The sequence below is a fragment of the Prionailurus bengalensis genome, chromosome C1, assembly GCF_016509475.1.
Source record: "Prionailurus bengalensis isolate Pbe53 chromosome C1, Fcat_Pben_1.1_paternal_pri, whole genome shotgun sequence".
Classification (NCBI taxonomy): Eukaryota; Metazoa; Chordata; class Mammalia; order Carnivora; family Felidae; genus Prionailurus; species Prionailurus bengalensis.
The window spans coordinates 118,533,153-118,675,478 of NC_057345.1; the positions used below are offsets into that span (position 1 = coordinate 118,533,153).

At 51.0% G+C, this 142,326-nt stretch overlaps 3 protein-coding genes and 2 long non-coding RNA genes across 5 annotated transcripts in view; 2 read left to right on the top strand and 3 right to left on the bottom strand.

The window, feature by feature from the left end:
- Positions 1-15,900: 15,900 nt before the first annotated feature.
- On the bottom strand, positions 15,901-21,669 carry INHBB (inhibin subunit beta B). Its single transcript, XM_043576562.1, has 2 exons — positions 21,176-21,669; positions 15,901-18,675 (listed from the first exon to the last, which is right to left on the bottom strand). The coding sequence occupies exons 1-2, from the start codon at positions 21,621-21,623 to the stop codon at positions 17,900-17,902; spliced, it is 1,224 nt and encodes a 407-aa protein (XP_043432497.1). The 5' UTR covers positions 21,624-21,669; the 3' UTR covers positions 15,901-17,899.
- A 36,584-nt stretch (positions 21,670-58,253) lies between these two features.
- Positions 58,254-72,486, top strand: LOC122481249. The gene is made up of 2 exons (XR_006296796.1): positions 58,254-58,287; positions 72,363-72,486. It is a non-coding gene; the product is annotated as an uncharacterized LOC122481249 (long non-coding RNA).
- RALB (RAS like proto-oncogene B) lies at positions 71,202-115,555 on the bottom strand. The gene is made up of 5 exons (XM_043576563.1): positions 115,315-115,555; positions 90,361-90,526; positions 82,831-83,039; positions 78,879-79,056; positions 71,202-72,808 (listed from the first exon to the last, which is right to left on the bottom strand). Exons 2-5 carry the CDS (start codon positions 90,472-90,474, stop codon positions 72,689-72,691), a joined length of 621 nt encoding a protein of 206 aa, XP_043432498.1. The 5' UTR covers positions 90,475-90,526; positions 115,315-115,555; the 3' UTR covers positions 71,202-72,688.
- An 18,677-nt stretch (positions 115,556-134,232) lies between these two features.
- LOC122481254 lies at positions 134,233-139,166 on the bottom strand. Its single transcript, XR_006296798.1, has 2 exons — positions 136,027-139,166; positions 134,233-134,681 (listed from the first exon to the last, which is right to left on the bottom strand). It is a non-coding gene; the product is annotated as an uncharacterized LOC122481254 (long non-coding RNA).
- A 1,856-nt stretch (positions 139,167-141,022) lies between these two features.
- TMEM185B (transmembrane protein 185B) overlaps positions 141,023-142,326 on the top strand; it is a 2,254-nt gene continuing 950 nt past the window's right edge. Inside the window, exon 1 of the mRNA XM_043576569.1 lies at positions 141,023-142,326. This exon is cut by the window's right edge and continues 950 nt beyond it. Coding sequence (XP_043432504.1) covers positions 141,494-142,326 — 833 coding nt within the window. The 5' untranslated portion in view covers positions 141,023-141,493.

Here is a 142,326-nt window from a genome sequence, read left to right on the forward strand (position 1 = left end):
TAGTGATTGCCTAGGGCTCGGGGTGGGGGCAGAGGAAAAAGGGGAGTGGCTGCTAATGGGTGTGGGGTGGGGCTTGGGGGGGTGACGAAAATGTTCTAAAATTGGTGGTGCTAATGATTGCCCAACTCCGTGACTGTACTGAAAACCACTGAATCGCATACCTTAAAGAGGTGAATTCTATGATATGTGAATTCTATCCCAGTAATACTCCTACAATTAAAAAAAAAAAAAAAAAACAGCAGCTGTGGACTCATAAAGGCCTGGCACCGGGGTTGGGGGTCGTGGGCACAAACCCTCCTCGCTTGCGCACCCTCCGTCCTGGCTCCTGCCAATGGACCTGACTCTTCCGCGAGCATTCCTTCCTGCGCCCCTCCCCCGCCCTTCTCCTTCGGTCACCCCAGGGGACCTCACCTTCTCCTTGCACCTCTCGCATCCAGGTGCCCTTGATGTGAGGCGTGCTCTTGGCCCCCTCGCTCTGTTCAGGAGCTGTCGTCTGAGCTGCTGGGTGCTGAACCCATGTCCCTCTCTCCTGATTAGAATGACAGCGACAATTACCACAGCAATGGTAATAGCTGTGACACTTACGGGGCCATTATTGTGCACTAAGCACCGTGGCTGCACCGAAGCCCTGAATCCCCCCGCCCCCACCCCCGGGGCTTCGCGTGCCCATGAGGCTGGCCCGTTCAGGCCCTCGGTGCTCCCTGGGCTCATGGAGCGGGCTCCCGATGGCAGAAATGACTCAGGCCCACCCACTGATGCCCAGCTCTGTTCCAGGAACAGCATTTTAAACGAAGTGACTCAGGGCCCAGATGAGTAAGGCAGATATTCAGCCCAACAGACAGACAGACAGACAGAACATTGCAGTTGGTGTGCGTGGCCTCTAGTCCGTAGGCGCCTCGGGCCCTCTGTAGGACCTGTCTGAGCTCACACACTCAGGAATTGGGTTCAGAGGACAGGGCCTGCTCCTGGCAGGCCTGCCCCCTGGGGCCCGTGAAATACCCCCAGGGCTGGCCCGCCCCAATCCCAGCTGCGGAGAGGAGCCCCCAGCCTACCTGCCTGCTGACAGGATCACTTCTTTTCTGTGCCAAGCACAGCCCTTCCCCAGGGCTCTGTGATCTAGTTTTCCTCTTCCTACCTTAGAAATAGCTCATCGCAAGTTTACCCACAAGCCCTTCGGAGGGCAGAGGGCCCCGCACCCCCAGGAGGAGACACTCACAGATTAGGAATTTCTGAGGGCACAGCCGGCCTTGTAGTGATATTCAAATAATTTTTTTCTTGAGTGACAAGAAAGGGAGATGAGAGAAAGGGAGGACGGGAGGGAGGGAAGGGAGATTCTGGGCACCCCTGGTTCACGGAGTGTCCTTGAATTTGCCTACCGGGTTTACTCTTGCCTCTTGCTGGTCTTCCAGTCACTGTGTGACCTTGGGGAAGTCACAGGGTGTCTCTGGGCCTCCTTCCACCAGTAGTCAGAGAGGAGGTAATAGACTAGGCCACTACCTACCTGCCGAGCTGCTGTGATGTGATTCCAGGCATGGGGCCTTTGCCAGGCCTCCCCAGTGCTCGGAGCTGGCTTGCGTGGGTCTTGCCTCCACGGCCCATCTCCTTCCCTCACCCGTCAGCACCTACCTGGGGCCTTGCTTGGCAGCCGGGCTGCCTGGCGTGTGCTACACGAAGTGAATCAAGCAGGTCGGCAGCGCTGGCTAGAGACAGAAGTGAGCCCCTCTGGGAGAATGGCTTGGAGCACACACACCCCTCGGGCCCTGGGACATGTGGGGAAACACGGCTGGAACTGTCTGTTTCCTAACCAGTTTATATCCAGATGACCTCCCCTGTTTCCACCCCCCGCCCCCAATGACGTGTGGCTCCCTGTCACTGCATTCCCACTGAGCCCCAAGCTACTGGAGGGTAGACTTCGGCTCCTTGACCATGGCCTGGGCACAGGAACCATTCATCATTCTACAAGTCTGGAAACTGTCCTGAGGCCTCGGGGGTGGGGGGGGGGCTCATCTGGGAAAGAATCTGAAAAGCTCTGCCCAACCTTCCACCCGCCTCCTGCCCCTCCTTCCAACAGTCCCAGCATATGGCCGCCCCCTCCCACGCAGAGCCCCCCAAAGCCACCGTCCACACGTGTGCATGCACGCACGCATGCACGCAGACACACGCACGCACACGCCAACCCCACCTCTCAGCCCCACCGCTGCCCTGGAATTCTGGCCGAGCGAAGGTTCTCTCCTCCTTCACAAGAAACAAGGTTGTGGGAGGTTGGAACGGAAATGTAGCCTGCTGAGTCCACTTGGTGAGAGATGGGGGACTGTCCCCCATCTCCCAGCCCGCAGGACAGGGGAGCACCACCGCAAAGATAGAACACCTCACCTTATTCTGCGGCAAGGCTGCGGGGCGGCTTCGGCAGAGGGCGAAGTCAGGACCGCGAGGGCAGGTCCCACCTGGCGTCCTGGAGGGCAGCGACCACAGCCTCGTACCTGCCCTCCTGCCCTCTCCACACCGACACCCCGCACTTCGTGATCCTGGTCCCTCCCTGCCCATCACCGAGCCCTGCCTGTCCTGCCCTCAGAGTCCCGCCTGAGCGCCGCCTTTTCTGTGGACTTTCTCACCACCACCTGGTCCCAGCTCCCATGGGAGCCTCCCGGCTGGGCTCCCTTCACCTCCTTGCCCTGTGAAGGTCCACTCTCCACACAGCAGCTGGGACGGCCTTTTGAAAACATAAGTCGGGCCACCCCACGCCCTTGCCAAAGACCCCCAGCCCACCCCCCACCCTGGCGCTCCACTGCACAGCATGGCCTGGCCCCTGCCCCTGACTTCCGCTGGTAACTTCTTCCTGCCCACCTCACTTTGTCTCTTCTAGGCTTCTTCCCGTTTCTCCAACATGCCAAACCCTTTGCTGCTTCAGGGCCTTTGCACATGCTGTCTCCCCGTCTGGACTGCTCCTCCCACCCACCCACCCCCCCGACACACCGTTTCCCTGATCAGCTCCTTCCTGGGCACTCAGCTGAACTGTCTCCTCTGAAGTGTGTTCACCTGGTGGGAAGCAGGCCTCCCCGGCGCCAGCCTATGAGGGGCGTTTGTTATCATTTACATGTATTTGTCGCTATTTATGCACTCACATCTGTCACCCTCACTGGACAGCGGGCTCTGGGAGGACGGGCACCACAGCCACCTGTTGCGGCCCCTGCCACAGCTCCAGCACTTGTGGATGCTCGTAAGAAGCTGTAAAGTGAAGAGAGGGCTTCACAGATGGGCCTGAGGACACTGGAGGGGTGAAACAACAGGGAAAGTCAGAACGGAGACGGCTCCACCTGTGCCTCTGATCTCAGTCCCCCAACTGCCCCCTCCACTGAGGGGGAAATGAGGGACCTCTGTGGGCCCAAGGGGCTGAAGAGGAGTGACCCAGCCCAGTGTTGGCTGGTCACATGAGAGCTTTGGGGACCCCCAAGGGTGACTGAGTGTCACAGACCTCCGGGCACCTCTGGAAGAGCCATTGCAAAGGTGCAGGGTAGAGACCATGACTGCAAACCTGCCTGGGACCCACAGGAGACCCCCCCATAGGGCCTGGGCTTCCCAAAGTGCCCAGGACAGAGGAGAAGTCCCGATTAGCTAACGTCCCTCCCCGGAGCCCATCCCTGGTTGGTGGTGGCCTCGTAGGAACACCTCAAAGAGGCCTCGATGCTCAAAGTACCCCTTTCACCTGGGAGAAACTTAGAGCCTGCTTGGGATTCACTCCCTCTCTCTCTTCCCCTCCCCCGTTTGTGCGTGCACACAAGAGAGAGCTCCCTCTCTCTCTCTCTCTCTCTCTCTCTCTCTCAAAAATCAATAAATAGGGGCGCCTGGGTGGCTCAGTCGGTTAAGCGTCCGACTTCAGCTCAGGTCACGATCTCACGGTCTGTGAGTCCGTGAGTTCCAGCCCCGCGTCGGGCTCTGGGCTGATGGCTCAGAGCCTGGAGCCTGCTTCTGATTCTGTATCTCCCTCTCTCTCTGTCCCTCCCCCGTTCATGCTCTGTCTCTCTCTGTCTCAAAAATAAATAAACGTTAAAAAAAAATTTTTTTTTTAATCAATAAATAAACATTTTTTTTAAAAAAGAAAAGCCAGCTTAGACCAGCATACAGACATATACAGCATAGTGTGTACGTGTGTGATTATTGAGATTGTGGTGATTTTTTTTTATGTTTCCTTTTCCATGTTTTCCTAATGGTCCCAGTGAACATGCTTTACGACAATGATAGTGAAACCACCAGGAAATGACACTTTTTTAAACAAGAAAATGTGATGATTCCTTTCGAGAAGCACCTTGCATTGATTTATTCTGCCGAAGGGCCTGACGCATAAGGTTTTGGGACATTGCCTGAGGCGAGGCCCCGAGGAGGGACTGTGGGAGGAGGGGAGGTCGTGAAGGGGGTGTGAGAGGCAAGGGTGTCATGGGCACCTCCCCTGGGCAGGTTGGCCTTCCAAGGGCCCAGCTAGGGCTGAGGGAAGCCTGGGGGAGGGGGTGGGGGGGTGCTAAAGGCCAAAGCCACCCACTCCGGAGCCTTTTCCCTTCCTACAACTACTTTCTTTCTTTCTTTTTTGTTTTTTTTAATTTTCATTTATTTATTTTGAGAGAGAGAGAGAGAGAGAGAGAGTGCACAAGCAGGGGAGGGGCAGAGAGAGAGGGAGACAGAATCCCAAGCAGGCTCTACACCGTCAGCATGGAGCCCAATGCGGGGCTTGAACCCACAAACCATGAGATCATGACCTGAGCCAAAACCAAGAGTCAGAGGCTTAACAACTGAGCCACCCAGGTGGCCTCCTACGTTTACTTCCCTTTCCTTTTAACCCTCTTCCCTGGCCAACAAGACCTGGCTCAGGGACCGCTTCCTCCAGGAAGACTTCCCTGATAACCCCAGGGCTCTGGGCAAGGTTAGGTGCTTTCCTATGGGCTCCTACAGGAGCTTCTTGGGTCCCAGACCCAAGACGTGTGAAGACGTGATGGAAGATGTTTCGTGCGTCCATTCCTGACCACGACCAGCACCCAGAAAGTCCTCGGTAAACAGCCGCCATGCAAGCCCCAGGTCCCCTCTTTATTCCCAGCTCACCCAGATTCCCCTGTGTGAGTGTCCACTGATCTTCCAGCTGTCTGCTCTGGCCTGGGCACAGCCCCCTCCTTTGGGTTCTGCGTACCAGTTGCTAAGGGCCTTCACGTAAGACCTGAGGCAGAGCAGTTTTAAGAAAGCATTTAGAGGCGGATGCCAAGCGTTTCTGGCAGGTCCTGGTGCCGGTCAAACCCCTCCTCAGCCCCTGCGTCTCAGAGCCCCACTTGGCAAGTGTCCAGGCTCCAAGCCTTTCCGGATCCCCTCAAGCCTGGGGTCTTGAGGCAACTGACGGGCAGGCAGGAACTCTGGTGCCTACGTCTCATTGAGTAATCATAGAATAAAGTGACACGCGAAAGTCCCCCTCCGGTGCCGGGCAGAGACAACGTGCTCAGAGACTGCAAATTCTCATCTCCCTCCGGACCCATAAGGGGAAGGTAGTGGCGATTCTAGACGGGGTGCAGGTGAGGCTCTGAGTCCTAAAGACTGTACCCAAGCAGCTGGCCTGGGCCAGGCTATTCTTTGAGACGGCCCCACTTTAGGCAGACGTGGCATCCACAGTGGGAACATCGGCCTTCTCTGGAGAGGATCCTTGGGCAACCCACTCCCTCAGGGGCCACCCTTGGCACCATTTCCAGGGTTTCTTGGGCTGGTTGTGACATCTGCTTCTGGATTCTGCTCCAGGTGAGATCTGACATCTGAAGGCGCAGGTCGTATCCACCCACTCACTCACGGAGAGAACTCCATAGGTGCAAAAGGCCGAGATAATGTGGGCCCTTGCGCATCCGGCCCCTGGAAAGGGGGTGAGGTCAGCGGGCAGGATACACTGATGTCTGTTGCCAAGGAGGCCATAAACGAGGCTGCCCACAGGGATTTGTTGGGTTTTTTTTTTTTAATTAAAAAAAATGTGGGGCGCCTGGGTGGCTCGGTTGGTTAAGCGTCTGACTTCAGCTCAGGTCACGATCTCGCGGTCCGTGAGTTCGAGCCCCGCATCAGGCTCTGGGCTGATGGCTCGGAGCCCGGAGCCTGTTTCCGATTCTGTGTCTCCCTCTCTCTCTGCCCCTCCCCCGTTCATGCTCTGTCTCTCTCTGTCCCAAAAATAAATAAAAAACGTTGAAAAAAAAATTTTTTTTAAATGTAATTGTAAAATATATGTAACATAAAATTTACCACCTTAACCATTTGTAAATGTACCGCTCAGTGGCATTAAGTGCATTCACATTGCTGTGCAACCATTCCCACCATCAATCCCCAGAACTTTTCATCTTCCCACTGAAACTCTACCCATCAAACGCTAACTCCCCATTCCTCAGCCCCCAGCCCCCAGCACCCACCCTTCTTTCTGCCTCCATGACTTCGACTCTAGGAATCTGACTATTCTAGGTACCTCCTCGACGTTGAGTTCTCCGGTATTTGTCGTTCTGAGACTGGCTCGTTTCACGGCGCATAACGTCCTCCAGGCTCACCCACGTTGTGGCGTGTGTCATTAGGAGGGCTCTGAAAAATCAGAGTACAGTCCTCAGCCCTCCAGGGCCCTTCATTCTAAATGTTGAGGACAGACACGCTCACTGTGAATTTCAGCATCCAGCTGACTGTGACTGTCTTGACCACAGTCATGTGTCCTTTTCTGCCCGCATCAACACTAGGAAGGTCCTGGAGGTGTGGTGGCCTCTCAGGAGGGGCTCCCAGAAGAAGGAGAGAAGGGGACACTACAGTGGCCTCCTGGGACATCTGCCCAGCCAAAGAAGCATCTCTATCAGTGGTCGGCTAACTTTTCCTGTAAAGGGTCAGGCTCAGTATTTTAGGCTTTGCAGGCCATATGGGTCTCTGTCATAACTAATATATAAATGCACGAGGTAGCTGTCTTCCAATAAAACTTTATTTACAGGCACTAAATTTGGATCTCCCATTTTCATGTCATGCATTATTCTTCTTTTGATTTCTTTTCAGCCATTTAAAAATGTAAACACCAGGGGTTCCTGGGTGGCTCACTCGGGTAAGCGTCCAACTGTCAGCTCAGGTCATGATCTCACTGTCCGGGAGTTCGAGCCCCGCGTCGGGCTCTGGGCTGATGGCTCAGAGCCTGGAGCCTGTTTCCGATTCTGTGTCTCCCTCTCTCTCTGCCCCTCCCCCGTTCATGCTCTGTCTCTCTCTGTCCCAAAAATAAATAAACGTTAAAAAAAAATTTTTTTTTTTAAATTAAAAAATAAATAAATAAATAAATAAACATACAAAAAAAATTTAAAAAAATAAATTACATTAAATTAAAATGTAAAAACCATTCAGAGCTTGTGGATTTGGCTGGCTGGCTGCAATCTACCAACCCCTGTTCTGGAATTAAGGTGGCATTGTGAGGGCACGCGGCCCTGTTCCACCCACAGGGCAGGACCTTCCTCCAGCTCTCCTCAAGGGTCAGGCAGCCCCGGGGAACCTGGTTCCCTGACACACGGCTTCAATAGTGAGCTGGGCAGGCGTTGGCCCTCGGGATCTGTTAGCATTGCGTCCCAATCCATGCCTGGCTCCACGCCCCCGTTGATGGCCGCAGCAATCGGAGGGCATCTGCTGAAGTTCGAGAAGCCTTGCGACCAAAGATAGGGAATAAGATACTACAAACTACTGGGGAAATGGTGTGGGAGTGCTTGCTTCCTATTTCCTAAAACAACCTCAGAACCGATCTCAGCTTCGGCCTGGAAGGAGGGTCACGGTCATCGGCCTGGGCTCTCGAAGCCCTAAGACAGGCAGGGGAAGAGGGGAAGTTTGCCCCATTCCCCAGAATGAGCCAACTAGACAAGGCCGGCAGGGTGCAGACCCCATAGGCCAGAGCCCCGTGTCCTGGGACCTGAGATTTCATTTCGGATCTTCCCCATCAGACTATGCGACCCTGGGCAAGACACTTAGGCCCCCAACACTCCGGCTTCTCCACCTGTGTAATAGAAATAATGATACTCTAGGGAGTATCCGCTATGGCGGATTAGTTGGGAGAAAATATATCAAGCGTTTAGAAGAGTTCTAGGCACATTATGAGCACTCAGTCAGTGGTAGCTATTATTATTATTATCTCATTATTCCACACAATAAGCCTATGTGGTAGACACTATTATTAGCCTCCTTGTATGATGAGGGAAACTGAGACACAGAGAGGTTAAGTAACTAGCCCTAGGGCACACAGCTAGGACTGGGTGGGGCTGGAGTGTGGAAAGCCTCACCACAGTCTATGAAGCTTTTAGCCCCTGGCCTAGGTGCCCTCTTGGGAAACCACAGGAGCTGAGAGCCCTGGGTTCAGGGAGGACCCTGCAGGAAGGTGCCTGGAGGTGACGCGGCCAAGACCTGCCTCCTCTGGAATGCCTCTCTTTGTGCTCCCATAGCCTCACCGCTTGCCTTTGGGAACCATGTGCACATTCCTGTACATCACAGGCCAGGTGAGGATCACATCTGCTCAGGAGAGACCCTGCACCCTGTGCACACACACACAGCAAGCCCTGGGAAAGGGTCTGGGGTGCTAAGCGGAGCTCCATTAGCTTGGGGGCCTCAGGCAAGTCTGTACCCTCTTTGCACCTCAGTTGTCCCTCTGCAGAAGGAGAGGTTGGATGGGCTTCTCTGCAGTTCTATGATCTAATCAGCTTCTGACACATCTTCTGCTTTTAGCAACCTGCCCCACCCCCCATCTCCCAAAACACGAAATCTTGGGGCCTGCCTTCCCATGACTCACGGAAGACAGAACAAGAGCTTTATTTTTTCCCCCCTCTCATGGGGAGACCACCAGCCTTTCCCACACCAAACCAGCACATGTTTTGACTGGCCCAGCCAGCCATCCCTCCCTGCCCACTCTAGATGGGCACTAGGTAAGAGCCCATCTCAGCCTGATACTCAGAAGAGGCAAAATACTGTGTGAAGCCAACATTCTGTCCTGTCTTTAGGACAGGCTTTAGCCATGGTGTCCCCAGCCACCAAAGGCCATAGAATAATCCCGCAAGTGGATGTCAGGGGCATGCCTGCTCTCTGCTTGGGAGCTGAAGTTCACGTGAAGTTCATGTGAAGTTGGTTCAGGATAACCTGCCCCTCTGAATGCCATCCCAGAAAGAACCCTGGGACCTTGCCTCTCCCAAGGGAACGGCTGCTGGCCAGGGCAGGCGCCTATGGGTGCTGTAGGTAACTGTCCTCAAGAAGACAGCATTAGTGCTGGCATATAAGAGGCACTTATGAATAACCAAGGAATTACAGGAAATGAATGAATGAATGAACCATCTCATCTAATCCAATTTCAAATGAGGAAAATGCAGGCTAGAGAGGGCAGACAGCTTGCTTGAGATCGCATGACTGAGTGGCAGTGCCCAGATAGGGCAGTCAGAGCCAGCAGGGATTTACTGAGCACCTGTTATGTGCTGGGTGGTGGTCCTGGCATTGCGGATTCAGCAGTACACGAGCGGACGGGGCCCCTGCCCTGGTGAGGCTTACAGTCTGCCTCCACAGTCCAGTCCCCTGACCCCTCATCCAGGCACCTTTCTCACGCTGAAATAGCCAAGGGGACACTCTGCCCTAGGGCCTTGCTCAGACCCCCGCGGGGAGACGGTGAACCCCAGTGGGTGATGGGCTGGCCCGTGGAGCCGACTCTGCACTTTCCGCCCTTCTCAACACGCTTGGAGCATTAATTATTATTTTTTAATTTTTTTAACGTTTTATTTATTTTTTGAGACAGGGAGAGACTGAGCATGAACAGGGGAGGGTCAGAGAGAGAGAGACACAGAATCTGAAACAGGCTCCAGGCTCTGAGCTGTCAGCACAGAGCCCGACGCGGGGCTCGAACTCAAGGACCGCGAGATCATGACCTGAGCCGAAGTCGGCCGCTTAACCGACTGAGCCACGCAGGCGCCCCGAGAGCATTAATTATTAATGCTGAAATAATTGACATTCATTCACGTGCCAGTCACCCACGGGGGAGCGGGGCCCGCATTAACCAATTCATCTCTCAGTGATTGATTAATTAAAGCTGAGCTTTTATAAGACACCCTCGGGTGGCAAACCACACTTTCCCGGGAGTGGAAGTCCCGGGGCAGGGAGGGATGGGCCTTCTTCGGGGTGCCACGAGCCCCAGGGAGGAACCAGGAAGCCAACATGGACACTTTACTGGAGCCTGGGCACTTGGTTGCCACCCGGGCAGGTGGGCATTGCCTTTGCCCACGGCAACAGCAGGAGTTCGTGTGGCCTGAACACTCAGGGCAAATTGCAGGCTTTTGAAATGCTATCACATGAGTCACCTGCGCGCTCGGGGGCACGGGGCGCTCTTAAAAGGGAGAAAAATAACCAAGGCGTGGTCAGGAGTGCCAGTCCGGCCAGAAGAAGCGCTAGCTTTTGGTCTTAGCCGCTTGAGCCTCTCCCCGGGTCCTGCTGGTCCCCTTAGCCTCAGTTGCTCCATCAGGGAAATGGATGAGCAGGGTCAGCCCTCTGGCCCTGAGCGTGTGTTCCTTCATTTAACACTTGTGTGTTGAGCATTAATCCTTCCCAGCCTCGGGACGGCGGAGTGGTGAACAAGGCAGACCCCAGCTCCCCTCGAGCCCAGGCTTGCTGCCTCAAACCAGTGACGATATAGGTGAGACGGCGAGAGGAGCTTCCTAAGCCTTGGGAGTCAGCACTCCTACTCCAGAGCCCCAAAGGGTAAAGCACAGTTACCCAAGTAGAGAGGAGGAGAAAGGGGGCAAGAAAGGGCATTTGGAGGCACAGAGGTGAAGGTGGGGAGCTGCAGACAGGAAGGAAACCTGGGTGGGGAACGCAAGGTGGGGACTGCGGGCTCCGGGGTGGGAGGGGAGGTGGTAAGCGGCAGGCTCGGGGCCCTGGGGAGCCCACTAGACACCAGACTTCTTCCTAGGGCCGTGGGGTCCTGGAAGAATTCTATACAGGAGAGTGACAGGGTCCACCACCAAGTTTTCCTTAAAACGTTACCCAGGAAGGGTAGGAGAACGCCACGGGTACGTTTCAAAAACAAGATCTGTGGTCCCCAACTGCAGGGCTGGCCTGTGGCTGCCACCACCAAATAGGTGAAGGACACAGCCTTAGGCCCTCTGGGCCAGCCCCTTCCTGGTTCCCACTGCTGGCCATCCCCCAAAGAAAGGTACGCCTTACCTGTGATGGATCTGATGTGTCACAGCCCCCAGGAATCAATGCACCTGAAGGACAGGGAGCAGCTCCAGGGCCGGGATCTGCCAAGGCCACTCGTGCTATTGGAACTAAGAAGAGTCACTGAACCTGCTCTCAGGAAGGGAAGGGAGGTGGCCTGGAAGGAGCCACAGGGGGTCCTCAGGGCCTGGCCCATAGCAGGGAAGTTAGGAAGCTGTCCCGGAGCCAGTGTGGAGTGCTTACCTGCCCAGGGAGCTGGGAAGTGGCCCCGTGACCTCATCTGTGGAGGGGGTGACCAGCAATGACTTACCTCCCTCACTGTGTTCCTGAGGGAAGCCAGAAGATGCCCCAAAGCCCCAACACAGAACCAGACTGCCTTCAGAATGTCCCCTGAGGCTGAGGGTGGGACTCCTAGTGGGTAAATGAGGGCTCCCAAGTAGCCTAAAAACCAGGGCTCTTTCCTTGAGGCTCAGAGCTCCCTGGGCTGTGGGGATGTCTATCAGATTCACACACACACACACACACACACACACATGCATGTACATACACATCCATCCACGGGGCCGAGGTACTGTGCACATGGAAGATTGTCCAAACCGCCTTCTCCACCACTGCGGGACCCAGAGGCAAGGCCGCCGGCTTCTGGCCACACCCCCCCAACTCTGCTTTGTTCATAATCTGTTTTCCAAGAATTGGGCCCAGCAGCCATCTCACCCACCTAGCCACGGAGGGAGTGGGGATGGACCATGGATGGCAGTCCCCATGGGCAGAGAGAACATCTCAACGCACAGATGCCATTAATATGCCAGGCTTGGGCAGGACTTTCAGGCAGGAGCAGGGGCAGAGAAAACCCTGAGCCCCAGCCTCTCCTGTCTTCCAGGCAGGCCCCAGAACAGCTCTGTCTTCCCTTACCCCTCCTCCTAGACAGCCCAGTGGCTATAGATTACTTTGGAAACAGCTCCTGGGGGGCAAATCCCAGCTCTGCCACTTATGAGCTGAGCCATCAGCAAATGGCTTTCCCAGCCTTAATTTTCTCATCTGGAAAATGGGGATAATAATACCTGTTCCCACTCTGACCCCGGATTGTCATGAGGTCTTTGTCAAACTGAGATGATCTTGCCTGCTGATTCCCCAGCACATCAGAACAGGCACCCAGAAGGGGCGCCTGGGTGGCGCAGTCGGTTAAGCGTCCGACTTCAGCCAGGTCACGATCTCGCGGTCCGTGAGTTCGAGCCCCGCATCAGGCTCTGGGCTGATGGCTCAGAGCCTGGAGCCTGTTTCCAATTCTGTGTCTCCCTCTCTCTCTGCCCCTCCCCCGTTCATGCTCTATCTCTCTCTGTCCCAAAAGTAAATAAACGTTGAAAAAAAAAATTAAAAAAAAAAAAAAAAAGAACAGGCACCCAGAAAACGACTGGCCAGATTGTACCATTCTACTTTTAAAGTGATCTGGCTTCAGGGCTGCGGGGACACCATGGTGACCCCCCACCCCCACCCCAGGCATTGAGTGGCCAGGGCAGGGCAGAAGGGGCTGTGACACCACACCGTGGGCAACCACAGGGGCCACAGAAATCATGCCTCTGCCCCCTGGCCCAACCCACCCAGCACCTGCCCAACATGGGGGTGATCTAGTCTCCAGCTGCAAGGTTGGGGGGGAGGTGCCAGCAACAGGCCACATTTACAAACAGAGCTACCCCAATCACAAAGCGTATAACTGGCCGGGTGCATTGCCTCGTGACGAGGAAAACATGAAAATGGCACGAAATACACACAACCAACCATGCTCCCACACTCCACAGTCGCAGTCTCAAACCCCACATGGTCTCACGCTCAACCACGCGCATACACGCTCACCCACACAGCCTCAGAGACAGCCAACCACACGCCCCAAGCTCACGCCCATGCCTCACCTACAACAGGCTCAGCTCCTTGTGCGAGGCCCACGGGTAACATCATTTGCTCAAACATCCCGTTGAAAGCTGACTATGGGCCGGGTTCCTCCTGGAGCCTCTGCCTGCAAGGAGGGGCCTTGGCTTTCTGCTTCTTTGCCCACACAGGCATGCTTTCTTTCCCCGTAGCAGTCTTCATGGCTTGCTGGCAGCCTATGCCCACCACCCCGACCTTGAAGGAGGTCAAGGCTGCTGTATAGGGATGATCTGCCAGGCTGCTTGTGGGGTCCCCAGCAAGAATCCCCAGGGTCTGCAGGTGGCATGCTAGTCATGTGCTGGGCAAGCCTGGGTTCCAGGTGGGGCAGGGGCCCAGTCACAGAGCAAAAGCTGCCGAGTCCCCTTCCCAGACCCTTGTCTGCACTGAGCGGGCACCCTTGGCCTTTGCACCGGGTGGCAGTGGTGCCACACCCAGTAGCTGGAACAGGCACAAAAGCTCTGACACATAATGGGCCCTCCTCAGTGCTGCCTCCACACTGGACTGGGCTGCAGGGGACCCACCGTGTGCCCCACCCTGAACCAAACTGAGAGGGCGGAGAGAGAAAACAGACATAGGACACCCCGGAGCCTCTGCTGAGTGGACCCTCAGTGTGCCCATCTGGGAAATAGGGGAGAACAGAGGGCTGGTAGGCGTGGCGCCGTCTGCACAGGGGATCTCCTCACCCCAGCGCTCTCCCCATCCCCGCACCCCCAGACTTGGCTCCACTGGGTCACTGAGCACTCAGGGCACGTCTGAAGGTCCGCCAAGGATGAATCTGACATAGCGGGAGCTCACGAATCACAGCGGATAGGGGGTGGAGACATTTGAGGCAGGTAGGGAAGCAGCCTCTGGCTCTAGCTGGCCCCATGTGACCCATTTGTCCTATGAGAGGCTAACAGCCTGGTGGCCGGAAGAAGGAAGAGAGGGACACGGGGGAAGGAAGAGGAACCTTAAAGCAGCGCAGGAGGGCTCAGGGTCACAGGCGCTGGACTTGCTGAGCGGTGTGGGAGGCTTGCTCTCTGGGCCTGTGCTGTGGGGTTCCAAGGGCATCGCCAGGGAGAGGTGGGGCCCTCAGGCCAGGCCCACTGGGAAGATAAGGGCAGAGAATGGGAAAAAGCAGTAGGCAGAAAAGGACTAAGGACTGAATGAGGAAGAAGGAACAGGGGAGCCAATTGGCCACAAAAGCACAGGAAGGAAGATGTGCATCCCTACTGGAGAAAGAACACTCAGCCCTGGGACAGAGGAGGCATGCCTGTCCTCACGACACCTGTCAGGAAAAGTAATTGCCAACTACTGTTGCCCCAGGGGGACCGGAGTGCACAGGCACGTATGCCTGCAAAGGGCAGCAGAGTACCACTCAGAGACCATCTCCCAGCCCGCTGGCCTCATGACCTCAGAGTCCCAGACCCTTCCTGGGACTAACGGTGAGATCCATGGACCACCCTGTAAAGCTCAGCCCCAGAGGTGGGTCCCAGGAGGTGCTCAATATCCAAACAGTGTGGGACCCTGGTGACTTACACTGCCCCTCCTAGAGGCTGCCGGCGAAAGTTCCTGGGCCAGGAGTGGGCAGGGGCTGGATCAAGGGCCTGGAGCAGCCAGCAGCAGGTGGATGCAGCTCACTGCAGAGCAGAGAAGCGGCTGGATCCTGACTTACGCCCCAAATGCCCAGGCCAGGCCTTTTTAAATGAAATTTTCCTCTTCACCCCTATTAACTGCTATACCGTCTGAAGACTTTGAAGATCAATAAATCCACCCCTTAGGACAAAACGCTGGCAGAGCAGTAGCTCTCTCGGATGGGCAAAGGATGGGAAAAGAGGCCAGAGGCTGCCTCCTGCTACCAGATGGCTGTGTAAATTGAGATATGTCCCTCCTGCTGCCCAGGGCCTCCCTCAGTTTCCCCACTGTTACCTTCATGGGGTTAAATCAATCTGTAAGGTCCCACCTGCTCAACTGTCCTGAGATTTTCTGGGAAGACCACATGTGACCCAAAGACCAAGGCGCAGCCCCATGGCTCTGCAGGGCCTCGGATGAAGGCGAGGCTTTAGGGCTGCCGTCCTCCCAGAGAACAGGTGGCCCGGCCACGGCACCTGGGCTCAAGCGCCCAGGGTGCCTGTGCCAGCTGTGTTGACCTCGGGCAAGCTCTGACCCTTTCCGCACCTCAGATTCCCGACTCTGGAAAATGGTGAAATCGCTTCCCCAAAGAGCACGACATAGAACAGCACTTTGTGGGTGTCTCAAGTCAGACCTGCCATCGCAGTTGGACATCTGTCACTACTAAAACCACCACCACCACCTACTCCAGTTCGAATCCCCACAGGCAAGGACAGTTAGCATACTCACGGCCTCCTTTCTGTTCACCCTTCTGTTCCCAAGGCCCTAGCCTCTTCTGGGTTACAGTCACCTAGATCAGTAAATGCATGGCACGGAGGTCAGCTGCACTTCAACCTTCCAGGTTTTACATTTCCTTCCAGGGACGGGGGCTCAAACCGGCACTTGCAAGCGGTAATAGATGCGCCTTTAGTAAAACATAATTAGTCTCGGGAGAAGGAGGGTAAACAAACGTGCAATTCCTGGATTTGCTCATTGTCCTTCATGTTGATCTTCTGCCATTTTTCCTAGCCTCTCCCACTGACATCCGTGCTCGTGGCAAGGACTCAGAGAGTGCCGGGAGCGGGCCGCGGAGGCAACCAGCATCAAAGCTGGACGCCTGGCCGCGCCCTCCTCCCCCCCCACCGCCGCCTCCAGCCCAGACCCCACCGCCCCACACACCACACCAGGCAGGAAGCCTGTGGCACTTGATCTTTTATTTTCTTAAACTGTACACAGATGTAAAATACTTTAACAGCAAGTCTATGGGAAAATTGTTTGGTTTTAAATTATTATGAAACAGAACCTAAGGGGAGCTTTATTAAATAAACATAAAGGTGGGGAATTAAGGACGCACACCTGCATTCTACCATAGTCATTTTTACTGTACCTTCTGGGTGTGTAAAGGTAGAAAAGACACATCAAACTGAATAAACAAAATCCATTTATACCCTGAAACGTTGGCAGGCCACTCACGGGATTGTTCAGAACGTCTACCTCACAGAAGATGGCCTCACCATCTAATAAAAATTAAAACTGATCTGTTGGCCTCTTTGGTTCCAAAATTATGTATAATACATTTAACTGTATTTTTTTTTTGCTGCTATAAAAATAACTTCTTTTTTCAAATGGCAGTTTCTGACTAATCATGCAACTAAATCAGTGCAAACATTAAAAGCAATCATTCGCTTAAAAAAGAAGCAAAGGATTTCATTTCAAGTATAAAAAATATAAAAAGAGTCGTACGAGTCCAGTTTCGTCTAGTGTGGGTCAACCCTTTAAATTGCATAGTTCACGTGGCACTTGGACATCTGGGGGTGAGCGAGTTCAGTGATATGCCAAGGGCCACTTCTGGACACACGCAGATGGGCAAGTGCTATATCGTGTGCGTTCAGGCAAGTCGGCAAGTGCTAGGAGGGGCAGGCGGGCAGGCGAGCAGGCTGGGGCCACGTCCATGGCCGGCCCTGGTGGCCGGGACCCACACGGGCAACTTCTGTAAAGCAGCTGAAAGCCTTCCCCATCTCTCCAAGACCGGCTAAACTGCTCCCCTCCCACAACCCCGCTGGGGGAGGAGGCACGCCCACCCCCCAACACCAGCATTTCCGGAATGCCTCCACTGCACCATTTCCTCCTCGGGGCTCATTCCCCTGCCTCGGGGGTCATTTCCACCCCTCCCCAATAAGTCCTAGAGGAACATCCCCAGTGAAGGGCACAGATTGCAACTTTTAGTTTTCTTCCCGTGTAAAACAATTCAGATTTTAACTTAAAAGGTCATACCTGGTTAAAAAAAAAAAAAAATCCCTTTTCAATTATACAACTGGAATGAATGACCTGTCAACTGCTAGTGATCAGTTAAAGCATCAAATTAAGACCCTCCTCCTCTCCCTCCCTCCCTACCCCAAAACAAACACACACAGAAGTCACGGCCAGGGACCCAAGCAACAGTCAAACGGTCATTGCCACTGCTCCACGGTCTCTGGCAGGTTGTGTCCTTTCTGGGCCTCTTTCTCTCCACAAGGGACAAGGGTGGGAAAAGACAGGCCCCCCTGGTCCTGCAGCATGAAGGATCCCAGGCAGGGAAGGAAGCCAACACGTCTGAGCCAGGAGATGCTGAGGTATGGCAGGCTTTGCACACAAGCAAAGGGGGCCACGCAGCCCTCCGGCCTGTCCGCACGCTCCCCACCCCCGCATCTGCTTTTCCTGTCTGTGGCTCCCGTGCGCTCTCTCTCGTTCTCTCTCTCTCTCTCTCTCTTTCTCTGCGTCTCTGTCTTTGTGCTTTTATGTGTGCTCGGAAGGCGCGATTCAGAGTGGCCGGGCCAGCTGGTGGGAACGGTGGCTGTTCACCCCATTCTCTCCGACTGACAGGCATTTGTAGCTAAGCTGCCATTTGTCACCGCATCCATTTGCTGGTATCCTGGAGGCTGCTGTGTGGGTGGCAGGATGCGTCTGGCTGTGCGTGTCTACGTGTGCATCTGAAAGTATTTCATGTCAGTTGAGGGTTCTTGCTCTGGCTTTGACTGATTGCTCGATGAAGTAGTAGAAACATATTTCAGGCCTCGCCCCGGCACCTCCCGGGCAGCCCCACGGAAGGACCGGAAGGACCGCGCTCAGCCGGCTGGGCCCCCGGTTCCCACAGGGGCTGGCAGGAGACCCTCTGGGACTGCCCTCGCGCCCCGCCGCCGCAGCCCCGCCGCGGTCAGGCGCAGCCACACTCCTCCACAATCATGTTGGGCACGTCCCGCTTGACGATGTTGTACTCGTCGTCGAAGTAGAGCATGGACATGGTGCTCAGCTTGGTGGGGATACAGCAGGAGTTCACCGTGCCGGGGTTCAGGCCCCGCATGCGGTACTGGTTCACCACGGCCGTGTGGAAGGAGGAGGCGGAGCCGGGGACCCCTGCCAGGTAGGCCGGGCAGCTGCCCTCACAGTAGTTCCCGTAGTAGCCGGTGGGCGCGATGATCCAGTCGTTCCAGCCGATGAGGCGGAAGTCGATGAAGAACTGTTGCCTGCAACAGAGGTTGGTCCGGCCATCGCACTCCAGGCCCCGCTTGCGGATGCGGTGCCTGCTGTCACCCAGCCGCGCCTGCACCACCACAAAGGGCCGGTGCGACTCCTCACCGGGGTCCACGAACACCGGCACCACGGCCAGCTCCTGGCAGCCGTCACACTGCACGTCCAGGTTGAGCCGGCGCTCGCCCCGCTCGAACAACGACTGGATGGCCTCGGTGAGCGGGAAGGTGTGCCAGCCGCTGCGCTTGAGGTCCACCTTCTTCTCCACCACGTTCCACCGGTCGCCGTGACCCTGCTCCTGGAAGTACACCTTGACCCGCACCTTCCTCCGACTGCCCTTCTCCAGGACGTAGGGCAGGAGCTTCAGGTAAAGCCACAGGCTGGCCTGCACCACAAACAGGTTCTGGTTGCCTTCGTTGGAGATGAAGAAGTACAGGCGGACCCGGGAGGAGGCAAGGCCATCTGCGGAGAAGTGGGAGAGCAGGCCAAGTTAATTCAAGGAGAACACGAGGCAACGCGGAAGACACTGCTGCCTGATGCTGGAATGTGAACTTGCCACGCAGCTGGAAAACGTTATTGACCAGAAATACCGTTTCTGGGGCCAGGGCCTCTCACTGGAACCTGGGAGAGGCAGGGAAAAATCATTTTCCATTGAGAAACCCGGACCGACTTGGAGCTGGAGGGTCCGGGCCTATAAAATCCTGCCTCACCTCTCCCAGGCCAGGGCTCCCTGGAGACAGGCTGTCAGGCCTCAAAGCTCAACAGAGGAACTTGTCAAGAGGCCAAGATCTTAACAAGTTGTTATGGGTATCTGTGAAATCTGGAAAACAAAACCAGGATCGCACCGAGGATTTTGGGGTGGGTTGTTTCAGTAGAGAATTTTTTTTTTTTTTTTTTTTTTTTTGGTTAACTCCGGGCATTGCAAAATCAAGCTGAGCCACCTACTGCCTCTTCCTAGTGTTTACCTAAGCATGATCTGATCCAACCCCCAGTGGATCCTCCACTGCAAACAAGCGAGCTCTGCTCAGATTTCTGACACGGGAACCTGTGCTTTGCAGGCTGCAAAGCGCAGCCCTCGCTTCTGACGGGTTCCAAGGGACAGGACCTTCAGCCTTGAAACTTGAGGTCCACTCCTTTCGTGAGACACCGGCTCCCCGTTAATGGCGCGTTCAAAATCTCCGAGGAAAAGGGGAACTGGCTTGTTAAGTCTCCTCCATAATTCAGCTCAACAAGAAGAGAAACCATGCCAACCGAGATACAACTACACACGCTCATCCTACATTTTTCAGTGACTCTTCTGACAATTTGTACTTTTTTCTTTTTCTTTTTCTTTCTCTCTCTCTCTCTCTCTCTCTCTCTCTCTCTCTCTTTTTTGGGGGGGGGGCAGGAAGAACAAATAAGGCAACTGTGTGGCCATAGCTGGTTTTATCAAACCTCCTACCACCGCCCTGCAGCCCCCTCCTCAGGCTTCGCCTGGCTCCTCTAATAACACTGACATCTGACTTTGAAATGGGGGAAAGTGCAGCCTTAAAAGCTGGTCTTGGACGAGCTGCCTGTGACCTGAATCTGTTATTTATAAGTCAAAGAGCTGGCTCCGTGAAACGGACCAGAAATATACCAGCCCCCGCTGTCATTTTGTGCCACCGGGACCAAAAGGCCTCCTCGACCTTCCAGAATCACATTTCTACTCTGGGCCCCAAAGCACCTTTTAATCCAAGCTCTCTAATTGCATGTCGAGCTTTCCCTGACTCGGTCGGACAGCTAAAACGGCAATGCATTTCTTTCTAAGCACAAACCAGCCCGATTGTCTCTGCTTTTCTCCACACTCGGCCATGCAAAACTTTTCATCCCTTTTCATCCCCAGGCGGCACCAGCACCGTCTGCCTGCTGCCTGGAAGAGTGGGGGGCATTTTCAGCCTGGTGACACAACCGCTCCCCCCTCCCACAAGCTCCCTGCCCACCCCAGCCCAGCCCGCACCAGGGCTTCCCCCTCTGCGACCTTCTCCGCAGTCCCCTCGGCACAAATGGGGCTGAGCTCCAGGCACAAAAGCCAGCCTGGCTCATTCAAGTCCTGAAAAGGACAGCGGAGTGGAAAGCACTTGCAGCATTTCCGCGCGGGCACATTTTCCTTCTTCTTTTAAAGTTCCGAAAGATTTTCTCTATTATTATATTTAGACAGTGGTAGAAATTTGCAATCCAGGGCCGGAAGAAAATTCCCAAAAGGACTCCTACCCTTTGTTAACTACGAACTCTGCGGCTCTAAAGTGAGGGGGCTGCTGCCGCTGCCAGGCAAGCCTAGAGGCACGGGGCTGCCCCCGAGCCGCGTCTTTCTCTGCGTAAATGATGGGACCTGTTGAGAAGCCTGCCTTCCGCCCGATTCCGGTGCCCACACAATCGGAAGAGAGGTTGCCTAGCTCTCCCCAGTGAGGCTTCAGCAATCCTGGCAAGCCCACGCTGCCCGGCGATGGAAGCGGCCCCGGGGCCTCTCACGCAGGCACAGGCGCGCACACACACACACACACACACACACACACACACACACTTACTTCTCCGGCCCACGGATATCAACAAGCACACACATCTCCAACCACACTGCTAAGCCTACACTCCGATCGTGGGAAACAAAAACATTAAGCAATCACCAAGCAAGTGCCCGCGGAGCCAGGGCCGCACGCATCTGCCGGGAGGGGGATGCGCGCCCAGAGGCGCTGGGGCCCGATTTCAGAGCAGTGGTAGAGGGCGAGGCGCTCAGTGGCGGGGACGGAGGAGCAGGGGTACGCTGCCTCAGGGAAGAGGACGGCAACCAGGACGGGGTGCACAGGGCCAGGGGCGAACGGCAGGGCCGGGAGTCAGCGTTTCCCCCAAGGTGCACTGGCTGCGGCGGCCAGAACGGGCAAGGAGAAGGGAGTGGAAGAGGGTGGGGAATGAGGGCCGCAGCTGGCCGCCCGGGGGACCGACCCACCTGTCTCGGCGAAGCTGATGATCTCAGAGACGCGCTCCTGGCCGTCGGCGCCCGGGCTGGCGTGGCCGTCGAGGTGCGGGATCTCCACGCGGCCGTCTTCGCGCACCTTGCCCGCGTGCAGCTTGCGCAGGGCCGTGACCATGGCGGCCTTGGGCACGGCGTGCGTGATGTTGGGTCGGCCCCGCATCTGCAGGCGGCTCAAGATGTGTCGCTTCACCGCCTCCAGGAAGTCGCCGTCCACCCGGCCCAGCTCCTCTGGCCGCCGGAAGCCGCCGCACGACGTGCAGGTGTCCTGCGAGCCGCCGGGGGCTCCGGGCGGCGGGGGCGGCGGCGGCGCGGCGGGCGAAGGCGGGGGCGTGGGCGAGCCCCAGGCCTCGGGCCCCAACCAGCCGGCCGCCAGCAGCAAGAGGCAGGCGGCCCCCAGCGCCCGACCGGGCAGCCCGTCCATGGTGCGCCGCTGGCGACGAGGGCGCCCGCCGCGAGGCGAGCCGAGCCGAGCGCAGGGCCGGGCTCCGGGCTCCCGGCGCGCCGCCCCGCCCCGCCCCCGCCCGCGCCCGCCCGGGCCTCCGCCCGCCCGCCGGGAGGGCCGCCGCCGGCTAGCAGGGGGAGGGGGCCGGCCGGGCCGCGGGGGTTCCCGCGCGACGGGGAAGGGGCGCCGAGGGCCGCGGGGGCCGGAGAGGCGCGCAGGCGAGGAGGGGGTCGGAGGGTCACTGCCGCGCGGGCGTCTCAAGGCGCCTCGGCATCTGCAGCCTTCCTCCCATCCTCTCCGCGTCGGGGCCCCGCAGCCCCCAGCTCCGGTGAAGCGAAAGCGGCGGCGGCGGCGCCTTGGCCGCCGCGCGGGGAAGGTGGCGAAAGGGCTGGTCGACGCAACTTGGCCGAGACGGAAGCGAAGGCGCCCGAGTCCCCGGAGCGGAGCCGGGCGCGGCTTGGCGCGGCGCTGCGGCGGGCGCTGCGGCGGGGCCCCGCGCTCGCACCTGAGCGCCGAGGAAGGGCCGCGGCTGCCGGCGACGGGCCGGTAGTCTTCGCCGCGGGCCGGCGGGTGGGCGGCGGAACGGGGCGAGCGCAGTGGCGGGAGCGCCGGGGAGCGCTGGCCGCGCGGCCCCGCTCAGAGGCGGCGCGGAGCCCCCGGCCGCGGGCCCTGCAGTCCTCCCGGCGCGTCACACGGCAAAGTTGTCTCTAGGCTCCCGGGGCGCCGCATCCACCGGCGGGCGGGCCGGCCGCTGCGCGCTCCGCCGGGGCCTCCGCTCCGCCCGCCTTCTCGCTGCCTCCCTCCCTCCGCCCGCCTGCGCCGGCCGGCCAGGCGCGGGGCGCCGTGCGAGGAAGGCGAGGCGGAGGCAGGGCCCTTCTCGCCCCTGTCTCTCCTGCCTGCGGCGGCGGCGGCGAGGTTGGTTCGAGCGCCTAAAAGTCTCGCAGCGTCCCCGGGTGCGGGTGCCCTAGCTCGCTCTCCCACTGGCACACGCCGCAGGGCCGGGAGAGAGCGGGCGGGTGGCGGCCGCGTCCCCGTGCCCGGCCGCGACACGGTGCAGAGCCTGCCGAGGAGTTCTTCTCTTTGCCCTCTCTTCTTTTACTCTCCTCGTTTTTTCTCCCAAGGGGGAAAAAAAGCCGCACAATCTCCGTAAGTGCGCGCGCGTTGAGATAGACGTTGGCATAAAAAAAAGGGGGGGGTGGTGGTGAGCGAGTCTCGTCCTGGCCATGCGGGAGGAGGCTGTCCGTGCCTCCCCGCTCCGGCTTTCCCCCGGAGGGGGGGGGGGCGGAATCTGTTCAGGTCGCTGCCGCCCGCTCCCCACGCCCACCCCCGCTTCCCCCCGCTTTTTTCCTTTCTGCCTTCGCGGGAAGGAGGGGCGAGCCGGTCCGCTCCCCTCCCCCCACCCCCGCAATGCCCGGCCACTTTTGCAGTCTCGAAACTTTCCCACCACGTGGGCGCCCCGGACCCTCGCCCAACTGGGCGGCGGGCGACACCGACGGGCTCCCGGCCCGGGATCCCGGTGCTTGCCCCCCTCCCCGCGGTCGCGCAGGCCCTGCCCTCGTTCCGCGACCGAGAGAAACAACTCTCGCCGCGGCGGCCGGCCGCCCCCGGCCCTCCCGGGGTGCACCTTCTCGAGCTTGGCGAGGCGGGGGCGGCGGTTGCGGCCCCGGGCTGGCTCCGCGGGTGGATGTCGCTCCCGGGCTGCAGTGCCCTAGCCGAGCGCCTCGGGCCGCCGGCGCACTGGGCGAGGCGTGGGCCCCGCGGGCTGGAGGAGTAAAGGAGGCGGCGGCCGCTGGAGGCCTGGCCAGCCGCTGCCTCTGCCGGCTCCAAGCCCCAGGGAAATCCTCGTCTGTGAGGGGAACCAGCCTCGCGTCAGGGCGGCTCCGAGCCCCAGGACGAGGTCTCCAGCACCCCTATCCCCCCGCCCCAAGTGGTTGGTCTGGGTCTCAGACAAACCCGGGTTCCAGTGGAGACTCAGCCACTGGCAGCTTAGTAGGAGTGACCTTGGGTAGTCTTCCCCCTCTCTGTTTCCCATCTCCTCATCTGTAATGGGAGAGGACAATGACACATGTCACACCGTGGGAGCCTCAAACAACGCAACTTGGTGAAGCTCCTCACAGAACCCTATAAACTGTGATTCTAAAGCATCGTTTTTTGGGCAGCCAGACAAGCCACTCTGTCAATGAACACCGAACACCCAACCCATCCAGAACCCCGAGTCGTTCCTTCTGTCTCTCCTGACGCCCCCACCTGGGTGTGGAGTAGCACAACAAGGCGGACAGGGCGCAGCGCCCGGGGCCAAGGAACTCCACCCTGCCCTCACCCCTCGCTCACCCAGACCCCCCACCCGCTGTGGCCGTGCCCTGCAACCGGCAGGACTGTGAGGGGCGGAATCAGGATGGGAAGTCATTATGGCTCTCCTAGGATATTGGGGAACTAAAGTTGGAGCGGGTTCTCCAGCTCAGCATTCCCCACCCCCCACCCCCAAGCTCCCCTTCTGCCTGCTTTGGGCCTGCCCCTGCCCGTGCCTCTGTGAGCTCAGCCCAGGCTGCAGCCCCGCGGAGACCCAGAAGCTGGAGGCCGAGCGCCCCCTCCCTCCCAATCTGAGGAACCGCCCTGAAGGTGCCTGGCGTCTCCAACGGGGGACTATTGAGGCTGATAGGGGTTTATCAAGAGGAAGTTGGGGGGGGGGGGGCAGAAGGGTCCCCACAATGGCAGTGCTTCTGCCTCCTTAGGGCTTTCTCCAGAGCCCAGTTCCCTGCTGTTCCCAAATATGCAGCCCTCTATGGTCTCTGCTTGCACCACCTGCCCTATCCTGGACCCTCTGAGCCTGTGATCTCTGGGCAGGAAGGAGGGACTTCTGCTTCCTTCGCTGTAGCCCTAAGCCAGGAGAGACCCACCTCCATGGCTTTGCTTGGATCTTCCCCCAGGTACACGTGCTCTGGTCCTCTGGGTCTTTCCATCACCACAGCCGCTAGCCACTTAGCAAACTCCTCCGTTCTTCAAGACCCAGCCTGATCCCTCCTCCTTGGTGAAGCCCGCCATGGCCCTCTTGTGCCCTGAATAGTTATTTGCCATATTAGGCCCCCTGGCCCGCTGCCTGGCTGTTGTTACACTCTCGTCTGTCTGTCTCCTCTGTGGGGCCCCAGACTCCTGGAGGGCAAGGGTCTCATGGGCCCTGTCTAATGCCAGATAAGGGGTGGCTTATTCAACTAATGCTTGGTTGATCAAATGAATGAATGATGAGAAAAGTCATGAAGCCAGTGAAGAATTGAGCATGCGCGCGCACACACACACACACACACACTCCCCAGCAAGAGCCCTCGCAGAAGCCGTCCTTGCCTGTTTGGCTACAACCGTTCTCTCTCTGAGCCCCACCCGGGCCAGACAAAGCTTGGAGGGAGCCTTTGGGAAGATGCAGCATCCTGCCCATTGACCTGGCTCCAGGGAGAGTCAAAAGCCACCTCAACCTTGCTGGTAAGAGGAGGGAAGAGAAGGTTGAGAGGAGGGTCCACGTTTTGCTCCCCTGGTGGAGAGCTGTCAGCCCCACTGCCAGTCGGCTGGGAGGGAACTGGGTCAAGCGGTAGTCAGAAACCATCTGCTTGAGAAGCTGGGATTATCCCGCCCTCTGCTGATCCCCCAGCCCACAGGAGCCAAGGGTGTAAATTGAGTTCTTCCAGATCACCTTGTGCTTGGGGAGGGGGGAGCCCCCCATCTCCTACCGAGGGGCCAGGACCTCTTCCTGTTGCTTCAAAATCTCTCTTAGCACGGGGCTCTGTTCTCCTTGGGCTGGTGTCCTCAGCCAGGGATGTGACTGCACCTGTCAGTGTTGAATACAGTAACGCACATCAGTGCTGTAGCCAGTGCCCTCCACGTAGGCTGCAGGACCAGGCCACCCCCCCCCCCCCCCCCGCCTCCACAGAATGCTGGCTCCCTGCTGCCATCAAGGAACGCAGGCCCGATGAGGAAGGCAGGCAGGAAACATGGCGGCATCATGGATATGGCACGCAGAACACGAGAAGACTTCCTCCGGGAGGCGCAGAACCCACGCTCTCCCATAACTGAGAGGTAAGTGTCAATTTGGGGATAATGAAAACGTCCACAAGTGACAAAGCAAACCATGAACGACCCTTAGAACTCATTTGCCAGAAGAGAACCCAGATGCGGTTCCTGACCACATGGCCCCTGCAGCGTGGGGATGGAGAGAAGGCCTTCACGTCAGTGGCACTCGGGACTCGGGCTGAAGAAAAGGCCTTGGGCACCATTGGGCTCCGGGACCTGGTGTTCACTTTCCCACCCCTGGATGGAGAGCCAATCTTGCCAGACATTAACTACTCTCCCACATCACACTTCTCCGGAACGGTTCGGGGTCCGAATGGAAGGAGCAGCGTGTGAGACCCAGACGAGATGTCCCTTCTACCTGCCAGCTCAAGACACAGGACAGGAGCCAGGCTGGAACCCGGTGCGAAATAGGACACAGCCACAGGGCCGGGGCCCCCGAGGGACAAGGAGCCAAGCTGACCTTTATAAAAGCTCAGACCCCAGCATGGAGTCCCCTCAGAACGCCCCCGATGCCACTTCATGCCTTAGAGGTCACAGAGGCAAGTCCCTGTTGAGAGAGTGAGAGTGGGAAGGGTAACTTGATGAGACAGCCCTATATTTGTCACCAGGGCAGCAGAATGGTGCTCGCCTCTGGAGGACCCCACCAGCTTTCCACATCCTTAAGTTCTGCTGTGGCCAGGGAAAGGATGTTTGTCATCTCTGAAACGCATGAGCTCCAGGGCTGGGACCCTTCATCTGTATCTGCCCGGCTCTCAGCCCAGCCCGGCTCTGGGAATGCTTATAAACTACAGTCGGTTCATCCCGTGTAACTGATGAAGGAGCTGATGTGCCGGAAGGTGGCCCGGCCGACGGGCCTGGGGTTCGCGTGCACACTCCCAAGTTCCAGGTGGCTTGCACGTGCAACAGGCCGCCACATATGTGCTCCCTCCTGCTTCTCAGTAGGCAGAAGCATGCTGACCCACCTTCACGTGCCCCCATGCCAGTGTGGTGCAAAACCATCTTGCGGGACTCCCCCCCCCCAAGTTGTTCCCTTCGAACCGACTCCCTCAGCAGCCCATCCCCTGAAATCTGTCGTTTGTTAGCAACAGTCCTACCAAGCATTGTTCCCAGACCCATTCTCCGTAAGACCAAGGTGTCCGGAAGGAGCTAGCTGAAGGCCCCGGGGGACCCTCCTCCACTTCACCCAGCAAGGTGCTGGGGGCTGTTCTGGAATAGGATTTAGCATGTTTTGAGCACTCAGGAAATACTTCAACAGCAGGCTTCGTCGGGATGGCCGTCCAAGTTGGTATACTTTCTAGAAACATAGAGGCGCTATTTTTTCTAGAAAAAAAATAGCAAAGCTTAAGCCCAACCTTATTACCCTGGTTATCCAGTTGCAATCTACTGGGGTGGCCCGTACACAAACCAACTGGGAGCTAACTGGGATAATGCAATGCAACGGGGGCAAAAAGGAACAGCCTACATCTGCCGCAAGTCTCCGAGGAAGCAGGATTTGAACTGAGCTTTGAGACGTGAGGAGGCATTTTCCAGGGGGACACAAGAGAGGAAAGGTCATCTGGGAGAGGAGCTTCTGTGATGAGAATACGGGGACAGGCAGGCCTTGTCAGCCCGGAAAGGGGTGATAAGCCAGGAGAGGATGTGACCCCTTGGAAGAGTGTTTTGGGAGGACATAGGTGGCATCGTCCCGGAAGAGAGAGCCAGCCCACCGGGGAGGAGATGAGACGAGAGGTGGTAACAGTGAGGACCAAAGGGAAGAAAGGGGAAGGCTTGGACGCCTTCTGCCAAGAGACCAGAGCTGGGCTGAACAGAAATTGCTGGGGATGCTTCCTTATTCCCATTTCTGCACGAATGGACCTGGATACAGCTCCTCTGTGCCCGCGTGTGGCGAGAACCTAATGAGCTGGTTATTCTGCAACTAACAAAGGAAAAATGGAGCATTTCAAAGGTTTCTTGGCTTTGGGTCCCCAAACCCAACCGCGTCCACTTTGGGAACACTTGAGTCCAAGCATCAAACTCTCCTTAAATAGCAACCCCCCCCCCCCCACCGCCACCCTTAGCCGTTCTTGAACTTCAGAGCTGGATCCATGCCTTGGAGAATGAGAAGTGATCTGCCTAGCCAATGAGCCACCAGCAAAAAAGGCACGCACAACTGACCCAAGATAGCACATCTTGGGTTCTCATGTGTGACAGGATCAACACAGAAAAGAAACGAGGAAATTGCTCTTGTGCGTGGCTATAAACAAGACCTCCTTTCTGCTTTTTAAACAAAACCAACGAACGGGTTAATTCATATATATATATATGAAAGCTGAAGAGCTCTATTCCCAATAGTCAGTACACCCCCCAGTGCACCTGGATAGTCCATATTCACACAAATCAATACCTGTGAGGCTCCCACAGTGAAGTAGCTGGGAAAGAGAGCCGCCATGATGTTCTGCTTCTCGCAAGATCCCCCCCCCCCCCCCGCCCCTTTGTAACATAAGACTCTGAATTCTCACAGTGACATGTGCCATGGAAGGGAATTCTGCAGGGAGAGCCACCGTGGCTGTAGAAGAAACGAAAACAGGGCCATTACCAGCTTAATCCCCCGCCCAGCCCAGGCCTATTGCTGGCTCCTAAAGCTGTGTTAATTTCAAGTGCTCCAAACTTTGAGCCCTTTCCCCCCAGTCCAGCACTGAGCAGCCTTGGAGCCTGGGCAGTGGGTGGGCATGCTCGATTGGGCTGGTCTCCCCAGTCTTGCCTTCGGTGCTTCTCACCCTCCCCTTATCCTCCCCCAACCCTGGCCCCAGGCCCCTGGGAGTCAGGTGCTAATCCGAGAAAGGAGGGCTCTCTCACCCATCTCCCTGAGCTCAAGCACATTCAGCTCCTTCCCTGCCTTTCCTTTCCCGTAGGTTAGATTATGGATTGAAATGCTGGAGGAAAAACAGAAAGAATGAAAAGGGAGTGATCAGAGTTTTGTTGATGGGGAAACGTGTTTACATCTAATGAGGACACCTCACTGTGAAAGGGGGTAAAGTGTTTTAGTTCCGGCCTATTGAAGGGCAAGTACATACTATGCAGTCATTCTCCAAGTTGGTAAAAGATGCCCAGAGTCGGTCCACATTGGTGGTGCCAGTAGAACCGTGAGCAGAGCTCAGGCTGACGGGCAGCAGTAGCCGGGGGGGGGGGGGGGAGGGCGCCCCCCTGCCAGCGGAGTCTGTCTGCCTAGTTTTTTCATGCAAGCTGGTCTTAAGCCAGGGATTTGAGGGGATTTGCCCTTCTCCACATTTCCAAAAAGGGCAAAAGGAAAAGAAAGATACAAAGATGATATAGCCATGTGATTGATAGATGATAGATAGATAGATGAATGATAAAGGAACAAGCATCTTTAGGATGAAGAAATACAAATGTTAAGTTTTCATTTGACCTTCATCTCTCTGAGAGCACCTAACACTTCTCATACCCCCACAACTTCCTACTGATTCAGAAATAACAGCACAGAGCAAGGAACTTAATTAAAAATAAAAAGAAGAGGCTGCCAGTGCCTTGGCTTTCATCAGGGACACAGATACTAAAATACTCATCAACTGACATTCACTATCACTCATCAAAAGAAGCTAAGAATATGCATTAGTATAAAATCCCTTTATGACATCGTTTGTATCTGTAAATAATGTGGTCAAACCGTTATCTACCTGAGCTCAGCCAACCAAGAATCTTTTGTTAGTTAAATACGGACACACTCTTGCACACTCACTTATCTTGCGCGTAGGGGCGATAACTGACCCTCTCCAGCCACAAGGGTGTATTCTGGGTTCAGGGCCCCTCGGCATCATCTCCACCCCTTCCTGATGCCTCCATCTATTGTTCAAAACGTGTTCTTTCATTCTCTGGGCAGTGCATTTGTTCAGAGGACCTAGGAGGAGCGGGGCACGGCACCAGGCAATGACAGGACTAGGCTCCAGGGACAGGGAGGGGCAGGCCCCTGGGCCACACAGAAGGCGGTATGTCAGGAGAGGCCCGGCACTGTGGGATTTGCAGAGGGAGGAGGGAAGAGGGGAACTTGGAGAATTCACTGGGGCTGGTGTTGAGGGTTGGAGTGACCCTGGAGGAGGCAGGGCAGAGCCGGTCAGGGTCAGACAACAGACTCCTCGCAAATTAAGGATGGCGGAACAGAGGGACCAGAGCAGGGTCATGGTGACTTCCTGGGGCCACACCAGCCACGCCAGCTCTGCGCTGCCTCCTGCGTCTTCTTCTTACACAGGAGAAGAAAACCCTGGGAGTTTAAGCCACCATTATTTGGGGGATTTCTTCCTCTGCAGCCAAACTGAACGTGAACCGACCCAGGAGACTCACTGCTGAGATGGGGTGACCCCCAGGTAGGGAGCAGGAGGAGGAAGAAGAAAGGAAGCAGAAAAGGAGGGGTCTGGGAGACGGAAGAAAAACCGGGACAGGGTGGTGTCACCTGGGGGGCGGGGGGGTGGGGGCTATGGGGGCAGAGGTGACCAAATATGCCCAGTGTGGCAGAGTGACCCAAAGGAGGCCTGGAGAAGGCTCTGCTCTTGGCACATGTGGCCAGGGGTGGGTGGTCTCTGAACGAGCACACTGCTCAGGGGAAGGGAAGCATGTGCACACAAAAGGGTACCATCTTCCCACCCGGTCCAGGCCAGTGGGGCACAGAGCTTTGAGGCCAGAAGTAAGGGGGGGGGGTCTCTACAGTGGGGCAGCCTTGCAAAGTGGGTGGCAGGGCTGGCTGACACCCAGAAGCAGAGGTGAGCAGACCCCAGGCAGAGATCTGTAGTGGGGAGTCCTCCGGGGGGGGAAAGGATTGCCTGGGGCATCTTAGACTGAGAGATGGAAATGGGGACCCAAACTGGAGCCCTGCCCATGGTATGGGTCTGTGTGTGTGTGTGTGTGTGTGTGTGTGGTATGTAGGCACCAGTCTCAGGATGCCTTTGCCAATAAAAGGAACGGCAAGCGAAACAATATTAAGGATGTTTTCTGCCCTATAAAATTTTACTGCTGACTTCAAGAGAGGCTTAGAGGGCAGAATTCATAGGAGTTTGTGGCTGGGTGAGGATGAGAAGGAGGAGGGAGAAGGGAGAAGGGCAGTCATCTGGTGCTGGGGCCATGCGTCCCCTTGGGCGTGTCAGACCTTAGGACGGGTCCTCAGTGGACCCATCGGACTAGATGGCGACTTGCCCGGGCACACTTGCTTCCCCCACATCACCACAACCACCGAAAGGAAAACATTCCCCCAATTCCCCTGGAATGACTTTCCCTGGAAGCACGGAGAAAGCGTGGTCTGCAGGATGAGACTGGCCAGGAGGAGGGAGGCAGCCTGGTCCTCCAGCGCAAGTTCCAGAGGAGCAGCTAAGAAGCGGGGTGACTCCCACAACGGCCCCCGAGCATCTGCCCTGGGGAGGGGGGGGGCAGTGTGTGGGCCGCTGCCGCAGGCCGGAGCCCATCCCCGGTCCGCCGGGGGGTACGGGACGTGGCGGGCGCCAAGCCCGCCACCCGGAACATTAGCCCCTTGTGTGTTCCTGTGCGAAGAACCATTCTTCAACCAGAAAAGCGTTAACTCTTTTCTACGACTGCACGTCTTTTCCCAGGACTTTCTGCTGCCACGGCAAAGTTCGGTTTCCTCGTGGAGCCCCCGGGGCCCCTCATCCAGCTCCTGCCGCCTCTCCCACGAAGAACGCCCCTTCCGCGGCCCCGTTCACTCGCTCGCTCCCCCTCTCTCTCCTCCGGCCCCTGGGAGCTACTTCCAGGGACCCTGACCGGCCCTGTGTCTCTCTGGGATAACCAGTCGGCCTGGCTTTCCTGGGGCAAAGGTGTTTCCCGGGACGTGGGACTTTCCATGGTAAAACTGGGATGGTCCCAGACAAACCAGGATAGTTGGTCACACTGCATGCCTCACCCCTTCTTATCTTATGTGATTAGCTCAGCCTGCACAGCCTTGTCTGCCAGGAAACACTCTCTCCACACTGGGCTCAAACACGTCTGCCTCCAGGAAGCCTCTCTTAGCTCCCGTCTCCCTTAAAACCAGAGAACCTGCCCCCTTTGAAACTGGACAGCCACGGTGTCCTTGGTACCCTCCTCGCAGCTTTGTACAGGGTCCCGCTTTGCCATCACAGGAGCTGAATTATCTGTCCTGCCCGCTAGACTCGGAGCGTCTGGAGGACAAGGCGCTATGCTGTCTTCATGTTTCCGCGGCTGTCGCTAAGTTCCCAGCCATCATGGGTGAGCCACAGGCGTCTGCTGAACTATTGTGCTGAAATATATAGGGAAGGCTTCTGCGACATATGGCGACAACCACGATGAATTTCTTTCAAAAATTCTGAAAAGCCATTGTAGTCCACTGATGCATTTAACAAATATTTATTAAGCACCTTTCATATGCCAAGGCCAGCAGACATAGCAGTGAGCAAGAGGGGCGCCTGGGCGGCTCAGTCGGTTAAGCGTCAGACTCTGGGTTTCAGCCATTAGGTCGTGATCTCGGCGTTCGTGGGTTCGAGCCCCGCATCGGGCTCTGCGCTGACAGTGTAGAGCCTGCTTGGGGTTCTCTCTCTCTCCCCCCTCTCTCTCTGCCCCTCCCTAGCTTGCACTGTGTGCTCTCTCTCTCTCAAAATAAATAAATAAACTTAAAAAAAAACCCACAGTGAACAAGAGTAAAAATCTCTGTCCTCCTAGAACTTAACTAAGGGAGTAACAGACAACTAAATATGTTTTTTAAAAGTAAATCATTTCAAAGAGTGACATGTGTCGTGAATTTTAATAAAAGAGGTTAATGGGAAGCAGACTTTAACAAAGGTGGCTACGTAAGTCAGGAAAAGCCTCTCTGAGGAGTGAGCAAAAGATAAGAAAGAGGCTGGCACAGAGATCTGGGGGAGGGGCTCCAACGTGAGACTAAGCTTAGAATCTTCAAGGAACAGGAAGAAAGCTAGTGTGATTGGAACATGGCCAAGCAAGAGAAGATTTGAAGGAAGTACGAAGAGGGGTCAGATCACATCGAGATTTGCAAGTTTACTCCTTACTATTAGATTTTACCTCCTTGGCTAACACAAGATATAACTCACCGAGGAAAATCTCAGAATTAGGAGTTCCAAACCAGGAATATGAAGGCTCCATGGTCATTAAGAACTCATGCTCCTTCCATCTCTCTTATCATGAAGTTTCCATAAGTTTTCCATGAAGGTTACCTCACAACCACAACACGGCTGCTGGAGCACCATCCATCACATCTCTATTTCAAGCAGTGTGAAAGAGGAAAGTGGAAGAGCAAAGCCTTGCATCCTCTTAGCTGAGCCATCTCCTTGGCCTAGACGTAAAGGAGGTTGAAAAACACAGACACTTAGCTGGGTACTACACAGCTCCAAATTAAACAAGGGTTCGATCAGAAAATAAGAAACACAGAATAAATACTGGGTGTGGCCCAGGAGCCCAGGGTTTGCTCTAAGTGTGGTGGGAAGTTTTAGAGGGTTTTTTGTCAGTGCTGCTGTGATCGGATTTACCCAGTGAGAAGTACCCAGGCAGGAGGTGGAGCAGGAACCATAGGCGAGGAGCGGGGAGCAGGAAGACGAGTTAGGCATTGTTACAATCATCCAGGTGAGAGACGACGGTGCTGGGGTTAGCGTTTCAGCTGCAGGTGGTGAGAGGTGGCTGGACCTGGCCTCTGTTTGGGGGCTAATGCTGCCGGGACTTGCTCATGGATTGGGTGTGGGGTGTGAAGGCAAGACAGCTGAGGACGGAGCCCAGGTTCAGGGTTGAGCAACCAAGAAGATGTGGGCCATTAATGGCAGTGGGGAGATGGGGAGAGGAGGAGGGGGCAATAAAATGTTTTGCTTGAACGTACTGATGTTGAGGGGCTGCTCAGTAGGTGGTTGGAGGAAGTTTGGGGTTCAGGGCACGGGTCAAACGAATTTGGGAGCCGCAGGTGTATAGACGGTACTGAAAGCCAGGGCAAGATGAGTTCATGCAGCGAGAGGTGTCGACGGGCCCCAGCGATGGGCCCCGGGGCGCTTCACCTTTAGAGCTGGGAGAGCCAGCAGAGATGCTGAAAAGGAACCCCAGCGGTGGGGGAGAAAAAACAGGCCGGAGTGGTGGCCAGAGGACGACCGAGGACCAGGTGCCCAATGCCCGGAGAATCCACCCTGGGGTTTGACGATGTGCCACTCGTTAGTGACCCTGATTAGACCCAACGGCCATTTCAGTAGAGTGGTGGGGAAGAAGGCCCTGGAAAGTATAGCTGATGAGGATGTGGGCCAGCCAGGAAATTCTTCCCAGCGTGGAGGAGAGCAAAAGAATGGGGCAGGCTCGGAGGGGACGGGAGGCCACAGGAGGGCGCCCCACCTTCAAGCCCCAGTGCCTAACGAGGGGGTCACCCCTGCTCTACAAGAGCCCCCAGAGAGGGCGGGCACCAAACAGGTTCGGTTCGGTTTGGGGTCTAGAGGGTCAGACCCTCATTGTAAAGATCTTGGATGCCAGTTCTCAGTCTCTGGTCATAGATGTCATTTCCGGGCCAGCAAAGCTACAGCGGATCCCCACTCAGCAGAAGTCCCTGTGCCGGGCATAGCCACTTGCGTCACGTCAGTTCTTCCGAAGCCACTCACTGTTGTTCGGGGGAGAACTTGGACCCCACCCCCTTGGCTCCTTCTGGCTCTGAATCAGATGCCCCTGGATTGGGGAGTTGACCAGGTGCTGTGCCACATCCTCAGCTGGGTTTCCCCGGGGTCGTCTACCCCCTTCTGGTGCCTGCCTCTCTGGGTATTAGAGGAAAACAGGGACCAGCTGAGGGGATTGGATTGGCCCTAAGTTATTTATAGAGATTCCCAAATACAGACGAGACTAGACAGAGAAGTGTCATGATGACCGCATAGAGCAATCAGTGGAGGAGGAAGGCGGTCCTTTGACCCTGGAGTCAGTTTCGCCAACTGACCACAGCAGCACTTTCAAAACCGTAGGTCGCCAGGGCACCTGGGTAGTTCAGTTGGTTAAGCGTCCGACTCTAATTTTTTTTTTTTAATTTTTTAACGTTTATTTACTTCTGAGACAGAGAGAGACAGAGCGTGAACGGGGGAGGGTCAGAGAGAGGGGGAGACACAGAATCCGAAGCAGGCTCCAGGCTCCGAGCTGTCAGCACAGAGCCTGACGCGAGGCTCGAACTCACGGATCGCGAGATCATGACCTGAGCCGAAGTTGGCCGCTCAACCGACTGAGCCACCCAGCCGCCCCTAAGCGTCCGACTCTTGATCTCAGCTCAGGTCTTGATCTCAGGATCATGAGTTCAAGCCCTCCTTTGGGCTCTATGCTGGGCGTGAAGGCTACTTACACAAACGGAAAACTACGGGTTGTCAAACACAAGCGGGTCATGCGTTCCAAATGTAGTGGGTGAGGACCTTCAACTTAATGCAATGAAAAGGAATAGAATAGGAAATCACAGGAAATCACACAGCAAAAGGTGAATACCATTTCGTGACACCTGTTTCCATGATAAAGTGTCCATGATATCTGTTCATATATTTGTACGTGTGCATGTGTGTTCTGAGCTGTGACGTCAAGCAGATTTGTTATGTTGTGTTTAAGGTCAAAAGAGGGCGAAAACCACCGGCCTCTAGAAGAGCTCCTTGCCTGCCTCCCACCCCCAGAGGTGACATCCTGTCCGCCATCTTGGATGGCACGTTGGAAAAAGAGTGTATCCAGGCTGGGGTTACCCAACCTGCAGTTATCTGGAGCTACATCTAATACCACTGAACACAACCTAACGTTACTGTGGAAAGGTGCTACTTGGGGTCTTCCACCCTGCTGAGCGGACACTGAAGCTGACAGCCCAGCCGAGACCCGTCAGGTGGATGGGCCAGTGGTTCCCAACCTGGCTGTGTGTTAGAAGCACCTGGTGAATCCCTCTCCCAAAGAGGGAAGGGATGTAATTGGGAAGGGATGCTGTCTGGGCGTGGGGAGGCTTTGACGCTAATTATAACGCAGGGTTGGGGCGAAGAAACCACTGGCGTGGAAGGAGGTATGGCACTCCCACTCGCTGAGCCCCGCCACCCTCCCTTCTGCAGCAGGACAGTGTGCTTTGTGGCTTCAGCGACCAAAGCTGCTGGGACCCCCTGGGTGTGGCAGAAGGTGGTATGGGGCCTGTCGGCTCCCGGCAAGCCATCCAGGAGGTCACAGTCAGGCCGCCTGTTCAGCCCTCCCTGCCTCACGCCCCAGAAACCCAAAGGCATTGTTTGGAGTGAAAACACCCCACCAGCGTGTCGGCTCTGGGCAGGGATCAGCAGGGAGCTAGTTCGCATCAACCATGCTTCCCTGACCTTTCTCTAACATTATGCACATTTACAATACACACATCTTCCCGGGCTACAGGCAGTATGTGTTCTTCAGAGGTCTGCTCCTCCCCACGCTCTCCTGCCCTTTTCCTCTCCTTTGGGTGCCTGTCCTCTGTTTCCCTCTCTCTATTACAGGAGAAAGGGGGCTCTCTAAAGATGGCCAGGCCCAGGAATTTGGTTTTAACTTGCTTGGAGAAACATCCACACGCACACACACACACACACACGAATGGAGAGAATAGTACACTGAGCCCCAGTGCACCCCTCACCCAGTTTCGATGGTCCTTGTCTGCTTGCGTTCCCACAAGGAGGATATGGCCACCCCAGTATCATAGCTCTTTCCTGCTGTGTGCATCCTTCGAGGATTGCGTTCAGAAGGAAATGATGAGAAGCTTCCAGTAGTAACCTCCCTGGGACCCTAAGAACTCTGATGCGGAGACCTGCCCCCTGGGCTGAGACACCAACGAGAGTGACATGTGGCCCACCTCCTCGTGTGCCCGGCAGCGATCGGGGCACCTCACCTACACCCGCTTATTTCAGGAGAAGAGCTGCGGACACATCCCAATGTGTCTCCAGACCAGCGGCTGGTGGGATTTCTGAATCCTTACCACTTACCCACCCAGCACCCTGCCGGTCCATACCGCATCGGCCGGTTTCTTTAAAAAAAAGAGTAAAATTGCCTCCGAAACCCATCAGCACCGAGGTCACCACCTGGGCCATGACATGAAGATAACGTCTGAAGTGTGTTTGTTTGGGGAGGGGACAAGGGGAGTGGCAAAATGGTTCGTTTCAAACTTGAGCGGCTTTGGCCAGGTTTTGCTCAATCCCGGGCTAACGGCTAAACCATCTGAACTCCAAACCAAAATAAATACACCTCTGAAGTTAAACAATGTTATTACATCAAGGCTGATGTAATGGTTCCAAACCATGAGAAAATAATATTCCAGCATAATGGGTCCCTCTGTTTAGCCAGAGGAAAGGCTGGGCTGCTGGCTTCTCGTCAACTGGAATCTGGCGTTTTCTATCATTGTTAAGCTGGGTGTGTGTGTGTGTGTGTGTAACCTAATTAACGATGTTTTAGTAATTGTGGTGTTACAGAGTATAGATAGATATTAAAATATAATTGAGGGGTGCAGAGCACATCCTTGGACCGACCCAAAGAAGAGTTCCAGAGTCATCATCCCCGACCTGCCGCACCTCGGGAGCCCCTCCCGGCTTCTCACAGGGTTACATTTAGGATTCCGATGGCCCTCCCGGAGGTCACGGTTCAAGGGGTGGAGAAAGATCAAGATGGCTGAAGGCTAATTCAGTGCAGGAGACAACTTCCAAATAAAAAAGGAAGCATCCCCTGGCCCCTCAAAGCTACCTGCACCCACTCAGGGAATCTGCACATGGCTGACAACAGGGCTCCCACAAGGATGGGCCACTTGGCTGGCACTCTCTGCACCTCTGACTTAGGCCCATGGTCCCCAAGCTCGTGCTGTCCTGCCCCCGGGCCTGGAGGGCTTGGGCCCTGGGTTCCGGGGCTCCTGCACCCTCACTACGAGCAGGCAGCACCCGGCAGGCATGTTCTCCCGCCTCCCCTCCGGCTTGCCATAGAAGGACTTTGACATTAAGAGTCACATGGTGCGAACACGGAGCCTCTGTTTCCTCGCGTTGCAAACTCCCCATCCGCGCACTGGCAGGTCTCTAACTCGCGCCTTCCCTTGTGCGGCCCCCTCGGTCCACGCCTGTGGGCAAAACCCGTGCAAAGGGCGTCCGTTCAAGTTCCCAAGTCAGAGAAATCTGGCAACCGCTGGAGTCGGAGCCCTTCCCACTCCGGGTTCTACCTAGAATGCGAACGGTTTTGTTTTGGGTTTGTTTCTGTTTTTGTTTGGTTGGGTGGTGGTTTTTTGTTTTTTTTTTTAACCTATCAGTCATCAGCATCAACTGCCAGCCACATGTAGAGCTCAGAGCCAGCCTCCGCCCTAGGTCCATGGGCTCCTTAGTCAAATCAGGCTGAGGCAGGCGTGGGGACAAACGTTCATTGTGTCATAGCTCAGTGAATCCCTTCCACAAATCTATCATTATTCCCATTTTGCAGATGAGGCAACAGAGGCTCAGGGAGGCTCAGGAAGTGGCCAGGCACTTCACGTGTGGGGTCGGGGGGAGCTACAGGCCTCATCTACGAGAGGAGAACAGCAGCCCACTGCACGGACGGGTGTTTGTTTGCTCGCACTGCCGTAACAAAGTACCACCGATGAGTGGCTTCCACAGCAGAAGTTCATGGTCTCACAGTTCTGCAGGCTGGGGGTCTAAGATCATGTCAGCAGTCTTGGTTCCTTCTGAGGCCTCTCTCCTTGGCTTATAGACGGACTCCTTCTTACTGTGTCTTCACGTGGTCTTCCCTTTATGTGTGTCTGTGTCCTAATCTCCTCTGTTTATTTTTTTTTTATTTTAAAAAAAAATTTTTTTTTCAACGTTTATTTATTTTTTGGGACAGAGAGAGACAGAGCATGAACGGGGGAGGGGCAGAGAGAGAGGGAGACACAGAATCGGAAACAGGCTCCAGGCTCTGAGCCATCAGCCCAGAGCCCGACGCGGGGCTCGAACCCACGGACCGCGAGATCGTGACCTGGCTGAAGTCGGACGCTTAACCGACTGCGCCACCCAGGCGCCCCCAATCTCCTCTGTTTATAAGGACATCCATCATATTGGATTAGAGTTCACCCGTATGACTTCATTTTACCATAATTACCTCCTTAAAGACCCTGTCTCCAAACGGGACCCCATTCTGAGGTATGGGGGCGGTGGCTCGGGCTCTCACATTGGAGTTTGAGGACGCAACTCAGCTCAGAGTAGAGGGGATGACGTGGTTAAGTGCCTGTACCAGCAGGTGGCCCTGGGTGGGCTCACTCAGGGGCAGGGGTGAGCAGGGGGAGTGATCGGCTCTAAGAACCATCACTGGTTTTCACTGGGGGCCAGCCGCCCACCAGGCCGGGCTGGGAGTGAGATGGGCCCGGATGCCACCGTGTGGGCAGCAACGTGGCAGAGAGAACACGGCATAAGGGGCAGCTGACCCCAGCAGGTCATTGAGTCACCCTAGAAAGCAGAGAGCTTGCACGTGAGGCTCTGCAAATACATTCGAAACACCTCTGCCAACTGCACTGGGTCTTTGCAGACCCTCCCAGCATCCTGCAGCCGCGGGGGCCGTGCAGGGGGAGGGCACCATGCTCAGCCAGCCAAAGGAACCTGAGGGTTTCTGGTTCCACTTTCTCTCCCGACAATGGCCGAGCGAGGAGTGTCGGTTCTACCAGAACTGGCTTGAACGAGTGAATGCCTACATGAGAGTTCCGACTGAGTTGGTCCTCCTGGTCTGCCCTCATTTCTCTCCTGCTGAGACTTTGTTCCCATTCTGGACCAGACCCACCGTCCACCAGCTGGACTGGGGACCCCGGAGCTGGGGCTGACCCTGGAGTGTCAGCCAGCTCACAGATAGACGGCAAAACCTCCAACACCCCATCCACACTCGGAGTTGCTGCTTCTCTTTGCCCTTGCGGCCAGAATGGCACATGTGGGATTTCAAACACGCCAGCAGGTGCTCAAGAGGTGAGCATCCTCCCTCTGGGGACAAGATGGGCAGGACTTGACCCGACACCCCGTGCTTCCCGTTGGAAGGGCTCGTTAAACGCTGGAGTAAGTTACCTGGGGGAGACTTCTCTATAGGCTTTACCAACAGGCCTGATCCTTGGCTGTCTGGATAAGTTTAGGTGTGGTCTCGCCTCAAGGCAGGAGGGAGAACCAGATGACCTCTTTGGGTCCCTTCCTGCCCTGGGATTTTAGGCAGACATTAACATTTGGGGAGTGACAGTAGCTGAGAGATCCCGGTGGCCCGAGGCCAGCAGTAACAGGGTAGCCCGGTCTGGGCCATCCACCTGGAGCTAACCACTGGTGGAGTTGCAAACAGCAACAAGTCTGGCGGTTGCCAGGATTACCCACGAGGCAGAGCGAGAACCGTGGCTGGAACTGCTTGATCGCAGAGGAAACAGCAGCATGGCCTGGGCGTGTGTCCACACCAGTGTCACGGGCACACATACACAGAACGTATTTATGCAAATGTGATGGGAAGGCCTGCTTGGGAGGTCTCCCTCTTGGATCCTGAAAGGCCTGATAAGAATCACGGCTCCCAAGCGAGAGTTGTCCACATCTTTGCTTTAAGGCCTTGTTTCTCTCGCCACAGCCCCCAAGAAGCAAAGGGCTGGGGACACCCTCTCGGTTTCCCCTCGAAAGACAAGAAATACTAAGAGACGGTCAAGATCACATCAAAGTTGCCCTAAATCCAGGGCTATGGTCCCTAGCCCTTTCTAAGTAACTTGTGTGTTAGCCACCTCTGAAATCACATTGCCTTTTTTTTTTTTTCTTTTTAAGTCTGGCTCCTATCATTAGCCATCACCCACTAACCTTATCAATCAGTCCATCAACTAGCCAACCGACACACATTTTTGAGGGTCTCTGCTTGAGTTAAGAACCCAGACGATGTGGAAAAGGTAATACCTTCTTTTGAAGTGCTTAGCGTTGGGAACACAAGCTGAATACCAGAGAAACAAGAGGCATGGGGAGACAGCACATAATAAAGGCTAGAAGCCAGCTGGGCACTCAGACGAGGGGGATGCCCCTGAGGGCAGGGCAGTCAGGGTGGGCTTCGTGGAAGAGATGGGACATGGGCAAGGCCTTGAGAAAGGCTTGGATTTTGAAGCGTTGGAGACAGAAGACCTTCCAGGCCAAGTGACCCATGAACGAGGGTGCGGCAGAGCTAAGAGCCAAGAGCCTCCCGTGGGACACAGGCCTGAGAGGTGGGGAGCAGGCCTCCAGGGCCAGGAAGAGGAGCTGGGCTAGGTGCCCCAGTGAGCTGTGAGCTATGGCAGGTTCCCGCCCTGAGAAAAGCTTCCTGACAGCATTTCTGCAGTGGCTGTCGCTTGCAGACCAGACCACGTGTGTCGTTCCCCGAGCACTGGGTAGGCCTTCCCACCTACCTGTCACACTGCCGGTGGCGACATTGATGGCGTCCTCCTGATGCTGCCAGAATCTGCACAGTGTTTTTCCACGGCGCCTCAGTGCTGAGGGCCCCAGGAGGATCCCCTCCAAACCCCTGCGCCTCTCAGGTCAGTTAGCTCCTGTGACCTTCTCAGCACATATCACAAACACACACACGCACACACACGCACTCACACAAGTCTCGCTGGTCTCACCGCCTGACCTACTCCACCTGCCTTCCGCCATGCCCTCCTCTGCTCAGAAACCGTCCATGGCTCCCTGCTGACCACAGCCCCGAGCCCCAGCCCCTCCACCAAGGTCTCCATCCAGAGTCACTCACTCATCCCCTCCCCCGCTGAGTCCTTACCGTGGGCCCACATGGTGCCTACGTTATATAGAGGCAGATGGAAGATCCACGTGAAAGGGAAGGGATTCCTTGTTCTGCTGCACTTTGAGGATATCGCGTTTTTTTTACAAACTGAAGGTTTGGGGCAACCGTGCGTCGAGCAAATCTATCAGCACTATTTGCCCAACAAGCACCTGCTCGCTTTGCGTCTCTGTGTCACGTTTGGTAAGGCTCATAATATTTCAAAACCTTTTAACTATTATTGTATTTGTTACGATGATCTGTGATCAGTGATTACGACTCGCGGAAAGCTCAGACGATGGTTAGAATTTTTTAGCGATAAAGTCTTTCGATTAAGGTATGTACGTTGTTGCTTTTAGACATAATGCAATTGCACGCTTAATAGATGATGGGAGAGGGTCAACATAACTTTTATACGTAGTGGGACACCAAAAACTTCATTTGACTGACTTGATTGTGATACTTGGTTTATTGCAGTGGCCTGGAACCGAACTCAGAATATATCCGAGGAATGCCTGTCACCAAGCAACAGAATTACATGTTGTGATCAATAAGGATCAGTAAGGACACAAACGAGAGCCAGAGCAGGAATAAATGAGTCTCCCTATGGAGGTGCCATGTGAGGACGGAAGCAACCTAGAGAGAGGGAGCAGCATGTACAAAGGTCCTGGGGTGAAAAGAGTTTGGTGCAGTCAAGGAACTGGGAGACAACTAAGGGAGCTGCAGCATGGTGATCGAGGCCACACAGGGCTTCAAGGACTGTGGTTGGACCTCTGTCCTGCCTCAAACCCTTTCCTTCCTCTAGGATCGCTCACGGGCAGTAGAATCACACAAAGCCCCTCCAATGCCCTCCCCTCTCACATCCAGTCGGTTGCCAAATCCTACTGGTTCTACTTCAAAATCTCTTCCAACTATCTGCTCTCTTCTCACCCCCCTGCCTTAGTCTGGGTCCTCACCAACACTCGGCTAAACAAGGCTACAAGCCCAGCCATCTCTCTTGGCCACCAGCCCGGACCCTTGCACGGGGGCTCCTAGGTGCCACCAGTCAGCTTCCTAAACCACATCCCATGGCACTGCTCCCACCAAAAATCCACGTCCTAGTTGGCCGCTGTTGAAGCCGGCTCATGGACACACATACACTCTTCTACATGTTTAAAATTACAAAACGAAACAACAAACACCCTCCTCATACCCAGGCAGTCTTGTCCTCAAAGAAAGGTGCTTTGGGTTTTTTTTTTTTTTTAATGTTTACTTTTTTATTTTTGAGAGAGAGAGAGAGACAGAGAGAGAGAGAGACAGAGAGCAAGTGGGGGAGGGGCAGGGAGAGAGGGAGACACAGAATCCAAAGCAGGCTCCAGGCTCCGAGCTGTCAGCACAGAGCCCAACGCGGGGCTCGAACTCACGGACCGTGAGATCATGACCTGAGCCGAAGTCAGCTGCTTAACCCACTGAGTCACTCAGGTGCCCCTGCTTTCTGGGTTTTGCACATTTGGCTAAGTATTAAACACTCAACAGGAAGATCATCCCTGTTAACAGATTCTACAATCCATCTAGTCTGTATATGTTTTAAAGTCCCCCACCCCAGACCCCGCTGCTTTGAAGACACAATCTAAGGCTTGTGCAACCAAACTGACTGTCGGGCCAGCCTTGCCCCCTTGGGGACTCACCAACTCCATCTGGCACCCAGCCACACCAAGTCCTGCTGTTCCCCAAACACATCACGTCCCTTCCGACCCTGTGCTTTTGTTGGTCCCTCTACCTGGCACGTCCTTTGCTCTTGGTACATTTCTACTCATTTGTCTAGCCCAGACTCAATGTCAAGTGCTCAGCAAAGGCTCTCCTTCCACCTCCTCTTCTGCCCTTGTCTGCATCATGGCCTTCCTCCTGTCTTGGGGCCCCCCATGGGCAAGGGCTGGCTGCCGTCATAACCAGAGAGCAAACACAGTTCACTGCTCCGTGCCAGGGACCCCACCGAGCGTTTCCCCATGGTGACACCGTGAGTCCTCATAGCTGCCCTAGGAGGAGGGCACTGGAGTCCTCATTTTTGAGCAGGAGAAACAGGCCCAGAGCAGGCCAGCACCCGGCCCAAGGTCACCACCTCCCAGAGAGCCGCGTGCAGCCCCTCAGCCAGTGCCCTGCCCCGACCTGGTGCACAGGCCTCCCACGGATCCTCCTTGCCGAACAAACGCATGGCTTGCATCAGCTAGCCTCCACTCCCACTCGCTGCCCCTCGCCTCTCGCCCCTTCCCCGGGCAAACCCAGCTCTGCGGGGGCAGCTGGGTAGCCGGCTACCTGCCTGAAGCTCCCATGACCGGGTGTCAGGGCACACCTGGGCTTCAGGAGACCCTCGTGTGGGGAACTCGTTACGCACAGGTCCCCCAGCCCCCCTCACCTCCCTCACAAGGCCCTGTGGCTGCATCCTGAGGAATCCAGAGACAGAGCTGGGGCGCCCAGGTGGCTCAGGCACTTAAGCATCCTACTCTTGGTTTCGGCTCAGGTCATGATCTCACGGTTTCCTGAGTTGGAGCCCCACATCGGGCTCCACACTGACAGCGCAGAGCCTGCTTGGGATCCTCTCTCTCCCTCTCTCTGCCCCTCCCCCACTTGTGCTGTCTCTGTCTCTCTCATAATACATAAATAAACTTAAAAAAAAAAAAAAGAACAAAGAAGGAAAGAGCTGTCAGGAGTTCCCATGACGACACCAACCTGACCAAACTCATTTCCAGGTAATTTAACATGAGTCCCTTACTTCACTTCGTCCTCACATGAAAATGAAACGCGAGACCCAAAACCATGACAGAGGTCTGTGTTCAGACTTGTCCCTGATGTAACATTAACCACACCCACTACTCTAATATACCTGTTTGTAGAATGTTTTTCAGAAGAGCTCTTGTAACAAAAAGTATTAAGGTATCATTTCTCCTCCGTGCTGCCACGGAACGTTCCAGAGGCCACAGCTGAGGGCAACGACGAAGGAAAAGGCTTCTCCCCCACAAGCGCCAGCCTGTCCCCACAGCTGTGGCTCTTTGCCTTGACAGAAATGGTGGCTGGCAATGGGGTGGCAGGAACTTAGCTCCAGGGGACACCAAACCTAAAGGTTTTGTTTTAAGTCAGTAATTAACAAGGTGTAGACAACCTTGGGTACCTGGCTGTTCCAGGCGAATTTCTCTTGACTGCTGCCTGTAGGGAGCCTTTTCCCATGGCTTCGAAAGCCTCTTTGCTTTCATTTTGGCAAGGCTTCCTCTCCTTGCCCTTGTCTCCCTGGCCATCGGGACCCTCGGGCATCTGTCACTTGCGACGGTTCCTGAGTTTGGGTCGGGTGGGAGAGGAACAAGTCTGTAAGAAGTTGAGTCTAGGTGGGCACGACCTGTGCTCTGTGTGAAGGAAGGACAAAAGCCCCGAGAAGACCAAACATGCCGCCGGAGCAACGGCCCCTCAACTTTCCGTCGTCCGTGGGTTTGGGGGTTTTTTATTTTTAAAGAGTTTTTCATAGAAATCCAAAGCTGGGAGTGTTTCCGGGGTGTTTCTGGCAGACGGGGCTGTGTCCTGTCCACCCGGTAACACAGGGATTAATATCAATTATATCATCAGGCCTCACCCACCCTCGGAAAGATGGGGAGGAGTAGGGCAGCCCAGGCACTCGGCACAAGGGGCTGCCCTACTTGGCACGGCCCGCCTGTGGGCTCCTCCCGGGCCTCAGTTTGCGCACCTGCGCGTCAAGGCTCGAGCTAGCCCTTCCGCCTGCACAAGGCTGTTGTGGGGCCCAGCTGGCGAAGCATGCCACGCACCCCACCGGGCCGGGCGGCCGTGACCTGCGCGGACACTGCGGGGTCCGGGGTTCGGGAGTCTGGTCGCCCCGGCAGCAGAGGGGAGTGCCCACAGTCCCCCTCCAGGATGTATCACTCCACAGGCCAGACCAACCTTGACTTCTGGTCAGTGGGAGGTGGGTCACTGCAGGTGAGAGCTCTCAGACAGAGACAGGACTTTCTGCACAAGCTGGCTCTCTTCCCTAGGACGCATCTCAATGACTTCTTATATTTGTTATTTTATCTTTTCCACGGACTTGGCTCCAGGCTTTCACCAAGCACTGGCCGCACGTTGGAAACGTATGCTCCGCTGCCCCAACCCCACGCTGGTGACAGGGTGACAATGGGGCCAGCACTGGCCTGCTAGCGTCACTCTGAGGGCTCATCCTTCAGACCTCAGGCTACCTGGGGCAATTCGGTTTACCTGCAGAAGCCCTACGAGCTGTGTGGGGCTTCCCCCTCTCATATCCTGGGTCTGGACACGGCTGTGGGTGGCTTCCTCGGGCACCAGCACCCCGCTGTGGCCCCCCGGCGGTGTCCCCAGCACTGACAGCCTTCTTGGCGAGGCACATCCCGCTCTCAAGGCTCCCGCCGGCCTCCACCTCTGCAGCAGATGAAACGAGTTTCCAGTGGCCTAATTTTCTCCCGGGGAGTAAGACAAGTGTCGGAGGAAGAGTTTGCCGTTTGTGTATGTTCTAGAAATTAAAAAAGCTTAAATATGAGGCATTAAAAAATGATTCAATGCCTTGAGATTCTGCGTCAGACCCGCAAGGCCCTGGGGTAGAAACTGCAGCTGACCTGAAGGGTCCTTCAGGTCCATGGTGGCTTTCCGCACTCCGGGTGTCCACGAGCCCTGGACCCAGCACAGACGCACGCCTGGGCCGGTTTCCCCCCAGCAGTCCCCAGGAGCACTCCTGGGGTGGGGGGAGTCACTGGGCACCTGCCGTGCACCCTGGGGCCTTCACGTGCCTCACAGCACCCCTGCTGAAGTAGGTGTTATCACAATTTTACACGCAAAAACTGAGCCTCACAAAGATTAAGTGATTGCCAAAGTCAACAGCTCCTAGGTGACGGGGCCAGGACAGGAATCCAGGTCTGCCCAAGCCCACGGCCCACGCTCTACCCACTCTGGACGCCGCGTCCAGGAACGCCACACGTACGCACGGCTCACCACCACCCCAGCCAGCTGGCTCTGACTGCTGGGATGGCAGGAGTGGGAGATGGGCTGGACGGGAGGTGGGGGGCAGGGGGGCGGCGCACCGGCCCCTGGGGAAGTCTAATTAAGCAAAGACGACAAGGGCTGGAAACCATGTACATAAGAGGGTGCGCTCAGAACTACTGGGGCTGGGCAGCTGGCTGACGTAGAACTGTCATCCCTGTAACCCCCAAAAACGGCAGGCTGGGGAGCCTGAGGGGGAGCATGAGGGGGAGGCGGGAACAGTTGTGGGGGGTGTGGGGCAGCAGATGGGTCTACCGGATGCGTGTTCGGTGGAAGGTCCTGGGGGAGTCCCACCACTGGGATGGAGGGTCGTGGCATGCTGAAGGAGGATGGGGACCAGGATGTCATCATGCATGAAGCTGGCGGCCGATGCTAAGGGAGTCAATGATGCAGATTACAAACGGTGACACCATGGGGAGAGAGGAGAGGTGCAGGCCGGAACCCCAGGAATACCCTCCCCTTCCTTCCGTCCCTGCGTGGACACCAACCGGCCTGTGGTGGAGAGAGGCGAGCTGTGGGGGAACCGGCAAAGCCCAGCGACAAAGGCCAGTCGGCTCAAGAGGGAGAGCCTGGCGAGGGTGCCACAGAAATGATAAAGCGGGGGAACTGTGGAGACACTGCAAATGTAGCAGCCAACGGGGCCTTGGGGCCGGTCACCGCCCAAAGGCGGTGGGAGCGGAAGGCAGATTCTGCAGCTGAATGAGGAGGAGGGGGACTTGAAAGCCCCAGCGGAGGGGACCGTTCACAGATCCCGACGGTGACGAGAAATAGAGACATGCGTAACAAGGTGGGGGCGGGGGCGAAACATAGTCGCGACCAAGAAGGAATGGGGCCCGTGAAAGATAAGATTGGAACTCAAAGGAAGAGAAAGGATTCGCGGGCCAAAGCTGAAGGGGGACTCGAGCGGGTGGAGTCACAATGGAGGGCACTCGGATGAGTGTAAATTCGAAAGGAAAAGATGCTTTCTCCTCTAGGATGGGAGAGAAGGGAGCTGGAAATGCAGAAATGCCAAGGGGAAGGGGCTGACACTCACCCAGAGGACACGGAACGATCCAGAAAGCAAGCGACGGGGGCACCGGCCAAGAGCCAGTGAGGGCTGATTTCTCACTCACGCCAAGCCCAGTGCCAGGGCTGGGTGGTGGCAGTCCTCCACGCGGTCATTCAGGAGCCCGGGCCGGTCCCTCTGGCATGTGCTCCAGCTTCCGCAGGGGAAGCCAGCACACGGGGAGCCACGTCGGAAGCTTCCTCGACGGGCCTGGAAGAGGCCCACCCCACTTCCAGCCACGCTGCGCTGGCCAGACCCAATCGCACAGCCATGCCCAACGGGAGGCTGGAAGAAGTCGTCTAGCTGGGTGCCCAGGACGAGAAGGAAACAGGTGTGGACGGAAACCCCCCGCCACGTCTGCCACTGGGTGAGGGCTCCAGGAAAGAAGAGAACATTCCAAAGGTCTGGGTGCTCGGGTGGGAACCGTGGGCGATGGAACACGAACTGCCCCTCACGCTTGGGCAAAACTCCGAAGACACCGGGTGTATCGTCCCCACGCTTGTAACACGTGGCCACCAGGACTCTGCCTCTCGTCTCTGCCGTAAGACGGCCTCCTGGCTCTAGCCGGTTGTTGACAACCAGCACCGCCAACGTGTGGCATCTGCAGCACGCTGTCTTCCACGCGTCCGAGGAACGAAGCCCTCATAATCGCAGCTCAGATAGTCCCCCCTGGGCCCAGAGTTCCACAGCCGGGCATCACCCCTGCCCTCACTCACCCCGCCAGACAGATGGAGGCGGCCCCGATGGCCCTTCCCGGCCAACACGGCCAAGAAAGATACAGATGTAAAGAAGGCCTTGTGCAGATCAGTACAGCTCAGGGAAAGCTGAGGACTTTCCCTTTGAGTCTTACGCCAGGAATTGGCTTTTTCCATAGGAACCCCCGGCTCCCGCGCACCTTCCCTTCAAAGCAAAGATGGTGCCCTCCACTTAGGGAAAAAAAAAAAAAAAAAAAAAGCAAAAAGCAAAACGCATCCCTGGGCCTGTTCTGGGAAGCCTGGGAGGCTCCGTCCTACCCATTCTGGGAAACCTTAGGGGCTTATTTGCCCGCAGGGGCGGCCGCGTGAGCGCTCTTAATAACCTGTTCCTTTAGCAGCTTTGTCAACAGCCGTTGAAAACCGTCAGCATGAAAAGAGCAAAGGGAACACTGGACTGATGGATCTAAACGGCTTAGGGGGGGATGGACCCACGAACACGTGTTGAACGGATCTTGCAAAATCTGTAACTATGGGAAGAGAGGAAGAAAACAATTGAGGCCCAGAGGCATCTGGAAATGAATGGTAGACTATGTCTGGGCGTTGCTCAACGGTGACCTCCCTTCCCAGGGCCCTTGCCAGGCCCTGGTAAAGGATGAGGCCCTGCTGAAGGCTCGTTTCATCCCCGCTGGAAGGAACACAGGGAGCTGGTTCAAGGTTGCAGTGTCCTTTGAGCAGCAAAGAGCCAACACTGCCAGGGCATGAGAAGGGCATCTCTCCCATGCGAGGGGTGAGCCGACAAGCATCTACCTGCACAAGGTGTGTTTACGGGAGCAGAGCAAGGTGTCTATTTGCCTCCAACACATGTGGTCAGGTTAGAGAACAGAAGCTCATTCATTGCCGACTTGCCCCAAAGCCTAACCCTTCCTTCCGCCTTTAGTTCCCTGGAGTTAATGACTCCTACTCAGCAAGGGTCGAGGGGCGCTGGGCTCCAACACAGACCCCTTTCGGGGATAGGTACCATCCAGGGGATAGGCCCTGGAGCAGCGAAAATACAATCCTGGAGACACGCCCAGGGCCCGCTCTCGCCGCCACATTTCAGCCATCTCTGACATCGGACCGCAAAATTCCACCAAAAACATCCACCACCGACCCTTCCTAAAGCCCAAGCAGGGGCGCCTGGGTGGCTCAGTCGGTTAAGCATCCGACTTCAGCTCAGGTCACCATCTCGCGGTCCGTGAGTTCGAGCCCCGTGTTGGGCTCTGGGCTGACGGCTCAGAGCCTGGAGCCTGTTTCAGATTCTGTGTCTCCCTCTCTCTCTGACCCTCCCCCGTTCATGCTCTGTCTCTCTCTGTCTCAAAAATAAATAAACATTAAAAAAAAATTTTTTTTAATAAAAAAAAATAAATAAAGCCCAAGCAAAGGCCCCCAACGGGGATATCGACAAGGTTGGTTCGGAGCTGCAGAGTCAGGCGGCTGAGTCCTGGCGGTCCCGGGGAATCTGAGGAGGCCGTAAACGGCAGGTCAGAGATGTGCAGGAAGCCGTTACCACCCTGATGGCTTCGACCTCCGTTGGTTAGTCAGAAGTGGCCAGAGGATCTGGAACACAAGTGCCTCTTCTTCAGTGTGATCTGTAAAGACTTCGGGAGATACTTCTGGCCTCGCCAGAGTTGGTGGGCATCCACACAGCACCCGGCTGGACACCACACCAGGCCGAGCTCCTGTCCCCCGGGGGGGGGGGGTCACATCCTGGAGGAGGCCAGGCCAGCTGGCTGTGTGGTCACCAGCATCCTCCCCACCCCGACCCCGCCTGACTTTGCCACTCCCTGTCTCTGTGACTCTAGAAGACCTAGGTAACTTTTCCATGGTTCTGCTTCCTTATCGACAAATTGGAAACAAGAGCTAGGACCCAGCAAGGTGATAATGTATGTGAGGTACCTCAAGTGCCGCGGCTACCGGGTGTCACCATGGTGAACCCAGACAGCACAGTGACCTCAGAGACCCAGGCCACGTTCCCAGCCATTGCTCTTACCTGTCTGAACCCCCACCGCACCCCTCCTATCAAGTCCAACCCACGCTCCACGATGCGCTGTCGCCAGAGCACAGACGTGAGGGGACAGTTCCCTGGCCTCAGGGGGCACAGAGGGAGTGGGAAGAGCATGTCTCCAGCCATGAGAGGGCGGGGACGCTCCCCAGAGGGCAGGGCCGGGGCCCGGAGGTGCCTCGCAGCCCGGGGTCACACTCGAACTGGCTCCTGTGAGAGTCGCCCTGCCATTTGGGGAGACCAGCGCCCCGTGCACCTGCTGACGTCCCATCTCGGCAGCGGATTCCCCGAAAAATAAAATCCAATCAGCCCTTGTCTTCCCAGTCCACACACCCCTCCCATTATACGTGAAAACTAAGTTTCCCATCTTCGCACTGATTTCTCAGCCTACTTTTAAGCACAGTAAGAACAAGTTCCCCCAGGGCGGAGTGGAGGGGAAGCGCCAAGATTGGGGCTTGGCTCTGAGCCCGTCCTTCTCAGGCCCAGGAGACAGGCCGAAAGGCAGAGTGATGGCGGAAGAGGGACAACAGACCCAGGACCCAGATGCCATCGCTGTTCTAGCCTCTGCCATCAGGACCCCGTGGTCCCAGCAAACCTGTTGGGCCCGCAGCCTCCCCACGCCAGGTCCCCCACCCACCAGGCAGGACCAGCCTCCTGTTCCCCCTCCCCGGTAAGGGGACCCATCCACCTAGTCCCCCCCAGTCAGAAGCACCAGCCTCCTGAAACTTCCTTCTCCTCCTCCACCTCACGTCAGTCACCCTCCACGCCCCTCCAGGCCCCCATGAGACCCTCCTCCCTCCCGCCGACCACAATCCACTAAACCAGCAGCTGGTCCCTCGCCCCTCCCACCAGGCCCAGCTCCCCAACCTCGGCAGTTAGGTTCCCCCACTCCCCCATCTTGCCCACATTCTGCAGAATGTTCCAGAAGAGGCTGGGGGGGCGAGACTCTACCATGTGGCAGCTGTGTGAACTCAGGCAAATTGTCCAGCCTCTCAGGGCCTCAGCGACTCATCCTTGAAATGTAACAGTACAGCCCATACCCAAGGCTGCCATGAGGATTGATGGGAGTGAGGGGCCCACAGCGCTGTAAATGTTTGATCACTCCCCACTCACGTCCCTGCGCTCAGATTCCGTTGCATTAACGTGCACTGAGCAACCAAGGCAAGCCCTGCAGGGACTCAGGTGGAGAAACAACTTAAGCTAACAGTCACCTTACATGGTGATAAGGCCCCAGTGGCACTTGGGGTCTGGTTCCACCCGGGGAAAAGAGAAGGGGCATTGGGATGACGTGTGGGGCAGGTAGAAAGGAGCGTGGTTCAGGCTGAAGGCTGGCTCAGCTGAGCCCAGTACCCCCACACCTGCAGAAGGGCCCCTGCTCATGTTACGGCTCCCGGGCATGTGGCTGCAAGACAGGGGCACCAAAAGGGTCTCCAGCCGGGTGGAGGGCTAGCCCACCTTCCCTGCTACGGACTCCGAGGATGATGCCGTGTGCATGGCTCTTGGGGACACAAAGGATGCACCTCCTGCTGCTGGAGAAGGCGCCACGGGCTCCGCCCGGCCCTGGGCTGGGGGCTGGGGACTGGGGGCTGGTGGCTGTGCTGTCACCGGTGCTTTTCTACCTCTGAAGACCGCCAGCCCCAGGAGTGGAACAACCAGTCCCGTGCACGCGGGAGCATGGCGTGGCATCCGTGTGAAAGGCTGAGGCAGTGACTAGGGTTGAAGCCGTGTAAGCCGGGAGCAAGGGGCAGTGGAGGCCGTCCAACAGTGGCACACGTGAGAGATGACAAGGAAGGACCCAGCAAGTCAGGACCAGTCAGCAGGTCCAGGCCAGGGGAGGGGTGAGGATGCCCGTGCTGCCCACCCTGCAGGGCCAGTCCTCATCCCGCGGATGTCAGGGCCACAGTCTGCTCTAAGCTAGCAGGAGAGTGGGGGGGGGGGGGTGGTGGGCCGGGGGAAGACACTGAGACAAGACAGACAGGCCGACAGACAGAGAGAGGGTCACACGGAGAGACAGACTGAGTCAGGGACAGACAGACAAGACACACACACACACACACACACACGCAGACACAGAGACAGAGAGAGGGAGAGGGCCCATTCCAGAAGCTGGGCTAAAGGACCAGAAGGAAAGGATTATGGTTCAAAGGAAATGACTTAATGATGGAGAAACAAGCCTTGTGATGACGCGTGTGTCTGCGGGGGGTGCGGGGGCAGGCGGCCGGTACCAAGGACGAGGGACACCAAGAAGCACGAATCACCGTGAAGCACGAGGAGTGAAGAATGTTCAGGACCGAGGTGGAAAAGGCTTGAGGATAAGGAAAGGCGCAGACTTCGGTCAGTTGTTTAAGGACAGAAAAAGTCAGGAAAACACTGCCCTGGGTTATTTGCCTCCCACACAACCCAAGTATTCTCCAAGGTTAGTGAGAGCTGGCACAAAGCCCCAGGATCTTTCATTAGGTTAGCCACACCAGCTCGCTCTGTTTTATTACCTTTACGTTGCCTCAGAAGAGCTCGCTCCATCTGGTCGCGGCTGTTAAAAATGTGCTTGCCTTTCTTCTTAAAAATAAAAGCCCAATCAAGGGATGAAAGAAAGTGCTCTGGAGCTGGTCCAGGGAGCCATTGCATACAGGTGGGGATAGAGGAGGGCCGGGGATGATCGAGGGGAGGAGGGCGGAGGGGGGCCCGAGCACCGGGGCAGGCCATCCGGCTGACTTAAGCACCTCTATCAACGAACGGGAGAAGCCAACGGATGTCTTTCAATGCTCAGCCCCAGCGAGGATCTGTAATTTAGGGCGTGCAGAAGGAGCGGTCCGGGAGCAAGGGAGAAGAGGTGTGAAAGTATACGGCAAGCAGCACACAGCTACTTTTAGCTCGGTCACGGAGAGACTGCTCTGAAAAGGCTGCTCTGAAATTTCAAGCCGCATACGGTCACAGCATCGTTGTGTGCAAGCGGGTTTCCTCTGCCTGCTGACTCCTGAACCACCCAAGGCAAGGCTGCGTGGCGGGGCCTGGAGGGTGGTAGACCCACTGCCCAGCCACCACCGTCAGGGACAGCCAGGCACCTCACGACCAAGGCACGCACACGTAGCCGCACTACGGTTCAAGGACGGGATGCGCCTCCCGCATTCTGCCACCTCCTACCCACCCGAGCAGAGTGTACAAAAACTGCCATGGGCTTTAGCTCACAGGCCACGGTCAGAACTCCGTGACCGCCCGCACGTGGCAGTCTTGTGTCTGCCGCCTGCTGTCTCAGACCTCTGAGGTCAGCTTGTTTGGGCTAAGGGAAGAAGTCCTTGAAGTAAAGGCCATCGTATGTGAGCACGGCCAAAACGGCAGGGCGCAGCCGCTCCCAGAGCCGGGCTGCTGCTGACAGCGGGCTGGGATGTTTCTTAAACTCAAGGTCGGGGTGCCCTTCGGGGACAGGCAAGGGAGCACACATTCCTTCCCACGCGGCCGCCTCACGGCTCCGCTTCCATTTCCCGAGGAGGAAGATTCTGCCCAGGGTTAAGGGCTTCCTTCCCTCTGCTGCCCCGATCTTCCCTCAGTCAACAGAAGCCAGTGTGGGAACAGTATTCCTATAAATTACGATACAAATTGATTAATGCCATAAAAATGTGACTGCAACCACCGGCCCTTACGAACAGTAGGGCTTATGTTGTCTGTTCAGCTCTCCGGAGGAACATTGCCCTGAAGAGTTTGGGTATTGTTCACCCTTTTACTTGGCACACACACAAGCTCCAAAGCCTATAATAATGCAGGTCATTAAACCAAACAACTGCACTTGGACCTTTTTCAAGGGAGTGATTCAGGCGAGCGCTCTCCGCACAGAATCGGTTTACGTACGGGGCGTTATCAGACGCTACCCTCCACGGAGAAGTGGGCAAAGACCGGCCCCGCGGTGTCTTCTTGGGGAAATGGACATTTCCGTGGCCACCAGGTGGCGCTGTTTACCAAAGCGGGTCGGTTCAGGCCTCGGCGCTGCTCTGGACTTGGGCAAGTGTCCCTCTGTGCACCTAAATGTAAACGGGACGGAGAGGACCATATTAGGAGACGCATCTGCAAGTTTTATGCTGGAGGATGCCCCCCAGATGTGCTCGGAGAGGACTCCGTGCCTCACTTTGAGGAGCCAGGAAGGAGGGGGTGTGGAGGAGGCCCTGGGGACCCTCACCTGCCTGCTGGCCCGCCCCCCCTCCCCCCGCACCCGGACAGCCTTCTCCTAACCCAAGCCCTCTGGGAGTCTCGCCCGCCGTGTCCCAGCCCTGACTCTGCCCGGTCACTGTGCCCACGTTCCCAAGTACAGAGAAACTGTACTGACAACGGCCTGGCCCCGCGGATGAGGCTGCTGGGAGAACCCAACAACGCAACGAAAGTGACAGCGCTGTGAAAAGATAAAACATTCCTCAAACATATACTATTATTTTGTTATTTATTATCAGAAACCAGACTGATAAGCCGAAGAGGGGGGCATAAGGCATTGGCTGTGCGAGACAGGCCGTTTTGCAAACGGCTATCTGATGCTTAATATGCCTTCTCTTTGATCAAATTCATTTCTTAGGTAACCTTTAAAAAAAATGAATCATGGCGAGGGGCGTCAGTGTGTGGTGATCCAGTCCAGGAGGTGTGGGGCTTCTGTCTGCCGGCGGTCCACAGAAAGGCTAGCTCACCTCAAAACAGTGTCCAACTTAGGAATCCCCGGCTCAGTTCGTGGCAAATCAATCATCCACTGAAAGAGGAAAGCTGGTTGTTAAGTTCTACACAAACCCATAAAGTATGAGCAATGAGAAGTTGATTAAAGCGACATATATAGTTTTTAAAAGCAGTAGAATTTTAAAGGAATCAGATCACTGGATCTGGGTAGGAGCATTTAGCTCCAAGGTCTTCCAGAGCTTACGTGAGCCAGCAAGAGAGAGTTTCTGGGCACATTAGATAGCATTTGCAAAACTATGGTTCTGGTCTCTTGGACAGCAAAAAGTCTTTTGTTTTAATTTTGTTAATAATTAAAAAAAATAGTGCCCCCTGTCTAAATACATCCAGAAAGTATTGGATTAGAAATAAGGGGCGCCTGGGTGGCTCGGTTAAGCATCCCACTGTTGATTTCAGCTCGGGTCATGGTCTCGTGCATGGTTCGTGAGATCGAGCCCTGCATTGGGCTCTGCACTGAGAGCGTGAAGCCTGCTTGGGATTCTCTCTCTCTCTCCCTCTCTCTCTTCCCCTCCCACACTCACACATGTACGTGTTCCCTCTCAAAACAAATGAATAAACTTTAAAGAAAACAAAAAAAAGGAATGAAGTGTTCTAATAAGGACTTTGAACCCCTAAAAGGTGGAAGCTGATACGCAGTATTTTGTGAACCTGTTTGCTCACAGAACCTTTCTTTACTAAAAGCCAATCAGCCCCTCTGAGAACTAGTATTTTGCGCAGGATTTCTCGAGGAACACTAACCCAAATGAATGGCACATTCGGGCCAGTGCTGACCGGAAGTCAGGTTGGTACCGACTTCCCTCCTGGTGCTCGAGTCAAAATACCCAATAGAGTTTGGTCAAAACAGTAGCAACAAGTCAAAGACATGCTGGAGGAGAAAAGAGGGATGCGGACGTTCAATCAAAGGTGCACAGTCAGCAATGCAGAGACGCAAAATTCCTGATAAAACATTTTGAACGGTCTAGCTAGCCTTTCGTAAATCGTTTGAATCTCATTTTATGCACCAAGCTTCCGAAGAGTCGTACAAACTGAAGCATTATACACAAATAAGTCTAGAATGCTAGAGGAGAAATTTAAAACAGCTACAGCAACACAATGGAACTCTCTGTGGTGTTTCTTCAGCCCTGGTTTGTTTGGGCAGCCGGCGCCTTCATGGGCTTTGGTCCTTTGATCCTGACCACAAGGCTGAGGGGTGGGAAGCTCTCAGGCTCAGAGCCTTACACACAGACTTGCTGCTTGCCCTGGTTTCCAGATGAGGAAATGGACGAATCAAAAATAAAGAACACTTCCCTTTTAAATTAGAGAGACAATGTTCTCAAATGCAACAGGTTCACTACTTTCACCAAGCTATGGCGAATTATATATGTCAAAACTTTTTGTAGCCTCAGAAAACAAAGAGCTGGGTACTTAAACGCGAGCTACTGAAAAGTGGATTTACCCTAAGTATTAAAACCAGTATGGAAAAGTCAGTAAGTGTGCTATTTTCCATTCCGAGGAGATGGAACATGAGAAAAGTTGAAAGAGACATCCAAAGAATGTCAATTAAAGCATTAAAAAATTATCCAAAGTACTTCCTGAACTAGAGGAAGTGAATCTTAACGAGTAGCTTACGGACTCCACTGCTATGATTTTTGCTGCTCTGAGTCTCAGGTTTCAATTATGATGCCTTAAGCCTGCAATGTCACTGAGTCTGTGGAGCATGTGCCCAGAGGCGGTCAGCGTATAGAGGCCACTGTGCTCTAAGCTAAGTAAAACGTGCCCACTTCTGGCCACGGCAGTGTGGTCGAGAACTGACCCAGGGAAGCCTTCCTGGCCTGCGAGGTCTACTCTGACCTGAGGGTGACCAGCCCACTGTGGTTGCGAAGCCTGAGGTGGCCCTCATGATCCCCACCTCCTGCTGTCCCCACCTGTAGTCCCCTCCCCTCAAGTGTGGACAGGTGCTGTGACTTTCTTCTAGCCAACAGAATACGGCCAGTGTGATGGGATGTCACTCCTGTGATGACATTACGTTGTGATTTATACTGCCTTATGCTTTGCTGGCCTTGAATAACCTGGCTGTCACATTGTGAATGCCTATGGGGAGGGCCACTGGAGGCCCTAGGAACTGAGGGGAGCCTTCCGTCAACAGCCAGCGAAGAAACAAAACTCTCACTTCTACAGCTCCAAGGAAACGAATTGTGCCAACAACCTGAAGAAGCTGGGAAGTGGAGTCTTCCTCTGTCGAGCCTCCAGATGAAAACACAGCCAGCTGGCATCCGGACCCGAACAGAGGCCCCGGCCGAGCTGCACCTGTACCCCACTCACAGGATTTCCGAGATAACAAACGTATGTTTTTCAAGCCACTGTTTGCACAGCGATAGATACCTTGCATACCCACCCATCAAGGGTGTCTGGCATTAAAGGCTGAAGCTGGGCTGCACAAAGTCAGTGCCAGCAGCGACAGAGCAGATACAGCAAACGTGGGCACAGAGGGGCTGAGTCATGGAGAGGGGCTGCGGGCAGGGACGGGAGCACCGGGTGTCGGTCATGACAGCCTGCTTGCCAGAGTGAGGACGCCAGTTCTGCACGGGGCTGGCTCTCCCTACTACATTCTCCTGTCTTTCCCACAACTATGGTTTGTGTCTCAGAAGGTACGATGTCAGCCTTCCGGTCCCCCCGCCAGCGGAAAGCCGGAAGTCCTTGTGGATTCGGCCTCTATCCCCGACCCATCACAAAGTCGTTCTGATTCTACCTCTGAAAAACATCTTCACTCCAAACCCTTCCCTGTTTCTCCTCGGCTGCTCCCCAGTTCAAACCCTCCTCTTCAAATATCTCAACTAGTCAACGGCAAGAAGCTAACTCATCAGACTTTCTGCAGGGTTATACCCACTTGTAAAATACCGCTAATGGAGACGAGGGTCATCATGTACCATTTTACTCTGCATCTACCGTCACCCAAGCACAGCACACAGATTTGTACACACACACACACACACACACACACACACTCATTAAGTGTGTGTCTTAGGGTCTTTTGCAAAAGACCCTAACAAGACGAGTGTCATTATCCCCACTTTAGAGATGAGAAAATGATGCTCGGAGAGATCGAGGAACACATCAGTGGGCACAGAGCTTCATTGCTAAGCTAAGACCGGAAGCTGCTCTATTCAAAACCCACGTTCTTTCCACAAGCTGTCCCCTGGCTGCAAACAGCGTCAAGGAAGGGGTCCCGAAGACAGAGGAGATGAAGAACGGATTTGGCCTGATGTCTCCTGGACATCCTTGCCCCGCCCTAGCATTGCCATGGCCCCCAGTACGGTTCTCTCCCAACCTATCTGACAGGTTCCTCCCTGAAGAGTCCCTGCTCCAGAGACTCCCACCTGGCCTCCCCTTTTTCCCATCTGGAAGGTGGAGCTTTTTGGAGTTCCCCACAAGCAACTGGCGGTTTCCCTGATCCTCCTGACTCTGTTCCTGTTCTCCCTTTGTCTTCAAGTGTCTCTTTTCTTTGCCTGGTTCTCTCCTTTTGCATCCTTCAAGACTCATCTCGTTATCACCTTCTCTGAGAAGCTTTCCTTCCCCTTCCAGATCAGGCTATTTATTCCTCCGCCATTCTGCAGAACACCAGAAACACACTGCTACCGTGTGCGGTCATATGGTTGATTGCGGGATCTTGCGTGGCCGTTGTGGCACTGCAGCTTATGACCTGAGTCTTGAAAGTGTACCTGTCCTGCCCAACAACCTGGGCGCCGCTTGAGGGCAGGGCTGTGTTCTATTCCGTTCTGTACCCCCAAGTGCTTAGCCCAGAGCTCGGGACGCAGTGGGATGAAATGAAGCCTTCTGCCCACGAAATGCAGCAGCTGTCAGCAGCACAGCCCCAGGGGTTTGTATGATGATTAAAGGCAAGTTTCGCTTTATTTACCATTGGAGCCCTACCATCATCCACTTCAGCACCCACCTGGCACAGGGGTTTCCACAAATATAGCTACTGGACAAGTATCTATCGCATCACTGACTCTCCTTAGCCTACCCATGAGTTTGCTGGGCTCAAGCCCTCCTTCCAGGGAGGAGAGTCCTCAATCGTCCCGGACGGGCTAGTTCATATCCGCCTCCCCCCAACATTGACTGTTGGGTTGTGCCTCCTGGTGGCCATTTAGAAGCCTCTGGACACAAACAAGCATGTCTGGGAGCATTTACAGTGCACCAGACGGAGGCAGAAGAATGACCCCTAGAGGTCTTCGATGGCTTTGTTAATGCGCAAAGCACTGGGGCCATAGAGGAACGTGTCCAGTGGGGGAAGAGGCAGACATTGAAGGACTCGACCGTTTACAAGAGCATGTGAGGATCCTGGCGATCACAACAGAGTAAACGGCCACAGAACTGCACGGTAAATTTTAAACATAGCTTTTTATTAGTGTGAAACTACCCATCGAAGGCAGAGTGACTAAAACGTATTTTATCCATGTTTTTAACGTCTCTGAAATTTTCAATTTAAAAACTGCTTTGAGAAGCCCTGATGAATATTCTAAACATCGTACACAGGCAACAGGTACATCACAGTGTATTATTTCTCAAAAGGCAAGTTTTTAAAGGACTCTAATCCTTAAAAAAAAAAAAAGTCCTCCTCAGGAATTACTATCATTTTGCAATCCGAGAATTTGAAAGAAATAGCTATTCAAACCGGGGCTCCAGTTCTACAAAAACCATCCGGGGGGTCTGTACATCCCGGCATATGTCCTCTCTAAATATAAATTTTTAATTTACTCCATTGTGTCATTTCCCCTATGGCGACTTGTTACAGGAGAAGTTCAGAATGGATGAACCCAGTCTTACTATGCTCGTTTTCTGATTTGATTGTCTTTGTTTCCTTGGGTGGTACTTCTCTCTCTGATGAACACATAGAGCAGGGGGGAAGAAACACCTTAGTTCCTTTTGTTAAACAGGAATTCTACCAGAATCTTCTCCCTGATTCAGCTCAGAAACAAAGTTCATAACAATCGTGGGTGGTTACAGGAACATGTAACCTTGCAGGAAACCTACAGTTTCCTTTGGGTGTTTGCTGAACTGTGTGCTTATAAACCCAGGGCCTCTGAAATATGCTGAAATATTCCCTTGACCATGACCTAGAGACTCACGTTCAGGTGCTAACATGCTTGGTGCCACCCTGACCTAGCTGTTCCACTGCATACCCAGCCACGATGAGATCTTGGACCCGCCAAACGTAAAACCTTAGGGAAAGTGCTCTTAGCCTTCTGCAATCAAGGAACTGCAGAGCAAACCCTACCTCCCTCTGGATTGGACACCCACGAAGTCTACACCGCCAACATGAAAAGCAATAAAGCATGCCATGCTCCAGGAATAAAGATTGTAAGTTTCAGGCTGACACAAGGTATGAGTTTCACATAGTCAGCAGGTCTTTCTTGCAGGCTCTTGGCTGTGTTACTCTTACGTGTACATTACACACACAGTTCAAGAAACGACTTGAAGGCAATTTCTATCTTTTTTTTTAGAAGGAGAGAGCATGCATGGGCAGGGGAGAGGGGCAGAGGGAGAGAGAGAGAGAGAGAGAGAGAGAGAATGAGAGAGAGAGAGAGAGAGAGAGAGAGAATGAGAGAGAGAGAGACAATGAGAGAGAGAGAATCCCAAGCAGGCTCCACACTCAGCATGGAGTCTGATGCGGGGCCTGATCCCACGACCCTGGGATCATGACTTGAATGGAAATCAAGAGTGGGACACTCAACAGACAGAGCCACCCAGGCGCCCTGGAAATATCAGTCTTTAAAACTGCTTTTGAATCACAGTTGAGTAGTCTCTTCCCTCTTTGCTACGTAAGTTTCTTCATCCCATAACATGGAAAGATCTCTAGAAATCTTTTATGAAAAGCAGCCAGGTTAGGGAAGCCATGGCTCTCTGCCACGGTTTTTTTTTTTTTTTTTCAACGTTTTTTATTTATTTTTGGGACAGAGAGAGACAGAGCATGAACGGGGGAGGGGCAGAGAGAGAGGGAGACACAGAATCAGAAACAGGCTCCAGGCTCCGAGCCATCAGCCCAGAGCCTAATGCGGGGCTCGAACTCACAGACCGCGAGATCGTGACCTGGCTGAAGTCGGACGCTTAACCGACCGCGCCACCCAGGCGCTCCAATCTGCCATGGTTTTAACCAATGTCCTATGAAAGAAGCTGTGACATTGGTGTCCCCTTCCAAAGACAAAGGACCAGCGGGGCTTCTCCATGGAAGGCACTGAGTCAGGTGCCACAGGAAGCAGCGGGAGACCCTAACCCTGCCCGAGAGCGGGGGGGGGCGGGAAAGAGGAGCACAGACAGTGAAGGCAGATGGCAAGGAAGATCTGACAGGATTCTAAGGAAAGACACGATAGAGCGAGAAGCCTTCTGAGGGACACCTGAGTGGCTCAGTTAGTGGAATGTCCAGCTTTTTTTTTTCTTGAGAGAGAGAGAGAGAGTGAGTGATCAGGGGAGAGGGAATGGGGAGAAAGAGACAAAGCAGGCTCCATGACCAGCACTCGGTCTGACACAGAGCTCGATCTCACTACTGTGAGATCATGACCTGAGCCTAAATCAAAAGTTGGTCGCTCAACTGACTGAGCCACCCAGGCTCCCCTGAGCGTCCAGCACTTGATTTCGACTCAGGTCATGATCTCACGGTTCATGGGTTCAAGCCCCATGTTGGGCTCTGTGGGCACAGTGAGGAGCCCGCTTGGGACTCTCTCTCTGCCCCTCCCCCGCTCATGCATGCGCACTCTCTCTGTTTCTGTCTCTCAAGAAAGGTTTCTGAGAAGGTGGGTACTCGGGTGGCTGTGAAGGGGTCAGGGCTTCCATGCTCCCTGTGGGACAGTGTCCACTGCCACCCGAGGACCACCTTTCTGGGGCGGTGGCCCTGCAAGGATGGGTAGGACGTTAGGAGAAGTGGGGGCAGAGAAGATTCCAGGCAGGATGGGTTCATAGCGAGATGGGGGAAAGCACTCGCAAAGCAGTGACCTTCGCGGTCCCCTTACCAGGCCATTTTACGGATGCGCCCCGGTCACATAGCTAACCTGGGGCAGAGCCAGAATTCAAACGGAGGTCTGTCCGGCTGCAGGGCCAGGGCAATGTCCCTCATGCTGAGCATGGGGCCTGCTCCGCGAAAGAGAGAGCGCCGGGCTCCCAGGACACCGGGCGAGCCGGCATCAGAGGGCAAGCAAGGGTGAGATCCCTGGGGCTGTGCCGGGAGCAGCTCCAGAATCCCTCCAGAGAAGAGGTTTGGTCTCATAGCTGGGGCGCTGCAGGCGGGCCTGTCCCAGGGCCACGTCTCCACAGCCCTGGTGCGCCACGACGGGAACTTGGCTCGAGTGCTTATCTGAGGCAGTCCCATCGATGGCCTGGGGTGCGCCAAATCATTTGTACTTCCCTGGACGGCGGGCAGTGGCACCGTACAGGGGTGCTTTTAGCCCAGCTGCTAAGGCAGGGTGCACACCGTGGGCTGTGATGTGGAGAGGCCGGAGTGGGAAGGCCACCACGGCCACCAGACCACCGATGCCTGGTCATCCCCAAAGCGCATGCAGTCCAGGGTAAGAAACAGGAGGGGAGGAGAAGAGGAGAGTCACACAGACGAACCCTTGCACGCTTTGGAGGCCGCCGTGGAGGAGGAAGGAGAGCCAGCCAACGTTCCTGGGAAGGACAGGGCAGAAAAGGACGGGCGGTCTGGCTCAGCCCAGCAGCTAAGGTGGGGAACACTCGGGCCGCCAGCCGGTGTGGCAGGTTGATCCCCCGTGCGGGCGGAGACACAAATCAGCCTTCAGATCCGGGGTTGGAGAAACCCGTCTTCCAGACTTTCCAAGGCAACAGCGTTAGCTCTTACTTGCTTTGCCTCTTGGTAGCGGTCCTTCAGACAGCCACCGCCTTATAAAGAAACTTTAGTTAAGTATGTCATCAAGGCTGCATATAAGACTTTATATTTGAGCTATTTTGTTCCATTCAGCCAACACTTAAGATGCGGCAATGAGCCAAATACAGTTTGAGGCCGAGACAGAATTGAAGAGCCCACGGGGCATGTGCTCGTGGGGCTCACTGGGCCCTCTGTGACAACAGGGACAAAGAGCACACAGAGAAGCAGCAAGAACCTGTATGAGGGGGTGCTAAGGAATGGCCAGGAGAGCCATAACAAGTGGATGTGACTGGAAAGCCCTTGGCATGTTCTGGGACGAGGTGGCAGTCAGGCGGCATGGAGGGAGGGAGGGCAGCGAGTGACGGGGAAGGCCGAGGGCAGCCAGTGTGCTAGGTCCAGGCCATAGGACAGTCAGGGTGAAGGGATGGTCAGATCTGAGCTTTAGAAAGACAATGTGGGGCACTTTGATGGCTCCCTTGGTGGAGTTCTTGATTTTGGCTCAGGTCATGATTTTGTGGTTCCTGAGCTCAAGCCCGTCAGGCTCTGCTGGCAACACAGAGCCTGCTTAGGATTCTCTCTGTCTCTCTCTCTCTCTCTCTCCCCTCCTCCCACCCTCTCAAATTAAATAAACTGAAGAAAGAAAGAAAGAAAGAAAGAAAGAAAGAAAGAAAGAAAAGAAAAAGAAAGAAAGGAAGGAAGGAAAAAGAAAGAAAGAAAGAAAGAAAGAAAAAGAGAGAAAGAAAGAAAAGAAAGAAATAAAGAGAAAGAAAAGAAAGAAGAAAGAAAAGAGAGAAAGGAAGAAAGAAAAGAAAGAAAGAAGGAGGAAGGAAGGAAAGAAAGAGAAAGAAAGAAAAAGAAAGAAAGGAGGAAGGAAGGAAGGAAGGAAGGAAAGAAAGAAAGAAAGAAAGAAAAAAGAAAGAAGAAAGAGAGAGAGAAAGAAAGAAAGAAGGAGGGAAGGAAGGAAGGAAGGAAGGAAAGAAGAAAGAAAGAAAGAAAGAAAGAAAGAAAAAGAAAGAAAGAAAGAGGGGAAGGAAGGAAGGAAGGAAGGAAGGAAAGAAGAAAGAAAGAAAGAAAAAAAAAGAAAAGAAAAGAAAAGAAAAGAAAAGAAAGAAAGAAAGAAAGAAAGAAAGAAAGAAAGAAAGAAAGAAAGAAACGTTGGCCATTTGGTTAAACGTCTGACTTTGGCTCAGGACATGATCTCACGGTTCGTGAGTTTGAGCCCTGAATCAGGCTCTCTGCTGTCAGCACAGAGCTTGCTTTGGATCCTCTGTCCCCTCTCTCTCTCTGCCCCTCCCCCACTGGTTCTCTCTCTCTCTCTCTCTCTCTCTCTCTCTCTCTCTCTCAAAATAAATAACTTTAAGAAATAAATAAATACTTTTTTCAAAAGATCATTTAAAAAAAATAGAGTGGGCAAGAGTAAAGCCAGTAACGGCACAGGACCCAGAACAGTCAGAGGTACAAGGAGAACGAGGAGAAAAACAAAAACGGGAAAACAGGAGCAAAAATTGAAAAAGACCTCAGATTTTTCAGGAAATCAGAAGTTCCTATTTTTCTTTCTTTTAAAAAAATTTTTTTTAAAGTTTATTCATTTTTGAGAGACAGAGAGAGACAGAGCATGAACGGGGAAGGGGCAGAGAGAGGGAGACACAGAATCCGAAACAGGCTCCAGGCTCCGAGCTGTGAGATCTCACAAACTGTGAGATCCTGACCTGAGCCGAAGTCGGACGCTCGACCAACTAAGCCACCCAGGCGCCCCGAGAAATTCCTATTTTTCATAGGTTGTCCCTGGCATCTTTGCCCCAAACAGGCTGGCGGAAATGGAGCTCACGACAGGCATCAGGTTCATGTTCCTGGGACACGAGGCTCCCTCTCCCGGGCATGAGGTAAATAATAATTGGCTTCACCGTTAAAGACAAAAAGAAAAAAAAATTTCCTAGGTACTATGTTCCTACACCTACACAGTTCAAGCATCTCTGTAGCAACAACAACAACACGTGTACACAGCCCAAACGCAATTTATTCCCAACAGACGACACGATCCGCACAGCATGACCTGAGTGATGGCCGACTGCCTTGGGAGATGCTGCCGGTGACCAGACCCCTTTAGGAAGCTACAGCCCGGGGTCTCCACAGCCAGGACACCGTCCCCTGCACGTCACACACTCCACTGGCCGCCCGCCCCTGGCCCACCAGCTGAGAACCACGGCCGGAGCTAGGTGCCTGGCGGTGATGAGGTGAGGAAGCTTCGTGGGCCGAGAAACCATGTTGCCTGCGCCTTCTCGCCAAAGCCAGCGTGGGACTCACGAACGTAAGCCCCAGTCCACATTTACATATGTTACGACAGATTGAAAAGAATGATAGCATACGTTTGTTTTCACCAGGTAAATCAGATGGTAGGAAAGCTCTTCCAGTCGTAACGACTGAAAATACACAGGGGCTATTTGGTGACAGCCCTTAAGAAGGCGACCGAGGTACCCTTTTGATTCCTGTGGTACACTCACCTTGAGATGCGTTTGGTTTAACTACTAGAAACAATTAAGCTTGTTTGTAAAATATAAAGTTGATAGGGGCGCCTGGGTGGCTCAGTCGGTTGGGCGTCTGACTTCAGCTCAGGTCACGATCTCGCGGTTGGTGAGTTCAAGCTCCACGTCAGGCTCTGGGCTGACGCTCAGAGCCCGGAGCCTGCTTCCGGTTCTGTGTCTCCCTCTCTCTCTCTGCCCCTCCCCCGCTCACACTCCGTCTCTCTCTCTCTCTCTCTCTCTCTCTCTCTCTCTCTCTCTCAAAAATAAACATTAAAAAAATAATGAAGATGTTTCAGTCAGAGCATGGAGATGAGATGCTACAGAAAAGCAACTTTGCCCTCGTGGCAGCTGGGCCTTCATTCCCCTCAAGGCTGAGCACACAAGCTCTCTTCAACTGCCTGGGCGGGGAGATAATACCCCCCAGCTCGGCCATATTACGGAGTTTCTCAGACACAATCAAAAGCTGTGTTCTACCATGAGGAACGCATGCGTGAGCCCTTCTAGCGATACTTCTGACAATTCTATCAGGTATAACTGAGAGCATCTAGCTTGGTGGCACGCATCTGAATGAGTAGAAATTAATAGTTAGCTATACTATGTCCGAACACGCTCTAGCATTTAAATTAGACAAAGACAGGAGGAGGGGAGCGGTATTAGAGGAAGTATCTTTCTTCATAGTGAGAGCCATAAACCCAAGGGCCCAGATTAGTTTTAAAAGTTTTACATCCCCTGGGCGCGTGGGTGGCTCAGTCGGTGAAGCGTCCGATTTCGGCTCAGGTCATGATGTCGCGGTTCACGAGTTCCAGCCCCACTTCGGGCTCTGTGCTGACAGCTCGGAGCCTGGAGCCTGCTCCGAATACTCTACCCCCTTCTCTCTGTGCCCCTCCCCCCATCATGCTCGGTCTCTCCCTCTCTCTCAGAAATAAACAAATGTTAAACAATTTTTAAATAAAAACAAAATAAAGTTGATGGCAGAAGACAACTGGCCAGACCCAGGTCCGACCCCAAATGATGAAGTCCACACTACTATAGAACAGGGATTGCCACAGGCCCCCGAGTTCAAGAGGACCTCTGCAGAAGGTCAGATCAATGGTTTCACTCTACCTTCTATCCGACACTGGCCTGCAACAAAAGGACATAGTAAGTACTTGTGAAAATGGGAGCAGGTCAAAATGGAAGAGTGAGCTCAAATGTCAGTCCCTCCTGTTTCCTGACGCCTCTGTTCAAGTCCTAGTCAAGCAAAAGTCCAACAGCCAAGAGAACGAGAGGGCCACCAGTCGATGCAGGAGTTTGACAAGGCTGCCCTCCAGAAGGGCACTGGGAGACAAAAAAGGAAAGAAGGGGCTGTGGAGGGGAGGAGTGGGTTGCCCAGCAGGAACCCCAAATCTGCAGACCGAGCAGTTGGGGTATGGAGCGGGTCTGGAAATAGCGAGGTCAGAGGTCTGCTGGGAAACAGTGCACCCCGCTCCTGCAGCCAACACTGCATCTGTCCCCAGGGCTCTGCTTTTGAGAGAAAAAGAGTACATGGGGAGAACCAAGGAGGCCAGCCCGGCAGCTGCCCCCCACCCCAGAGTACACCTTCCCTGCTGTGGATGTTAGGGGCCTGGGGCACCATGACTGGTGTGCCCCACATTCACCCCAAGTCAAGCCTGCTGCATCACAGGCCCCGCCCGTGTACACGGAGCTCCCGGCCCGTCTCTGCAGTCCCTCATAAGTAAAGGGCTGGCTGGACAATCAGGTCACCGGATGTTTGAGGAAAATTGCAGCTTAAAGAAAATAAAGAACAGAATGAAGAGAAAAACTGCATAAAAATTAAACAAAGGGAACTCTGGATATAGAACTTTCCAAAGATCTAATATGCTCAGAAAGCCATGCTGTTGCATCCAGGAGGCCAACAACAGTTGCTATGAGAAAGGAACAATTCGAGACAAAGAAAGCTGTGGTTCACACACACAGAGACGTAAATAATGAGTTAGACAATAAAAGCTGATTCCGCTAGTGTAAGCTCCAGGAGAGCAAAGAATTTCATGTTTGGTCACTGCTGGATCTTGAGGACCTCCAACAGTGTTTGGCAAATCACAGGTGATGAAAGGAGATGGGGAGACAGAAAGAGAGAGAGCGAGAGCGAGAGAGAGAGAGAGAGAGGGAGGGAGGGAGGGAGGGAGAGGGTGGTTCCGAGAAAAAATAAACCTGGAACATACAGGAAGAGACGACGCAGATACGAATCTAAGAGCTCCAAAAGCAGAGAGCAGAGGTTTTGGAAAGAAAGCACAGAAAACGGAAGAGAGGAATTATCCGCCCCCCAAATTCAGAAATGCATTATTCTAGAGCTGAAGAGGTGTCATTGTTCACTGAAAGGCACCACCGAGTGCCGGGCCGGAGGAATAGGGAAGACCCACATTTAGATCAGCCACTGTGTCATCTGGACAGTGCAGATGAAGAGAAGATTCTCTACGAGTCCGTGGGCGGAGGGGAAGCCGGGCACCCGTAACAAGGGGTTGCAAGCAGAGTAACACCAGCTTTAGCGGCAGCGGCAGGTGCTTGAAGACAATGAGGCAAAGCCTCTAAGTTCTAAGGGAAAGTTATTTTGAACGTAGAATTCCATGCCAAGCCAAGCCAGCAGCTGAAGCCAGGCAAAGGTAACAGTATTTCATACGGACCGAGAGACTCTGAAAGCTTACCTCCAGTGCACCCTTTCTGAAAATGTACTCCAGCAAGACGAGGCTGAAAACCAGTAAAGGAAGATATGGGAGACCGAGGAAGCTAGAACTGACCCGAGGGCCCAATGAAACAAATCTCAGTACGGCAGTTGCACAGAAGACCTAGGAAGTCGGGAGTCCAACGATCAGGCGATCGCTGAGCTCTGACATTTTCCAAAGAATGGAAGCAGATCCCAAGCGACAGAAAGAAAGTGGCCTTGGGAAAAGAAGACACATCATTATCTTCTCAACAACAAAAAAGCAATCAAACTTCAGGAAAAATGGGAGGAAGGAGGGGACCCTGCCCGGGAGACAGTCTCCAGTGGAAGCGAGCTGAAGCGGGAGTGACTCAGGCCATTGATGGAAGAGCCCACGTGACTGGACGCTCCGGCGCTCTCCTTGGTGGGGTGTGGCCAGAACGGTGACGCCCGAAGGAGACACCATTAGCACACGGTACTCAGCTCGGCAGTGAGTCAAAGTTATGTTGGCCTCATAAACTAATTGTTGTTGAGTGGTAGTCCACCTTTAAAATTAATCTGCGGATAAAGCAGGGAGGCTTGAGTGACAGTCACAGAATGGAATGTTCATGTCATCGACCTTGATTATATACAGGTGAAAGGTGTCACAGAGAAAGAGAAAGGAGGGAGTCAAGAGACAAAGGGCAGGAATGTTAATGTCCTCACCTTTCAGAGTGGGGAGCCAAGAGTTGCATGAATAACAAACAAGAAGTTTACACATAGTTTTAAGGGGTGCCTGGGTGGCTCAGTCAGTTAAGCGTCCAGCTTTGGCTCAGGTCATGATCTCATGGTTTGTGAGTTCGAGCCCTGTATGGGGCTTTCTGCTGTCAGCACAGAGCCCACTTCAGACCCTCTGATCCCCTCTTTTTCTTCCCCTCCCCTGCTCGTTCTTGTTCTCTCTCTCTCTCAAAAATAAAAAATAAACATTAAACAAAAAGTTTAGGGGCACCTGGGTGGCTCAAGCAGTTAAGTGTCCAACTTTGGCCCGGGGCCATGATCTCACCGTTCGTGAGTTCAAGCCCCGCATTGGGCTCTGTGCTGACGGCTCGGAGCCTGGAACCTGCTTTGGATCCTGTGTCTCCCTCTCTCTCTGCCCCTCCCCCACTTGCGCTCTATGTCTCCCTCTCTCTCTCTCTCTCTCAAAAATGAATAAATATAACAAAATAACAAAATAAAAAGTTTAATAAATAAATAAGTAAATAAATAAATGGTGTTAACAGTCACCAAGAGAGGAATTAAAACCATCCCGTTATGGTCAAAAATGGGGTAGGGGTAAGGAACACAGTGAGCTACACTCTCATCTACCACAGCAAGCTGTCACTGGGGACGTCTGAGGTGGAAAAATCAAGAAATCGTGGCGTAAGAACGGTATTGAGAAACTCAGGAGCACCTACCGAATGATCTCAGAACAGAAATGGTTGACTATGACTTTCAGGGAGCAGGGCAGGAGTAGGAAGAGCAGGACCAGAGACCTTCCATCCCAGACACTTCTAGACCGTTGGAATTTTAAAACACATGCGGTTACAATTTTGATTGGTTTTAACAAATTTTTAAAACAAAAACATCCAAGTTAAGTTTACTACTATAACATTAATTGTATCTACCTATGTATACTCTCCCAGGGTTAATACTTACCTACTGTTCAAGCTTCTATTGTATTTCATTATAATGTAGCTTCTAGACCAACAGAGGTGAATTCTGTATTTCAGCTGTCACTTAAACGTACATATTGTACTTGGCCGCATCTAAAACATGCAGTTTTCCCCACACTTTTATGTCACTGGAATCGGGATGGGTTCACTTAATTAGCAGGGTTTTTCCTTTGTGGTGTATAAATTACGGTGACTTCTTACAATTAACGGTGCCTTGGATTTGACAAAATCGGATACTTGTAGCAAATTATGTGTCTAGGTATTTTTCCCCCCACACCACTTCATGTCATCGTAAACTGCTACATCTTTTTCTACTACTCTGCCCACCGTCATTATACTCCAGCCATATGGTCCTTGGAGTCTTTTCCCGAACACCTTAGGGCCTTTGGACCTGCGGTTCCCTACCTACCTGGGAAGCTCCCTGCACCCACCCAAGTGGCTTGGCACATGGTTGCTCCTTCACATCTGCAGTCTCAGCTTAAATGTCACTTCCCTGGAGAAGCTTGTTGACCACGCAATCAAAATCCTCTCTACAGCCCAGAAACTTCCTGTCATATTACCCAGTTTTATTTTCATCAAAATACTTACCCTCATGTTTTCACTTATTTGTCTCTTTCCCCACTGGAATATAAGCTCCAGGAGAGCAGAGCTCTTGCCTACTTGGTTCAATACTGTACCCCGGCACCTAGAATGCAGGCTGACATCAAGTAGGTGCTTAAATAGTTCTAGAACGAATACTTTAGGAAGATAATGGTAGGCCCTGGACACAATATAGAATCATTTAGCAAGTAACTATGTTTCCAATTTCTAAATAGCACCACCCCCTTATTTTCCTATGCAAAAGATTTTCATATGTATAAATTCTTTAAGAAGATGCATTTCTGATTGCTATCCAGTTAAATATAATTTTAGAAATATACCGATAACACCTACCAAGAATAATTTCTATAGCATGAAATAATTCATACCGTCTTTAATATATTTGTACATACTCCAAATCTACCTACTACTGACTAGAATTGATATCAAACGGGTAGCAAACCAGGATGAAAAGAAAAAAGGTTGTTTGAAAAACCTCAAGTGTGTGATTACCTTCAAGTTTTCAAATTTTATGAGGGGGGCCTGGGTGGCTCAGTCGGTCAAGCATTCGATTCTTGATTTCAGCTCAGGTCATGATGTCACGGCACATGGGACTGAGCCCCGTGTCAGGCTCTGTGCTCACAGCATGGAGCCTGCTTGAGATTCTCTCTCTCCTTCTCCCCCTCTCCCACTCACTCGCTCGCTCTCTCTCAAAATAAATAAATACACACTAGGAGGAAATTTTAAGAAGAGTAGTCCTCTCTCCCAAAGGAAAGATGAAGTTAAAATACTATTTATATTTAAATTTTATTTCCCACAGTCCAGTTCAAAGGATTAGTAGAAATAAAGTTTGTCTGATATCACAGAAAACCTAACATAATCAATAATGAACGAGTTACTGTCAGTTTCTTTAATGCTTGCATTTTACATGTATGACAAAAGGGTAAGATAAAAAGCTTGAAGCCCTGAAAAAGTGTATTTGTCTGCTTTTTTTTATTTAAAAAAGACCCATGATTCTTTGGGAGGTGATACAAGATTGCTTCCCAGTCAGATCATAATTTCCACAATTTCCGTAATAACCATAAATTTGAAAGGTTCCCACTCTCCCCACCCCAGTTCCCTTTTGGCACCTAGATGTGAAATGTCACTTCCAAAAAATGGGGGGAAATGCGCTGAATACTGGGTTTTCATCACAGTACTCCTTTCCTGAGGAAAAATTTTTCTGGTTGCTAAATTTAGAATATTGATATACAAAAAAGCTTACCGTATCTCATCAATAAGAGCCTTTTTCGAACCAACTCTATGGCTGTCTCAGAAGAAAATTGTATTAGAAACAGCAGCCAATTCTCAGAGGTAAAAAGCAATGGCTTATCCTATCCTTTCCCACATCTTCTAATTTTAAATTTAGAATTACAGAGCAATTCTATGAGAGGTAGCAGAATGTCTGACACTGGCGCTGCCTTCATGATTTGAGGATACAATTTGAACTCATCACATTCTTCAGAAGAACTCATTACACTTAAAAGAAACAAAGGAAGAGGCTTTCTCAACCTCTGCATGCAGAGAGGTCGACCAGAAGGACAGACATTGGTTACCAGTGGAGAAGGAAGGGTCTCACCTTGGCTGGCAGTGAGGGAAGGATGCAACCAAAGATAGATTTTTTGCTCTGATAAGGAAAGTATGCCATGTATAAAGCATACTACTCTGGAGTCTTCACTTAATCTGCTAAAAAGAAGCTTCTACACAAAATTCAGGATCCTATAGGAGAGAAATAGCCAACACAGGCTGTAATTGGCTAATTTTTACATATGAAGAATTTGATTTTCATTTTTCGTATCTAAGAAGGATTTATGAGCTTGTTACTGACCCATCTGGCCCGATTCATATTTATTTTATTTTTTCACAGTGCTTCAGATCTGCAGGGTATTGCCAATAGACTTAACACACACACAAAAAAAATCTCTGAATTTTTCAGTGTCCTCAGAAGTTAATGGATTTTTTTGAACACTTTTGTTAAGCTGATAAGAGTTGGGGAGAGTCTTATCCTACCCACCTCTCCCCAAACCCAATAAAATAGGACATTTTTATTCCAAAATAAAAGATGGTAACGTTATAAAACTAGGGGGGTGGGGAAGAAGATGCTACGACAGTGTATTTCTCTTTAATTAACACTTGACTATTTCCTACCTATAGCACTACACACGTGATTAAACTTTTGGGAGGGAGAGAGGGAGAGAGAAGGGAACTCCAAAACCTCCTGACAACGTAGCCATTCCGATGCATAGACAAGGGCTTATTTCTTCTGCCAGCCACTGGTTCACAAATATTTTCCCCATTTAAAGAAGTATGCGTGAATGAGGTTGGGAGAGCAGGGAATACACCAAGAAGTCGACTATACGCTTCCCTTAATGAGCCCACCCTATGTCCTTAGCGGTGATTGCTTCATCCGCCATCTTGGCATTCACAGTAAGCAACATCTTTCTTTAAAACTTTTCTTGTTCTTGCTGCTTTTCTTGCCGTTCTTGTCTTTGTTCTCTGACATCTTTTTGGCTCTGATTTCTCTCATTAGGTCAAAGAACACCTGGGGTGCGGAGGAAGGAACGAAAAGAATAGGGAGGAAAAAGCCATTTAATGATTTCATGAAGCAATTCCACTAAGCAGGATATGTAGTCACATTTTAAAGCATAAAGCAAACTTGTTTTTATAAACCCTGAGCCAAGTTTTGCATTAGACTTTCTAGCATTTGCAACCACCAGGAAAGGTTAAGAACATGAGTACCTGCTACTGGGTGCTTTCTTATAGACCACCACACCTTATGTAATCCTAATCACGACCCTGTACAGGTAGGAACATCATTATGCCTGACGGCTTCTCCAGCAAGACTAGCAACTTGGAACATGGTGGGGTTGAGAGAAGAGGAAATAAACCATAAACAAACTGAGGCTCCTGCACTAGGAAACTGGGACAGGAGAGGAGAGATGTGCTGTCCCACCACCCCTCCACAAGCAGCCCCTACCCTCATTCTCAGGAACAGCCACTGTTCCTTGAGACGTTAGCTGAAAGGAACTTTATCAAGAACTGATATGACTTGTCCTCTGAATGCAATGTACTATTCAGATACAAATTATCATCTGTCAGATAGTTTGGGTTTTGCCCTCTGCCTCCAGCAATCATGCCAAAGTGCCCATGATACCCAAGCAGACAAAATAAGTCTGAGACAAAGAAACATTTCAGATTTCTCAGAGGGAGTGATAGAGACTGGAAGCAAGAGGCTGAGCGCAGGCTTTAATCTTCAGATGTTCACACAAAACGACAACCTCCTTTTATTTCCATAGACATACCTTCTTCTTGGTGAAAAGGAAGATGGAGCTTTCTGAGTGGGGGACTCCACATGCATTTACCACCAGCTCCAGGCACAAAAAGGCACCCCCCTCCCCACAAAATGACCTAAGCACCCCACCCACAAGAGCAGCAGTGAACAACTTCAAATGTTACGGCTTTTTCGTTTTGTTCTAACAGCAAAGGCAGGAGGAGGATGGAATGTGTCCAATTTAAAATGATGACAAAGTTGTTCACGGGCTGATCTTATCAACCTTTCGTGTAAACTGTGTACGAGCGAATACAATGCTGCCAGTCATAAGTTTCTGCTGGGTCCTGTTTGGCAGGTCAAGCTGGTCCAGCGGAGGAAGGAGATCCAAGCGAGCCTGCAACAGCCCCAACCCCCACCAGCCTGTCAAAAACTACACATCCCGGGTTCCAGGCCAAGAAAGCCTTCCCGGTGTTTTTTAAATGAAATGCATGTCTGGATTTTCTGTGTGTTTTCTACAACTAGGAAACAATTTGACACAAAGAAAGAGATTTGGAACGGCACAGCAATCAGCATAAGAGCTGAGAAATAATAGAGGGAAAAAATAGCGAGTGAACATACTTCACATTACAGACAGATTTATATTGCAGACGCTACCAAAACGCTTCTAAAGTGAACCCTTTCTGGGCTGCCTGGGTGGCTCAGTCATTGAAGCATCTGACTCTCGATTTCGGCTCAGGTCATGATCTCACAGTTTATGAGTTCGAGCCCCACGTCAGACTCTGCGCTGTCAGAATGCTGCTGGGATTCTCTCTCCCGGTCTCTCTCTGCCCCTCCCCCACTCACACTCACTCATGTTCTCTCTCTTTCTCTCTCTCTCTCTCAAAATAAATAAACATTTAAAAAATAAGTAAAATAAAGCCAACCCTTTCTGAGGAGAAATAATGACTGGCACCACAGAAATAAAAAGAATTATAAGAGAATATTAAAAAATTATATGCCAACAAACTGGACAACCTGGAAGAAATGGATAAAGTCCTAGAAACATATAATCTTCCCAAACGAAATTAGGAAGAAATAGAAAATTTGAACAGACCGGTTACTAGTAACAAAATTGAATTGGTAATAAAAAAAAAAAAAAAAAGAAAAGAAAACCTCCCAACAAATAAAAGTCAATGACCAGATGGCTTCAAGGGTAAACTGCACCAAACATTAAAGAAGAACTAATACCTATTCTTCTCAAACTATTCCAAAAAAAAAAAAGAATATGAAGGAAAACTTCCAAATTCATTCTAGGAGACCAGCATTGCCCTAATACCAAAACCAGAGAAAGACACCACAAAAAAAGAAAGCTACAGGCCAATATCTCTGATGAACACAGATGCAAAAATCCTCAACAGAATTATCAGCAAGCTAAATTCACAATAATTAGAAGTATCATTCACTACAATCAGGTGGGATTTATTCCAGAGATACAGGAGTGATTTGGTATTTGCAAATCAATGTGATATATCACATTAAAAAAACAAAGGATAAAAACCATATGATCATCTCGATAGACACAGAAAAAGCATGTGACAAAATACAACATCCATTCATGATAAAAACTCCCAACAAAGTGGATTTAGAGGGAATATACCTCAATATAATAAAGGCCATGTATGAAAAACCCACAGCTAACATCATACTCAATGGTGAAAAACTGAGAGCGTTTCTTCTATGATCAAGAACAAGAAAAGATGTCCACTCTCACCATGTTTATTCAAAATAGTACTGAAGTCCTGGCCACAGCAATAAGACAAGAAAAAGAAATAAAAGGCATACAAATTAAAAGGGAAGAAGTAAAACTGTCGCTATTCGCAGATGACATGATACTATATATAGAAAACCCTAAAGATACCACACACACACAAAGACTATTAGAAGGGATAAGTAAATTCAATAAAGTTGTAGGATACAAAATTAATATACAAAAATCTGTTGTGTTTCTATATACCAAAACTGAAGTAGCAGAAAGAAGAATTAAGAAAACAATTCCATTTACAATTGCACCAAAAAGAATAAAACATCTTGGTAGGAATAAACTCTACCAAGACGTGAAAGGCCTAAACTCTGAAAACTGTAAGACACTGATAAAAGAAATTAAAGATGACACAAACAAATAGAAAGATATTTCATGTTCACAGACTGGAAGAATTAATATTGTTTAAGTGTCCATCCTCCTCAGAGCAATCTAGAGATTCAGTGCAATCCCCATCAAAATACCAATAGTATTTTTCACAAAACTAGAACAAATAATCATGAAATTTGTACGGAACCACAAAAGACTTTGAAAAGCCAATCGATCTTAAGAAAGAAGGAGGTATCATAATCCCAGATTTCAACATATACTTCTCCAAAGCTTTAGTAATCCAAACAGTATGGTACTGGCTCAGAAACAGACACAAGGATCAACAGAATAGGAGAGAGGGCAAAGAAATAAACCCATGAGTATATGGTCAATTAATCTAAGACAAAGGAGGCAAGAATATGCATGGGGGGGGTAGTCTTTTCAATAAATGGTGCTGGGAAAACTAGACAGCCACATGCAAAAGAATGGAACTGGACCACTTTCTTACACCACACACAAAAATAAACTCAAAATAGATTAAAGGCCTAGATGTGAGACCTAAAACCATAAAACTCATAAAAGAAACAGAGGCATGAGCATTGGGTGTTGCATGGAAACAATGAATCACTATATTGTACATCTGAAACTATTATTATACTGTATGTTAACTAACTGGAATTTAAATAAAAACTTGAGGGAAAATAAAAAGAAAACACAGGCAGTCATTTTTTGGACATCAGCCTGAGCAACATATTTATGGATCTGTCTCTTCAGGCAAGGGAGACAAAAGCAAAAATAAACTACTGGGACTATACTGAAATAAAAAGCCTTTGCACAGGGAAGGAAACCATCAACAAAAGAAAAAGACAACTCACCAAATGGGAGAAGATACTTGCAAAACATATATCCGAGAAGGGGTTAATATCCAGGATATAAAGAACTTCTACAACTCAACACCTAAAAACCAAATAATCTGATTTAAAAATACACAGAGGACCTGAATAGGCATTTTAGCCAGGGAGACACAAGGATGGCCAGCAGGCACATGAAAAGACACATCAGTAATCCTCAGGGAAATGCAGATCAAAACCGTAATAAGATAATCACCTCTCACACCAGTCAGGCTAGTATTTTGTCAAAAAGAAAAGAAAAGAAGTGTTGACAATGATGTGGAGAAAAGGGACCGCTCCCTGCCCTGCTGGTGGGAATGCAAACTGGTGCAGTCACTGTGGAAAACAGTATGGAGGTTCCTCAAAAAATGAAAAACAGGAAAACCATATGATCCACTAATTGCACTACTGGGTATTTACCAAAAGAAGATGAAAACACTAATTTGAAAAGATATACGCACCCTGATGTATATAGCAGCATGATTTACAACAGCCAAATTATGGAAGCAATCCATCGATAGATGAATGGATAAAGAAGATGTGGAACATATATACAGTGGAATGATATCACTCAGGCATGTAAAAAGAAGGAAAGCTTGCCATTTGCAACAACATGGATGGACCTAGGGGGTATTTGGCTCCCCTAATAAGACAGAGAAAGACAGATGCCATATTATTTCACTTACATGTGGAATCTAAAAAAACAAAACAAACAAAAACAGACTCAAATACAGAGAACAAACTGGTGATTGCCCAAGGGGAGGAAGGTGGGAGGATGGGTGTAAAAGATAAAGGGGACTTGAGATACAAACTTCCAGTTATAAAATAAATAAGTCACAGGGATGAAAAGTACAGCCTCGGGAATATAGTCAGTAACACTGTAATAACATTGTACAGTGACAGACCGTGATTACATCTACCATAGTGAGCACTGAGTAATATACACAATTGTTAAATCAATTTGTTGTGCGCCTGAAGTGAATGTAACATTGTATGTCGATTATACCTGAACAATAAATAAAAATTGTTTAAAAAATAAAGGGAGCCCCTTTTAATACCAACATCCTAAACACCAATGTTCTTCTAGACTCATTTCAAGCTAAAGTAAAGCTTGGTCACAAATCTGTCCCTCTCAGGTAAGAAGTGAAGGAGAATTATTTCCCCATAAGAAGGAGCAACATGAGATGCAATCTGGGGGCTTCAGATGCTGACGCCGCATAAAAAAAGCAGACATATCCACTGCTCGGCTGCCAAAATGAGGTGGGTTTAGATGTTACAAGAGCACAGATCATGAAGTAAGAGCTAACAAACAAGGTGAAGGCAGAAGGGAAAGCCTCATCTATAAGGCTGTTCACTTTAACTGTGTGGCAACCGCTCTGAACCTTAGTTCTTTAGAAAAAACCCCAAAACCTAACAATAGCGATCACTAGTAGGTGGATCTTCCAACTGTCAGATGTTCAGCATTGTCGGGGCCCCTGGGTGGCTCAGTTGATTAGCATCTGACTCTCGGTTTCAGCTCAGGTCATGATCTCACGTTTCGTGAGTTCGGGCCCCACATCAGGCCCTAAGCTGACAGCACGGAGCCTGCTTGGGTTTCTCTCGCCCTCTTTCTCTGCCCTTCCCCCACTTGTGCTGTCTCTGTCTCTCTCAAAATAAGTAAATAAACTTAAAAAATTATTAAAAACAAAAAAAGATTTTCAGCATTGTCAAGGTCCCCCTTTCACCAGCATCAGAGATTTGAATGAGAAAGTACACTGGGCATCGCTAAGACAGAGAAGGGAAGGGGAAGGGGAAGGGAAAGGGAAAGGCTAAAGGGAAGGGGAGGGGATGGGAGAGTTGATTCCTGAGAGCAAATAGTATTTGGAGACCAAGTTACAAACACAGAACACATTGGCTCTGCCGGTGGACAGTAAGGGGAAAAGAATAAATCTAACCGATAAGTCACTGACAACAAAATCAAGGTACAACATGTTTCCCTGGGGAAGCCCCTAAGAACCCGCTGATGGACTTGGCTCCTGGAGAACAACAGGCCGCAGCAGATGAGAGCACAGAGGTGCTACTGTGGCCTTCCTTCCAGCACTGCCTTCACTGACCCCGGGGCCATACTTCCAGGGGCCAACCTTAAGCATGCTCTAACAAAGGGTCAAGACAAAGTGAGGGGACTCTGCTCTGGGTTGTTTTAAACCCACGGTCAAACCCTCCCAGGGCTTCTCACTGTCCTGGCTGAGACATCTGGAAAAGTCAGTTCTCCCCTACTTTCCACAAATGGTTCCCTCAAAACCAAACAGATGAGACATCTACGTGCTGCAGTTTCCCAAGAAACACACAAAGAGCGCACCCCTACCTTGTCCACGTTGGCCCGCGTTTTAGCCGACGTCTCCACGTACTGCACACCCCACTCCTCTGCTTTCGTCCTGGCCTCCTCGACGGGCACCTGCCTCCGCTCCTCTAGGTCGGACTTGTTTCCCACGACCAGCAATGGGATTTTATCTTCTTCGGCCTTAACGCGGAGGATCTGTTCCCTAAGGCATTGCATCAAAATAAAGCAGCTAAGAAAGCTAGAATGAGAACTCAATTTCACTGATGCATCTAAAATGAACGGCTTTCCTACGGCAGAAAAAGTTGTTATGCTCGGACGTGTCCCAAGGCAGCATTCCCTAGATCCTGTCACAAACAAGACAAGTGTTTTCAAAGCCTGGTTCTCAGTTTGCCTACATCAGGAGGACCTGGGGTGCTCGTCACAAACACGGGTTTCTGGGCCCAACAGGAGGCCCACAGAAGGAATGTCTGAATAGGAGCCCAGGATTCTGCGTTTCAACAGGGTCCCCAACTGATGCTTAGGCACCAAAACTTCTTAACAAAAAGAACAACTTAGGAACTCTGGGATAAAAACAAGCTAAAAGAAGTATCTTCAGGGGCCGCCTGGGTGGCTTGGTCGGTTAAGCACCCAACCCTTGATTTTGTCTCAGGTCAAGATCTCACGGTTCATGAGTTTGAGCCCCGCATCAGGCTCTGAGCTGCCAGCATGGAGCCTGCTTGGGATTCTTTCTCTCCCCTCTCTCTCTGGCCCGCCCTTGCTCTCTGTCTCTCTAAATAATTAATTAATTAATTAATTAAATATTAAAAGAAGTATCTTCATACATAAAATGCGTAATAATCCTCCTGAAAACATGGTATGATTTCTTTGTGACACTAACAGCTGTGAAATCAGTGTTTTTCATACGGAAGGTGGCAGTCTATTAGTGGATCGTGAAATCAGTTTAATGGGTCACAACCAGCAACGTTTTTTTCCCTCAGTGAAACAGAACACCATGGACCAGGGCAGAAACATCAGAGGGGATCTCAAGTATGACATGAAGTATGTTTTGTGAAACTTCTGTTTCGATTACATCTGTATGCGTATATGCACCTGCCCCCCCCCACCGACTCCCCACACCTCTCCCCACCACAGTTTCCATTTAGATATAGTAAATGTTACAAGCAATGGAATGAGGTCAGTTAAGTTAGGCAGTAATCATGTTTTATTGTGTGTCATTTTTCTACTACAAAGTAAAAAAAAAAAAAGGAAAGGAAAGGAAAGAATCCAATATCTACGGAAAAGTACTTCAAAAACATCTCCTTAAAAAAAAAAATTAACTGTAACACCTTAAATTTTACCTCTCCTAAAGCTATCAGCTACCTAAATTACTAATCAATACCAAATATTAAAAAAATAAATATTTCATTTCCAGTATTTTGGTCCAGTGAAGACATTTCTACTTTCACATTCCAATATATTCCCAAAATAGACCACCTCAAAAGTGTATTTTGTGGGGATCTGTATTGATTTCTCTATGATATAGGGTAACGTTTCAGAATAATGAAAATTTAAAAGAATTTTTCCATTAGAGTCAATTTAAGTATCAGATATCAAATATTCTAAGAAAAACGAAAAAGAAGATAAGGAGATGCTTATAAATTGCCTCTAAGTAGCTTTGCTATAGCCTACATTTCAACAGGGGTCAAAGAACATGCTACATTTAGAAGTTACGTGATCAGCACAAATTATGACAAGAAAAACTGATAGCTCTCTGGCTCATTAGTCATGCAGAGGTTTGTAAAATGACCTCATTAATAAACATATTCATGCAAAAATAGAAGTACCGATTCTGGTCTCTTATAAAAAAAAACCTAGCTTTTGAGCTTGTTGAATATTGTCCAGGGCAAATTTCAAGGAAGATGGAGCATGTTAACATTTTGTTTTATGTTGGGACCTTTCCATAAATACAGAAATGCTATGTTTGAAATGTGTTAACAGGCATAAAGGAGTTTAACCACAAAGACTCAGATGCCCTACTTCCATTTTCCGTTTCTGATGCCGTGAGAAACCTGGACAGCCTCGTGACTGTTCTCTCAATGTCCGGAGCTCAAGTCAGAAGAGCTAACCTGCCCTCCCTTTTTCTTTTAGGTAGTCATCTGTCCTTTTTCTCCTAAGGACCTCTGTTCTCACATAATGACCGAAACCCACCTCCCAAGACGAGATGAGACTGCCCCAAATCCCTGAGAACACATGGCTCTGTGTGCGTGGTGCGGGGCGACAGGACGAGGTTGGCACTGTGTCTTCTCTGGACGTGATTCTCCCGCTGTCCTCCACGTCCTTTCTTGGCGAGTCATGGGGTAATGGGAAATCAAAAGGCTCGGACATTCAAGATAATATGGAAGTGTGTGCATCCGTCCTGTTTTATCAAGGATGCACTCACAATTATGAATACATCGACGGTACCCACATAGAGAAAACCCTAGGCATGTCGGGAAAGTCTGAAAACTCACAGGACTTCTCCTAAGAGTCCTGGTCATTTAACTGATTGCCACCATGCACGTACTATAGTACCAGGGAATTTAGATGTGCCACCTTTGAAGACTTGACACTATGAAGCCCAGCAAGTGACGACCACTGTGTTTACCTGGGTTCACCCCTTGAGGGCCCCCTGGCTCACTGATGCTTCCTTCCAAATCTTGTGGGGGGAAATTTAGTTTCCTCATTTTCACCTTTGGCTGACCCCTTAACTTCTGACCAGAACTTGCTAAAGAATGGAAAAAAAAATTATGGATTTTCTTCCCTTTTTAGTTCCCTGTTAGACTCTAGATTTGCTTCTTAAAATCAAAAGTCATCTGGACACATATGTTTATAAGGGGAGTAGATAAGAGAAACAAAACAAGCGTGTAGGGTAAAGAGAAAGACGCCATCCCCATCGGAATTCCTCTAAGAATTATGCCTAACAGCTCACAATTTCTTGGTAACAATGAACTTCAGGTATCTTTAACCACTGCACTTAAAATGAGTAACAGCGGTTCATATTCTACTCATGTGTAAGCACCATGTGCCCATGCTGTGAGAAGGCCTGGGGACACAGTGCGGTAGAGGATGGCCGTGGCTCCTGCCCTTACACGTGTACAGCCCAAAGCATCATTTCGTTTCATCTCATCAAGTAACAAGTACACTTTCAGACAGAGAAACAGAATCTCCAATGCCAAGTAAACCTGCTCAGGGTCCCCAAACTGCTAGGTGGCAGGGCAAGGATTCAAACCCAGGTCTGCCCGATCCTAAAGCTGGGCTCTTTTCACTCACCTATGTTAAAAGTCCTACAGGTGCCGCAAACGGTCACTCTAACTGACATCTTTCACTCGCCTGACAATGTTTCATCAACCTCAAAACAGATCAAAATGATGACTTTTCCAGCAAAATTATAAAAAGGATAAAGATAGTTGACCCATCGATCACTGTCTCTTAGGATTTATATGAAAACAAAATTAGAAGTTCTTGAGTGTATGGAATGGCTTCGTCCTCTTAAGATTCCCTTTTTTTTCTTTAATGTTTATTTATTTTGAGAGAGAGCACGCATGTGCACACATGAGTGGGGGAGGGGCAGAGAGAAAGGGAGAGAGAGAATCCCAAGCAGGCTCCACGCTGTCAATGCAGAGCCCGACGCTGGGCATCTCACAAACCACGAGATCATGACCTGAGCTGACATCAAGAGTCCGACGCTTAATCAACTGAGCCACCTCTGAAGATTCTTAAGGTAATTTATATTCAAAAATTATAAAAATGGGGAAGCCCAAAGAGATGATAACAAATGGGGGGCTCTCGTGTGCCAAGATTCAAAAAGCCCCAGAAAATCCGTCAGCGGAATTCTTCTTAATAACAAGCCCAACCCTCTGTTATTATCCTCAGCCCCAGATTCCTGCCAAGCTGACCACATGAGAAAGACAGGCAGAAAGCCTCCTGGAGGCTGGAGGCTCTTTCGTTTCACACATACCTGAATTCGGCAGTTGCTGTAAATGATTCATGTTCTGTGATCGAGAACACGAGGAGAAAACCTTCCCCACTGCGAAAGTAGTTGTCTCGAATGGCTGCATAGTCCTCTTGTCCAGCCGTGTCCAGAATATCTATCTGGACTTCTTCTCCATCAAGAACCACTTTCTTTCTGTAACTGTCAGCTTTGGTAGGTTCATAGTCTTCTACAAACTGCGGGAATGAACAACATTATCAGTAATTAACAACATACTAAGGGAAAGAAAATTTGCCAAAGAAATAAATTTCAATATATGGGCACCTGGCCTATAGTCAACTGAATATTTATTGAGTATTCATAATTATCACACTATGTTTAAGGCACTATAAAAAATAACTCCTTCTTTAACACTTCTTTATTGCTCTCGGTTCTACTGCTTTTTATTTTGTTTTTATTTTTGTTTTCATGGTTTTAATATAATGTATTGTCAAATTGGCTCACATACACTATGTACAGTGTGCTCTTGGTTTTGGGGGTAGACAAGAGCCAATATTTCCACTTTTTAAATGAGGAGACCAAGCATAGGGCAGAAAGAACACTTGGTGATATTATTCACAGTATAAAATTATAAACACTGGCAAGGGTGAGAAACAGAAGCTCTTCCACACAATCAACAGAAGTATAAAACTCATCTGAAAAGTGATTTGGGGGCGCCTGGGTGGCACAGTCGGTTAAGCGTCCGACTTCAGCCAGGTCACGATCTCACGGTCTGTGAGTTCGAGCCCCGCGTCAGGCTCTGGGCTGATGACTCAGAGCCTGGAGCCTGTTTCCGATTCTGTGTCTCCCTCTCTCTCTGCCCCTCCCCCGTTCATGCTCTGTCTCTCTCTGTCCCAAAAATAAATAAACGTTGAAAAGTGACTTGACAAGAGGGACTAAGGTGATTAAACAGTCAACATGATAAACTTCAAATGGGTCAAAAATTAAATACAAAAAATAAGCCCATCAAGTATCAGAAGAAAACATGGGTGAAATCCTTGTATTACCTTGAAGTAGGGAAGGCCTTTTTAACTATGACTCAAAATCCAGAAGCCATGTAAGAAAAAATTGATAAATTAGACTACATAAAAAACTTTTTAAACTTCTATATGGCACAACACACTAAAAAAAGACAAATGACAAACAGGGAAAAAGTATTTGAACCCATATCACAAAGAGCTATATTTAAACAAGTTCCTAGAAACAGGGAGAAAAGAACATCAATAATCCAACGGGGAAAAGTGGCAACAGACATAAACAACTGACAGAAAAATACAGACCTATGATGCTAATCATACAAAAAGATGTTCATCCTCACTAATATAGAGAATGGAAATTATTGACAACACAGAGATACCGTTTTTCACCTACCAGACCGGCAAAAAAACCCAACGTCGGACAACATACTCTGGGGCAAAGGCCCTCTTGCACATGGCTGGTGGGAGTAGAGAACAGCACAGCCTTTACGGGGATGAACACGGCAACATCTAACAGCAGTGGAGAAGCGCTCATCTCCCAGCCACCCTGCTTCTAGGAACCTAATCTACAGCAACACACAAGGTGATCACTGTGGCACTGTGTGTAACAGCAAACGATCAATAACCACCCAAACGCCCAACAACAGGCACCCATCAACGGAATACTACGCAGCTATAAAAAAGAGGTACCGTTAAAATAGAATTGGTGCGGGTGGCGTGGGTGGCTCAGTTGGTTAAGCAGCCAACTTCGGCTCAGGTCACCATCTCACGGTTCGAGCCCTGTGTCAGGCTCTGTGCTGACAGCTCGGAGCCTGGAGCTTGCTTCAGATTCTGTGTCTCCCTCTCTTTCTGCCCCTCCCCTGCTTGTGCTCTGTCTCTCTCACTTTCAAAAATAAGTAATAAAACATTTTTTAAAAATTAAAAAAAAAAAGAATTGGTGCTGGTTTAAGCAGATATCTAGATGCAAAAGAATGAAGTGGGACCCCTACTTCATATCACATACAAAAATTAACTGAAAATGGATCAAGATCAAATTGTAAAAACTGAAACTATAAACTCTAAGAAGTAAACAGGTGTAAATCTTTAGGACTTTGGATATGGCAATGCATTCTTAGATAGGACATCAAAAGCACAGGCAACAAAAGAAAAAGTAGATAAACTGAACTTCATCAAAATGTAAAACTTTCATGCTTCAAAGGACATCATCAAGAAAGTGAAAAGATAACCCATAAAATAAGAGAAAATATTTGTAAATCATATATCTAATAGGAGACTTATATTCAGAATACACAAAACACTCTTAAAGTTCAACAATAAAAAGACAAATAACCCAATTTAAAAATAGACAAAAGAGGGGCACCTGCGTGGCTCAGTCGGTTAAGAGGCCGACTTCAGCTCAAGTCATGATCTCGCCGTCTGTGGGTTCGAGCCCCACGTCAGGCTCTGTGCTGGCAGCTCGGAGCCTGGAGCCTGCTCTGGATTCTGTGTCTCCCTCTCTCTCTGTCCCTGCTTGCTCTCTGTCTCTCTCTTTCTCTCTCAAATAATAAACATTTTGAAAAAGTTAAAAAAAAAATAGATAAAAGACCTGAATGAACATTTCTCCAAAGAAGATACACAGGTGGCCAACAGGCACGTGAAACAAGGCGCAACATCGTCAGTCACTAGGGAACTGCCAGTCAGAACCACAGTGAGATATTGCTTCATACTCACTAGGATGTAAAATCAAAAAGAGACAATAACAAGCATTGGCAAGGATACAGAGAAATCGGAACCCTCACACATTGCTTGTGGGGTTATAAGATGGTACAGCTGCTATGGAAAAAAGTTTTGCACTTCTCAAAAAGTTATACGTAGAGTTACCATATGACCTGGCAAGTTTCATGCCTCCGTATATTTACGCAAGAGAATTTAAGACATAAGTCTACACGAAAATTTATGCACATGTGTTCACAGCAACATTATTCAAAATAGCTAAAAAGTAGAAACAATCCAAAAGCCCCTCATTTGATGAACGGATAAACAAAACACAGCATATCCAGACAATGGAATATTATTCCGTGAAAAAACCTGATGCAGGTTACAACATGGATGAGCTTTCAAGACATTGAAAGAAAGACTGATACGACGTGAAAGAAGCCTGATATAACGATCACGTAATGTGCGATTCCATTTATTTGAAATGTCCAGAACAGGTAAATCCATAAAAACAAAATGGTTGCCAAGAACCCGAAGTGGAAGCAGGGGAGGCAGAAATGAGGAAAGACTGCTGATATTAGGGTGTTTTCTTCTCTTTTGTGGAGGGAGAAAACTGTTCTAACATTATATAATAGTGATGGTTGCATGCCTGTGTGAATATGCTAAAAGAAATCATCGAATTGTACACTTCAAAAGGATGAATACCATGGTGTATGAATTATATCTTAAGAAACTAAATTTTTAAAAATTTAAAAATTGAATTGAGGGGCGCCTGGGTGGCTCAGTCGGTTAAGTGTCCAACTTTGGCTCAGGTAACAATCTCACAGTTCGTGGGTTCGAGCCCCACATCGGGCTCTCTGCTGTCAGCAGTGAGCCAGCTTCGGATCCTCTGTCTCCCTCTCTCTCTGCCCCTTCCCTGCTCATTCTCTCTCTCTTTCTCTCTCAAAAATAAATAAAACATTTAAAAAGAATTGAGATTATCAGTGTGAACTTAGTGGGCCCTTTGAAGAACACCCTTAAAAAAAGCCTTGTACTGATTTTAAGCCCCAAAATAAAAAAAACAAGATTTTTAGTATTAGGTTCTTACATTTGTACTAGCAGTTATCTTAAACTAGACAAAATGTGAAAATTGACCTGTTTCACAACAGTGTCCTATTAACTCCTTTCCAAAGAGACAAATCCATGCCCCCAAAACCCAAGCACCCAGTGCAAATGTCTAAATACCACCATGAAGCATCTCAAGTGCGTATTTCTGAGCTTTCAAGGTTAAAAAGGTCCACAGACTCGCTGGACACGGGATGTGTGAATGTCCTCATAGCGACTGCATACCTCTGTGTCAGTGAAAAGTGTACAGATTATTAGAACATGGACTACAATCTTGATTTTCCACTTTTCCATTAGAAACAGAAAGTCCTCGAGTCTTGGTATCTGTTAAGACGATCCACACTCCTGGCCTTGGGGGGCGGTGTGTGAGTCAGTTTCAGATGCCTAAGACACACAGATTCCCCAGGGATCTGTGTCTAAACTGCCTTAGCCAGCCGCCGACAGTCTGCCGTGGTTGCTGTCAAAGTCCCCGGTCACCAACCTCACATGGTCCGTAGCTTTAGAAGTCTTCAAGTATGTTAGGTCAAGGATAAAAAGATTAAGATCTCCCTCCAATTTTTCTCAAAGTCAGACCTTAGCCAAAAATAAAAACTTCTGGGACCACTGCCCCTTGCATAATCCAACCCTCATAGCAATTTCACCATATAAGCTCTTTTTTTTTTTTTTTTTTAACTTGAGGTAAAGCCCTGGACCAAGAATAAAGAATGCAGGATGTGGGTAGACTTTAGGTAACTGGCATCCCGGAGCACAGGACTGTTCCCTTTTCTGTGAAATCAGGCTTGACCAGGTGATCTCTCAGGCAGGAATCACCACACTTGGCCATACATCAGACTGCCGGGAGAGCTGCGCATAAAATGAGAGTCCCCATTTTCAACTCTAGAAATGTTGTTCAGAAGGTGATCGGCTAAGTTTGGGAATCGCTGCTAAGATCTCTAAGTTCTCTTCAAGCTCCAAGACTATGATTCTGGAACTCTCCTGTCCAATATAGTAGCCACTAGCCACATTTGCTGGAACTCTAGTCACATGTGCAGACAATACAGATACAGAACGTTTTCGTCGTGGCAGAAGGTCCTACTGGACAGCATTGCTTTAGAGATCAATTAAAGACTTCTCCAGACGTACATTAATCCATCTCTATTCTTTCCTTGCTCTCATTTTACCATTTCTTCAACAACTGCTGCTCTCCAGTCCTCAACTATGTTTGCCCATGAAAAAATAGACTAAGATCAAGCCTAGTTTTCCCTTGTTTCTCTGAAGGTACGAGGAAGAAGGGACAAAACTCTTCTGTGTGCATCTTCCCCACCCCCTGCCCCCACTTAACCATACGCACACATACAAACCTACATAATAAAAATGAAAATCCAGGTTCGACTCTCCTACTAGTTAGTCTCCCGCAGCGTCAGCAGCTGTGCTGTTGACAAGACTATTTGGGATGGATAATTCTTGGTTGTGAGGTCTCTCCTGTGCGCTGTAGGTGTTTAGCACCATCGCTGGCCCCTACCCACTAGGTGCTAGTAGTAACTGCCCTCCAGTTGTGACACTCAAAAGTATCTCCAGACATTGGGGCGCCTGGGTGGCTCAATTGGTTGAGCGGCCAACTTCGGCTCAGGTCACGATCTCACGGTCCGTGAGTTCGAGCCCCGCGTCGGGCTCTGTGCTGACAGCTCAGAGCCTGGAGCCTGTTTCAGATTCTGTGTCTCCCTCTCTCTGCCCCTCCCCCGCTCATGCTCTGTCTCTCTCTGTCTCTCTCTGTCTCTCTCTCTGTCTTTCAAAAATAAATAAATAAACATTTAAAAAATAAAAATAAAAAGACCAATACTGTGGCAAATATACCCTCAGGTGACCCTCAGTGAGTCATGCCCCTGGTATGATACTCTCCCTTTTAAATACAGAGGACTCTGTGATTGGCTTCTAACCAACAGAATGTGGGAAAGATCGTGAGATCACCCATGATTACGTTTCCTTATATAAGAATCTGTCTTAGCTAACCAGAGACGCTCCTACTGGCCTTGAAGAAGCAAGGTGCCACGGAATGAACCACCTATGGAAAGGGCCTGGTGGCAAGGACCTGTGGGCCTCCACCCTCCGTCTGCATGAAACCCAACTCTGCCAGCACCCAGAGCTTGGAAGAGGACCCGAGCGTCAGCCAGGCTCACGGCCCCAGCCAACTCTGACTGCAGCCTTGTGGGACCCCGGGCAGAGCAGCCAGCTAAGCCACGCCAGACTCCCAAGCCCTGGAAGCTGTAGATAACAAACATGTGTTGTTTCAGGCTGCTAAATTTCTAGTAATTTGTTACATGGCAATAGAAAACCAATACAAATACCACTTATATCACAAAATCCAGCAAAACAACATACTTTTTATTAATTAACTGCCTGGCATAACTCTAGAATACCTTCTTAACTGGTTTGTTTGTTCACTGCATCCTCTTTGATTATCTCGTCATACAGGCCAACGATTGTGTAATATTTCCTATAGAGGATGAAAAACAATTTAGTCTTATCCTCTAGCATAATTGGTCCAAGTTTCTCTTTTATTGAAAGTTTAGAAGGATTTTCTTCAGCTTCACAATGACGTGACACTACTAGTAATAGAAGGTTTAGGACTATTGTCACATTTAAGAAACCTCTCTTAAACTTCCCTGGAAGAGACTATAAGATCTGGAAGAACTTTCCCAACCAGTTTCTAGCTCCACGTCTCGACCCTTGTTTCTCGAGAACTCCACAGCCCACACACTTCCAGAACCAGGTGCCACAGGACCACACTCACACCATGATAACCTCCTGGCCCTGCACCTCACATCACAGTGCCAGGTGAGTCAGCAGAGTGGGTGGTGGGAATATTCCGGGAAGCCATCCCTACAGCAAAATGGCTAGTAATAACTTAACCACATGCCCAAGTGACTCCAAACCACATAAATAGATACCACTAATTCCCAGCTAAATATATCCTTAACCCAACTTCCCTCAGCTAGATCCCAAAAATGGCCATTGCCATTCCAACACCACCCAACAAAAGTTGGACAGAGGGCAAGTCTAGTGAAGATCAGATAATGATCTTCCCCGACTGTGGTGACAGGTATCTTCCTTTTGGAAATCCTGGAAAGCACACACCCATGAGAACGTGACGTGAGCGCCGGTCAGAACACTCGGCCCACGGTACCAACCGACGGCCCGGGACATTTGTTGCCACGGGAATCAAAACGCTGTTGTCACATTGGACTCAGCACCAGTTCCATTATCCACACATTAAGTGGCATAAATGTGGGGCAAGGATGGTGTGAGCTTTACTTTGCTGCATGGCAGAACTAGAGAGAACCTGATGCCTATCACTTGAGAAAAGATTGTCTTATGACAGCTTAGCTCTCCCTTTCACTACCTCCTGAAAGTGACTGTCACAAAGCTAAATCTGACCTGTTCTTTACAACGGTATAAGAGTATAAGAGGCCCCTCCTCTTCCCTTGCTCCTGTCAGAAAGCAAGCTCAAAGGATAACACCGGAAGTCACGCAAAGCAGGGACCCCTCACATCCCCGCCAGAGTTGAAATTACTTACCAAAAATCAGCAGCCCAGATCTCATGCTCGTTAGACCCCCTATAAAGCTACTCGGAAACCATGTTAACACAGATTTGCCCCACGATCCTCCGTGCACGTGGGGCACTGAACACATGAACACAGCTGGAGGAGGGACACTATGACAGCAGACTCGATGAAGAAAGGCGTCTGCGCCCGGCATGTCTTACCTCATCGTACATGAACTGAAGCGTCAGGGCCGACTTGCCAACCCCTCCACTGCCGACCATGATCACCTTGTGAAGGGCCAGGGAGCTCTGGCTCTTACTCTTGTTTGCGGCCATCCCGCTGGTTGTCTAAGGTCGCGACACACGACCAGAGGACCCGGTTGAAGAGCTGCCAAGGAACAAGACAAAGACTCAGAGGCAGTTTGATGTCTACCCAACTGAAAGAAAATGAAGTCCGTGTGCGCCAGGAAAGCCTAACCCAGACATTCCAACAGAGAAGCAAAGCTTCTAGGTGCCGGGCAGAGATGAAACGATCCCTCCAACAACCCCAGAGGTCATTTACCATAGCAGAGCCAGAGAGAGAGTAAGACAGAGAGGGAAAAAATGGCACCCAGTGAGTGCCTGGATCGCTGGGGAGCATGGGGAGGGCAACCGGACACTAAAAATCCTCAAAGGCGCTTCTCTGGAGTGGAGAGACCAGAGAGCTCTGAGTCCCGCCCTTCAGATCTCCCCCCAAGTCATCTGGTGCCACAGACAGCACTCGGGGACCTCAATTTCGCCCGCTTTATTCTCACCGCTCACTTCCCCTTGTGCCTCTGCCTCCCGATACACACACTCCCACAGCCCCCAACGCGGGCCACAGAGGTACTCTGGAAGGAGATCAGTAAATGCAGTTTTTTATAGTAAGTACCCCTTTGTGGCACACGATGGAGCTAAAAGAAAGAGAACGAAATTATTTCCTTCAAGTGTATTTAAAGTGGTGAACCAAAATGAGTTAAACTGGGGGCCCCTGGGTGGCTCAGCTGGTTGCATCCGGCTCTTGATTTCAGCTCAGGTCATGATCTCATGGTTCATGGGTTCGAGCCCTGCATCAGGCTCTGCGCTGACAGTGTGGAGCCCTGCTTGGGATTCTCTCTCCCTCTCTCTCTGCCCCTCCCCCACTCACACACACACACACACGCACTCATACTCTCTCTTTCAAAATAAATACACTTTAAAAAAAATGTTTTGGGGCGCCTGGGTGGCTCAGTCGGTTAAGCGGCCAACTTCGGCTCAGGTCACGATCTTGCAGTTTGTGAGTTCGAGCCCCACATCAGGCTCTGTGCTGACAGCTCAGAGCCTGCAGCCTGCTTCGGATTCTGTGTCTCCTCTCTCTCTCTCTCTCTCTCTGTCCCTCCCCTGCTCATGCTCTGTCTCTCTCTGTCTCTCAATAAATAAACGTTAAAAAAAATTTTTTTTAATAAAAAAAATAAATAAAAATAAACTTTTTTAATAAAATGAGTTAAGTTCCCCTATAATGACCATTGATCAAAATCAGTTTAACCTCCTCAGATGTGAGATAAAAAGAGGAGGGAATCCCAGGCACTGTGGGAAGATAAAGTATTCCAAATATGTAAATTTAATAGTAAATGGAATTTACTTTAACTCCAGTACCAATTTTTATTTTAACCAATTCGTATGAGAAAGCCTAGTTCACATATGCCACAGAGTAAGGAAAGGAGGCAGGCTGGGGCATCTCCTGGGCCTGAGCCGGGGTCTGCCATTTGTGAGCTGGGAGACTTAGAACTATTTGAGTTCTCCAAGCCGCAAAACCCAACCACCACCTGCCTTGCAGGATTCCCCTGAGGATGAGAGACCTAAGCACAGTGCCAGGCACCCCCTAGGAACTTAATAAAGGTTGGTTTCCTTTCCAGCAGACTTGAACATCCTAACAGTTAAAAAAAAATCTTTTTTAATGTTTTTATTTATTTTTGAATGAGAGAAAGACAGAGCATGAGTGGGGGAGGAGCAGAGAGAGAGGGGGAGACACAGAATCTGAAGCAGGTTCCAGGCTCTGAGCTGTCAGCCCACGCGGGGCTCGAACTCACGAACCGTGAGATCCCGACCTGAGCTGAAGTCGGACGCCCAACCGACTGAGCCACCCAGGTGCCCCATTAACATCCTAACATTTAAAAATTTTTTCCAGGGGCGCCTGGGTGGCTCAGTCGGTTAAGCGTCCGACTTCGGCTCGGGTCACGATCTCGCGGTCCGTGAGTTCGAGCCCCGCATCGGGCTCTGGGCTGATGGCTCAGAGCCTGGAGCCTGCTTCCGATTCTGTGTCTCCCTCTCTCTCTGCCCCTCCCCCATTCATGCTCTGTCTCTCTCTGTCTCAAAAATAAATAAACGTTAAAAAAAAAAAATTCCAATTCCAATATGGCAGGTTCCTATTTCCATTACTGCTGATGAAGGAACTTGACAACCTCCCCACTAGAACAATAAATTAATACACACAGTACACACATAAATCATCCATTGGTTGATTTATAAATAAAACATTGGTTTAAATCGGTGGCTTCCATCCTTGGCTGCACAACGGAATCCCCTGGGGAGCCTTGAAACCATTCTGATGCAGCACCTGGGGGCTCAGTCGGTTGAGTGTCCGACTTCGGCTCAGGTCATGATCTTGCAGTTTGTGGGTTCAAGCCCCGCGTCGGGCTCTGTGCTGACAGCTCGGAGCCTGGAGCCTGCTTCAGATTCTGCGTCTCCCTCTCTCTCTGTCCCTCCCCGTCTTTCTGTCCCTCCCCCACTTGTTTTCTGTCTTTCTTTCTCAAAAATAAATAAACATCAAAAAAATTAAAAAAAAGAAACCAAAACATCCTGATGCATGGGTCCCACCCCAGAGAGTCTGATGGAATTGGCCTGGCATGTAGCCTGGCATGGGGACTTCTAAAAGCTTCCCAGGTGATTATAGTGGACACCCAACGTTGAGAACTTCTCTTACATGTACAGCTAAGCTCAAAAGAAAGGAAGAAATCTCCAAGGTAGGGTGAAAAACATCAGGGCCCTGAGAGCTGCTGTTCCCACAGTCTTGAATAGCTGCTGTTCGCAGTAACTTAGGATTTAGCAAACACACAGGGCTGAGGGACCAGCTGCCCAGGCCAGGTGGGAGTCAGAACTGACACCTTTTCTCAACTGAGAACAGAGAAGCCAAGACGCTTAGAGGAACACACCTTCAGGTAAAGAATGTACTAGAAAAACATTTGTTGACCAACAGGGGACAATGACAAAGAAGCTTATCTGACTGAGCCCCAGCTGCATGGAAGTGTACCCAGAAAATCTGTGACCATGGCACTTCTCCAAAGCCAAGAAGTTAACATAAAAAGCAGTCCGAGTCTGGTCACAGTGCTGGAACACAAGGCAGAGTGACAAACAAAACGTCTCTGGGGACACAACATGCAGTAAGACAGATCAGGATACTCATAGCTAAAATCCACAGATAGGAGCCCACAGCTCCAACCTACGAAACACCTAAGAAAATCACCATACGTGGTAGTTCACATCCATAACAAGTAGGGCTTTTCAGACAGCTATTATAAAAAGTATAATTTGAGCATTTTTAACAAAGGCAAAATCAAAATGCTAGAAAAACAACATTATCAAAAGACCAGGAGTTGAACAAGAACCGCTTTGAACATCTAACATATTTTAAGTATTTAAAACAAAGAATAATAAAACCATAGGGAAGGAGGAAAAAAAAACTATTGATTTTTTCTCCACCTATTTTTGGGTCATTGGTTGGAGCCCTGCAGATCTGACAAAACACAGAGTAACAAGAGAAAAACAAATGGAAGCTTATTACTGTGTACATCTCACAAACACACACAATTCAGTGATGAGTAACTCAAGGGGGTGGTCAGAACTTCAGCTTACATCGCATCTTAACAAAATAATAATAAATTTCGGAGAGGTGACAAGACGAACAAAAGAAAACAAATAAAGAAACAAACAAAAAACAAGACTTTGCACTTCAGGGGCAACAAAGCATGGGAAGACAAACACTATCTAAGGGGAGTTGATAGACGAGATGAGGGCTAGTGAGTAAGGTGTGCTAAGCAGGTTCCTCTGGTGCCCTCTCGGGGCTGGTAGGAGCCTAGAGCTGTCTCAGGTGATTCAGAATAGCCCTGCCCTTCCTGGTAGGGGTGCGGCGGGGAGGCAGAGAATTTTATTTTGGTCTGTTTTCAACTGTCTTCAGCTCGAAATAATCCTATGTCAAAGTGGCATATTTGGGGGTGGCACACTCCAAACCCTTTCAATGCTCAGTAGAAAATTTAGGAAATATCTAAACCATCTTTCAAAGAGAAAAAAAAAAATCACTTATGATTCCACCACCCAGAGATATTTGCTTATTAGCAGTAGATTTCCTGCCAGTATTCTAATCTATATAATCCTATATTTAAAACCTATTTAAGATCATAGTCATGTAGTTTGGCATGTTACCGCTCACGTATTATCTCCATCTGTCTTCTTAGAGCAGACTGAACATAATGAAATCCTTCCTTGATGATTTAAGGACCCTCAAGGCTGCTGCGAGTAGGATCGCATGTCTGCTTGTGCTGCCCCCGTCCCCCCCGGACCGTTAGTTTATTGCCTACGCCAGGCCTTCTTTCCACCACTCCTTTTCTAATTATGTGCCTTTTAATAAGTGTTCTAAGCAATTAACTGGATAATTAAGCACATTTGACTTGTGACTAAAATAGAATAAATGGGGTAAGGCGTGGGCCTCCCCTAAAGGCTTCAGTTTAGCAAAGTGAAACCGCTTTTGGCCTAATTTCTGGTCCACCAGTGTTCCACAGAAAGCAAATCCTGGAGCATGAGGCTGGGACCTCCGGACCATCCATGTGTCTCACAATCGCTCCGAAGCAACCTTGCTTCTGTGAATTATTACAGTTGTAAGAAAATGGAGAAAGAGTTTTCCAGGTTGGAGTAGGCGAGGCTTTCAAACCCATGTAGACATCTATCTAATTCTGGGCTGCTATTTTCAAAACACAAAGTCAATCTCTCTAGAAGAAACCATAATAAATGAGCTGAAAACTACTCAATAGGTCCAAAGATATTTGCCAGAGTATCTGTGCTCAAAGCTCAAAAACTGAAATAACCATGGTGGATATTTCCAATCCACACGACTGCGTTAGTCAACTTCACCCGATGAAGGGAAAGACAGGATACAGGCAGAAGGGCCAACCAAGTGCCCAGCACCAAACTGATCCTGGAAACTGCAAACTCCTGACCTCGGGGCTCTTGACATTGGGAATAAATAATATTTGTTTAAGCCACTGTTAGTCTACTAATTGTTGTTGTTTTTGTTTTCACTTCTACCAAAAGTGTTCCAGAAACAGAGTCATTGACTCAAGAAACTCCAAGTCTAGTGGTTCAGACAGATCACAGCGCAGGTAAAACAAATTCCATGGCAGAAGTGAGATGCGAGGGGTGCTCTGGGAACACTGAGGAGAGACATCTAAATCACCCTGGAAAGTCGGGGAAATTCTCCCAAAGGGAGCAACACAAGACCTGGGATTTATTTTTTTTTTTTTAATTTTTTTTTCAACGTTTTTTATTTATTTTTGGGACAGAGAGAGACAGAGCATGAATGGGGGAGGGGCAGAGAGAGAGGGAGACACAGAATCTGAAGCAGGCTCCAGGCTCTGAGCCATCAGCCCAGAGCCCGACGCGGGGCTCGAACTCACGGACCGCGAGATCGTGACCTGGCTGAAGTCGGACGCTTAACCGACTGCGCCACCCAGGCGCCCCAAGACCTGGGATTTAAAGACACCAACTAGACAAAGAGAGGAAGAGAGATGCCAGGAAGAAAACAAATCAGCATGGCTTAGAAAGCATGTGTTGAAGATTTAATGTTCGTGATTGATACGCGCAGCCAATAAATGTGTTCTAAAAAATAATACAAGTATCCTTTTTCCCAACAGTTCGTTATGAAAAGTTTGTTATGAAAAGTCAAAGGAACTGCAGGGTGAGTCCACATACCCACCACCCAGATTCTCCAGTTTGCGTTTTGCCCCACGTGCTTTACCACAAACCCCGTCAACTGGCATCTCTCTCCCTACCCGTCAATCCGTCTTATTCCTTGCATTTCCATGTAAGCTATAGACATCAGGACACTTCACCCCTGACTTCAGTGTAGACACCCATTTTTTTTACAAAGCAATCATATCCACCCCCACCTCTCGCCCCACTGTTGCCTTCACTGATAATTTCAGAACTCTCTCCAAGCGGTTTGCAATCCTCCTAAATCACTTCAATGAACTCATGGGTTCATAGCCAATACATGAAGCTACAACATTGATCTTCCAAGAGGGGAATTTGGGTCCATAACACCACGTCCTGGCATGTCTCTCCCTTTGGGCCAGAAGTCTCTTACAGGGCACTTGAGAAACACACCAATGAACACCCTTCACTACGTCTCTACCTAGTAACAGAAAAGTTCTGCGGTTAGTAGATCCATTTTTGTGCAAAAAAAACTTTTAAGTGCTACTTTGTGCCAAGCTGCGGGCCTCTGCCCTTAGGAAACTTAATCTCTAAGGAAAGACACACAACTAAAGTATGTTAATATAATTTCCCACATGCGGTGATGAAGATGGTGCAAAGTATAATGGAAAGCACAATGAACTCTGGAAAAAAAGAATCAGGAAAAGGTTCAAAACTGAGTAAGAGTTCACTCAACAGATGGGGTGATTGAGGGGCGCTTTCCAAGCATAACTCAGAGCACAAGCAAAGGAACAAAGGCATCACACATCACAGTTAGTACCAGGTACCACATAATATTGAAGCATAAGGTATGGAGTGGGGAAGTGACAGGGTGAGGAGTCTCCAAAGACACCCATGTTCACCTACAAATGTACCTAAGATGCTATCTTAAGAAACATACCCTGGAGAAAATGGGAAACCATTGTGGGGTGTGGCCTCCAGCCCAAGTTAGCATGTAAGGCACTGAATCTGTAAGAATAAACACACATTCCCTGGAGCGCCTTGGGTGGCTCAGTCGGTTAAGCATCCGACTTCGGCTCAGGTCGTGATCTCACGGTTCATAAGTTCGAGCCCCACATTGGGCTCTGTGCTGACTGCTTAGAGCCTGGAACCTGCTTCGGATTCTGTGTCTCCCTTTCTCTTTGCCCCTCCCCAACTTGTGCTCTCTCTCTCTCAAAAACAAATAAATATAAAAAAAAAAAATTAAACACACACACACACATTCCCATACAGAAAAACAAGACATGCCAAACTAAAAAAAGCATCATTCATATGGTTTGGCAGGCAGGCAAGGGTTAGGGAGTGCTTTTTCTATGTCATATTCTGTGATACATTAATTTGAGATAGGGCCCTCTACCACTCAGCATTAATTCAAGACCAGAACACATTCACCTGAGAAGTGAAGTTTTTAAAGCAGATCACAATATATAAATCACGCAAATGTGTGTTAGGAGGTAAAGAGCAGTTTCTAGACTAATATTCTGGGCTAATATAATCATTAGTCTTTTATTAAACTGAGGCTAGGAGAAAATAAGTTGGTAGATAGAGTAAAATGCCACCTTGTCTGTATCACGGGAATGTCAAAAAAAAAATCAAATGACAATTTGAAAATGCAGAGGAACACTTACTCAGTCCTCCTCATAAAATTCAAGTGTCCTAGGTAGCACACGTCCACAAAAGCACATGGGAAACTCTCAAATACTATCCACATGCAAAGAATTGCACTTAGCACTTTTTTAGTATAACTTTAAAGTAACCTAGATACTACTAATAGGCCATAATCATAATACCTGAGTCTCCCAAAATATTATCCATGTTTTTAATCCTCTCTATAACAATCAAAAAAGGAGGACAGGGGCGCCTGGGTGGCGCAGTCGGTTAAGCGTCCGGCTTCAGCCAGGTCACGATCTCGCGGTCCGTGAGTTCGAGCCCCGCGTCGGGCTCTGGGCTGACGGCTCGGAGCCTGGAGCCTGTTTCCGATTCTGTGTCTCCCTCTCTCTCTGCCCCTCCCCCGTTCATGCTCTGTCTCTCTCTGTCCCAAAAATAAATAAACGTTGAAAAAAAAAATTTAAAAAAAAAAAAAAAAAAGGAGGACAATCCTAAATCTGGGACAATTTAAGCACCAAAATAATTAAGGGCACTAATGAAAACAGACCATTGAAAAATTAGGAATTCGTGAATCCATACCTATAATAAATATTAAATAAACAACGGAAGAGGGAGGACTCTTGCTTCCAGGAGAACGCCAAAGGCAGACTGACACATATAGAGGGTGCACCTGAGTTGGAAAATCAACATTTATATGGAAACAACTTCATATGAAAGTTCATATTCATTCAAACAATTCATATGGAAAATCAACTATCATAGTAAAGATTGGTTCAGGCAAGAATCATTAATAGATGCTAAGTCTACAGGGGAGATCTGGATGAGGAACACAGTATTTGCATGGTCTTACAGTGCCTCCGTACATTACTTACGAATCAGAATCTGCATTTTAACAAGCAGAGCCCTATTACGTGTCAAGGCAAATCCATACCACTTCCTGTTACAATCCAGATTAGAAACAATCTGATCTAAATTAGGGTCATGAAGAACTCGCCCCCAAAAGACACTGCTTTCAAATATGAAGTAACACAGGAAACAGATGGACTGCAGGGATTGTGAATGCTGAATCATGAAAAAGGAAAACGCCATGACACGGTCTACCCAGTAGATGCCATTTCCATTGGTGTTGAAATCGACATGGAATCTTATTTCTTAGCATCTAACACCAAATTAGTAAATAGCTGTACCCAATAAAATGAGGGGCCGTACACACGAGTATGCCAGTGTGTGTTGACAGCACCTCCCTTCCTGCCCTGAGTCCCCAGATCATACTAGTGTCTTCTACTGATCTGTCATTCTTCAAATTCAAGCACAATAATCTCCGTATATTCACCCTGCACTTTTAAAGTCTTCAGGGGGCGCCTGGGTGGCTTGGTCGGTTAAGCGTCCGACTTCGGCTCAGGTCATGATCTCACGGTCCGTGAGTTCGAGCCCCGTGTCGGGCTCTGTGCTGACGGCTCAGAGCCGGGAGCCTATTTCAGATTCTGTGTCTCCCTCTCTCTCTGCTCCTCCCCTGTTCATGCTCTGTCTCTCTCTGTCTCAAAAATAAATAAACGTTAAATAAATAAATAAATAAATAAATAAATAAAGTCTTCAGAAATAGGGGTGCCCTAAGTAAATGAGAAACAAAGTTCTTAAAAGACTGTCTGTCTTGGGAATTCATAGAATTTTACCAGATAGGACAAAATGATAAAGATTTAAAATGACGTGCTAACTTCAAATAACGAAACACATGGAAAGAAACAAAAAAAGCGATTTTGATTTGAAAATGCATTCTTGGATTTTCACGGTTCATAACAAAACAGAAACTTTAGAAACCAGGATAAGTTTTTTTGTATATACTTTACCAGATTCTATCAATACCTAAATTTTTATTTTTACTAAATCAGGTTTGTAAGATTGGGAGTACGTTTGTAGCAACCCTTTGCAATCCTAGCTTGAATCATCCATTAAAAACAAACAGATTAGCCACGATACATCATAAATTCCAAGTGAGATGCTTAGCTTTGACGGGCACCTTCACAGGACTGAATTATCACGAGAGCCTCTATGAAGTCATCCAGCACTCCTCCAAAATAAAAAAGCAGAGGACCACTTAAAGTGTTAAGCGTGTTAAGAATAACAGGCCCTTTGGACAAAAGCACATTAGTAAAAAGGAGTTTAAAAAAAATTCACTAAATAACATACAACTTTTTCCAAATACATCACTTCAGGTACTGTCAGACTAGCACCCTTTTTCTAGAAATTGCTACCCTCTGCCATCTGCATGGTTATTACAGGACAAGGGGTGAGGGAGATAAGGCATGTCAGCTCAGTATGTGGCCCTATCCCCTGGGAGAAACGGACTGATCCCAAGGAGGGCACCTGACCCAGGCCAGGGTCTGGGTACAAAACCAAGCAGCTGGGTCCAGGATGGCTACAGCTGGGGCAGGGAGCACCCGGGGCAGAAGTAAGAAGAGTAGCAGCCCTGTGGTCCTTTAGACAGTGTGTTGCCCTTCCAAAGAGAAGTGCCTGCCGGTTGCCGGAATTTAGGGATGTCAGACTTCTGCTTCTTTAAGAGATGTCGGACATTTGGAATTTTATGTGAAACTCCCTTTTTCAATGTTAACAATTAAATCACTTTTGAAAAGCATTGTGAGCAGACAAAGCATGTCTGCAGGCCACTCACTTTTGCAAATTGGCAGCTATGTTTTTTGCCAAGTAGTGAAAGCAGCAAGAGAGACGGAGCCTGAACACGGAGAGGAAACACTGGGACAGTCCCGGCAGCATTCGGGGGGTTGGTTCCCGCTGCTCCTGAGTCCCAGCCGCATCCTCGGCCCCTTCCTTGGCTTGGTTTTCCATTTGTCCGCTGAGTCAGTGACACACACTGGTGTCCACCCAATAAATCCCCCTTCGTGGTGTGAGCTCGTGTACCTTACGTTTCTATCACTTCCAACCAAGTGAGTCCCAACTGACTGTACATAATGGCTTCGAAAGTACACATACAATTCAAGTCCAAGGAATCAGATCCAAGCAGGGCCAGGGGGAAAATATAATGACACAAAAATACTTCATTCTGAATGAATAAGGCATGAGCACTACATATAGCAACTCCAGCTGAAGGTGTTTCCAGGGAATTCAAATATTCTGTCCCTTATATGATTAGGACTCTTGCCCACAGTGAAGGAAACTCCAACTGAAAATAGTTTAAGCAAAACAATTATTTATCAGCTCACCTAATGGCGTGTCCAGGAGCAAAGCTTGCTTCAGGGGCTCAGATGATGTCTCCAGAACCCACTTTCTCCCCACAGCCCCCCGCCATCCCTAAGCTCCACCTCTCCAACCTCACGGCCTACTACTCCCCCCTCTGTACCCTCCCAACCCTGAGCCTTTCCACACTCATCACTCACAAACCCAACTCCTTCTAGAACTTTCCATTTAAAGGTCACTTCTTCAGAGAGTGAAGGACCTCCACACTTCAAGTAGACCCTCTCTCAGTCTCCATGTCAGCCTCTTGGCTCCCTTCACTGCACTGATCACAACTGGTAATTCCTTTCGTTTTCTCCTTCCATGCTTTTTGCTTATTTCTTCCGCTACTCTTAAGGCTCCATGAGGCCAGGCGCCAGGCCTGCCCTTTTCCCTCTTATACCCTTGTATGACAGGAATATTTCCGTTCTCATCAACCTGAAGAACATAACGTTTACCCAAACTATGGTCATCATAAAATCTAGAATACAGGGTAAACTTAGCAGTTGGATTCATCTGGGGCACCTGGGTGGCTCAGTCGGTTGGTTGAGTGTCTGACTTCAGCTCAGGTCATGATCTCACAGCTCGTGAGTTCGAGCCCCACGTCGGGCTCCGTGCTGACAGCTCGGAGCCTGGAGCCTGCTTCGGATTCTGTGTCTCCCTCTCTCTCTGCCCCTCCCCCACATGCACTCTGTCTCTCTCTGCCTCTCAGAAATAAAGAAAACTAATAAAAATGTTTAAACAGGTGGATTCATCTATATCTTACTTCCATTACTTACTGTCAAAAGCCTAAACAATTTAAGCCATTACTTCCTAATTTCAAAAGCAAAATTTGGCAAATAGGTAACATTAATTTCTACTTTTTAGGCTTTGTGAATTTGTCACTAAAGACTTTGACTCTCTTAAGGTTGGCATTTAAGTGTTTATTTGAACTTACTATGGGGTTGTCATTATTGGTTATATGGCCCAGGCCCTTAAAACAGAGATTGCCAGATCATCAAGCAAACATGTTTCAGAGTAAATAAAAACCTGTAGCTTTAGGGTCCGGTGTTTCAATACAAAAGGCAAACTCCCTACACTTACACCAGAGACACCCTTTACAAATTAGAACAACCTAGTACTCCTAAGAGTCTCATCATTTCACCCGCTGATTTGAATAAGGAATCCTGAGAGGATTTATGATCATTTGATTGTTATTCAATTGGCAGCGATTTTTCGGACGGACCATCTCTCCTATGGCTTTGCACTCTCAGAAAGAGCCACAGGCCCTTGCCGGGGCGGGCGGAACGTGAATGGCTAAGCGACCCGAATAACCTGGACGTGGCTCGGAGCACCTCAGCTCCAGGTACGGCAGGCCACCTAGCGAAGGATCTGTATGGGTCAGCTAACAATCTCTCCACAGACACCAAGTCACTTGAGCTGCTGTTCAACTGCTACATCTTTCTATGAAAGGAAGATACTCAGTCTTAACTTCTCTGTTTGGCAAGTTTGGATTTTCTTATTGCTCTTCACTGAACACGGCACTCCAGGAGCGACAGTCCTGGCAAGAAACAACTGAAGTCCCCACGGTTCTCAGAGGACAGTCTTTCTGTGCCCTCAGCCTCACCTGCACATACTAACTTAAAGAAGGAAACTCCTTTTTCCCTTCCCTTGAACAACTGCTATTGTCATTAGCACTGGGGGAGAGAATATTTTTGTGCTGTCATTCATGTATGACTCAGTTTCCAGGTCCAAAAAAGCAAGGAAGTTGAATTAAATGATCTGAGTTCCTTTCCAGTCTTTGCTGGTTTTTTTTTTTTTTTCCCTGAAACTAAATCTGCAAAACAACTTAAGGTACTGCTCCTAAGTGCCTAAGGAAATTTGTTTTAGGTATGTCTGCTCCCTGATGAATATCTCTTTATATGTTCTCCCGCCAACAAAACAAAACAAGACAAAACAAACCCCATAACTAAATTAACAAAACAAGCGAAAGTCACTTAAACAAAAACCAGAAAGCTCCGAAGTCACTCATCATAAATATTCTGTTTCCAGGCTGTACCCTTATGTACATGTTATTCTTTCTGCCAGGATTGCCCTTCTTCCTGATGGAGGATCGCCTATAATTTAGCACTCAGCCTAAATATTTCCTCTACCACCTTCTTAGGTCTCCCCCAGCAGAGCTGACCCTCCCTGAGTAGGTTCCCCTGCCTGTCAATACACTACTGTTGCACTGAAATAAACCAGTAATTTATTCTTAGATGATGTTTGTCTCTCCCACCACATTGAGAGGTGCCCATTCACCTTTGTGTGCCCAGTGTGCCTGGCACTTAGGAGATGCTCAGGAGTTGGCAGATAAAAGAAAAACAAGTTCTCCATTGGGGCGGAGAGGTCTGGTCTCAAGAGGATAAGTGGTAACTGGTGAACTTTGAAAGGTTAATTCATTTATATGATGACTTTCCTGAACTACAAAGCAATGGAACAGTGACAGGTAATTTGCAAGCTCTGATTTTTTTTTTTTTAAAGTATACAGTTATTTCTGAAACAAAGTCTTCTCCCACTATACACTCATCCCCAGTGGAACCTGGGGATTGCAGTGGCCTTGGAGAGGTCTACCAATTTATCCAGATTCCAGCTCCTTCCACCCGCAAAGGCAGCCCCGGAGACACTAGAACCACTGCATGTCTCTAGTCGCAGAAGGTCAAATTTGGAACTAGCATACATGTCCCTGTTCTGAACTACTCTCCCCAAATCAATCCTGCTTAGAGACGTTCTACTACTATTTCCACTTGTACGGCATCTACTAGTGTATCGCACGCACTCAGAGCATGTAGAATTTGCTGGGTCATTTAACTAGTCTGTGGCGGGGCTGGGACGGTAAGCCCAGCAGTCTGGCTGCAGAGCCTACTCTTGGAGCCGTGACACTAGGCTGCTCCACCAGCGGACTAGGGTAGGGTGGGGAAGACCTTCAAACACGGTGTGAAATACTGGAATTTTTATCACTGACACAGAACTATGGATCAGAAAGCTCATTAAGGAGAGAGAGGCACAGGCAACTACAGCACAAGTTCGAGGAGGAAATACACGACAGAAAGCACTTACTACATACCCCCCCCCCCCGAACATACCCCCAGAAACTGAAAGCAGGGATTTGCACAGATTTGTACACCCACGGTCACCACAGCACTATTCACAACAGTCAAAAGTGAAAGCAGTCCAAGTGTCCACTGATGAATGAATGGAAAACAAAATGTGGTACATCCGTACAACAGAATACTATTCAGACTTAAAAGGGAATTTAATCCTGGCAGAAGCTACAATGCAGATAAACCTTGAAGACATCAGGTTAAGTCGAATATGCCAGACACGAAAGGGCAAATACTATATGATTCCACTTACGTGAGGTACCCAGAAGAGTCAATTCATAGAGATGGAAAGAGGAATAGTGGTTGCCAGGAGCCAGGGAAGGAGAAGATGGGAGTTAGTATTTTACGAGCACAGAGTTGCAGAATGGGATAATTAAAAATGTTTTGGAAGGGCACCTGGGTGGCTCTGTTGGTTAAGCATCTGACTTCAGCTCAGGTCATGATCTGACCTCTGTTTCTGTCTCTCTCTCTCAAAAATAAATAAACATTAAAAAAAAATTTTTTTTTTTAATCACTAAAATGATGGAGAGGTGCCTGGCTGGCTCAGTCAGTAGGGCATGTGGCTCTTGATCTTATGGTTGTGAGTTTGAGCCCCATCTTGGGTATAGAGCTTCCTTTTAAAATAATTGCTAAAATGACAGATCTTATGTTATGTATATTTTACCACAATTCCTTAATTTTTTTTAATGTTCATTTATTTTTAAGAGAGAGATAGCGGGGTGCCTGGGTGGCACAGTCGGTTAAGCGTCCGACTTCAGCCAGGTCACGATCTCGCGGTCCGTGAGTTCGAGCCCCGCGTCAGGCTCTGGGCTGATGGCTCAGAGCCTGGAGCCTCTTTCCGATTCTGTGTCTCCCTCTCTCTCAGCCCCTCCCCCGTTCATGCTCTGTCTCTCTCTGTACCAAAAATAAATAAACGTTGAAAAAAAAATTTAAGAGAGAGATAGAGCACAAGCAGGGGAGGAGCAGAGAGAGAGGGAGACACAGAATCCAGAGCAGGCTCCAGGCTCCAAGCTGTCAGCACAGAGCCCGACGCGGGGCTCGAACACACAGATGGCGAGATCATGACCTGAGCCAAAGTCAGATGCTTAACCAACTGAGCCACCCGAGCGCCCCTACCACAATTTTTTAAAGTAGTTATATACCAAATACAGTGTGAGAAAAAACAGTCAACTTGAGGTTTGGAGTCTGTCTGTGGGAAGCTAATGCCCTTAGTTAAGTTGCTTTCCTCGGCCTCACCCTCATCCGTAAAACACACAGGGGGTCTGTATCCTTGGGGTTGTTAACATTACGTGAGAAAATACCCGGGTCTGGGTAGGCACTTAACTGACTTTTGAACATCATTCTGACAGTCTAGAAAGTCCTGAGAAAGACACTGGCCTACCAGACAAACCTATTCGAAGGCGGGATAAGCTGCTGGTCCTTAAAGAAGGACGAGAATAGGGGAGCCTTCTTTGCAGAGACTCAGTCCTCTGCCAGCGTAGGTGACACCTGCCAGGACACCACACTGGGAGGGAAGAGGACCAGATTACAATATGACTGGGTGAGTCTCTCTACCACCCGGCCTGAACACCTGCCCCGCCTATCTTAGGGTAACTAGAGAGGAAAAACAGGACTTCCGCCTTCCTCTGAAAGGACTCCTTTCCCCCACCCTCCACAACCAGGAGAACACCAACCAACTCTTCAAGACCCCCCACCTCTTCCAAGAAGTTTCTGCTAGCTTTTAGCTTTCCCTGAGGCTTTGCTGTGCCCTGGGGACACCATACCTTAAGTAGACACTATCTTCCTCTCCTGCCATGTGCCTCAGGGCCAGGAAGAAATAAGTGTCCTTCCTCCCTCCCACTTGTCACTTCCAGTAGAGGACATCCTTCCTCCAATACTCCCCTCCTTCCTCTTGCAAAAGCCCCTTATCTTCAAGGCTCTGGCCATCAGCTTCCTCCCCACCCTGCTGCCCTCAGGTCATCTATGGACGTCCTCACTGCCCTCATCTGTTGGTGGTATTTGCTTCTGGTTCACAGACTTCCCTTCGACCCCTTTCTCCTGGTATCCCCCTTAGTGACTCCTGTGCCCATTTGGACAACTTGCCACAGAGCTCGGCCTCTCCCCAGTCTGTGTCCTCCTCTTCTCCAAAAACCCTTTCCTTCCTCCTACCTAACACTGCTGTGCTCATGCCCGGCACGTCAGCCTCAGAGACGGCTGCCTCCAACATGTCTCCAGCCTCGACCTCCTTCCTTCTGGCTGGGGCTCGGACTCGCGTAAATAACCCCAGTAGCTGCTGCTGCTACCACCGCGGTTCCCCGCCTGATGGTTACTTGCAAGCACTGGCCTCTAGCACTTTCTTTCTGTGCCTTACCTCCCCGGGCCCCACCTTCCTCCTTCAGGAGCTTAGATCTCACATTATGAAAGCCCTCTCGCTGGTACTGTCCCGCCCTGGCCCCTTTCACTCCTTTCCAGCCCCAGCACCCGGCACGCATCAACATCAAGGCTGCTGGAGAGGGAAAGAGACCCTTGCAGCCAGCCTTACGAAACTTCATGTTAAATGCACTTACGATCCCAAACCAGGAACGGGCATTCGCTGCCGAGAAATTTTACTGATTCTCCCCTATGCCCTCCCTAAGCTCACACTCTACAGATGACCTTACCTCACTTTTCCCAAACACAAGCCATCAGGCACAAACTCCCTCATTGCTCCTGCGCCAAATCTACAAACCTACCAGCATCGTTACCCACCTCCTCCCTGTCTCCCGCTGCACGAAGAGCACACTCCTGCTCAGAGCAAAGCCAAGCACTCCACACAGGCTTTGCTTCATGCGTCCCTACGCCCCTACCCAAGAACAGCATTCCTGTCGCTGTCCCCTTTTTCCTGCCTCATTAATCAGTCTTTACCTCCAGAGGGGATCATCCCCAACAGCATACAGACGCGGTCGACTGAATCTTCATCTTAAACACACACACCCCTGTGATCGCCATCTGTCCCCCCCAGCTAGTGACACAATTTCCCTGTAGCCCTGGTTATCTATACCAATGCTTCTCAAACTTGTAATTACCTGGGAATCTTGTTAAAATTTATATTCTGATTCCGTAGGTCTAGAGGGGAGCCCAAGAGTCTGCACTGCCTACCAACTCCCAGATCGGTCCTGGCCCAAGCGTCCCACTCTGCACCACTAAACCCCGCGTTGCAAACTCCAATAAAAACTGTTCTCTTCCTGGGGCGCCTGGGTGGCTCGGTCCATTGAGCGTCCGACTTCGGCTCAGGTCATGATCTCACGGTTCAAGGGTTAGAGCTCAGCATCGGGCTCTGTGCTGACAGCTCAGAGCCTGCTTCAGATTCTGTGTCTCCCTCTCTCTCTGCCCCTCCCCTGCTTGCATTCTCTCTCTCAAAAATAAACTTTAAAAAAACAAAACTGTTCTCTTTCTCCTTTCCCGTGCCCTCCACTTTCACCAAAGAGCATGTGGCAACTGCGAGCCAACCCTGCCTGGAAAAGGGAAGGCCCGTAGCAGGCCAATTCAAAGACCCCTCTTGGGGTCTCCCTCCGGATCCTGTCCCTCCTGGCCTCTAGAGCACCACACTCCCCTTCACCCCCTACCTCCGGGGCTTGCTGTTTCTCTGGCGGCTCTCTGTCAGGCATCTTAGGCCAGGTCTTCCTCCTCTACCTGGCTCCTAAATGTCAGTCCTCCTCAGAGCTCCGTCTTCCCGCCCCTACACTCCCTTTCAGTGACCTCATCCATTCCTGCAGCCCTGCACGCCACTCCCAAACTTCTAAAATGCAGCCTAGACAATTCTCCTGACCTCCAGACTCCTATCCCTCTGCCAAACTGCCACCTCTCCCCACGTGGCTGTCCTGTGAGAATCTCAAGCTTCACATTCCCAAAATAGAACCCTCGATTCTTCTTTCCCTGCTTCAAATCTTTTCCATCTCCACTATTAGTAGTAGTAACTCAAGTGACTAGCTGTGCCCAAGCTATTACTAAAGCCAAAACCTGAGAGTCATCTTGGATTCCCTTTGCCTCTCCCCCAACTCAGTTCGTGACCAATTCTACTGGTTCCCTCTCCAAAACCCCTTTCAAAGTGGCTTATCATGGCCACGTTAGCCCCTCTTCAACCTATTTTTCACACAGCCCCTACTGTGAGTTTTCCAAAACCGCAAATAAAAGTGGGCATAAAGCCCTTTATGGCGCCCCATGAATAAAATCCAAAGCCACTATTCACCAACCTCTCCCTGGCCAGCTTTGCCTTCTTTCAGTTCCACGAGCGGGCCAAGTGCTTTCCTATCTAGGATTCCTTTCACGTGCTCTGCTCCCTTCTTGTATTGCTTTTAGGAAGACCTGAAGCAACAGGAAGCAAGCGAGACACAGTCAAGTGACCGAAGAAGACCCCCGTGGCTGCCCGGAGCGGAAAGAAAGAGGTAGGGTCTGGTATGAGCCGATACTACACTGGGAAGGAAAGGGCCAGATCATTTGAGACCCCGCAGGCCCAGCACTGTAGAGACTGCAGACTTTCCAATGAGGGCAATGGAAGGCCACTGAAGTGCTTCCAGCAAAGGGGTGACATAATTAGTCCTGCATGTTGGAAAGATCACTCCAGTTAAAGTACGGGAAACCAGAGGGGCCAAGAGCAGATGTGGGAGGTACAGCAGGCCAGACCAGAGACAATGGGGGCCTAAGAGGATGACAGTGGAGACGGGGAAAGTGGCTAGACTTTAGGACTATTTAGGAGGCTGTGACGCTGTGATTTATAAGAAATACACACTTGCTCCTTCAGATGGCCAAAATGTATTTCTCATGTATATTTAGTCTTCATCCAGTTTCTGTCTCGCAGCTCCCCAAACCCTTGGAATTTCCTGAATGCAAAGAGCAACAGGAACATCTTTTGTTGTAATATTTAAGTCTCTTGTCCTCAGTTCCTGAAAAGCCTCAGAGCCAAAAAGGCGGAATGGGTGTCGTGTTATTCATAACGTGACCTTCCCACCACAACTAGGTTTGTGCTAATGAGGTGACCTTTAGACCACCTAAGTATGGGCGCTGGTTGCCAGAGGAACCCACCTTGGACAGGGGGTTGGAAGTTCCAGTCCCACCCCCCTGACCTCCTGGGAAGGGAAGGGCCTGCTGGGAAGGGAAGGGGCTACGGGGCAGTGATTTCATCAATCATGTCTCTGTAATGAAGCCTCCACAAAATCCCAAAAGGAGGTGTGGAGAGCTTCCAGGTCAGGGAACCACGTGCCACGTGCGGGCCCCCAACCCCATGAGGCCAGAAGCTCCTTCGTTCAATGCCTCACCCTACGTAGCTCTTCATCGGGCTCTTGATTTGTCTCCTTTAACACCCCAGTAATAAATCCCTGATCTCGTGAATAAATGGGTTTGCTGAGTTCTGTGAGCCACGCTAGCACATTAATCAAACCCAGGCAGGGGGTCACGGGCACCTCTGGTTTGCAGTGAGTCGGTCAGAAGCACAGGGAACAATCTGGGCTTGCGACTGGCATCTGAAGTAGAGCGTGGTCCTGGGGGGCCAGACCCTTAATCTGTGGAATCTGATGCTGTCTCCAGCTGGTATCAGAGAACTGCACAGTGGTGTGGGGGGGAACCACACACACGTACAGCCTTGGAATTGGGTCCAGAACCCCTCTAGAAGTTAAAAATGGCAGCACTTAATGAATGAGCACATGTAATTTTAGATTTTTAAAAAGGCTTAACACACAAGTATGAGTAGAGGTCCCACAATGACTACGTCCACTACTGATAACAGGATCAGCTAATCCACACTGGACGACAGTCCACCAGTCCTTTCCTGTTGTTACTGGCAGACTGGGGTGGAAGGAAGGAGGGGGGGATGCCAGGAGAGGTAGGATGAAAGAAAAGAAAGATACTAGCTCACAAATTAGGGCAGTGGATGGGAAAAGGGCCAAAACGGGAAGAAAGGAAATGCCAGCTTTGCTGAGTTTCCAGGCGGCCTCATGACCACTCGAGCAACCTTCAACTGGGCCGGACTGAACAAAAGCCATTCTCACCACACTTAGTTTTCTGAAGTTACAATTTAACATGACTTGTGAAACCCCTCATTCCAAATATGCTTTGTGCAAAGGATATTTGTTATGTGAAAATACTAGAATCACAGAAGAGAAGTTTTCGAGCTGGAAGGGAACTTAGAAATCACTGAATCAGGCTTCAGGCTCAGGATGCCTCTTCTCTCCACCGATAGACACTTTGGGAGATTTCATCTAGAAGCTAAAAAAATAAAGTCCTCCCATCCAGGTAGATATTAAAAGGTATTAGGGGCGCCTGGGTGGCGCAGTCGGTTAAGCGTCCAACTTCGGCTCAGGTCATGATCTCACGGTTCGTGAGTTCAAGCCCCGCATCAGGCTCTGCGCTGATGGCTCAGAGCCTGGAGCCTGTTTCCGATTCTGTGTCTCCCTCTCTCTCTGCCCCTCCCCCGTTCATGCTTTGTCTCTCTCTGTCTCAAAAATAAATAAACGTTAAAAAAATTTTTTAAAAAATAAATAAAAGGTATTACGTTTTGGGGCACCTGGGTGGTATAGTCAGTTAAGCACCCGACTTCAGCTCAGGTCACGATCTCGTGGCTTGTGAGTTCAAGCCCCCCGTTGGGCTCTGTACTGACAGCTCAGAGCCTGGAGCCTGCTTCACATTCCTTGTCTTCCCCTCTCTCTGCCCCTCCCATGCTCATGCTCCATCTCTCAATAATAAATAAACATTAAAAAAATGTTTAAAGGTATTAGGTTTTAAAAAGAGAAATAAAAATTGCTGGCCAAATACATATTGCCCAAAGATTTATAATAATTGGAAGAGAGGGGCACAGATTAGGTTTTTTAAGATTTTTTTAGTTCCTTTGCCAGTGAATTTTATTTTTAAAAATACACAGATGATTAATGACTAATTTTAATCTGTTCATCAAGGAGATCATTTTGGCAATCACTTTTTTTTTTTTTTACCAATTTGTTTTAGGGTTAAAAAAAAAAACTCAGCTGTTCCATTTGGTTTAAGGATCAGCTAGATTTAAATTTCTAATTTCCAAAGCTACTGCATATTTGGCTAATTAATTCTAGCATCTGACAATGAAAAAACAGAAGAAAGAACATAAAGTTAAAAGTAAAATATTAAAAGTTTCTAAAATGGTAAAAACCCTGGCTGCATTTTATTCTCCCATCATACATACTTTCGTAAGCATATGAGACAAAGATTTGCTCAATAATGTCTGGTCTAAACCTTCAAAAGGAAATCTGGTAGCCTCCAAGAATGTCCAGGGTCCTCAAGCTCTCCTTGTATAGTTCCCTCCCACATTGTACCAGGTTTGGTCCATGTGTCAGTAGAATTGAGGGTACGTCTGTCACCTCCAAGATTAGATACAAAGGTATCACACCTTCCATCTTGACTGTCCTCTTTCTCTCTCTCCCTCTCTCAGATCACTTGCTCTGGGGAGAAACTTAGTCACCACGTTGTGAAGAGTCCTACAAAGAGGCCCTCATGGTGGGGCACTCAAGCTTCCAGCCAGTAGCCAAGAGAGTGAGCCACCCTGGAAGCAGATTCTCCATCCCCAGGCAAGCCATCAGATGACTCCAACCTCCGAAGAGACCCTGAGCCAGAATCACCCAACCGAGCTGCTCCCGGATTCCTGAATTTCAGAAACTGTTTGAGACAATAAACGTCTGTCCATTTAAGCTGTTACATTTGGGCTAATTTATTATACAGCAGTGGAAAATTCATTCAAGACAGATGAACTTTAGAGGTAGCCAGCCACACAGGACCAAACCACTATATTTCCTTCAACTCATGCCATTACGTGAAGAAAATACATGTACACACTATATATAAGATGCCCACAAAGCACTGGCAAAAGCAACAATGACAACAATGTCAATTAATCAATTATCAATTAATTATCAATTAATGGCACCACTCTCTGCATTCAGATTTCAATTGTTTTCAAAAAGCACAAACTCCCCAAAGAGTCATCTACAACCACCACAGGGAACACTCACAAAAAGGATAAGCATTCCCCTTTTTTTTTTTAGAGTAACATAAACTTGAAATACCTTCCCTCTTTGACTTTCCGCGTCCACATTCTCGTCATGTTTCTCCCCACTCTCACCCGTCCAAAAGCTCATACACCCTCTTGCCTACTGGGTTCTCCGTTTTGAAACCTCTAAGAATATGTACATATATACGCCCATATTTGTATTCTTAAGTAACCGAGAGAACTGAGAAGTTAAAGGAACCAGCTCACGGTCAAATCTCCAAGGTCAGATACGTATCTGGTATTGCTTAGATCAGTGGGTCGGTGCCAAGTGGACAGCAGATACTCTATAAATGTTCATTTCCTTCCTCTTCCTTCCCCACCTCCCCCACGATTAGGAAAGATTGCATTTTCTCTGGTACTCTGTTTTCTTTGATTCGGACTTCTCAACAACATGCATTCTCTTGAAAAAAAATTTTTTCTTCAAGTGTCTTGCATATCTAACAGCAGGGGTTAGTTATTTGCTCAGAAGCAACTGGATCCAGCGAAAAGTGGGACTCTTGCCTTATCATCTTGAGACAAGTTACACTGGGAACCTCAGAAGAGCTCACCAAGATCTCTTCCAAAAACTGCAGCTCTTCGGTGTTATCCTGTCTCCAAATCTAGCTTTCAGAAGAGGTTTCCAACAATGTTTCTAGCTTCCATAAATTTCATGAGTGGAGAGGGATTTAGTAACTGAATGCAAAGAGGCATTGTGGGATTGGGCGATGTGGCACAAAGGATTACCTCAACTCTGGTTTACAAATTTCCAGAGTCCCGAGCCATCTCCAGCCAAGGCAAGAACCTTAAAGAATTAAGGCAGAATTAAGAATTCAGAACTTTTCTACTTCTTCCACCTTTCACCAACACCCATTTAGATCCTATCTGACATTCTAATTCTTGTCTCCCTACCTATGTGTCTGGGTCCCATATTCACAAAGTCCTGGGAAAGCGTCTACCACTAGGGAAATCTTGCCAAGATCTCAGATACCCACTGTTTTCAGTGGGAAATCCCATGAATAGAAAAGGAAGTTAAGACCCAGATGGCGATCAGAAGAAAGCAGTCTATGGGACAGGACTAAAACCACACATAAGGAGGGGCGCCTGGGTGGCTCGGTCGGTTAAGCGTCTGACTTTGGCTCAGATCATGATCTCCCAGTCCGTGAGTTCGAGCCCCGTGTCGGGCTCTGTGCTGACCGCTCAGAGCCTGGAGCCTGTTTCAGATTCTGTGTCTCCCTCTCTCTCTGCCCCTCCCCTGTTCATGCTCTGTCTCTGTCTCAAAAATAAATAAACGTTAGGGGCGCCTGGGTGGCGCAGTCGGTTGAGCGTCCGACTTCAGCCAGGTCACGATCTCGAGGTCCGTGAGTTCGAGCCCCGCGTCGGGCTCTGGGCTGATGGCTCAGAGCCTGGAGCCTGTTTCCGATTCTGTGTCTCCCTCTCTCTCTGCCCCTCCCCCGTTCATGCTCTGTCTCTCTCTGTCCCAAAAATAAATAAACGTTGAAAAAAAAAAATAAAAAATAAAAAAATAAATAAAAAATAAATAAACGTTAAAAAAAATTAAAAAAAAAAACCACACATAAGGAATGTGTATCTCTGGCTTTATTCCCACCCTTACCTCCATTCCACCCCCACTACCACAAAGAACACCTTAAACATGCCCCATTTCGTGTACTCCTAACAGGTGGCATAACTATTTACCACCTTTTTACTGCCGTGGGGTCTCCAGCACACAGAGGTGAAAAGTCATGCTCAAGACCCCACCACCAATAAAGTTTCAAAACCAGCATCACACCTAGGTCTTCACATCTTGCCCTCCTTTTCTTCCCAATAGCCGACACCACCTCCCCAGTCACTCCCTTTCTGAGAACTTCCACATTCTAATTCCACTGCTCCAGGTTTAGGGAATGTTGCCTTCACCTGTTTTGAGCTCTGACCTCCAAGAATCTTCGTTGCTCTGCTGAACACAGGTCATGTGCACATCTAAAAGATATGCTATACTCTCTGACAATCAGTGCCCACTATCCATCTCCAAAACTTAAAAAGAAAGAAAGTTAGAAAGCTAGGCCAAAGCAGAAAGTTCTCTGTTCTACAAAGGGACGTCACAGGGGACGCAAATGAACAATCAGCCAAGACTCTTCCATGGGCAATTCTAATTTTTTTTTTTTAAGTATTTATTTTTGAGAGAGAGAGAGTGGGGGATGGGCAGAAAGAGAGGTAGACACAGAATCTGAAGCAGGCTCCAGGCTGCTGAGCTGTCAGCACAGAGCCCCACGTGGGGCTCGAACTCAGAGACCATGAGTTCATAACCTGAGCTGAAGTCTGATGCTAAACCATCTGAGCCACCCAGGAGCCCATGGGCAATTCTAAAGCAGTCCACCAGGTACAAAAACTTCTCCCCTGAAGGCTCACCTGATAACAATACCAAAGTTCCAATGTTTCCAAGATTCATCTGTAAATTAGCACAGAAAGGACACTGCTCAAACAAGCAGCCTGGGCACAGCTATCTCTGCCCTTAGCAGTTCTAAACCCACCCCGACACGGATAACCTTATATACCCGCAAGAGGGCAAGAAACGAGGAGTGGAAGCCTGGTCCAGCCACACAGTTCAAGTCCGTGGTACTTCCTATTAGAAAGTCACAGACGGTGGCAGTCCTACTATCAGAAAAGGAACTGGAGCTGGAAGGGGGGGGGGGGGAGGCAAAGAAACAACTCTACGCTCACTTGCAAGACAGGACCAAAAACAAACAGACCAAACAACTTCTGGAGCACCGCCCCAGTTCAGTCCAAGTTCCTAAGGTACTAGGAAGTTTTTGCAACACTTACTACAGCTCTTACCCTGCCCACAGCGGCAACTAAGGTACTGAGGAAGTGGACCATACTCGGGCTGGAGGCCCTAAAGGGCAGGAAGTGGAAGCAGAGGCCATTTGTGGGAAAAGGGAAGGAGCGGCGACAAGGGAGAGGCTGGGGCGCCGCCCCCATTTCCTCAGCCCCGGGCCGGCTGGGAAGCCGGGAGGCTCTCTCCACGGGACCTGCCGTGGCCGAACGGGGCCGACAACCCCGTGTCGCCCTCCGCCTCCCTCCACAGCCTACGCGCAGGGCGCGGGGGCAGGCGGTCACCGAGCGCAGGGCGGTGCACCCCACTTCCCCAGCCCGCGCCCCACCCCGCCCGGAGCGGGCCTGTCGAGGCACCGGCACCCTTACCTGGGACCCGTCCCGCGCCGCCTCGGCCGTCCGCACCGATCCCGCAGCTCTTAAGCCTGCCCCGCCCTCTCCTTCGCCTCCACCCGGGGCCGGACCCCAGTAGTCCCCTGCCGATTTGTCATTGAGCCTCTGGCTTGCTTCCCCACCCCCGAGCGCGCCCCCGGCGTCGCCTAGGCAACCCCGCCTCCCGGGAGAGCGCGCTTTCCTTCCGCTCTTGCCCTCCCCCCTGGAGGCCACGCCCACTAAGAGCATATTAGCCAATCCGAAGCGAGGCCCAGAGGCTGGGGAGGAGGGTTTGCCAATAAGAGGCCGCCTCAGTCGGGGGGGGCGGGCTCGGCACGCCTGCCCCGCCCACCTCTACTTCCTCCTGCTTTCCGCGGGCGGGCGGCCGGCCGGACTTGCTGCGCGTGACCGCTGCTGCAGTGGAGTAGAGCTGGTCTGGGGACTCTGGGCGTGGGCGGGTGGAGGGCGCTCCAGTCGTGGATTTAGGTCAGAGTGAGGCCAAACTAGTGGAAAGCAAAAGGGTAGGGAGGACCGATAGAGAAAAACCAAAATTGCGATGCATCGCGGGAGTGTCTAAGGGTCCAGGCTGCTGTCCGGACCCCGGCCTGGGGCATCTGAGACAGCGGAACCTCCGCCTGTCGCCACGACTCGCTTGGCTAAATGACATCCCATTAGCTGTAATGGGGCTACTTGTCCAATGCCTAGTAATAACTTGATCCAGATCACATACAAGGTTCCGAATCCTAACCCCAGATTCCCGGAGGCAGGAAGTGCAGTGGGCTAGCACGGTACAGGCAGGTTTTTCACCCACAACCTGCCCCCCTCATTGTCCTCCAAATAATACAGGGAACTTGTAGTTTTCTAACCAAACAGGGCTTCACCTCGGGTTGATTTTCCTAACTATCCGCCCCTCCCTAGAGCTGAATCCTCTCCAACCCTGCTCAGCAGGATGTGTGGCCCCGCTGACCCCTACACAAACCTCATGGCAGGTCACACCCTATCACAATTGTTCAAATGCCCCCCTGTATAATCTCTAGGAATGGAAACTCTTGTTCAGGTTGTATCCACAGCAGCTAGCTAATTCTTTCCTTGTTAATAATTATACATTAGAATACATGTGTATTATATGAGAGGCTTTGTGCCTTGATTAGATTGCTGTGTAAAGCAACGAACACATGCAGGCCCTCCACCAATAGCTCCCTCAAAAGGCACAGAAGCTTTACCTTAGTCTTCAGTAACAGGCTTACCAAAAAACAGTTAACGAGAAGAATATCCCAGTGTTACACTATCTTACATATTGTTTTATCTTTCTCATATCTTTCTCATAAGTCATTGCATGACTTCTTGCATGCTGAGTATATGAGAGAAACTCTGCTAGGTACTAAAAGGGAGAAAGGGAGGAGGTGTCTCAAAAAGGAAGCTCTCTAATATTTATAATCTAGAAGGGGAATCAGACCCAAACCTCTTCCTATGGAGTAATGATTAAGTGCACAGGTTTGGAATCGGGAACCGTAGGTTCAAAGGAGGACTCTACCATATAACTAGCAGTTATTTTAGGAAGTGACTAAACCTCTGTGGGCCTCAGTTTCCCTAGCTACCCAATGGGAGCAGTAGTTCCACTAGGAACTTGGGAGTGCTAGGATCTTGGTGAGTGCTCAACAAATGTCCGTTTAAAAATATTTTTTAGTGTTTATTTTTGAGGGGGGGCGGGGCAGAGAGAGAGGGAGACGGAGAATCTGAAGCGGGCTCCGCACTACCAGTGCAAAGCCTGACGAACTGAGTGATCATGACTGGAGTGGAAGTTGTATGCCCAACCAACTGAGCCACCCAGTCGCCTCAACAAATGTTAGTTTAAATAGTGATTACCGCCAGAGGCCGAAGCTGTGGAAAGAACATTCTAGACACTCCCTCCTTCAAAAGTATTTACTGAGGGGCGCCTGGGTGGCTCAGTCAGTGAAGCGTCAGACTTCAGCTCAGGTCATGATCTCATGGTTGGTGAGCCGGAGCCCTGAGTCAGGCTCTGTGCTGACAGCTCAGAGCCCAGAGCCTGCTTCGGATTCTGTGTCTCCCTCTCTCTCTGCCCCTCCCCACTCATGCTCTGTCTCTCTCTGTCTCTCAAAAGTGAATAAACATTAAAAATGGTTTAAAAAAATAATCTGGCAAACAGGTTTGCTATTCAAAAGTATTTACTGAGTATTGCGTGAGTCTTTACTGCTTTTAACAAATATTTCCACTTCTCCTTCCTGGGCACCAGGTAGGATTGAACTTTCTAGCTCCCTGTGTTGGGTGAGGCTCTAACCAATGACTTGTGAGTGGAAGTAACACATAAATTATTTGGAGACCAGAGGACTTATTTGCCAATGCGAGACCCTCCATCGCTCTTGTCTCTTTGGTATGGCCGCTGAGAATGTTCGGGTCATAGCTGTTCCATCAGCCTGGGACCCTACAATGTCCACAGCGCTCCCCCTGCCAACCTGTGGTGGACATTAAGCATGACCGATAAACAAACCTTTGTGGTCTGAGGGCACTAGGATTTGGAAGTTGTTTGTTTACTGCCGCATAGCCTAGCCTGCTCTGACAGATACAAGGCCCTCAGGTGTGCTCAGCTGGGGACACTGTGGTGAACAGCTCAGAGGACAGGTAATAAGCCAGTAGACAAACAACTCAGTAATTACAAATTGTGTCATTACAAGTTCCTTGAGACTGGGTAGCAAAAAAAGGTCTCTATTAGGAGGTGACATTTAAACTATGCCCTGAAGGATGGAAAGGAATCAATCTCGGAAAAGGTTGGCAGTTGGAGGAAGGGGAGGGGAATATCTCGGGCAGAAGAACAAGCATGAGCAAATTCCTAAGGCCGAAAGAAACCGGGTCCTCTTTGGAACAGACAGGAGGCCCCGGTGGAGCGCCATAAGCAGAGAGAAGTGAGACGGAGCAAGGGTAGAGAGGGAGGCAGGAGCCAGATTAGGTGGCAGCTTCTAGGTTATGATAAGAAGATGGGAATTTAATCCAAGTGTGACGGGGAGCTACTGAGGGGGTTCAAGCCAGGAGGGTGACATGTTTGATTCAGGTTTTAAAAAGACCTGTAGTGTGGAAAATGGGCTGCAAGGGACAGATGTGGGAATGCAGGTTAGGAGGCTGTCCCAGGAGTCCAAGCAAAGTGGGGTTCCACAGGAGCAGAGGCTAGAAGGCTGATCTTGTCCTCAGATAACAGGAGACGTGGGGCAATTGCAGGGGGAGGGGAACAAGAGGGCTGACGACTAAACCAGGGGTTCCTCCTGCCAAATCCCAGACGAAGCAGGGGCAGGGTTGAAAGTCAGGGGCCCCCAGAGGTGCTCTGACCCCAGGGAGATCGTGCTCAAAAGCCAGGCAGGAAGAGATGTGGAACAGACAGCAGACCAATTTCCTAGCATGTCAGCTAGCATCAGACACTTGTTCTCGTGAGCCTCCAGTATTATCTAAACAGATGGTGTTGCTGTCTGACAAGCCCTAACATCACTGTGGACCCTTGGTACTTGTTGTCTACCTGGGCTAGAAAACAAAGGGTGCCACTAATCTATAGATGGAAAAACAAAAACCACTCTTGCCTCCTGATGGTCATGGAAAGAATCTTACTGTAAATGGCAAAAATAGATGGAGATTATCTTTAGCACTTGGGTCATCTTCCTATTCTGTGCTTCTCTACCCCTCTGTGCCCGTGTGTTTTCTCCCCACCTCCTGTGACCTCATCCTGTTCTCAGGACCAGGTCTCACAGTCTCCGTCACATGTAGGTCTAAATGACTAATGACAGCTCAATGGATACCCACCCCTTCCTAAGCATTTGGGTCATGCAGTCGATCAAAACCTGAAGTCCTAGGCCAGGGGAAGGATTCAGGGGAGGACTGGAGATCTTTAATTCAGAACTACTAGAATGGAGTGATTTATCCCTCCTCAGAAAAAGGGTCAGACTCCCGAGTCCTCGCTCAAGGTGCCAGATAAGGGTAACACACGATTAGAATCCTCTCCAAAGCCTGGGTACCGTCCATCCCCAAGCCTTCCTCTCTTTGTAGCTGTTTGCTAAAAGCTACAGAAAAGCCCCTAGCATTTACTTATTCCCAAACAAATTCAAAATGTTGACTTTGTTGCTCAATCTAGGTATTGCCACTATAAAAGATTTACTAGGGGTTTAAAAACCACTCTTTGCTATGCGTCTTACTGAGAGCCTCTCTTTCCTCATTACTATCTTTCTATGTGGTCGCTGCAGCCCCAGCCAGTCAGCAGGAGCTAACCAGCTGTTCCTGGGAATTGTTCTGCTGGAAAGGCAGAGGCCTCAGCAATTAACTAGAAGTTGAGCTTTCCTCTTCCAAAAGAAATTAATCTACTTGGGAAATGCGTTAGAAAAAAAAAGAGTGACTTGTTTCTAAGTTATTGAATTAGCTAGATTTATCTTTCTGCCATCATAGCTTACAGAGAGTTATCTCCAGAAAGGAAGTCAAATCTGTCTTGTCATTAAAGACTAAGTCTTCATCATTCTTGCTAATCTCCATGACATGCCAGCTCATGTTCTCCCGGCTCCCATCTTCGTGGAGACACGCGCTCCCTGCTCCAGAACACCTGCATGGTGAACATCCACCTTAGATCAGGTGCTGACCTCCAGGCAACCAGATAAAAGCCCCTGCAGGGGGAAGGGCACACGCGAAGCCTCATTGCACAATCTGTGTGGGTGACAAGCCCAGTCCTGGCACTCAGGGCCATAAATTGCGGGAAGCAATCTACTCTCTGGGTAGTTGTGTAGACCCGGCCACAGCAGCTCCGTGGGAAGGGCCAGCTGGTTGGAATTCTGCTCTCTGTCCCTCGGGACCCACTCCTGCCTGCCCTCTCCTCCCACAGGGAGGAGGAGAGGCCCAGAGCTCAGAAGGGTCTCTCCACAGAGACCAAGGTCCACCCTCCTCTGAGGAGTTCAGGCTGGCACCGTGCCAGGTCCTGTGCCCCACACTTTATAACTTCATCATGGCATCCTTCATGAGGGAGTCTCAGAGGGAGCTGTGATTTCCTATTTACAGATAGGTCAGTGAGGTTGATAGGCAGATGAGGCCTCAAATCAACTGTGCCTGACAACAAAATCCATACTCTTTATCACAGTCTCTACCGCCTTCCCAGCAACAATTGCAAACTGTGTGACCCTGGACAAGATACCTCCCCTCTCTGCCCTCGGTTTTCTCTGTACAGTGACAGTCTCAGGTCTACACCGAGCACCCACAATGGGCAGGAGCTGTGCCAGGCACCAGCTGTCTGGGACCTCTAGGGTCCGTGCTCTAACGCCTCCTGAGTGGGCACCCGGATAAGGAAGAGGCCTTTGACAGAACCAGCTCAGCTCCTAACTGTGGAAGTCCCACAGAACTCCTGGCCCCCCGCAGTGTTCCTACCCCCATTTTACCACAGCCTGAAGCCACCTCCAGGAACTTCCCTGGAGGAGTGGCTGGTATGTAAAAGCAAGGCTAAAAAATATCTCCCTAGATCACTTGATGCTTAAACATAGGAGATCGGGACCTTCAGTTAACCAGAAATTGTAGCTGATGGCTATTGTCAGCCACTCACATTTAAATAGAATTCTTTTAATCCTTCCTGGTTCTGAGGTATTATACATCAAAATGCCTGCTATGGTGGCCCATAGTAAGCCTCAACAAATACTTGTTATGGATGGATGGATGGATGGATGGATGATGGATGGATGGATAATGGATAGATGGATGAGTGGATGGATGGATGGATGGATGGATGAGTGGATGGATGGATGGTGAGTAGATGGGTGGATGGATGGATGAGTGGATGGATGGGTGGATGGATGGATGGTGAGTAGATGGGTGGATGGATGGATGAGTGGATGGATGGAGGGATGATGGATGGATGGTGGATGGATAATGGATAGATGGATGAGTGGATGGATGGATGGATGGATGGATGGATGATGGATGGATAATGGATAGATGGATGAGTGGATGGATGGATGGATGGATGATGGATGGATAATGGATAGATGGATGAGTGGATGGATGGATGCATGGTGAGTATATGGGTGGATGGATGGATGAGTGGATGGATGGATGGATGGATGGAGGGATGATGGATGGATGGGTGGATGGATGGATGGATGGTGGATGGATGGATGGATGGTGGATGGATGGATGGATGGATGAGTGGATGGATGGATGGATGGATGGATGGATGATGGATGGATAATGGATAGATGGATGAGTGGATGGATGGATGCATGGTGAGTATATGGGTGGATGGATGGATGAGTGGATGGATGGATGGATGGATGGAGGGATGATGGATGGATGGGTGGATGGATGGATGGATGGTGGATGGATGGATGGATGGTGGATGGATGGATGGATGGATGAGTGGATGGATGGATGGATGGATGAGTGGATGGATGGATGGTGAGTAGATGGGTGGATGGATGGATGAGTGGATGGATGGATGGATGGATGGATGGTGGATGGATGGATGGATGAATGAGGGAACAGCTGGAGAAAGTTTGATTGGGAGACTCAAGGAAAAGGGCATGCTATTCATGAGTTGGGGTGCCCTGGTAAGGTAGGCATGAGATGGCAGGAGACGGAATTTGGCAGCCAGAGGGCTGTCTGAGGGTCTGGAGGATATAGGCAGGAGATGGGGAAGGCACACACAGAAAACAGTAGGCAAATCTAGAACACAGACCCCAACACGTTGACAGTGTAGTCTCCCACCGTGGGCTCTGCATGGCACACAGAGCAGTGTCAGGCACACAACAGGTGTTATCACACTTGGTAATTAGGGCCCCTGCTGTCTGCCTGGTCAGCTCACACTGGGTAGTGTCTGGACAGAGTCTGCCTCGTGGGTCTCAGCAGAGCTGTGACAAGCTGGGTCTGGTACTCAGGCCTTTGGCAGGCCTTTGTCTCAGGCCTTTGTCTGAGGTCAGGAGGCCCCTGTCCTGCGACACCCAGAGAGACCATCCTCCCGCCTCTTCTCAGTTAACAAAGCCCCAAGGTTAGGGTGGCCACATCAAGTATAGATGCAATACGGGGGACATATTTACACTACAAATTACTGATTGTTGACCTGCAATTCAAATTTAACTGGACATCCTGCATTTTTACTTGCAAAACCTGACAACCTAGCCCAAGCCCAGGGATCTCTGGGTGGGCAAATCTCAGTGGCCCCACCCACTAACATGGTCAAAGCCCACAGGTGCTGTGCTTGTCAAGAGGGGAGGAACTGAGTCCCGGACAGAGGGACTCCCCCCAAGGCATATAACATCTCCCCAGTGGGGACAGTTGAGGGACTTGAATGAAATGGTGTGTGGCAGGCCTAAGCCACAGGGAGGAGGGGGGGGTTGCCCCTTCGGGTCCAGTTCTTTCCCCATTGCTTCCTGCAGCCTTCCTCCTAAGGAAGCCCCCCTCCCCTTTCCCCTCCTCCCCCCCCCCCCCTGCAACCTGTACCCATTCATTCTCTCAGCATATAATGACTGGGAACCTCTTAGGGACCAGGGTAACAGTAGCAGATCAGGCATGACCTCTAGCCTTACCCAACCTCACTTCATCTTCTAAGAAGCCTCCTTGATGACTCAGGCCTCGCTGATCTGTCCATATAGTTTCACAACCAATTACATGGCTCCTTCTGTTCTGCTGTCTGAGGAGTGTGAGGGTGGGTTCCCAACAGAAATCCTAAGACCCCAGCAGACAGAGTGCCCAATGCTATAGTATGACACAGCTCTTGCCCAGAATGTAAGAATGATTTGAGTCCTGGCCTGTCACTTCCCAGCTGGGGGCCTTGGGCAAGACTTGTCATGCCCTTGGGGCACCTGGGTAACTCAGTTGGTTAAGCGTCTGACTTCAGCTCAGGTCATGATCTTGTGGTTTGTGGATTCGAGCCCCGCGTCAGGCTCTGTGCTGACAGTCAGAGCCTAGAGCCTGCTTTGGATTCGGGGTTTCCTTCTCTCTCTGCCCCTCCCCTGCTCACACTGTCACTCTCTCTCTCAAAAATAAATAAATGTTAAAAAAAAAAAAGACCTATCATGCCTTTAAGACTTAGTTTCCTTGTTTGCAAGGAGAGAGCTGTTCCATGGAGGTTGGTTGGGGGTTAAATAATACAAAGCAAAGTGCTTGGTGCCTATATTCCCTGTAGGAGCCCCTTGGTTTCCTTTACTTCATTTTGCTTTGAGTTAACTTCTTACATTATCTTTAATTATGGTAAATACACATAATATAAAATTCACCATCTCAACCATTTTTTAAAGGGTACAGTCCAATGGCACTAAGCACATTCATACTGTTGTGCAAACACCATCCGTCTCCAGAACGAAAGAACATCCTGCAAAACTGAAACCCTGCTCTCATTAAACACAAGCTCCCCCTTCCCCGTTCCCACAAACCCTGGCAGCTGCCTTCTTTCTGTCTCTATGAATGTGACTACTCTAAGTACCTCCTATAAGCGGAATCATACAGTATTTGCTTTTTGGCAACTGGCTCATTTCAGTGTCGCATAACGTCCTCAAGGCTCACCCATATTGTGGCGGGTGTCAGAATTTCCTTCCTTTTGAAGGCTGAATAATACTCCATTGTGTGTGCACCACACTTTGTGTATTCACTCGGGTGGACCCTTGGGTTGCTTCCAACTTTTGGCTTTTGAGAACAATGCTGCTGTGAACATGGGTGTGCAAATATCTCTTCGAGCGCCTGCTTTTCTATTCTTTTTCTGGGATTTCTGGATCATGTGGCAGGTCTATTTTTAATTCCTTGGGGAACCGCCATTCCATTTACATTCCCACCCGTGGTGCACAAGGGTTTTCAACTTCTCCACATCCTCACCAACACTTATTGTCTGTTTGCTGATAGTAGCCCCCCCCCCCAAACAGGAGTGAAGTAGCCATTTTCTCCATTTGGGGACCCTGCTCTCAGCAGGCACTCACTCCATGGATGCTTGTCTCATGAACTGGATTCTGCCCTGAGCTTTCTCCACTGGTCCTTTGCCTCCCTAGGACCAAACAGGGGCTGTTTCTCTCCCTGTGGGGGACCCTGTGGCTCTGGGGGATTATGCACAGCTAGAGCCACCTCCGTCTACCTCCTTGGGCAGGCTCGGGGAGTATGGAGAGGGGGCAAGCACATGATGCAGGGTTTTCTCTCACCATGGGTCATCACGGCCCTGGTGGCTTTGTCTGCTGGTGCAGCACAGCGACGTGCCCTGTCAGCTCTGATGGGGCCAAGGACAAACACAGCCCTGTGACTGATGGAGCCTGTGTCCTGCAGCTACTGATTCCTTTCCAGCTTCCAGTACTGACTTTGCTCCTGTTCCCAGTTCCCAGTAGAGAGGCCTTCCCTCCTCCCCTGGAGCCCAGCTCTCACTGCTCTAGCCAGAGACTGAGCGGGTGGTGGCCTGAAATCCCACCATGAGGGCCCCATCTCTAAGTCCCCAACACTCAACACATGGGGCCCGGAAGCCGACCTCTCACTCACTCAGCAGCACACAAAGGAGAAGCCACCCCCAAGGAGGCTGGCATGTGAAGAGGGTAGCTCTGATGGAGAGAAGGCCTGGAATGAGCTAGAACAAGACTGGGGATGGAGGGCCTGCTGTTCCTCCCTTTGAAGGGGATGCTTTAACATGGCTCTGGACTCAGAGACCTGGCACGGTCCAACACACAGCTCCATCAATACATGCTGTGTGACCTCACACAGGCTCTTTCCCTCTCTGAGTACTTCTAGGTACAGGAGGACAATAACAAATGAATCACAGGGTTGCCCTGTGGCCTTTCAGAGGAATCGGGGTCCTCCTCACTGTACCAGGGGGATCATACCCACCCGACTGCCACCATTTAATGCAGAGTTCCTTCTCTGTCCAGCCTCACGACCTCAGCTGCTGAAATCCCCACACACTTAGACCATCGTTTGGAACAAAACATGAGATTCAGGGATAACGGCCTTCCTTTTTCTGACATGATCTTGCTTGTTCTTAAGGGAAAAAACAGCCCCTCTGTAGCACCGGCTCCACACCACCTTTTGTGTTTGGGCTTCTAGGGAAACAGCAGTCCGATGGTGGTTTCCTTCCAGGAGCCCCTCCCTCCAGAAATTCCCCAACAGCTGCCAAACCCACTGATAAGAAAAGTGAGCAATTTCCAGAAAGAGGCCAGCGCTTTTCAGAGACATGGAACAGAGGCAACGCCTCTCCTGTGACTACCCCGCCCCTGCTCCCCGCATACACAGTCCCGGGTCACCTGGGCCATACTCGCAACAACACAGGGCCTCCTGGAATGCACCAAGGAGACATGGGACAGATCAGCCCTGATGAGGGATGAGACGGTCATCCCCTCCACTGCTTGTCGCTTCTGCCCCTGCCCCCAAGTCCTGGGCATTAAGACTAGAGGGGCCAAGGGGGCACCCGGTGGCTCAGTTGGTTAAGCATCGGACTCTTGGTATCAGCTCAGGTCATGATCTCATGGGTTGTGAGTTCAAGCCCTGCATTGGGCTCTGCGCTGACAGCTTAGAGCCTGCTTGGGAGTCTCTCTCTCCTTCTCTGTCTCTGCCCCTCCCCTGTTCGCATTCTCTCTCTCTCTCTCTCTCTCTCTCTCTCTCACTAAACAAATAAACTAAAAAAAAAAAAAGTGACTGGGGAGCCTGGGTGGCTCAGTCAGTTAAGCGTTCGACTTCAGCTCAGGTCATGATCTCACAGTTGGTGAGTTCAAGCACCGCATAGGGCTCTGTGCTGACAGCTCAAACCTGGGGGCTTACTTCAGATTCTGTTTCTTCCTCTCTCTCTCTCTCTCTGCCCCCTCCTGCTCGCATTCTGTCTTTCTCTGTCTCTCTCAAAAATAAATAAACATTAAAAAAATTTAATAATAATAAATAAATAAGTAAAAAAAATTTTTTTAATTAAAAAGACCCTAAGGGTCCGGGGTGGGGAGGTGTATTGGACACCCGCTATATACCTGGAACTCAGAGAGACAGAGATTCTGGCATTCGGTAAGCGTCCATTTAGCCATTATTTATTGACCGCAAACCACCTGCCAAGCATCGTGCTGGGCATTAGGGCACGAGAGTGAGCACACCAGACCCTCCAGGATGCAGGGCTGGGAGCCAGAAGGAGGGGGAGGCCGTCTTTGCCCGCCGTCCCGCCCCGCCCTCCAAGCCCCACCCCCATGTCCCTGGTGTGCAAAGCGTCTGTACACTGCGCACCCTGAAGCCCCCTCAACTGCGGGAGCAGAGAAGACCACGGGAACCCCAACAGAAGAGCAAAGTCCGCGAGGGGGAACCCGCCCCGCCAAAGACAAACAAGGTGCCCCGTGCAGCTCGTGATCATAGCCAGGAGCACAAGGAAGTGGGAGCGCACAGGGAAACGAAAGCTGGGCGCCCTAAGGAAAGACCCATCCATCTTCCTTACTCAAGGCCGAGGTCAAGACAACTCGAGAGAGAGAATCCAAATATTCCGCCTTTTATCCCAGGAAGGGCGACGACAACGTGAGGCTGCGGGTGGCAGGGAGGCCTGGACCAGGGTCTCTGACTACAACTGAGTCAGGGCCTCCCGCATGTACCCTCCCCTGGGGTCAACAGCCTCTCTCCCCCTCCCGCCCTCCCCTCCCCACCTGCCTCCTCTCCCAAACCCGCTCCACACCTCACTGTCATCAGGAAGGGCATTGTCCCTCAACACCTTCAGTGACTTCCCGGCCTCTGCCTCCTATAAAGTCTAGGCTGTCAGCTACAAAAGCCAGCCTGCCACAGCCTCCGTGGCCTCCTTGCTGCTCCCCAGACAGCACGGAGCACTCCAGGTATCCCCCACTCATTCCTACTCCTCCTCCTTCTCCCCTGCTGCTCTCCATGGTCTCTGGTCCACCTCCAAACTCAACCAAGCAGGGGGCTTCCCTTGCTACCCCACGCCTCTCTGTCTGTATCCTGGGGCCTGGCATAGAGCAGGAAAAGACTGAGGCATTTACTGAGTACCCCTGTGAGCTGGTCACTGTCATGAAGGCCATCTCAAATAATGTTCACAACAAATCCGTGACATGGTAGTGTCCCAATTTACAGCTAAGGAAACTGAGGCCTCAGAAGAAGAGAGGATTTCAGAGTGAAGAGTCACCACAGTAGAGTGAAGTAGGCAGCCAGCTGTGTCCAGAGCAAGGTGGAGCTTGAGTTGGGCTTGAAAAATGAAGAGAATTCTAGCAAACCCAAAGGAGAGGGGTCAGAGATGGCATTCAAGGCAGGGGGTACTGAGAGAAACAAAGGCCCGGAGGTGGGGAAGCCCAAGAAGTGACTTGGCAAAGATAAATATGACTGTTGAATGGAGGAACCGGGGATGTATGCAGAAAACTCTGTCGGGAGCAGAAAGCCTGGACTGATGAGGAGAACACCTGCTGGGCCTGGAAACAGGGAAGCTTCTGAGCGTGCGTCGGCCGTGTTTGTGAGAAGGGAAACCCTAGTGACAACTTCCACGTACAAAGCTCTTCCTAGGAGGTTGAGGGGCCAGCGTGAGAGACCCTTGAAACTCAGCCTGCAGAGATGGCTCTGGGAGGCAGAGATGGCTCTGTCCTCACCTTCCGTGACTCCCTTCTCCTCCTCCCAAGGGCCCTCCTCCCCTGCTGGGCGACCCTTAGCTCAACTTCCCTCAGCCCTTGCTCTGGTCGCTGGGGACTGGGGTCAGTGTTCCTTAGGGAAGTGAGTGTGTGTGTGTGTGTGTGTGTGTGTGTGTGTGTTCTGTGTGCACCCATGCACACACGTGCTCATGCCCTGGGAAACCAACGGGTTTGCCTCTTTCTCTGAGACCCACCTGAGACCTGCACACAGCTCTGGCTCCCAATAAGCTGACTGGCTGCAGCAAAAGCACCCAGAGCACCACCAGGCAGCATGGGGGAGCACATGCCCCTGTTGAATCTGGGTAACGACACAGAAGTCACCAGGGAAACCAGGACCATTAATTAGCCCAGTGACTGATGCAGGACTTCTGTCTCACATGGGTGGCCAACCCCACTCAAAGGAAAACAACTCCTAATAGGCAGAAGAAGTCCCCAGATGGTTACAGTTCGTGCTCACTGCCTTTTCTCCAGAATGATCACAGTGGAAATATGCTTTGTGCCCCAGCCTCCGTGGTTCCAAATCAGCCCTGGGGATCCCGTGTATCCCAGACTCTTTGTCTGTAATGAGGCCTCTGCCCCCCAAGGCTCTTCCAGGTGCTTGGCTCTGACCCTGCCTGACACCGCAGCCCTTGAGTGGACCACGTGAGGCGGCATCCTTAGAACTGCCTGTGGGCTCAATGGGGGCTGTTGCTTGGTGTGCAGGAAAAGGGGGTCTGGAGGAACTTGTGGGGACACAGCTGCCCGAGGAAACCCTCACCCTGGATACTCCCCCACTGCACTCAGAAGGGAGGACGTGGCTCAGCGGGGCAAGAAGCCTCGCGGGGGGTCCTGTCCTACTTGGCGGCAGCCCTCCCGGAACTACAGCTACAGCACACAACCTGGCTCTTCTGTCTTAAGTGATTGAAGACCTGGCCAAACCACCGGTCAGACAGATTTCCCCCCAAGCCCCACATTAATTGGTTTTTGGATTCCACAACCCACACTGCCGAGCCGGAGCTCCTGGGTGTCCCACAAGGGCTTAGATGTGGAGGCCATGACCCTGAAGCCTAAAGCCGGCAGACACCTGGGCTGTGCCCGCCTGTGGAGCAAGCCTGGAAAAGCAGCTCTGGGGGCTGTGCCCAAGGTGCCCGGGCTGGCGGGCTTCCAAGCTCAGGGAGGCCCTGCGGGACAGGCGCTGGGCCAGCCACCCCGGTGGCCACTAATGAGCGGATGTGTTCTGGGTTGTCTCCCCTGGTGGGGCGGGGGACAGCTGCACCTGGGCTGAGAGAGCCTGAAGCTGCCTGCCTTGCCCTCCTCCTGGGATGACCCAGCTCGGCCTGGGCTCAGCAGCAACCTGTTCTTTCAGCCCCAGCCTGGCAGAACCAGGCAAAGGCGGGCAAAGCTGTCTGCTGCCCTTCCTTCTCCCTCCCTCCCTCTCTCTCTCTAATATTCCTTGGGAGAAAGGAGGTGTCTGGGATTTTAGTTATTCCTACACCATGCTTGGAACATAGTATGTGCTCAATAAAAACTACTCTCTCCTCCGTCGGCGATGAGAGGCCACGTACTGAGGGTTCAGAGCTGGACTCTGGAGTCAGACCACCTGTGCACTCTAGCTCTGCCTCTTTCTAGCTATCTGAGCTTGAGCAAATCACTACCCATTGCAAGCATGAGGGGTTTCGTGTGCACAAAGATGTACAGACAGCCTGCAACAGAGCCTGGCCCATAGTGTGTGCATATAAGCGTTTGATATTGTTTATCTTACGAGAAGAATCCAGATGTGTCCAAATGAGGGACTGAAATAAAAGCTCGAATCCAGTCTTAGGGGGGTAAGGACATGGGCCCCTTGGGTCCCTACCCTGACCAATGCCTCTGCTCTCTCATATGCCATCTAGAGATGGGGTCCAGGCCATAGACAAGCCATGTGTTAGCCCCACTACCGCTCCCCCTTGTGGACCGTGCAGGGAGTGCCTATCTCACGCAACGGGGGCTGGTTTTCAGCACAGACCACGTTTCAAGTAAATGTTCCCACCAAAGAGACAATAAAATCATCTCCCCTTCTCCAAAGCTACACACAAAACGCTGATTTTGACGGATGTTAGAATACAGCTTCCGGAAGAGCTCCTTCGAATCCAACAGAAAAGGGATCAGGTTGGTGAGGAAGCATTGCAGCTGACAGCCAGCATTCCCCAGAATGCTGTCAAAGGGAATCAGTGGGTAAAGACTGAAGATAGCAAGACTACTATAAAAATAACCACCTTTCTAAACAGGAGGGTGGCTGATCGTCACGGAAGGCTTCCCGCTCACCAGTACTGATCTGGCACAGGCCAGCCTGCAGCCAGCCGACCCCACAGCAGCCCTCCAGGGTGGGCTCCATCAACACCCCCTTTTACAGGAAAAGATGGGTGCAATGACTGAGCTGTTTGTCCAAGATCTTATATCAGGGAAGCCATAAAGGTGGGATCCAGGGCTGCCTTGCACAAAACCCAGGCTTTAGATCACAACCTTGTGCAGCACACAGAGGCGGGAATCTATACCCAAGGGCGCTGGGCGGGCGGACAGAATGCAGGACAGGAAAACCCGGGCCACGCAACAGTGTACCAAGGAAGAAGAAAGTATACGCTGGAAGAAGAAAAGCCTGAGGCTATGCCCTTTGCCAGTTCTGCTGGGGCATTTGCTTCCAGGGGAAGGAAATGAAGCCTGAGGCCACCACTTACCATGTGTGCTTAGAAGTTAGACTTGAGGGGCCCCTGGGTGGCTCAATGAGTTGGGCATCCAACTCTTGATTTCTGCTCTCATCATGATCTCATGATCATGAGATCAAGCCCCATGTTGGGCTCCATGCTGAGCGCGGAGCCTGCTTGGGATTCTCTCTCTCCTTCTCCCCCTGCCTCTCTCTCCCACTCTCTCTCTCTAAAATAAAAAAAAATTAAAAAGAAATTAAAAAGAAAAAAGATGACAGACTTGAGGTATGTCTACAGGGAACCAGACCCACCCGGGATCTAATGCCCTTGTTCTCTCCCCAATATCCCCTTCAGTCCCCATGTTCAGGTGGGAGATGAAGGAAAGAAACAAACTGATAATTACATCCAGATTTCTATGCTGCAAGAACAGGGACCTGGGTTCAAATCCCGTGCCCTTGGTCTCCACTGGCCTGAGTCTCCTCCCTGTAATATGGGCAACCTGTCCACCCATATACCTTGCCACATAAACAGTAGCTCTTTTATCATACCCTTATCGACATTATTCTATTTATCAGTGAAAATCATTCTCTTGCCTCCTCCTTTGGAAGGCCCTTTTTGCCGGAAAGGGAAAATTGGACCCTCTATATACCTCTAAATGTGTTCTCGGTTTTTTATCAATTAAAAAAAATCCTAGAAGTTCTTTGTATCTCTGCTCCCCACACACCCCACCCCACCCCCCAAATAATTTATGACAATCCCTTTTGGCTTTTGCTGATACATCTGCTGCTGTGGTACTAATAGTCTGAAACCTTTTTTACCTAGTTTTTTTAATCACTCACTTAGAAACTGTAAAGTAAAACCTCTTTCTTCAAGCCCCCCTCAACCCCAGCTCCGTAAAAGCACTCAGAGTCCAACAAATTACCTGCCTTCATGGGGGAAATCTGTTAATGCTGGATTTGCAGTAAGAATTCACTACGTGAACAGTAACTCACCACCTCAAAGGCTCCCTAGATAAAGCCGGGAAGTTTATAGCCGTTTTGGGCAATTTGGAAAGAACCTCAGTGATGGTAAATAATTTTTATGTTCTTGCAGGAGGACAATCTAAGACCAGCAGGAACTGTGCAGAATTTCATTTTCTTTCTTGGGTAGGGAGCTGCCGCTCCATCAGAAGAAAAGGTTGCTGGTCTAGCTTTTCCTCTGTAATGTATCTCCAGCCTCAGAGATGTATTTCCCCTTTATATGCAGCTGATATGTGGCAAGAAAGCATCCCAGGCCTCAGAGGTTAGCTGTTTCCTCCCCTTGCAGATGATGTTCAGAGCAAGGCACCGGAAAGTGCTCAAGATTTATTTTTGTTCAATGTTTATTTAGTTTAGAGAGAGGGAGGGATGGGGCGGGGGGGGGGGGTTGGGGACAGGCAGAGAGAGAGGGAGACAGAGGATCCAAAGCGGGTTCTCTGTTAACAGCAGCGAGCTCAATGCGGGGCTCAAACTCATGAACCCTGAGATCATGACCTGAGTCAAAGTTGGATGCTCGTCTGACTAGGCCACCCAGGCGCCCCTCAAGATTTATTTCCACACTCAGTGGTCCTGAATCGTGGTTTTGTGGAGTGAGCCGCACCAGAGGAACTGCCCTATCTCTGAGGACAGCAGATGAGCTCGGGGCCAGACAGAAGACCCCCACGGCGGCACAGGGCATTTGACGCGAATAGAAACCCAGACTCTAACGGCTGAAAAGGCTTTTCAGGGGGCACCTGGCTGATAGTTCTGAGACCTAGCTGCACCCTGGAATTATCTGGGGAGCTTTTAAATTTTTTTTTTTGAACGTTTATTTATTTTTGGGACAGAGAGAGACAGAGCATGAACGGGGGAGGGGCAGAGAGAGAGGGAGGCACAGAATCGGAAACAGGCTCCAGGCTCTGAGCCATCAGCCCAGAGCCTGACGCGGGGCTCGAACTCACGGACCACGAGATCGTGACCTGGCTGAAGTCGGACGCTCAACCGACTGCGCCACCCAGGCGCCCCCTGGGGAGCTTTTAAACAATTTGGTTCCGGGGCCCACCCTCAAGGACTCTGATTTGGTGGGTCTGGGTGGAGGCCTGGGGACCTGCCTGCATTTCCCCAGCACTGCTGCATTTGGAGACCCCTGACCCACCAGCCCCCTTAATCTATAAAGCAGAACTGGGCCCAGGGTGAAGTGACTCAGGTGCCAGTCACCTGGGTTGTTTATTTGAATTCTATAAGTTCGCCCTTATTTTTTATTTATTTTTTTAAGTTTTATCTATTTAAGTAATCTCCACACCCAACGTCAGGCTTGAACTCATCACCCTGAGATCAAGAGTCGCAGGCTTCTCTGACTGAGCCAGCCAGGCACCCCAGTTCCCCTTTAGTTATACCCTGCCTGACTCTAAGATCTGAGGGTGGCCCCATGCTCTGTCAAGCATCCTTCTCTCCGGCAGCAACATGAGGGTGGGGAGGCTGGGGGGAGACGGCAGGGGACAGTGCCCACAGGCCGATCATTTACAAAACGTACCAGGCCCCGTATCTCTACCATCTCACCTCCGTCCTGTGAAGCAGGTGTTATTATCCCCACTTTGCACATGAGAAAACCTAGTCTCAGGGAGGCTGAGTCATTGGGCCTCACACACAGCGGGTTAAAAGACAGAGGTGGGGTTTGAATCCAGGTGGTCTTTCTCTGGCTTACGCTGAAACATAGTGTGGGCCGCCTCCGTGTTGGTCCAGTTTAGAGTTCTGTTACAGCCAATAGTACAGCCTTCTCCCCAGATCACCTAGCTGACCCCCAACCTTCACCCTACAGCTTATATCCACTGCTTCTTCTAGTTTCTGGCTAACTCTCAATCGCTTTCAGCCCAGTGACCTCTGGTTCCCTCTGGCTCTTTCAGGGTTGTTCAGTGTTCCATGTTTGTGCCCTTTGTATAGAAGAGTAATCGGTCCTTGGGGACAGGGGCCGCAGGGCCTAGCACATGCCAGGACCTAGCAGTCGCCGAGAGAGGAGCAGGTGGTTGGTGTATGGGTGGGCCCAGGCTCTCTGAGTGACATCTTTCCATGAAGGTGTCTGCCCCACCCACAAATTGATGACTTCTCCTGTGGCAGCAATGGTCTGGGAGAGCGAGGAACAGAAGGAAGCTGGTGCGGAGCCCAACAAGGGGTAAGATGAGGCCAGAGAGATAAGATGAGGCCGGTCAACCAGAGCCTTGAAGGGTGTGGTAAAGCATGTGGATTTTTCCCGAGAAACAAGAAGCCACTGAAGGTTTCACGCAGGGAGCACCACACTCCTGTGGTGTCTTGTGTCCCCATGTTGTGCTATCTGTCTCCTGTACTGCTAGACCGACCGCTCCTGCAAGGCGAGAGCCCCACACTGTTCACAGGGTAACTCCAGGGCCTGGCCCTGAATGACATACAGAAGCATGTGTTTGCTACTCTGCACCAGTGAAAGAATGAAAGGCAATCCACAGTGAAATTAGGATTGAAACTTCACAAATGTCCATTCCTGTCCCAGTAAACGCATCTTTCATCCACAGCACACTATCTCCGAATTTACAACAAAACCAGGTCAGAGCAGGACTGAGGATCCCCTTTGTAAAACAAAAATATTTTCTGCTGAGTACATTAATAGCGCAAACGAGACTGGAGAAGAAAGGCTAAATCACACGTGCAAACTGCTTAAAATATTTAAGTGGCACTAATTTAAATGCAAACAATTGATACATGAATTACCCACCATTTGTTCAACAATATCCCATAATTCAGGAAGTTTCCCATCCCTAGCCACACACACACACACACACACACACACACACACACACACGAAGTTAGTTTGAATTAATAATAATTATCCCAGTGCTCAGCTTATCGATTCATAACATTTGGAGGTTACTGTGATCGACCCCAAAGAGACCACTGACCCCACATGGGCACATTCACACTTCAAAACCAGCCCTGGTCTTTAGTTGGCTTTTAATTCTATGCAGTCTATACCCAAGTAAGCTTCTAATTTCAGCCTCTTTACCTCGTTAACATTAGTTCATTCTTTACCCTTCCTGGACCAGCCACGATCCGAAGAAGTGGATTCACACCCCTAACTTGTGACAGCAATGACCCCGTTTCTGCAAAGACAATGCAGACAAAAGGAAAAAAAAAATCAGCCTCCAAATACACTCGGCTTTATGTGTGAGAATATACATTCCTTCCACTTGGCTATTTGACTTCCAGGAATTATCCTAAAGAAATCATCTGAATGAGAAAGCAGCCGTTTGTAGTAGGAAAGCTCACAGAGCTCCTGATCTCGGAAAAGAACAGAAATAATCCCAATCCACAATAAGGAACAGCAAAGGGAAGGGCGAGTGAGCTACGCTGTGATGTAACATTGCAGAGCCATTAAAAAGACGCTCACAACGTGTTTATGGTGGTCTGAGAAATGTTTCTACTGATGGTATTTCATCACACTTAAGACACTACTGATTATAAGAAATGCCACTATTTCATGTATCAGGAAGGAAGAAAAAATACCCAGGATGGGTTACCTAACAAGAGGCATCTAAGTAAAGCTAGGACCCCGAAAGGCTATTCCCTAAATGTAAAGGTGATGAAAAACAGCACTGTTGGGCAGAAGGTATGTCCCAGCCTTGCCCTGGGTGCAGGGAGGGAATAAAATCACCGTTGAGGATACAAAGAAGCCTGTACTCACACAGGTCAGAGTCGGAATTTGCACTACAGACATGGTTTGAAAACACCTCAAGCAAACGCTGAAACTAAATTTACGTTTAATGTAAAGTCTTCTCAAGCTGGCAGTGTCCCCACTGTCAGAAGCAGTAACAACCCACTTTGGAAGAGGGGAATTGCAACAGGCTGACAGTGCCGGTAAAACATCGGTTGTGCGGGGCAAGATCCGCAGATGCTAGCATGTGAAAATAAGCCCGTCTTAGGATTCGTGTTAAGCAAAACGCAGAATGAAATGCACGTGGGCATCGATTGGTCTTTGGAGAGATGGCCAACTGGAAGGAAATAGACTAAAATGTTAACAGGGATTTTTCTGTAGCTTGTAACACTGGAGCTTTTTCTTTTTTTTTTTTTAATTTTTTTTTCAACATTTATTTATTTTTGGGACAGAGAGAGACAGAGCATGAACGGGGGAGGGGCAGAGAGAGAGGGAGGCACAGAATCGGAAACAGGCTCCAGGCTCTGAGCCATCAGCCCAGAGCCTGACGTGGGGCTCGAACTCACGGACCGCGAGATCGTGACCTGGCTGAAGTCAGACGCTTAACCGACTGCGCCACCCAGGCGCCCCGGAGCTTTTTCTTTAAATGACTCACATTTCCCAGATGTTCCTAAAGTAACCATGTGTTTAGTGACCACAGAGGCAACAGAGAAGAAATAAGTCAGGGTGATATAAGCAGGGAGGGGCAACTTTAGGTGGGGTGATCAGGGAGGACACCGTGGAGGAGATGATACCTGCACTGAGATAGGCCAGCGCGGGGGAAGCTGTAGAAACTGCTCACTGCTGCATCCCACTGGGTCACAGAGCAGGCACCTGAAACATTTTGTGAAATGAATACAGGAATTAAGGAATAGCTGCTAAGTCTCGAGGGGTCCCCACCAGAGTGTGGCTCTTCAGTGGGGCCATCCTCATCAGACCGGGCTGATGAACAGGGCCGGGATACAGGGCTTAGCAGAGAATTATGGTCACGGTGTTGGGCCTCAGTTTCCCCCACCAGGGAAATGACGTTAGTGCCCCTGCTGCCACAGCCCCTCGAAGTTAGCTTCAGATGACACAGTGCTTTGAAATATCGAGTGCAGTGCAAGCATGAGGGGCTGGCATGCGCCGGGAGGTCCTCGTGAGAGCCCAGAGACAGCTCCTTGCAAGCCCGACACCCAGTGGCCTTAGATAAGCTGCTTTGTCTCACAGGGCTGGCCTCGCTCTGCACTCAGCAAGGGAAAAAGATGCCACATCAGCCCCGACCTTCCCGCCTGCCTGTGCTTTTCCCAGATACATTTACTAAGTGCAGGCCTGTGCTGGCCGCTGCAGATCCCGAGATGAAAGACGAGGCCCTGCCCTTGGGAGAGTCACGGTGCACCTGGGGCAGCCAGATGAGCAGAGGGTCACGATCCCCTGGTGTTTGACCGCACAGCGGGGAAAACAGGCCAAAGCGGGGTCACTCCACCTGCTGCCAAGGCAGAAACAATGGCCAGCAGTGGGGGGGGGGGGGGGGGGAGGATTGAGCCTGTTCTGGGTTTTTGTACAGTGTTTCATTTTCTCCGCAGGACTTTGCCAGGTTATCACCATTGCAAAGATGGGGGCCAGAGGCTCCATTCGTGGTCAAGGTCGCAGAGCTTGGAGGCCTTGGCCTGAGGGATTCTGGAGTCTGTGTCCCTGGCACATAGCACCCTGAGGAGGTGGGGCGGGGGGGGGGGAGGGAAGGGTGGCTGGCAGTGGGAAAGGCAGAGGGAGGGGGGCAGAGGTGAAAGCCTGTTGCATTTAGGGACTGAGTGCCAAGGGGGGATGGTGGGCACTGAGGTGGACACAAACTGGCCAGATGTGCCAGGGCTTTCCTGTGAAAAAGCTGATGTGAACAAATCCACAAATAGGTCTGAAAGTGAAATGTCCCCAGGCTGTCATTCCCCTGCCCTAAGCTACCCACTCAGAGGACATTCAGCAAAGGGCCAGGGGACCACAGCCCAATCCTGACTCCCTCGTGGGTGCCAGCTGCTCAGGGGAACTGGCCCAGTCTGACAGGGAGCACGCCCAGGTGTCTCCAAGGGCAACCTGGGAACCCAGCACTGTCATCCTTGTCTGTGTGAGGAGGGCACTTGGCTAAGTGCTCCCTGTGGAAACCCCGGCTCTCCCAGAGCAGTGGCCCTCGTGGAGCTCCGAGGAGGAAGAGCCACACTGGGCCTGATTGCTGGGACTGAGCAGAACTAAAGATGCCCCCGGCTGGCTCTGTCAGTAGAACATGTGACTCTTGATCTCAGGGTCATGAGTTCAAGCCCTACATTGGGCATGGGGCCTATTTTTTTAAAAAATTACAAAAAAAATAAAGATGCCCCAGTATTCCCATGGGTTCTCTGCTCATTCAAATGCTAATCGAGGTGCTGTTGTGAAGGGACTTTGCAGATGGAATGAAGTTTACCAATAGGTTGACCTTAAAATAGAGAGATTATCCTGGATTATCTGGCTGGGTCCAATGTAATCACATGAGCCCTTAAAAACAGAAAAGGGCGGCAGAAGAGAAATGCAGCAGAAGTGTCCGTCGGGGACTGGAAAGCTCGAGAACTCCATCCGCCATCAGTGGCTCTGAGGACGGGGAGGAGGGGAGGGCACAAGCCAGGAAGTGAAGGTGGCTGAGAATGACCCCGGCTGGCAGCTAGCAAGGACACGGGAGTCCCACAACTCCAAGGGAACAAATTCTGCCAACAAGCTTAACGAACTTGGAAATAGATTGACTGCCAGGGCCTCCGGAAGGGAAGCAGCCCTGCCGACACCCGTGAGACCCCAACAGAGACCGGCTGAGCCACCCGAGCCGCCCTGTGCCCAGACCCCTTACAGAAACCGTGAGGCAGTAAGTGGCCATTGTTTTAAGCCGCTAAGTTTGGGGCAATTTGTTGCAGCAGCCTTGGAAACTAATGACTCCTACGTGAGCTGAGGACAGACCACCCAGGCCCAGCAGTGGACGGCACAGGGCCTGGGGTGCTGGCAGTGAGGGCGGGCTCCAGATGCTGGCTCCACACTGCTCAGAGGAGACGGGGGAAGGGAACCACTGGGTCTGGGCAGGAGTGTTCCAGCCAAAGTGTTCACTCACACACTCGACCAGCACTTCTCAAGCACGTGCTAGGACACAAGCACTGGCAGGGTGTCTGCAGCTCAAATCTCATGAGGAGAGCCAGGGCCAGACTCAAGCCAGTGAAATGAGTCCTGTGAGAGGACCAAATTCCCTGAGGCCATGGGAGGTCAGAGAAGGGTCACCAGTCCCCTAGAGATCTGGGTTTCCCAAGGCCTGAAGCCATCCTGGATCTTGGTGGTCCAGGAGGGAAAGAGGTCAGGTAAGGGCCACTCTGAGAACAGCAAGGCCACAGAATGAAGAGATCATGCGTGGCACATTCTGGAAGGGCAGCAGATTTGGCAGACCACAGGAAAGGGGATGGCCAGCAGGTGGGTCAGGGCAAGCTCAGGAAGGCCTGTAGGTGAAAAAGGGAAGTTGGACTGAGAAGGCTAAGCAGGGGAGAGGCTGTGGGGTGGGGACACATCTCAGGACCCCACTCACCCTGACTCGGGATAGGCAGGCCTGAGCTGGTGGACTAAAGCACCCACATGCCCTCTGTATGTGTACCAGCCTCCCAGGTGGCTAAGTCATCAGCACCTGACACATTAAGACCACAGCAAGGCCCTAAGAGACTGACCACTTCGGGGAAAACAACAAAGGAGGGGTGTTTGGGCACAGATCTGGGAGTCCCGGCCTGTGGGCCCTGGAGAGCCAGCTGAAGGGATGGCAGACAGCAGCCCTCCACCCGCGGCTTTGGCACAAAGCTGGAAGCAGGCTCTGACATCCATCGGGGCAGCAGGGGCACATCGCACCGTGTGACAGGCCACCTCGAAACTCCCTTCCCAGATGGGAACCAGGCGCTTGTCTTACATGAGCTCCAGACGTGGGAAAACCCACTCCAAACTCCTGTCTTCACCACAAAGCTGGCAGCGGAGGCCCTGAGGTCCTCTGGCTCCAGGGAGGAGGCTGCGGAGGACTTCTGACGCCTCTGACAGGGACCAGAGGACAGGGCCCTGCCACACCTTGCTCAGGAGCAGCTGGCAAGCCCTCCCCTCCTCAGGCTTTCCATTCTCCAGTGTGGTAATATTCATAGCTCACATGTCTTTAAATGCAAAGTGCTTTCCATGCATTGATTCATCTGATCCTCAGAACAACCCTTCATGTTTTTATTAGTCAATTTCATAGTTGGACGGGTGTTTTGAATTCTAAATTTTTAACCAACAAATCCCTTCTTGAAGGGAAACAGCAAAAGAAAAACCAACATGAAAAACAGATTAGAGCCAACTGTGGACTGGAGAAACGCTAGAGCCCCACTTAAGGAACATCCCCCCCCACCCCAATGACTCCTGAGGGATTCTTTAGAAATAAGGGGTCCTGAAGACACATGTAGAAGGCCTAGCAGGCTTACTTGGTGGGGAGTCCCTCCCCCAGGACCACCTAATGGCCCCCAGCTGAGGGGGGAGCTGGTGAAGTTGAGATCTTTGAGGCCCAGGATTGTCCACATCACACCACACTTGAGCATCCTGTGAATGCTGACCTGGAAAAGCCAGCTCCTGGATCTGGACCATGGCCCCTACCTCTCTCAGGAAGCCCCTCCTTGTTACGCCAGGGAAAGACCTTGCCACCAGACAATTCCTCTGATGACCTTTCCCTCGGAGCCCACTACTGGAGTCAGCATTCCATTCCTGCCGCAGGGGACGCACTGCATGGGACGGGTCGGGGGCTGCAAGGCAGAAAAGATAAGCAACCGGGCTCTGCTGAGCACGGGATGAGTGGAGAAGAGAGGGAGGAGTGCTTTAGGGCCTGCCCGGCTGGCAAGAGAGGGGAGTGCTCCAAATCACAGGGCCGCTGCAACCCGGCTGGCCCTTGGAAACCACTCAACAGCCCAAGGAACTGAGGCTGAGACAGACCGGGGTGAATTGCTCAGGTCTCTCAGCTGGGGGGGAGGGGGGCGTGCAGACCCTAGACTAGAACTCAAATTTCTTGATCTCTGGTCCAGTGCCCTTTTCACAACATGGCTCTGTGAGAATCAGAGTTAGGCAGGCCCAAAGAAGTAAAACTGAGGATTCTGGACTTAAAAGTGGAGAGCGCTGAATCTGAGTTCCATTCTGCTCTGAACCTGCCAGGTGACCTGGGGCGGGAAGCACTTTCTCCTGGGGACTTTGCCTGGGGGCCGTTGGTGGGTCTAACACCCTCCCCAGCATTGGCCCTCCACCTCCGAGGAGAATGGGGAGGTATGAGATCACCACCGCCCCCTAGGCACTGTGCCTCAGCCATTTCACAGGCAGCCTCAGAACTGTCATTGCCCCACCAGGCAGACGGTCCTGGAAGTCATCTATTCCAGGCAAAACCCCACACTCCACCCCACGCGGGGCTCCCTCCTGGGCACAGGGACCAGCCCACCGCCGGCCTCACTGTACGTACACACACACGCGCGCGCGCGCGTTTCCACACATACACGCCCCCCTGTGCATTCACGGTTCCCGGCACCACCTCGCTCACAAACTCCCACAGCCTCCAGGTCACCCGCCTTCGCTCGTGCCCACAACGTGGACCCTCAGCGCCGCCAGGGGCGGACCCTGCCGCGGTGCCCCAGTCCCGGGGCGGGTTGCCAGCGAGGGGAGGACACCAGGCGAGCCCCGCCCACGGCCCCGCCCCCGCCTGGGCCCTGCCCCCGAGCGGGCCGGGAGGATGTGAGCTCACTCCCGCCTCCCCCCTGCGCCGCCAGGAAGCGTCCGCCCGAAGTCTGACAACGGGCTGGCCGAGGAGTCACCGGCGCGTCAGGTTCCGTCTCTCCTGGCGCCATACGCGGTAGCTTTTTTCCGGATGGGTACGGAGTAAAGGCGGGCGGCGGGGCGGAGGCAGCGCCCCACTCCTAGACGCCGCGCCGCCCGCGGCCGAGGGTCGCCGATAGAGCGTGGGCGCGCAGGCGCACGCTCGGCCCCGTCGCGCTTCCGGCCGGGCCACGTGACCGCGCGTGCACGTGTTCCGGCCACTCGGCGCTGGGGTCCGAACCTCCTCCTGGTGCGTCTCCCGGAGGCTGCCAGCCTAGAGCCGCCACAGGCCCGGAGGGGAGGCGGCGGGCCCGGGAAGCGGCGGAGACGCGGCGCCCGCCCAGCCGGGCTGAGCAGCAGGCCCGGTGGGCTGGCGGCGGCTTCGCCATGAACCCTAGGGGCCTGTTCCAGGACTTCAACCCGAGTAAGTTCCTCATCTACGCCTGCCTGCTGCTCTTCTCCGTGCTGCTGCCCCTCCGCCTGGACGGCGTCATCCAGTGGAGCTACTGGGCGGTCTTCGCCCCCATATGGCTGTGGAAGCTCCTGGTCATCGCCGGCGCCTCAGTGGGCGCAGGCGTTTGGGCCCGCAACCCTCGATACCGCACGGAGGGGGAGGCCTGCGTGGAGTTCAAAGCCATGTTGATCGCCGTGGCTATCCACCTGCTGCTGCTCATGTTCGAAGTCCTGGTCTGCGACAGGGTGGAGAGGGGGACCCACTTCTGGCTGCTGGTCTTCATGCCACTTTTTTTCGTATCCCCAGTGTCCGTGGCCGCCTGCGTCTGGGGCTTCCGACACGATAGGTCCCTAGAGCTGGAGATCTTGTGCTCTGTCAACATCCTGCAGTTCATCTTCATCGCCCTAAGGCTGGACAGGATTATCCACTGGCCGTGGCTGGTGGTGTTCGTGCCCCTGTGGATTCTCATGTCGTTCCTCTGTCTAGTCGTCCTCTATTACATCGTCTGGTCCCTCCTGTTCCTTCGATCCTTGGATGTCGTTGCGGAACAGCGAAGGACACACGTGACCATGGCCATCAGCTGGATAACGATTGTCGTGCCCCTGCTCACTTTTGAGGTTCTGCTCGTTCACAGATTGGACGGCCACAATACATTCTCTTACATCTCCATATTTGTCCCCCTTTGGCTTTCATTAATAACTTTAATGGCCACGACGTTTAGGCGGAAGGGAGGCAACCATTGGTGGTTTGGGATTCGCAGAGACTT

What these genes read in the sequence shown, in the direction of transcription:
- INHBB (XM_043576562.1), bottom strand. Translation starts at nt 21,623, where the DNA reads ATGGACGGGCTGCCCGGTCGGGCGCTGGGGGCCGCCTGCCTCTTGCTG. An exon ending in CATCAGCTTCGCCGAGACAG is followed by an intron (nt 18,676 to 21,175) that starts GTGGGTCGGTCC and finishes ACTTCTCCGCAG; the next exon opens with ATGGCCTTGCCTCCTCCCGG.
- RALB (XM_043576563.1), bottom strand. Translation starts at nt 90,474, where the DNA reads ATGGCCGCAAACAAGAGTAAGAGCCAGAGCTCCCTGGCCCTTCACAAG. An exon ending in TTCAGTTCATGTACGATGAG is followed by an intron (nt 83,040 to 90,360) that starts GTAAGACATGCC and finishes TCATTCCCGCAG; the next exon opens with TTTGTAGAAGACTATGAACC. An exon ending in CGCGGGCCAACGTGGACAAG is followed by an intron (nt 72,809 to 78,878) that starts GTAGGGGTGCGC and finishes TCCGCACCCCAG; the next exon opens with GTGTTCTTTGACCTAATGAG.